At 39.5% G+C, this 144,179-nt stretch overlaps 2 protein-coding genes and 3 long non-coding RNA genes across 12 annotated transcripts in view; 2 read left to right on the forward strand and 3 right to left on the reverse strand.

Annotated features, from left to right (window-relative positions):
* Nucleotides 1–23,826: 23,826 nt before the first annotated feature.
* Nucleotides 23,827–91,971, reverse strand: LOC116046848 (copine-8-like). Of its 3 annotated transcripts, none has more exons than XM_036003405.1 (20): nucleotides 91,906–91,971; nucleotides 75,989–76,029; nucleotides 67,832–67,878; nucleotides 66,370–66,473; nucleotides 59,340–59,379; nucleotides 53,844–53,920; nucleotides 46,972–47,035; nucleotides 45,152–45,255; nucleotides 44,059–44,163; nucleotides 42,835–42,876; nucleotides 41,780–41,855; nucleotides 40,007–40,063; nucleotides 38,678–38,739; nucleotides 38,355–38,401; nucleotides 35,700–35,881; nucleotides 30,478–30,605; nucleotides 27,969–28,071; nucleotides 26,962–27,019; nucleotides 26,149–26,222; nucleotides 23,827–25,672 (listed from the first exon to the last, which is right to left on the reverse strand). In XM_036003405.1, exons 1-20 carry the CDS (start codon nucleotides 91,947–91,949, stop codon nucleotides 25,460–25,462), a joined length of 1,668 nt encoding a protein of 555 aa, XP_035859298.1. In that variant the 5' UTR covers nucleotides 91,950–91,971; the 3' UTR covers nucleotides 23,827–25,459. The 3 variants fall into 3 exon arrangements, with proteins under 3 accessions (XP_035859298.1, XP_031151159.1, XP_031151160.1); XM_031295299.2 differs by lacking the exon at nucleotides 91,906–91,971 and adding an exon at nucleotides 90,061–90,486; XM_031295300.2 differs by lacking the exons at nucleotides 23,827–25,672; nucleotides 26,962–27,019; nucleotides 91,906–91,971 and adding an exon at nucleotides 90,061–90,486.
* LOC118495475 lies at nucleotides 37,530–51,167 on the forward strand. Its single transcript, XR_004897914.1, has 3 exons — nucleotides 37,530–37,581; nucleotides 43,253–43,259; nucleotides 51,156–51,167. It is a non-coding gene; the product is annotated as an uncharacterized LOC118495475 (long non-coding RNA).
* Nucleotides 91,972–101,127: 9,156 nt separating the features above from the next.
* Nucleotides 101,128–144,179, reverse strand: part of kif21a (kinesin family member 21A) — a 54,671-nt gene continuing 11,619 nt past the window's right edge. Inside the window, exons 2-36 of one of the 6 annotated variants that reach the window (XM_031295307.2) lie at nucleotides 133,130–133,352; nucleotides 129,204–129,386; nucleotides 126,596–126,736; nucleotides 126,205–126,336; nucleotides 125,755–125,925; nucleotides 124,908–125,023; nucleotides 124,047–124,242; nucleotides 123,700–123,889; nucleotides 123,420–123,486; nucleotides 122,348–122,536; nucleotides 121,616–121,687; nucleotides 119,950–120,037; nucleotides 119,748–119,862; nucleotides 117,871–118,059; nucleotides 117,001–117,200; nucleotides 115,984–116,091; nucleotides 115,794–115,862; nucleotides 115,505–115,650; nucleotides 115,003–115,147; nucleotides 113,960–114,154; nucleotides 113,674–113,775; nucleotides 112,921–113,086; nucleotides 112,268–112,288; nucleotides 111,502–111,559; nucleotides 111,078–111,132; nucleotides 110,782–110,984; nucleotides 110,008–110,133; nucleotides 107,578–107,652; nucleotides 106,440–106,576; nucleotides 105,801–105,975; nucleotides 105,282–105,446; nucleotides 104,102–104,219; nucleotides 102,799–102,969; nucleotides 102,247–102,446; nucleotides 101,128–101,983 (exon numbers count right to left, since the gene is read on the reverse strand). In XM_031295307.2, the coding sequence (XP_031151167.1) occupies nucleotides 101,893–101,983; nucleotides 102,247–102,446; nucleotides 102,799–102,969; nucleotides 104,102–104,219; nucleotides 105,282–105,446; nucleotides 105,801–105,975; nucleotides 106,440–106,576; nucleotides 107,578–107,652; nucleotides 110,008–110,133; nucleotides 110,782–110,984; nucleotides 111,078–111,132; nucleotides 111,502–111,559; nucleotides 112,268–112,288; nucleotides 112,921–113,086; nucleotides 113,674–113,775; nucleotides 113,960–114,154; nucleotides 115,003–115,147; nucleotides 115,505–115,650; nucleotides 115,794–115,862; nucleotides 115,984–116,091; nucleotides 117,001–117,200; nucleotides 117,871–118,059; nucleotides 119,748–119,862; nucleotides 119,950–120,037; nucleotides 121,616–121,687; nucleotides 122,348–122,536; nucleotides 123,420–123,486; nucleotides 123,700–123,889; nucleotides 124,047–124,242; nucleotides 124,908–125,023; nucleotides 125,755–125,925; nucleotides 126,205–126,336; nucleotides 126,596–126,736; nucleotides 129,204–129,386; nucleotides 133,130–133,352 (4,798 nt within the window). In that variant the 3' untranslated portion in view covers nucleotides 101,128–101,892. The remainder of the gene's footprint in view (nucleotides 101,984–102,246; nucleotides 102,447–102,798; nucleotides 102,970–104,101; nucleotides 104,220–105,281; nucleotides 105,447–105,800; nucleotides 105,976–106,439; nucleotides 106,577–107,577; nucleotides 107,653–110,007; nucleotides 110,134–110,781; nucleotides 110,985–111,077; nucleotides 111,133–111,501; nucleotides 111,560–112,267; nucleotides 112,289–112,920; nucleotides 113,087–113,673; nucleotides 113,776–113,959; nucleotides 114,155–115,002; nucleotides 115,148–115,504; nucleotides 115,651–115,793; nucleotides 115,863–115,983; nucleotides 116,092–117,000; nucleotides 117,201–117,870; nucleotides 118,060–119,747; nucleotides 119,863–119,949; nucleotides 120,038–121,615; nucleotides 121,688–122,347; nucleotides 122,537–123,419; nucleotides 123,487–123,699; nucleotides 123,890–124,046; nucleotides 124,243–124,907; nucleotides 125,024–125,754; nucleotides 125,926–126,204; nucleotides 126,337–126,595; nucleotides 126,737–129,203; nucleotides 129,387–133,129; nucleotides 133,353–144,179) is intronic. The other 5 variants (XM_036003407.1, XM_036003408.1, XM_031295308.2 and 2 more) reach the window with 5 other exon arrangements.
* LOC118495477 lies at nucleotides 108,433–110,001 on the reverse strand. Its single transcript, XR_004897916.1, has 2 exons — nucleotides 109,216–110,001; nucleotides 108,433–109,149 (listed from the first exon to the last, which is right to left on the reverse strand). It is a non-coding gene; the product is annotated as an uncharacterized LOC118495477 (long non-coding RNA).
* LOC118495476 lies at nucleotides 113,862–137,522 on the forward strand. Its single transcript, XR_004897915.1, has 3 exons — nucleotides 113,862–113,896; nucleotides 129,871–129,873; nucleotides 137,427–137,522. It is a non-coding gene; the product is annotated as an uncharacterized LOC118495476 (long non-coding RNA).

The following is a 144,179-nucleotide window of genomic DNA, read 5'->3' on the forward strand; positions in this document are numbered from 1 at the left end:
TACTAAGTCATTCGATTTATTGTTAATATAAAAAAAAAATGCTTTAATATTATTCAATTGAAGCAGTTAAAATACGTATACTAAGTGCTTAAAAGGCAGCTCAATTTGTAATGGTTAATGTGTTAACATCGGCAAACCTTTGTCAAATGTACAAAAACAATCTAAACTCAAAATCCCCCCTTTTCATTATGCTGCTTTGTTGACAGTATTTCACATTCACATTGACTTTGTTAAAAATATGCATTCAGGCGTTTACACTGATCTGAATAAAGATTATATAAGCTCTGAAACAGAGCCGCGTCTCGAGAAAATCCTCCATGGCGCTGTCACGTTTGCATTCTCTATTTCTGCCAATTGAATCTTGATGGAGCTGTACATCTGTGCGACATTACAGATGCAGAGACTGGGCAGGCTTGTTTCTAATATGAGACGAGCAGTGAATGTTAACTGTCCCAAGGCGCATATTTTAATGTTGAAAATAAGCGTTTTATCTCTTTAATATTGTTACTCCTGCATACTGAGACAAGTTGACATGTCTCACTGAAGCGTTATTATAGAACCCACGCAACTTCTAGGAAAGGCCCGCCCTTCAATAGCATTGACACACTACTATTGACGAGGCGTCCATGCTTATGCAAGGTAAAGTAACCCGATTTGTTCAGGTCCTATCCCCTGACTAATCGGCTATCCTCGACCACTCGAGGTTAATGCCTAACCCCAACCAATCGAGCTGCTTCGTAGGGCGGACTAACTCATTACCTTCCGACCTACCCTTCCTGTCAACCATCCTGCTAACAGCAAGCTGACAAACTGTCCTTTGGGCTGTTTAATCCTGTCAAGATCAACATCCATCCACACATATTTTTTTGCAAAAACAGACAAACTGCTTCACAGAAATCCAAACAACACACCCTGCATCAAAACCCTCTAAATCTGTCTCATCCTTTTTTTAATCATCATTACACGTGATTGGATGATGGAATACTTCATTCTGGGTCTAACTCTCGATTATTGCATCATGCCTTAAGATTTATTTATTACGTAATAGTCTAAGAAAAGACCAGAACAGCCCAGGAAGGCCTCAGCGTGTGTAAAAATAGAATGGCAGGCACAAAACGATCTGGCTATATTTAGCAACACCCTCCCCATCCACTTCTAAGAATAGTAAGGAGATGTTTCATATTCATACTAAGAAGACCATGCCTTGTACTTGCAAGAATGTTTCTATCCCTGTACTCTCTGAGTGGAGCGGACAGACGATGCCTTCTGCAGGGTTGGTGAACGTTTGTGTGCTGGCTGCAGGCTTTTTGAGGTGCATGCCATCAAAATTGTACACACTATTCCTTATTCCATTACTCATCGCCGCCTATTTCAGCATGCAGGCATCTCGCAGTTAATGCGCTTGTAAGAGGGAGCGAGGGAAATAAAACTGGCAATAACGGCAGCTCGGAGACTCAAGTAGCTCCCCATATCGGCTCAAGTGATATTAGATTCATGCTGAGCTTGTTCAAGTCTGTTTTATTGCTTTAGATTCTCAGTGCCCAAGGCAGGTGTGTTGAGAAAAGCTGGGACGTGTGATTCCCTGAGAGGTACATATTAGAAAGTCAAATTTTTTAGGCTAGATGAGATAATTTGAGCTGTGTAAAAAGGATTAATCAAATTGTTTTACGGGAAGCTACATCTTTGACAGATATTTTCTGCCTTTAGTTTGATTAGTCATTGTAAGATCTATGTAGATTGGCCATATCAGTATCCTCTTAAAAAAAGACACTATAGATGTAGATAGATGCGCTTTTATGTGCAGATGGTTTATTGCATTGCTTTTGGTTTTACTATTTACTGCTTGTGTTACTATTGTTTGACCTCAGTGCAGTGTTTGATACCATCGATCACACCATTCTTATTAAAGGAATAGTTGGGCGTTTGGGAAATATGCTTATCCCCTCTCCTGCTGAGGGGTAGATGAGGTCTGTTAATGATAATGCTAGAGATGATTTGATTAGATGAGAGGTAATATCTCGTAAAAATGACAGGTTAGGTACTTGATTATTTTTTGTCAATGCTGGTTGCCTGGCAACCTCACGGTGATGACAAGAGGTGCTGGATTTTGTTACTAACCAAGCTAAGCGCCGGCTGGCCCTAGCTTCATATTTTGTGTATAGACATGAGAGTTGAATCAATCTTCTCATCTTTTTTTTTCCACAATATGTTTGTCCTTTTCTTAGAACAACCCAACAGTAAAACATAGAGTAACAATACAATTTAAGACTACACATATTCACATTACCCAAACAAACCTACTCACACACATATACCCTCATCACCTTGCATCAATCTAAAGTAAAATATAAATAAAATAAAATGTTCCATCATCATCTACAATTTTCTTTCAGGTAGAGCCCACCTTTCCATCTTTAATTATATTCATATATGGTTCCCAAAGTTTAACAAAGTCTTTCCGCTGGCCCTTAGCAATGTAAGTTAGTCTAATCAGTGTCGCACTAAACTCCCTGCTTAGTTATACCACTGATATTATGCTGTGGCTTTCAGAAAACGTTCTTAATTTGAATGAAGATAAAACGGAGTGTATTATTTTCAGTACTTCAGGCACGCAAAATGGTCCAGCTTTGAGTTTGGGAGCTCTAGCATCTTACACTAGGTCAGCTGTCAAAAACTTGGGGTTTACTTTAGATTGCAGCATGAAATTTGACAAGCAGATCAGTAATGTTGTTAGAATGAGCTTTTTCCAGCTTCGTCTCCTGGCTAAAGTTAAGCCTTTCCTCAACAGGCACGAGCTAGAAAAGGCAATTCATGTCTTTATTAGTTCTAGGTTGGATTATTGTAATGCTCTTTATGTTGGTCTGAATCAGACCTCCATCTCACGTCTTTAACTTGTGCAAAATGCTGCTGCTCACTTTTTAACAAACACATCTAGACGTGCACATATCACTCCTGTTCTCTACACCCTACATTGGCTCCCTGTGCGTTTTAGAATAGATTTTAAGATTTTATTGTTTGCTTTCAAGGCCTTAAATGGTCTGGCCCCGGAGTATTTGTCCGAAATTTTGACTTTGCGGGAGCACAACCGGTTGCGTTCTTCAAACCAGCGACTTTTAGAATTGCCAAGGTCTAGATATAAACGGTGGGGTGACCAGGCTTTTGCAGTTGCTGCCCCGAGACTCTGGAACAAGTTACCCCCTGATATTCGCACTATTACAGATGTAGCTCTTTTTAGGTCCAAACTTAAAACGTATCTGTTTAGTCTGGCTTTTAATACGTAGCAGTGGTGTGACAATTTCATTCTTTGTAACTATTTCTGATTTTACTGTTTTCTATGTACTTTCTTTCTATTGTATGATATGTGTTTTTATTCTTGGTTTCGATGTTAAGCACTTTGGATACCTGCTGGTTGCTGTTAAGTGCTATATAAATAAAGTTTGATTGATTGATTGATTGATTTCCAGACGAATACATTGCGATAGTTCCTTTATCAACCAATCTTCTCATCTAAATCTCAGCAAGAAGTTGATAAGTGTATTTTCCAAATTGTTGAACAATTCCTTTAACAGACGACAGTAGTGGGCTTCTTCCCGGTACTGCTCTAGATTTGTTTTCTTCATATTTAACCTACATGAAATACTTTGTGTTGCCAAATTTACTTGCCAAACTGCTGAGATCAAACATGGAGTACCACAAGGAACAATTCTGGGACCTGTTGTATTTACTCTCTACATGCTACACCTACTGATTATCCACTACCACAACATCTCTTTCCATACCTTAGTATGGAAAGTCAACTGACCTCAACAAGTGGGCTTCACTCCTTAGCTGCTTAGATGATGTAAAAGACTGGATGTGCCATAACATTTAAAAATCAAATCCTGACAAGACAGAGGTCCTGATTATCGTCCATGAACACATTAGTTCAGTCACGTTTTATCCACTTAGAATACCGATAATTAGAAGAAAATGTGATCAAATTGTGTTATTTAGTACCACAGAGAGAATGCTTTTATACCCTCACGCCTCGATTATTGTGAGGATTTGCTTACAGTCGAGCTACTGAACAGCACCAAATTGTACAAAATTCAGCAGCCACACTACTGACCAGAGAAAAAGACGTTTTTCACACATCATCTAATTTTGGCTTCATTACACTGGCTGCCAAAATCATTTTAAGCTACAATTAATCACATACAAGGCCTTGCATGGCCTAGTGCCGGTGTATATAACTCAACTTCTGATCCCTTAGTGTTCTAAAAGGCCTCTTAAACTTTGAACTGTTCCCGAGGGTAGGTGACGTGATCAAGGTGCTACACGAGCAAAGATTATTATTACATCACTAAGTCACAATGCAGTTTTAGCATCCCTAGCAGCAAATACAACAGATGTCCACTTTGGTTGTGATTTGGGGATATAACAACTTGTTTTTGATGTGTGTGTGTGTGTGTGTGTGTGTGTGTGTGTGTGTGTGCGTGCGTGCGTGCGTGCGTGTGTATGTGCGTGTATGTGCGTGTGTGTGTGTGCTTAAAGTTTTTGATTATAGCTTCAAGTGGGAGGCGACCATAATAACATCATAACTCAACATTAAGTTAAAAGTCATATGCAGATAAACACAGTGCAGTGCAGATAGCAATGAGCGCTCATTAAAATCTTGGACAGGACTGGAACTAGGAAGAGAGAAGTCTACTGGTCGTAATTAGCACACTGTCAAAGCAGCCCACGCTTTTATCATGTCAGATCACGTCCCAACAGTATCAACTGATTGTTTTGTTGCTATTTTGAAAGCGTGCAACAACTGTGCCAGATAATAAAGCAGAAATGCCTCAAATTAAAAGAGAAATGTCGGAATGGGAATTCATAAAGACAGGAGGCTACTACACTCACACACGCAACATTGCCTCTGCATCTCTGACTGGCTGGTCAGTTCAGCAAACAACGGAATAAACAAAATATGACACACAAAACAAAAGATTCGCATGAGATGCTTTTGTGCACAAACCATATCTTTTTGGAGGTCTGATTTCCTGCACAATGGAGCAGATGGTCCCATGATGTTTTGTTATTTCTGTTCTAGAAAAGCCACAAACGTTACTCTCTTGACGCTCCACACGGTACTAAATAATGAAGCAGAGATTCCATAAAATGTGATCGCACAAAGAATGTCAGTATCATATAATGTAAAAAGTGGAAGGGCTTTGAGGAATCCTTCAACCGTAAACTCCAGACGGCTCAATGAATGAGACACCTCTGTAAATGACGGCACTTCCACCAATGTTTGACTGCTGTTGTTATGTGAAAACTTCATGAACCCAAAACCCTTTGGACGAACTAGAAAATCCATGTGAGTTTAAATACAGACCCCTTTTTATTAGTTCCTAAATCACTGAGATTTTGTAGATAAAAAGTTTTCACCAAAAAGAAACACTTTAAAACTGACATCCGTATACTTCTCTTGATGTTGTTGCTATCTCCAGCAGCCGGAGGTAATCAAATGATGCTTCACCTGGCAGAGCTGTTTTGTGTGTGCCTTCCTGTTATTCAAATCAGCCTAAATGCACTAACTAGTGAAGTGTACTACTGGACTTATACTAAAGATTTTGAAAAATGACGGACGCAGTTTGTGAAGGTTGGTTTGAGGACCTGAAAGCAGTATTCAAATTATTGCAGAAAACAACTCTGACGCACGCCTCTTCCATTATTGTGTTTTTTTTCTTCTACACTACATTATATATTTCCTCTGAACTGTACTTTAAAGTCACTTGCCATGATTCATAGTTATTTTATCCAACGGAAATTATTTAAAACCGTCTGCTTGCAATGGTGCATGGGTTTGTGGAAAGTTCAAACTCGTTGAACTTTGACCTGATCTGCCCTGACCTTCATGAGCACAGCCAATGGCTGAATGCTTGTGCTGTGATTAAAGACGGAGAGTTTGGAATGTTTCTAAATGTAATAAATCATCATCATATTGAGACCAAACTGAAAACATTTGCTGAAAACTACAATGTCAATTACTGGGCCTATATTTAAAAATGATCACAACATTATCGTTCCGAGCTGCCGTTGAATGAAAACTGTTTATCACAAATGTAAATAATCATAACCTTTTCCACTCAACTTTAACATTTTCCAGTATTATTTTAAGGCAAATTAAAAATATTAAATATTTTAGTGTTAAATTGGTTTTCTACACTACATTATATATTTCCTCTGAACTGTACTTTAAAGTCACTTGCCATGATTCATAGTTATTTTATCCAACGGAAATTATTTAAAACCGTCTGCTTCGCAGTCTGCCATTGGACAGTCTGACGAGCCACAATGCATTTTGGGGTGGTTGGGTATGTCCAGTAAGCTCACGTCTCATACTTAGAAATTCCTGCTAATCTAATTTGTAGTATACATCCTGGCATTTCTCACGTACATAAAATCCACATACTATGCAGTTGGAATGCACTTCATACTCAATTTTACATCATACGTCTGAATAGTATCTTAGTATGCAATTTTGAACGCAGCCATGTTGTTGTCGTTTCATGGCATTTGGTTGACGGAAAGATATATACTGAGGCTGCAAAAGACAACACTGATTTTGTCCTCAAAATTCAGGCATAAGAGAGGCTGCATTTCTCAGCCACATTTGAAGGAGTGTTTGGAATAAGCCTGCCAGTCACACCGTTATAACGTTTTAGATCTTGAGATGCAAACTTAAAAGGTGCAATGGTGTGAAATGCATCTATTCCAGTGTGCTGGCGCTGTTTAAAAAGGTTTTATTGGCATCATCAAACAGGACAGATGCCTGTCCTCTCTAACAAGAGAAAATGTTGGTTTTTGCGTTTTACAACAGGCCACCATACAGATGAACAAGTTAATAATACACTATAACAGGCACCCAACTATCTTTTTTGGCCCAACATGAGATTTAGTTTAGTTTCTTTTTATAGTGTTGTGATATTCTGAGGATCCAGTGATCTACCAAAAACAACAACAAAAGGTTTGATATGAATATTTATTTAAAGATTTCAATTCTTACAGAAATAGTCATTTTAAATCAATCTTTAGTGGCTTTCATATTTCCTATTAGAACAGTAAAACCTGTGCTGTCATACAATATCACTGACCTCAAGCACTGATTTTAAGTACATTAAGGACAAATATTTTTGATTAGTGTAATCACAAGCATCATGCAGAAGCCATGAATCACTCTTTTAAGGGCTGATGGAAAATAACAGGTGGATTGATACATTTTGGCGGATGAACGGTTTCACTTTATGATAAAATACAGATCTGTAGTAACTTTAAACATGGCTGTATGAGGCTGGACATTATTCTCAGCTGTATGTTTCTGTCCCTTTGCTGAGATGCCAGTTGTTCCAATCATTCTCCCTCTTATTCACAGCTCTTCAAACACTGGGTCTGAGAGAACAATGTTATGAGATTATGTATGATGATGAGTGGCTGTGCATGAGCGTACAAAAAGAAAAAGAAAACAAAAAAAATCACTCTTCAAAAGAAACATCTGAAGGCATTGCACAATTCTAAGATTGATCAGTGAGACTTTTAAGGCAAAAAGTTGTCTAAAATAGTCCAAAATAACACATGAAGAGGTCAATTCTTTTGACTTATGTGTCTCTGTTATCTGACGATAGCTGCTAGCTACAATTTTCATTTCAGCTGGCAAAATCAACACTTATCAGGTAGAAAAGAGTTGTTGCTATTTTGAAAGCGTGCAACAACTGTGCCAGATAGTAAAGCAGAAATGCCTCAAATTAAAAGAGAAATGTCCGAATGGGAAGTCATGAAGACAGGAGGCTACTACACTCACACACGCAACATTGCCTCTGCATCTCTGACTGGCTGGTCAGTTCAGCAAACAACGGAATAAACAAAATATGACACATAAAACAAAAGATTTGCATGAGATGCTTTTGTGCACAAACCATATCTTTTTGGAGGTCTGATTTCCTGCACAATGGAGCAGATGGTCCCATGATGTTTTGTTATTTCTGTTCTAGAAAAGCCACAAACGTTACTCTCTTGACGCTCCACACGGTACTAAATAATGAAGCAGAGATTCCATAAAATGTGATCGCACAAAGAATGTCAGTATCATATAATGTAAAAAGTGGAAGGGCTTTGAGGAATCCTTCAACCGTAAACTCCAGACGGCTCAATGAATGAGACACCTCTGTAAATGACGGCACTTCCACCAATGTTTGACTGCTGTTGTTATGTGAAAACTTCATGAACCCAAAATCCTTTGGACGAACTAGAAAATCCATGTGAGTTTAAATACAGACCCCTTTTTATTAGTTCCTAAATCACTGAGATTTTGTAGATAAAAAGTTTTCACCAAAAAGAAACACTTTAAAACTGACATCCGTATACTTCTCTTGATGTTGTTGCTATCTCCAGCAGCCGGAGGTAATCAAATGATGCTTCACCTGGCAGAGCTGTTTTGTGTGTGCCTTCCTGTTATTCAAATCAGCCTAAATGCACTAACTAGTGAAGTGTACTACTGGACTTATACTAAAGATTTTGAAAAATGAATATACAAAGATTCAGGGGCCTTTGAAGGTTGGTTTGAGGACCTGAAAGCAGTATTCAAATTATTGCAGAAAACAACTCTGACGCACGCCTCTTCCATTATTGTGTTTTTTTTCTTCTACACTACATTATATATTTCCTCTGAACTGTACTTTAAAGTCACTTGCCATGATTCATAGTTATTTTATCCAACGGAAATTATTTAAAACCGTCTGCTTCGCAGTCTGCCATTGGACAGTCTGACGAGCCACAATGCATTTTGGGGCGGTTGGGTATGTCCAGTAAGCTCACGAACTCATAGAAATTCCTGCTAATCTAATTTGTAGTATACATCCTGGCATTTCTCGCGTACACAAAATCCACATACTATACAGTTGGAATGCACTAAATATTACATACTACATACTTCAATTTTACATCATACGTCTGAATAGTATCTTAGTATGCAATTTTGAACGCAGCCATGTTGTTGTCGTTTCATGGCATTTGGTTGACGGAAAGATATATACTGAGGCTGCAAAAGACAACACTGATTTTGTCCTCAAAATTCAGGCATAAGAGAGGCTGCATTTCTCAGCCACATTTGAAGGAGTGTTTGGAATAAGCCTGCCAGTCACACCGTTATAACGTTTTAGATCTTGAGATGCAAACTTAAAAGGTGCAATGGTGTGAAATGCATCTATTCCAGTGTGCTGGCGCTGTTTAAAAAGGTTTTATTGGCATCATCAAACAGGACAGATGCCTGTCCTCTCTAACAAGAGAAAATGTTGGTTTTTGCGTTTTACAACAGGCCACCATACAGATGAACAAGTTAATAATACACTATAACAGGCACCCAACTATCTTTTTGGCCCAACATGAGATTTAGTTTAGTTTCTTTTTATAGTGTTGTGATATTCTGAGGATCCAGTGATCTACCAAAAACAACAACAAAAGGTTTGATATGAATATTTATTTAAAGATTTCAATTCTTACAGAAATAGTCATTTTAAATCAATCTTTAGTGGCTTTCATATTTCCTATTAGAACAGTAAAACCTGTGCTGTCATACAATATCACTGACCTCAAGCACTGATTTTAAGTACATTAAGGACAAATATTTTTGATTAGTGTAATCACAAGCATCATGCAGAAGCCATGAATCACTCTTTTAAGGGCTGATGGAAAATAACAGGTGGATTGATACATTTTGGCGGATGAACGGTTTCACTTTATGATAAAATACAGATCTGTAGTAACTTTAAACATGGCTGTATGAGGCTGGACATTATTCTCAGCTGTATGTTTCTGTCCCTTTGCTGAGATGCCAGTTGTTCCAATCATTCTCCCTCTTATTCACAGCTCTTCAAACACTGGGTCTGAGAGAACAATGTTATGAGATTATGTATGATGATGAGTGGCTGTGCATGAGCGTACAAAAAGAAAAAGAAAACAAAAAAAATCACTCTTCAAAAGAAACATCTGAAGGCATTGCACAATTCTAAGATTGATCAGTGAGACTTTTAAGGCAAAAAGTTGTCTAAAATAGTCCAAAATAACACATGAAGAGGTCAATTCTTTTGACTTATGTGTCTCTGTTATCTGACGATAGCTGCTAGCTACAATTTTCATTTCAGCTGGCAAAATCAACACTTATCAGGTAGAAAAGAGTTGTTGCTATTTTGAAAGCGTGCAACAACTGTGCCAGATAGTAAAGCAGAAATGCCTCAAATTAAAAGAGAAATGTCCGAATGGGAAGTCATGAAGACAGGAGGCTACTACACTCACACACGCAACATTGCCTCTGCATCTCTGACTGGCTGGTCAGTTCAGCAAACAACGGAATAAACAAAATATGACACATAAAACAAAAGATTTGCATGAGATGCTTTTGTGCACAAACCATATCTTTTTGGAGGTCTGATTTCCTGCACAATGGAGCAGATGGTCCCATGATGTTTTGTTATTTCTGTTCTAGAAAAGCCACAAACGTTACTCTCTTGACGCTCCACACGGTACTAAATAATGAAGCAGAGATTCCATAAAATGTGATCGCACAAAGAATGTCAGTATCATATAATGTAAAAAGTGGAAGGGCTTTGAGGAATCCTTCAACCGTAAACTCCAGACGGCTCAATGAATGAGACACCTCTGTAAATGACGGCACTTCCACCAATGTTTGACTGCTGTTGTTATGTGAAAACTTCATGAACCCAAAACCCTTTGGACGAACTAGAAAATCCATGTGAGTTTAAATACAGACCCCTTTTTATTAGTTCCTAAATCACTGAGATTTTGTAGATAAAAAGTTTTCACCAAAAAGAAACACTTTAAAACTGACATCCGTATACTTCTCTTGATGTTGTTGCTATCTCCAGCAGCCGGAGGTAATCAAATGATGCTTCACCTGGCAGAGTTGTTTTGTGTGTGCCTTCCTGTTATTCAAATCAGCCTAAATGCACTAACTAGTGAAGTGTACTACTGGACTTATACTAAAGATTTTGAAAAATGACGGACGCAGTTTGTGAAGGTTGGTTTGAGGACCTGAAAGCAGTATTCAAATTATTGCAGAAAACAACTCTGACGCACGCCTCTTCCATTATTGTGTTTTTTTTCTTCTACACTACATTATATATTTCCTCTGAACTGTACTTTAAAGTCACTTGCCATGATTCATAGTTATTTTATCCAACGGAAATTATTTAAAACCGTCTGCTTGCAATGGTGCATGGGTTTGTGGAAAGTTCAAACTCGTTGAACTTTGACCTGATCTGCCCTGACCTTCATGAGCACAGCCAATGGCTGAATGCTTGTGCTGTGATTAAAGACGGAGAGTTTGGAATGTTTCTAAATGTAATAAATCATCATCATATTGAGACCAAACTGAAAACATTTGCTGAAAACTACAATGTCAATTACTGGGCCTATATTTAAAAATGATCACAACATTATCGTTCCGAGCTGCCGTTGAATGAAAACTGTTTATCACAAATGTAAATAATCATAACCTTTTCCACTCAACTTTAACATTTTCCAGTATTATTTTAAGGCAAATTAAAAATATTAAATATTTTAGTGTTAAATTGGTTTTCTACACTACATTATATATTTCCTCTGAACTGTACTTTAAAGTCACTTACCATGATTCATAGTTATTTTATCCAACGGAAATTATTTAAAACCGTCTGCTTCGCAGTCTGCCATTGGACAGTCTGACGAGCCACAATGCATTTTGGGGTGGTTGGGTATGTCCAGTAAGCTCACGTCTCATACTTAGAAATTCCTGCTAATCTAATTTGTAGTATACATCCTGGCATTTCTCACGTACATAAAATCCACATACTATGCAGTTGGAATGCACTTCATACTCAATTTTACATCATACGTCTAAATAGTATCTTAGTATGCAATTTTGAACGCAGCCATGTTGTTGTCTTTTCATGGCATTTGGTTGACGGAAAGATATATACTGAGGCTGCAAAAGACAACACTGATTTTGTCCTCAAAATTCAGGCATAAGAGAGGCTGCATTTCTCAGCCACATTTGAAGGAGTGTTTGGAATAAGCCTGCCAGTCACACCGTTATAACGTTTTAGATCTTGAGATGCAAACTTAAAAGGTGCAATGGTGTGAAATGCATCTATTCCAGTGTGCTGGCGCTGTTTAAAAAGGTTTTATTGGCATCATCAAACAGGACAGATGCCTGTCCTCTCTAACAAGAGAAAATGTTGGTTTTTGCGTTTTACAACAGGCCACCATACAGATGAACAAGTTAATAATACACTATAACAGGCACCCAACTATCTTTTTTGGCCCAACATGAGATTTAGTTTAGTTTCTTTTTATAGTGTTGTGATATTCTGAGGATCCAGTGATCTACCAAAAACAACAACAAAAGGTTTGATATGAATATTTATTTAAAGATTTCAATTCTTACAGAAATAGTCATTTTAAATCAATCTTTAGTGGCTTTCATATTTCCTATTAGAACAGTAAAACCTGTGCTGTCATACAATATCACTGACCTCAAGCACTGATTTTAAGTACATTAAGGACAAATATTTTTTGATTAGTGTAATCACAAGCATCATGCAGAAGCCATGAATCACTCTTTTAAGGGCTGATGGAAAATAACAGGTGGATTGATACATTTTGGCGGATGAACGGTTTCACTTTATGATAAAATACAGATCTGTAGTAACTTTAAACATGGCTGTATGAGGCTGGACATTATTCTCAGCTGTATGTTTCTGTCCCTTTGCTGAGATGCCAGTTGTTCCAATCATTCTCCCTCTTATTCACAGCTCTTCAAACACTGGGTCTGAGAGAACAATGTTATGAGATTATGTATGATGATGAGTGGCTGTGCATGAGCGTACAAAAAGAAAAAGAAAACAAAAAAAATCACTCTTCAAAAGAAACATCTGAAGGCATTGCACAATTCTAAGATTGATCAGTGAGACTTTTAAGGCAAAAAGTTGTCTAAAATAGTCCAAAATAACACATGAAGAGGTCAATTCTTTTGACTTATGTGTCTCTGTTATCTGACGATAGCTGCTAGCTACAATTTTCATTTCAGCTGGCAAAATCAACACTTATCAGGTAGAAAAGAGTTGTTGCTATTTTGAAAGCGTGCAACAACTGTGCCAGATAGTAAAGCAGAAATGCCTCAAATTAAAAGAGAAATGTCCGAATGGGAAGTCATGAAGACAGGAGGCTACTACACTCACACACGCAACATTGCCTCTGCATCTCTGACTGGCTGGTCAGTTCAGCAAACAACGGAATAAACAAAATATGACACATAAAACAAAAGATTTGCATGAGATGCTTTTGTGCACAAACCATATCTTTTTGGAGGTCTGATTTCCTGCACAATGGAGCAGATGGTCCCATGATGTTTTGTTATTTCTGTTCTAGAAAAGCCACAAACGTTACTCTCTTGACGCTCCACACGGTACTAAATAATGAAGCAGAGATTCCATAAAATGTGATCGCACAAAGAATGTCAGTATCATATAATGTAAAAAGTGGAAGGGCTTTGAGGAATCCTTCAACCGTAAACTCCAGACGGCTCAATGAATGAGACACCTCTGTAAATGACGGCACTTCCACCAATGTTTGACTGCTGTTGTTATGTGAAAACTTCATGAACCCAAAATCCTTGGACGAACTAGAAAATCCATGTGAGTTTAAATACAGACCCCTTTTTATTAGTTCCTAAATCACTGAGATTTTGTAGATAAAAAGTTTTCACCAAAAAGAAACACTTTAAAACTGACATCCGTATACTTCTCTTGATGTTGTTGCTATCTCCAGCAGCCGGAGGTAATCAAATGATGCTTCACCTGGCAGAGCTGTTTTGTGTGTGCCTTCCTGTTATTCAAATCAGCCTAAATGCACTAACTAGTGAAGTGTACTACTGGACTTATACTAAAGATTTTGAAAAATGAATATACAAAGATTCAGGGGCCTTTGAAGGTTGGTTTGAGGACCTGAAAGCAGTATTCAAATTATTGCAGAAAACAACTCTGACGCACGCCTCTTCCATTATTGTGTTTTTTTTCTTCTACACTACATTATATATTTCCTCTGAACTGTACTTTAAAGTCACTTGCCATGATTCATAGTTATTTTATCCAACGGAAATTATTTAAAACCGTCTGCTTCGCAGTCTGCCATTGGACAGTCTGACGAGCCACAATGCATTTTGGGGCGGTTGGGTATGTCCAGTAAGCTCACGAACTCATAGAAATTCCTGCTAATCTAATTTGTAGTATACATCCTGGCATTTCTCGCGTACACAAAATCCACATACTATACAGTTGGAATGCACTAAATATTACATACTACATACTTCAATTTTACATCATACGTCTGAATAGTATCTTAGTATGCAATTTTGAACGCAGCCATGTTGTTGTCGTTTCATGGCATTTGGTTGACGGAAAGATATATACTGAGGCTGCAAAAGACAACACTGATTTTGTCCTCAAAATTCAGGCATAAGAGAGGCTGCATTTCTCAGCCACATTTGAAGGAGTGTTTGGAATAAGCCTGCCAGTCACACCGTTATAACGTTTTAGATCTTGAGATGCAAACTTAAAAGGTGCAATGGTGTGAAATGCATCTATTCCAGTGTGCTGGCGCTGTTTAAAAAGGTTTTATTGGCATCATCAAACAGGACAGATGCCTGTCCTCTCTAACAAGAGAAAATGTTGGTTTTTGCGTTTTACAACAGGCCACCATACAGATGAACAAGTTAATAATACACTATAACAGGCACCCAACTATCTTTTTTGGCCCAACATGAGATTTAGTTTAGTTTCTTTTTATAGTGTTGTGATATTCTGAGGATCCAGTGATCTACCAAAAACAACAACAAAAGGTTTGATATGAATATTTATTTAAAGATTTCAATTCTTACAGAAATAGTCATTTTAAATCAATCTTTAGTGGCTTTCATATTTCCTATTAGAACAGTAAAACCTGTGCTGTCATACAATATCACTGACCTCAAGCACTGATTTTAAGTACATTAAGGACAAATATTTTTTGATTAGTGTAATCACAAGCATCATGCAGAAGCCATGAATCACTCTTTTAAGGGCTGATGGAAAATAACAGGTGGATTGATACATTTTGGCGGATGAACGGTTTCACTTTATGATAAAATACAGATCTGTAGTAACTTTAAACATGGCTGTATGAGGCTGGACATTATTCTCAGCTGTATGTTTCTGTCCCTTTGCTGAGATGCCAGTTGTTCCAATCATTCTCCCTCTTATTCACAGCTCTTCAAACACTGGGTCTGAGAGAACAATGTTATGAGATTATGTATGATGATGAGTGGCTGTGCATGAGCGTACAAAAAGAAAAAGAAAACAAAAAAAATCACTCTTCAAAAGAAACATCTGAAGGCATTGCACAATTCTAAGATTGATCAGTGAGACTTTTAAGGCAAAAAGTTGTCTAAAATAGTCCAAAATAACACATGAAGAGGTCAATTCTTTTGACTTATGTGTCTCTGTTAGAAAAAAATCAACACATGCAAACTTAATGCATGCTATAAAAAAAACATCAGAATAAAACAGAACAAACAAAACATATTCATCACGAGCATTAATTTAAACCACTTTGTTAATATTATAAGGTACAGTAAACAACTTTCACGTTGTATGTGTGAAGATTACGTGGGCGTTCATATGGCCTGGCATGCTGACACGGTACCGCCTTGGCAAAGTGACATGGATGCAACGATGAGCGGTGGGAGGCAGCGAGGTGTATGCCTACTTCATTAAAGCTTGTTTGTCCACTGGTAGCCAGGGTTGTTGTGTTTTTTTTGTTTGCCTTGTAGTCTCCTACACAAGAAATGCTTTTGATTGCCACTCCTACACTGACAGCCTCAGAGGAACAGTGATTTCACACATTGCAGTCGCACGTGACAAACCCATCGCTTTATGTTTAGACTTAAACTCCACTGGGATCTTGTGCAAACAGCATTCATATCCTCGTCCTGAGGGCAAAGCCGTGCGTACCAAAGAAAAAGATCTACATACTGTTATACCTACGCTGTACATCATAGAATAATATGGTAGTCATGTAGTTGTATGATATAGCTTTGTAGTCATCTGGAGTTTCTCAACCCCTTGGGACTGATCTATTTATTATTGTTTAAAACATTTTGTCAAATTAAAAAATCAATTTACTTTTTGTTAATCCCCTCCTTGTCAAATAATAGCTTAGCAACCATAACTCAGGCCTGTCAAGCTTTGGATTTCTCCATATGTTGAAGTGGTGTGAGATTGGCTGTATTAAGAGTGATACTCCACATTGTAAAGAGTTTGGAGGAGGGTTATCTTTTTTTTCGGCCTTTCCAAAACCAAAAACAGGAGCAAAAGTGTAAGAAATGTGAAAATGGTTTATTTATCTGAGCTTCAATCATTAACTAGTCCAGTTAACCAGCTTCGAAGTTACAGTATCAACAGAGCTTTTTCTTATACAGTGTAGCCAACGAGTACATCATTACCAACTAAATTAGGTTTTGGGGTTACAATTAGACTTAGGGAAGTTTACAGTCCAGCAACTGCAACAGCAGCAAAACAGGGTTATGTTAGAATGACATAACACTCTTATCCTTTCTTTTTCTTTCTCATATCCATTAGCATTAACTAGCTCTACACTGCATTACAAGACAAATCATTTTTACGTTTCTTTATTTCCATGTCAGCGACTTGGATCATCAACTGGAGAGGATGCTAATTTTTTGCCTGCGACCTATTAGCTTTAGCTTTAGTTTTTGAGCATCATGGATGTCAGCAATCAAGTGCATATGTAAGACCCCTTTTACAAGATTATTGTTTAAAATCAAGTCAGCTGTAAAGATTAAAAGGTTGGCTGGAGCCGGCTTTCTTAAAACACCTCGTCAAGCTAACGTTAGGCTTAATTCGCTAGCTACAGCTGCAGCTAATTCAAAACCGACAGCTGACGATAGCTGCTAGCTACAATTTTCATTTCAGCTGGCAAAATCAACACTTATCAGGTAGAAAAGAGGTTTGAGAAGTGTCCGAAGCTTAGCGAACGGCCAATTGGTTTCAATACTGTTTGTCATCGTTATCTAAGATAAGGACGTTGTGTTTTTTGGTCACATTTGTTTGATTTTGGCCATGACCCAAGGGCAGTGTGCCAAATGTTTTTGGCTAGTAGTCTAGGATTTCTTAACAGTTTGAGACGAGTATTTCTACTATTTTCTCATGCTGCACTTTGTACAAAAAAATTGGCTCATCTATGATTGTCTGCGGATTTAAATGTTCTGAACATGTTCTATTATCAAAATTAGAAATTGAGCAAATTAAGGAGATTGCACAGCCGGGGCAGAGATTTTTGCATTTTAGTTTTGAAATAATCTATGTGGAGCTGCCGCCAAGTTCTTGAAACAGAATACTGTTTATGCCATTCACAAATTCCCATAACAGCTTGACATCCTGGACCTAAAACTGTGGTCACAGGACAGAAAAGGTTGAGAAACTCTGCTTTCAAAAGTTGTTAATTCTGCGATAAATATCACGTCTCGGAAACCACTGTTTCTCTGAGAAAACAAGCAAAAAAAAAAAAAACTTAATCTTCACTCAACCCTGGCCTTGTTATGCAAGTGTCATACATGTTTCATATACAAATACATGTACTTGATGTACAGTGTATACGAGAGTGTAAGATGAAATTGACATTGTGTCGTGATAAATAAATGAAAGGCCCTGCCTTGGGTTTCAGGAGAAGAGTCACAAGAGTCCCAGCAGTTCGCTGCAAGTCAACTCTCCAGAAAACAGACATACACTATATACAGAATATATATATATATATATATATATATATATATATATATATATATATATATATATACATATAAAAAGACTGTTCCGGCCTGATCTGGTCTGATCTGGTTCAGTCTGGTGTTGTTCCAGTCCAATACCAGACTTGAGACTGTGTGCTACATTGTGCAATTCGACATCCCCGCTGTCGTACATCCCCGCAATAAAACAACAATACAGAAGAGTACAAAATCTACCAGATCACCTGTCCCCACACTGAGGAACCCTACTCAGTCAAACTGAATGACTAGCTGTTCAGGAATGAGTCTCGGCCAACAATGAGATGCTACACTTAACAATATGTCCAATTTGGCAGAAGAATGTTGCTACGGAGTCTAATTGATCACCAAGTCTACTTTTAAACATCTTACACACATGAAACACTATTATCTAACCATTTGCTTATAGAAAAATACAGGCCTGTCATTCATGATTTAAATATGAATAACTTATGTATAAACATGAATAAGGCCTGTTAGTCATGATTTAAATATGATTACAGGCCTCAGTATAAAATGTAATATATCAGCAGTAAAGAAGCAGCATTACATATACAGTATAATGACCGAAAACACAAAAAAGGCAAACATTTGTATAGTGTATAAATGTCTAAGAAAATGTTTAACAAGCAGTTTATAAGTAGACAGCACAGAATTAAGCATCATCAGCCAAGAAGTATAAGATGATTTTGAGGCGTAAGTTTAGAAAAATGTTGTAAACCTTCTCTTACATTGGTTCCTTGACTGAATAGGGCCCTAAAAAGTACTGATAGGATCTATAGTTCGTAGTACACAGAGACAAATGTATAAACGCTGTTCTTCACACATTGACACAAGTTCAAAAGGGCCTCTGGATACGGTGGCTGTAGCTTTTCTGATAGGAAATGGTTTGTGCTTTGCTTAAAATCACACTGGAAAGTTTTCATGTACACATTAATGGGCAAAACAGCAAGGTTGCATTTGAGTTTTACTCTGAAACTTGGCTAAAAGTGACTGTGAAATGTGTCTGTTTTGGGTTTGAGTATTTTTACCCTTTTCAAAGTAACACTCCCCCCGAACAATATCAAATACTCACCACCTGTCCTGTAGGCTGTGGAAAGTTTGTAGCTTGCTCTTTTGCAAAGGACAGCAGCTCTGGTTAGCTTGGATTCACAACAGCTACAATGGATGGTTAAAAAAAGTCCATATAAAGATGTACAACCTTGGACCCCACAGATTTAAACAGCTAACCATGCTATCAACAAACGGAAGCAGTGTTTCGTCATATTATTATGAGAATACTGCTTGGATGACAGAGAAAAGAAGTGGATTATGCTGCTAGATATATTTGAAATTTCTATATCTTTTTTTCCGTCATGAAACTGGGTTGCTATTAACCTAGTCTGGATCAACGGAAGTACATTTCCAGAATTACTGCCTGACATGACATGACATGTCCCTCACCTTCCGCTCTCTGTGTGTTGTCGTTGTCTGACTCCGTTCTCTTTGGGAAACAACAAACTTCTAGCTAGCAAGCAACTAGGGGTGGGAACCTCTTGACACCTCATGATTCGATTCCGATTCAGAGGCCAACGATTCGATTCTAAACCGATTATCGATGCAACAATTTTTTAATGTACATTTCCATGCGTGATTTTTAAAAATATACATATAAATCTGAGTTTGCTACTCAGAGTTTGCTAATCACTTCCTAGACAAAGCAGCTAGACAAAGCTTAGATTTTGACATATACAGTATTTGTCACACACAAGTTTTAATGAAATGTTTTGTCTACTGAGGTTTTTGTTTTGTAGTCATTCCATGCTTAAGCCTTAAACGTGTTCGTGAAAGTCACATTCTCTCCTAGTAATCTTCCATGTCAGAGGCTCAGTCATGTTTAAAGGTGGATAACTGGCTTCTTAGAACATGGAACATGGGGTTGTCAGATGTAATATGATAAAGTAGATGAACAGCCTATATGTGTTTTGCCTAATTATTTTATGTATGTCTTATTAGATCATGTGTATATATACAAAATGTATTTATTTTTTCCTTTTGGCCATTTTTGTGTGTTTTTTTTCTGCACTCTTGCCTAAACTCTAAGTTGTTGTCCATTATCCCATCCTCTTTCAGTCACACTGTTTTCAGATTTTTTTTTAAAATTGATTATTATCAGAATCGAGCATCGAATTGTTCTAGAGAGAATCGCGATGCATCTAAGAATCGATTATTTTCCCCACCCCTACAAGTTACACGCTAAAAATGACAACTTTTAATAAGGAATTTGGATTGTGCAACAAGGCAGGCTTGCATGGTTCTTTCCAGGAACGATTGTAAAAATTTACAAGGAATATGTTTACAGCATTTACTCTCTAACTTGGACGTTATGGGACCGATTGGCAGGGATTGCTATGAACAAAGTACAGACGGCGTTACACTGGTAGGAGCAAATTACCTTTAACCACGTATCTAGCTAATTTAAAAAGCTCACGTTAAGGTTAACGTTACAGTTAACTTCATTAAATGTTGTATGTGGCGTTTTCTTTTGCGGGGTGCAAATGTTCCACCAAAACAAGTTCCTTCCCGAGAATATTTTGCAGAGCCACCGTCGCTGCGTCAGGAGCTTAGCGCCGCCCAAGACGATTGTGATTGGTTTAAAGAAAGAAAACAACCCAGAGCGTTTTTTCTCCTATCCTAGAATGTATGTGTGGAGTAGCCAGATCTTACTCCACAGCAGAGAGATAGGTCTGGTAATGCAAGACTACTATTAACCAGATAATCCGATTACATTGCCATTTTGTTTTCACTTCATCATTTAATTGAACAATCAAAAACTCAGCTAATCGGAAACCCAAATGAGCTACTTCAAACCAGTGAAAAGAGCATAGACAAAACAAAAAAAATACAGAAATCTCATATAAATATAAATATATCTATATCTATCTATCTAATATATATATCTTAAAATAGTTCAAATTTAAAATGAATGTTGTGTTCTTGTTGGACCTCATTCCATATACTAAGAGGCTGATTGAGGCCTTTAACCTTTGTCATACATTCGTCAGTGAAATATGCTGAAAGTCGACTTACAACAACCTTTTTTGCCAATTGTAGAGGTAATTTTTCTGTTTTTCTTAAGGCTCTGCCACATTCTTAATCCCACCAACATCTGGGGAAAAAGCTGTCAATGACTACAACACCAAGAAGCTGATCCAAAAAGGGGGGTGAGCCAATGTGGAAACAGGGAGATCCCTGCCACAGAAATCCATCCAAGTGTTGTGAATCTAAGCTGAGAACAGCTGCTGTCATCCCCGAAGTATTCAGAGCCACCTTTCAAGCCTTCAGGAGGTGAGAGTTTGATACTGAAAACATTGTTTTTTTCTGGTGACTGTTCCTATAAGGTGACTAGCTACCTGCTACTAAACCTTAGGTGTTACTGATTATTACAGGCTTATAGGGCATTTTCACACCTGTAGTTTGTTTTCCTGGTCCGAATCAGTTGGTGAGTTTGTGAACTTGGAGCGATTTGCCCTCGGTTCGGTTTGGTTTGGTTTCACACCTGGAAAAATCAAAGCGTACCAAAATGCGCCATTACAAATCACACAAGAACGTCCACTCCTCTTATTGTTCGGATGTGTCTGGGGGCGGGAGCAAGAAAGTAAATACAGGAAGAACGTCCTGTGTTCTGGACTAGTGCATATTTATTATATCTCCATGGTTAAACCAGCTCATTTCATTAAAATGATCAGACATTGTTTGGCAAGAGACGTTACTACGTCTGCTCTGGTCACCGAGACTTCGCTCTGCTCTGCCGGCGTCTGTCTCCAATTTTAGCAGCAGCTGGTTTGACCACGGAGATACGAGTGACGGACGCCGAGCTTGACCGCAGTCTAGTTCTGTGAGAGAAACACTGCAAGCTGCTACAGTTTGCTGCTCTGCTGCATCGCAGATTGCTATGCACACCTGACTACAGGAGACATTAGCTGAGAATTGCAGAGTATGTATAGTTGGTGCGGTTCGAGTACGGATCCCGTTCTCACCACAAACGAACCGCTCCAGAGTTCGATTGAAAGCGTACCAAGACCACCTCTTCAAGCAGGTCTCAGTATGCTTGTTTGGTCCGCTTTTGGTGCGCACCAGAGTGCGAATGCCGCGTTCTCACTTGCCCTGACGAACCGCACCAGCGGGACAAACGAACTCTAGTGCGATTCAACCGAACTAAACGAGGCAGGTGTGAAAACGCCCTTAGTTACAATATTGTTAGACAACATGGAACTACAAAATGTGCTTACAGTCAGTGCGTTTACATGCACAGCAGTAACCCGGGTATGATCTTCGGGTTATGCCAGTTCTCCCCGTATACAAGAGCGGGGAAGAATAGGAAGAATGACAGGAGTAACTTTACCTCCGATACAGTAGGTGGCGCTCTGCCAACGCACAAATGGCTTTTTCTTCCGATTGACCTATGTCAAAATTACACAAACCGATCACTAAATTAGTAAAATCAGGGAATGTCTAATAAGGAGAGAACTTCCACTCTCGGGAAACTTCCGGCTTCTGAACTGGTTGCAATTCCACTCTGGCTCCATATGAGGGCGCTCACGGGCAAGTGCAGAATGAATGGAGGTCTATGGAGCTATACCCCTCAAAATCCACTTTTCTCAGGATAACATTATTTGTCTAGTAATTTGAATGTTGCATTCGAAAGGGGAGGCAAAGAAAATACACACTGCTGGGTGTTTAATTTTTTTAAAGTCGCTTTTTTGTTCTAAAAAGCCTTTTAAAATGTCAATGACGTCATACACACGTACGGCCAGAGATACTGCTTTACGGCAAGCTCTGAGTCACTTCCTTTTTTCTCTCAAGGCATCGACAACAGGTTAGGCTCTCCCTGTCAATACACATGCTAGAAAGAAAAAGTCCACCTTAACATTCTCAGAGAATGCCCGTATACGGGCTCTGACATTCTGGTTCCGCTTCGGATGCCATTAAGCGGGATCTCTGGTCATAATCAGTCCTTCACTGAACAATCAGCATTCATTAGCAGAATGCTAGCGTGTTATGGGCAACAACGACTCAACCTGTAAGAAATCGAAAGGACATAAGTACTCGTTCATTCAACTTTCGACCTATAATACATGTTGAATTTGCAAAACTACAATCAAATCTGAGATTTCTCAACGACAATCAGGCGAAAGAGACAAACTTAGCCGTCTATCTCCATAGAGTCCCATTCATTTTGCACTCACCCGCGATGACCCCCAGTGGAACTCTGGTGGAACTGCAACCAAATTCGGTACAATGGGGCTTAATAGGGAGTGAACAGGCTCTCCATAGACGAGCGCTGGTAAAATTTAACAACTTCATGTTTCATTTACACACTTCGGTCATAGTGTAGGACAGCACAGTGTTCCCACCAGATGACTGACAACTTATTCGGCTCATTATAACGTTATCTGTAACCAGTGTCCGGTGGAATTAGCAAGCTAACTTCGTTAGCTATTTAACGTTTATTAACGTTAGCCAACGGCCGCAGCGGGGGCTGATCGGTCCCTCCACTTTTTTGCTGAGCCACAGCGTTGACAGCCCCGGAGATGGACAATCGGTTTAGCCATCTACCGGAGTTCGCTGCTGCCTTAGCAGGGAGTAAAACAGATGGACCCCAGGCTCTTTGCTGCCAATGGTCCGCTGATTATGGCAATGCTGTTTTGTTGTATGGTGTCATAGCAACGACTACAGGCCGTTTTATGGTCCTGCGCAGGCTCCACGCAGAGCTTTCGTCGTAGCCTATGTAAGTGGCCTGATGTTTATACTTGTGCACTGGTGTGTGCTTCGGAGCGAGTACCGACTCTAGAGTCATAGTGAGAGAAACAAAATGTCTCCCCTGTGTTTTCTGACCAAGATGGGAAATCTTTAGCAGGAAATGTCAATCCTCTCCTTAAGGCTCACAGCACGCTGACGAATTATGTCCGGTTCAAAAAGCACAGTGGGGAGGGGCAGTTGAAGCCTGCGCATACGCTTAAACCAATCATAGCCCGGTTAAGGTGTATACATGAAGGGACACCCCGGTTACTGAAGGAGTTCTCTACCTCTGTTAACCGGGTTATGAGAACTCTGATTTTAACCGGGGTAAGGTGTTTACATGGCGTTTGAGAAATCGAGGTATTGCCTTAACCCAAATGTAATCGTTTTTTTTAAATTGCATGTAAACACACTGAGTCACTTCTTTGATCCAAATGAATAGCTGGGAAAATAAAAGCATCTTTGCATTTTGGTGTGTTGGTTAACTGTTTTCTGTGCACATATTCACAGCGTGTTGCTAACACAAAGGTGTGAGTAACCTGATCTGATAGCTACCAAAGTGCTATAATTCTCAACCTACAATTTGGCACATATTTTATGAAGAAAGGTAAATGTGAGAAAGGTAAAACTGTGAACTCGACAGACTGACACACCAACACTTTGTTATTTAAGCAACCTTTTTTTCGGCAATACTAAACAAAGTGAGAGGTAGAGAGACGTAAAACAAAACAAAAAAATGCTTCTGAAGAATGTTGTTCTATAAAAATGAAAAGACTCTAAAACGTAATACACAGTCAGGTTCGGTAGTGAGATGTGTGTTTTTGACTTCTGGGCTTGGAGATCCACATTTCCAGAACCCACGGTGGACACGGTGCCTGTAAATGTTTTCTGACAAAAAAGTAAGGCTGGTTAAAGTCCCTGCTGCATTTGATTTGACCAGACTCCCAGGGAGCACAGCTTCCTTTTGAGTCAAGGCAGGTGGACGGAGCAGAAGGTAGGAGCGTGGGAAGATTTCAGATGGGTGATGGGTTTGTTCTTAATGGAACATGGCAGTGGTGGTGAGGTGGTGAGGAAGGGGTTTGTGTGGGAGGGACAAAGCCCTGAGTGCAGGACAACAGTGCATGCTTCTCTTAAACTAGCACATGCTCCATTTATTAATAACAAACAAACGTACACTCTGATGTGGCACTAGGGGCCAGAAACGTTTTTGTACAAAGTCACAACCTCCAGTTTCTGCAGCCGAAAAATAGGAATCTATAAGGTTTTCACATTGATCGGTATAAATTTCCTCCTGAAAAAAATTCTCCACTCCAGTCCTCAAATTTGTAAACATTTATATATTGAGCGACATGATTTTGTGAAAGATAGAGGAAGTGGAAATAGAAATAGATGAACAGTGTTTCAAAAAAGGGCCTTGGCGGTATGGACCCCATTCAGTCTGACAGCTTCAAGTGGTCCGTTTCTGTCCTGTCCACGCTTCCTGGTGGAGGTAGGTGATCTCAGACCCCCACCAAGACCCTTCGAAACCCCCACCTTCGTCCACTTAGTAGGAAAGAAGGAAATGTCCCGTCTTCTAAAAAGTGGAAGCATTACACTCAAGGTTATCCACATCATGCCCTCAGCTCGTGGAAAAATCTTCCCGAAAGTGCAACATGAGAGAGCAAGCGAGGTTCGCCGTGTGCTCAATAGCTTCCAGTGAAGAGTAGGAAGAAGAAGAAGCAGAGAGAGGAGAGTAGAGACCAGTAGAGTCGGCTGGCCGGCGTTGGAGCGAGGCCTCTGCCTTTAGATCCTGCTTACCCGTCTGCAAAGGAGGGGGTGGACAGCCAGTGGTGGACAGGGGGCGTAAGGAGGTGGCAAGGGGCCGGGTTTGATCCCTCTGGTCCTCATGTAGGACAGGAACTGATCCGGGATTTCAGCGAGCACTTCTTTAGCCAGGCGAGCCATGCTGAGGATGTGGCTTCCCCGTCTGTCAATGTAGTCTCTGAAAGGAACAAACTGTGGAGAGGAGAGAAAACAAGGAGAGGAAAAAGTTAGAGGAGAGGAAACAAGGGGAGGGGAGGAAACAAGGAGAGGAGACAAGGAAAGGAAAAAAATGAGAGGAGAGGAAACAAGGAGAGGAGAGAAGAGGAAACAAAGAGAGGAGAGAAAACAAGAGAGAAGAGGAAATAGGAGAGGATAGAAGAGGAAACAAGGAGAGGAGAGGATATGGTCAGATAAAATATCAGGTAAGAGAAATTAAAAGAAAAGAGCAGAATGAAAAGGATGCAGAGGAAAAGATAGATATACTTTAAAAGGAACGAGACAGTGGGAGAAAGATAGAGAAATGGTAGACTGAGAACAAGAGCACAGCAGAGGGTCAAGCACCCTGACCTTCTCCCATTAATCATAAATCCCACATTTCTGTGAAGACATTCTGCGGAGTAACAGTCTCACAGCCAGCCAACCATGTCTTCTTTGGGAATACTCTGTACCTGAACAATGTCCCTCTCTGCATATCGTCCTTGGGATGAGATCCTCTCCTCGTCCCCGTCCAGCTCGATCATTTCTGAGGAGGGAAGCACATCAGTCACGCCCTGTCAGGAGACTCCAACAGCCATGTCAAAGCTACGCTGAGCAAACATGGCATGCAGTTTGTGTGTTTTAATCTGCTGAAGCCATTAGCGTGCCACTGGGTTACATTCCCTTGGAGTGTTGGTAATGCCAAACGTGGCATGAGTACACAGAATTTGCGTCGCTGAGCGTGAAGCCATTGGGCCATGAGTTGCACACAACCGTACACATGAAACATGCTAGAATATGTGTAAGCAGAGCCAGCGATGTGCACCACGGGGACATGATGCAACCATGCACAGTGACTTTATAAGCGTGACAATCGTTGAATCCTGTTGACTTTGCGGACTAATTGCTCATCGTGAGTGAGCTTGTTTTTACAGAGGCCTGCTCCGTAAATTGTAAACATGACAACACAGGAGAGAGATGAGAAATGTGGCCATTGTCCATTAACAAAAAAAAAGAAAATCACCACCTCTAGTCTGACAAATGAGAATTTTCACATCCACTTAACCTCAGAGTCAGTGGAGGAGGAGGAGGAGGAGGAGGAGGGGGGGATGGAAAATTAAGGGGAAGGAGAATGGAGGAGAGAAGAAAAGAGCTACACAAGGAAGGGTTGAACCATGTGGGAGGCGAGATAGGAAGTAGAATGAAGGCAAAGGATTACCGCATGCAAATAAACACACACATACACAAAAGCATGCGCACACACACGCGATCTTCACCCTGCCTACCGTCAAATTCCGCTGGTCCAACACCAACTATTATAATTGACATGGGCAAAGACGCAGCCTGTAAAGGGTAGAAAGAGACAAAATAGGCTCATCAAAGGCGGGGAAAGAAGCAAGGCTCATTCTTTTCACCATTTGCTATCTTGAACGCCACAGGCTATCAGTGAAATACCCCCGCGAATTACTGTACTAACTAAGCTAACAACCCATAGAATGGAAGCTCAGTAGCAAAATGAAGTGCTATTGTTAAGATAGACAGGGTGTGTCCAAATCCCTCTGCAGCCTGTTTCATAAAGCCTCTCGTCCGGCCAGAGTTGTAATTTCATGCATCTACAACTTTGTCTAAATCTCTCCAAAGCTTGACAGCTTAAAAATGACTCCCATTTACATCTTCCCCTGCCCGGAGCAGCAGCCACCCTGCATCGCAATATTGTTTATTAAATCTTAGCTGAGTGGGACAGCAAAGTACAGTTCGAGTGATGAAGGATGATTGAGGGTTTTTTATTGTTTCATAACTCCCAGTGGTTATTAGATGGATGCCCAAATTGCTTGAAATATGAGGGGCAAGGATCTTATGAGGGGCATGGATCTTCCGTGGGCTACTAAATACAGTAATTACTCTAAAAATCGTACTTTACAATAACATTACATCACAGTAGGCGTGATGGGGGGGCGGGGGGGGCATATAAAGTATATGAAAAAATCTTCCCTCACTCCTTTCATTAATGAAGAAGTGAAAGGCAGAGAGGGAAGCACTAAAAGAGGACAGCTTTACATATTCTTATTGTTTGCGTGTTGGTTTATTAGGATCTCCATTAGTGGCTTCATCATAGCTGGACCTCCAGGGGTTCTCACATGTTTTACAGTAAATTAACTGAATTAATATGAGCATACAGTACATGGACTGCTGATGTCCATGATACTGTACATTGCATTTTCTTTTTAAAGCCTTGTAAAATGCCTTGGAAAAACATACAGTACATAGATTGAGTTTAAATTTAAAAGTGTACATTGACTATGGACTCCTTGGTCTGTGCCATGTCCGTGATCACGCCGTCAGAGATGATGAGCAGGATGAAGTACTGTGAGCCGTCCGTCACTGCTGATGCATACCTAGCATGGAAAGAGAGGCGGTCAAAGGTCAAATGAGCAAAAGAAATAAAAGAGAGGCAGACAGAAAGACGGCACTTCTTTTAACATTATATTAACATTAAAAAGGATATTCAGAGTTTTCTTTTCTGCTGAAATCTGCCTCTCTATATCATTTAGAAAGGGCACTCTGCTGATTTGACACATCAAGACCAATTAACTGGTCACGGGGAATACTACTCAGCCTTTGAAACAGCTGTAATTGTCTTCTGTGACTGGAAGAGCTTTCTAAAGTCTGAGAAAATAACTCTAAGGATGTCATCATATTATGTTGGCTTAAGCTTGGAGGCTAAACATTTTTTTAACAGAAAGCCTGAGTTATAAACTGGAGGCAGAGTTTTAAAGTGCTCATATTATGCTTTTTGGCTTTTCCCCTTTCCTTTATTGTGTTATATATCTTTTTTGTGCACGTTATAGGTTTACAAAGTGAAAAAGCCCAAAGTCCACCCCAAAGGGACTTGCCATCTTCCAGAGAAAACACTGATCACAAACTGCTCCAAACAGCTCTATTGTAGTCCAGCCTTTACTTCCGTGACGAACGTGCGTCACTTTGTAACACACGTTATAATGCTCGCCTAGCTGCTAGCGTGGCACTCCCTCAACTCTGCTTCTGACAAGCTAGCAGTACTTACTGCTCATGTGCGACTCCCAACACAGATGGTACAGAAGTGAGAGGTCTCACTCTGTAGCTAAAACAGAGAGCTCAACACACAGGGTGAAAAGAGGAGCTGCAGCAATGTGCAGTACAACAAAAATATGGTGTTTTCTGAAAATTAAACCACATAAACCTATTCTGGTACAACCTCTAAATACAATTATGAACCTGAAAATGAGCATAATATGAGCACTTTAAGACATTCGGGAGGATCTACAGCAACAAGAAGTGTGGCTTTGTGGGAATTGTAGGATCCATTATTTTTGGAGCTTGACCCATACTCGGGACTAAAAGTCAGGATATCACCAACTTTATGGGAGTACGTAATTAACTTGCTGGAGTAGCTTTATAATGTACCCTTATCTCAAATCACATTCATTGCTTCTGCATTGCATTACCTTATTACAGTGTCCAATATTAGGCTATTGCCCCTCAGTGATCACTAAAAACAATCTTATTTCATTGAGGATAAATGGTCCAATTACAGTGTTAGTATTGGTGCTGTGCAAATAATGTAGGTCATGTAAAATAAGTATGTAAGATTTTCAGAATTTAAAGCATTAAGTACATAGTTATGTGTCTTTTATTCTATTAAACAAAAGCTGTTTTTTTAAACTTTAAACAGGATGTATTGAAAATAGTATGGTTTATGCTTTAAATAGACTGATATACCTTAGAGTCAGGTCTATTTTTTTAGCTCTAAACTAACACTTAAAGCAGTTTTCTGTTACGTAACCAGGGTGAAAACACTCTTACGCACACACAGTCAAGACGGACAATTAGGAATCTGACGTGACTGTAATTTCTTTTTTCTTTAGCCATGTCTTCCTGGGTTTTAGTCAGATGCTAACTGGGATGCAAGAAAAAATGCCAGACTTGTTCTGACAATAAAGCATCATCATCATCATCAGACGAGAGCGCTGAACAATGCAGCTATTCTCAGACTGAGTGGGCGGCCGGCACACACAGTCAGTCTTGAGGATCATGAGACAAGATCTGGCAATAGGGAACGTCAGGTGGAAGTTGGAAAATACTGTACTACAAAACAGCACATTACTTTTTATCACAGGTTATTTGAGTACATTGAAAAAAAAGTGCTGCTGACAGTTTTTGGTAGTATTTACTAGAAGTTTTAAATATGTTTAATTAACAGTGGAAGAGCTTTTTATATAATTTGTTGCTCCAATAAAAATTGAACTGCATTTGAGGGCCCACATGTCTCACGTTAATGGTCTTTTTAATAGTGAAGCACTGGTACATATTTTCTACTTATAAGGATATCTATAAAGATTAATTTACTGTTTATTTGTGAAATGGTGGGAGGTGAGACATTTACTGTTATTCACAGCACTGTTTCTTGTACTGTGTACTGGTATTTTCTATTTTTCTGATTTTCGTGGTGCCTTGTGCTGCAACACTGCCTTAAAGCAGCCCATCAGTCATCCTGCAGACTGGTCACCTACTAAAGGACTGTTGCAGCTGTCCAAACCACCACCGTGATTATTGATTCTCTTTAGGTGACGGAGCTATTAGCACATTTATTTTAATCTCTCCCTTTGCATCACAGATTGCTGTCCAGCAGCCCACACACATGGCTGCAATTTCCCCAAAGCCACAGCAAAACTGTAAATTACGTGGTGGCATTGTGCTCCATGACATTTGCGTGTGTCAGCCTACATGTTCCACGTCCCTGGCTGTGATTGTAGTGGACCTACCTGGCCACATGGTTAATAACAGGGGAGAAGTGGGTGGGTCCGTAAAGACGCACAGACTTGAGACTCTGGTAATAGGCCTCTATCACCCCCTCGATACCACTGCAGTATGGGTTCTGTGGGTTACCATTCTGCACAAAAACAAAGACAAAATCGTTAATAAGTGTGGTAGAAAAGTACTGAAATGTAGATGTAACATTTCTAAAGTGCTGTGAGAGAAGATTCAGACTGTCTAGCTGTAAAGATTACAAAACCTTGGAGTGTCTCAATTTCTTGAGATACACTTGTGGGAAACTTGTTTTGATTAGATTTTACAAGATAGCCAGTCCCTCCAGAAAAACGCGATTATGCGATCGTATAATTCAATGCATAATCAGCCAAAGTCCGCATATTTATGTGGGGGCTGCATTTTTTCAAATACGCCACACTTTCGCCGCATAAATTGCCGATTTCCACGCAAAATATGCAATTTTTGCAAGCTCCCGCAATTTCATCGCATAAAATTGCATAAATATCCTGCATATTCCATCGCATTTTTTTAGAAAATGTGCCGCATAATCAAGTCGATCGATTTTTGCCCGCAACAATCACAAAAAAACTCTGCATTTTTCTGGAAGGACTGGATAGCAACAACAGCCATAAACGCCCCTATTTATGACTTTGCTCTCATGGCAGCTTGGGTATAATTAGTGGGTAGGGGGTTTGGCAAGCTGACACTATACTGCATTTGATGTGTGGAGTCAGCTTCTTAGTATCAGTAAAGATACATTGAAGGTAGAATATTTAGTGAAGATGACTTTACTTTGTTTCACAGCGATAATGTTCTAAAGCACAAATAAACACACACGCACACACACACACACACACACACACACACACACACACACACCTCTGTGGGAAGATGCCACATTGTCAGGTTATGAGTGAATGCAGAGCTTCATCCTGTTTGTTTCTGTGTGTCTGTGTCAGTTAGACTAGTATGTAGATATTTATTTATTAGAAAGATGAATCATCGCATTTTCGAGGGGGTCCTTAGATATGAGACGCTGAGGGGCAAAGCGGCAGTTGGGAATGACAACGGGCTGCACACCCTGCATGTTGTTATTGGTTGGAGGTTACACACCCACATGGGGCCCTAAAGGCTCTTAGTTACCGCCCAGAAACATCCCGCACACAGCAAAATACAAAGAAAAGAGAAAATGCAGGCAGAGGGCAGGGTCTCTGCAGATACAGACACATCACACACTTCTACTGGGTCATAAATAATGATTGAGAGGGATTACTTTTGTATTAGTCTATACATTGCTTTTTGAGGAAAGCACTGCATATTATACCTTCAATTTAAGAGAACGGAGACTGACTGCAAATAGGATTGATCATTCAGTTTTGTATTTAGAAATTAAGATATTTCTTATGCACAAAGTTTCCTTGAATGTTTTTTGTATGTCATAATGTCATTTCAAATTACGATGGCCATAATTTTGCGACTGTATTAAATTATGTATTTTTAATGGGGGATGTATAAGCTTGAAGAAAAGTTGATCTTTAACAGCCAACCCCAAAATGATTATCTTTGCCTGCTAATCCCTGTCAGTAGAAGCTTTGTTAAATCCGGGATAATATTTGCATCAGTGATCTCTTTACAGCTGCTGCAACACAATTCGGCAGAGTCAAGAAAGCCTTTAGTCTTTATTAATCCCGCTTTGTACCTTTATTTCTTTTTCTTACCTTAATTAAGCTGAAGACACAGACAGAAAGTTATTTTTCTTGTGTACCAAAGCAAATCAAAAGTCAATGGCCTTATTCTGTTGTCTATGAGTTTGATTACACTTTAAAGTCATTTCTGGAACTCTAAAAAAAGCAAAACCTCATTTACAAAGATAACACAAGCTTTTTTCCTTCAGGATGAATCCTGATGCTGTTTGTCTGGAGTATATTTAGCTACTTTCCTGATTTAGGTGTTCTCTATACACCACCAGGTAACAGTTAGTTTACATACACTGAGTCACTGTCATTGATTTAATGTCAGCCAGCTAATATTTTGAAAAGGTTTCAAAATGTGTTTCATATTCAAGGGCATTTAGCAACGTGGCATCATGACTTCGCGTAAACATACACGCCACTTTCCTAAAGCCAAGTGGCGTGTTATCTGTAAGCATTTTGAGCTAACCGCGTGTATATCTACGCTGTATAGAGCAGACTGTATACAGCGTAAACATACACACCACTTTCTAAAGCCACGTGGCGTGTTATCGGGAGGCTACGTGTTATCGCGAGACTACGGTTGGTTTTAATGGGGGAAAAGAAAAAACGGTTGGGATAAGGAAAAGAAGAACTGGGTTGGGTTTAGGAAAAGAAAAACGTGGTAAGGAAACAACACACGCAGAAAACGAAGGAAACATTACACGCAGGGTGCGATCCCCGCTCTCCTGTGTGAAAGTCCTGTGTTTGACCCATCCACCACCCCGACCAACCTCCCTACGCGGATTTTCGCCCTTTCATACTACTCGCTACAGCGTCAATTCACACGCAAACGCAAGGTAATGTAAGTCAATGGAGGACAAACAGCGTTGATAAACACGCTGAAAAGCGAGTGTGTCTTGATAACACACCAATAACGGCATACCAATTGGCGTGTCATACATACACCACTTCATAAGATCAGTCTGCATTTAGAATAACTTGCTTACATTACATCTCTGTGGTACACCCGGGATCTACTGTACAGACATTTAACACTATGCATCAAAATAAAAATGAATCTGAATATAGTTTGTTTTGATATTCAGACACAGTGGAGCTAAGATGAATAAGAAGAGTACCACTCTGAAGGAGAAAAAAAAATGTTTACAAGATTTTATATCCCTTTATGAGAAAAGGGCTGGGATGGAATTACATTTTATTTTCGAAACAGGCTTGTTTTGGCTGCAAATTACAGGATAACAGGATTACATGCATACAAAATGGCCACCTGAGGGCCAAAACATCAATAATACTACAATATTAACAAAAAATATTACCTATTATAAGAGGTTCTAGAGGCTTGGAAGACCTTAAGGATGTTAAATCCAATTATGAAACATTTTACTTATATTTCAGGGAAATGTCAACAGTTTGGTTCTCTAGTTGCAGCACAACAGTAAAGAATATCCTGGGGCGAGCCATTTCACATTTTTAACTCTACCATGAAAAGCATTTTGGTCCAATCAATTGTGGTAAGAGACAATTTGTTTGCAATAGAGGTTACAAGAAGACAAAACATGATGATAATTTGTCTTAGAATGAGCTTGTCTAAGAGAAGCTCATCAACTGGCTTCTAAAGTAAATCCTTGTTTTAAGATGTTGAACCAGAGTTGTTGCAGTGTTTTTGTATTTTTGCAGCCGTGGAGGCAAAAAAATAAACAAATATTAAAATTGATGTCTGGTTGACTGATTTTAAATCCAAAAGAAACTCACAAAGAAGCAAACATTTCATTATTTAAGATACCCATATGTTTTGGGCTTTCTAATTATCTCAGTATGAAACCATCTTGACTAACTCTGCTTGGTTGAGTACGAACTGTGCACATGAGACTCCTTTGCTTTGTAAATGGAGCTTGAATAATTACGTCAGATTCAGTGGTGGCTTTCTACCACTGCGGCTACGCAGCTGCAGCGTTCCTCTTTAAGCGCTGACTAAGTTAAATCCTTAATGGTTAGATTAATGCATATGCGCCTTGTCTCGAGGTTTGGCGCCTCTGGGAAGGCTGTTATCCAACGTTGAGCAGCTGTAATGGCTGTAAACGCCTCTGGAGCAACATCTGGAAGTGACAGTAGACCAGGGAGAGGATTATGGGTGGCTGAGGAGTGATCAGGATGTCTAGAGCCCCGAGGCGCTTGACATTGGCAAAGTGGTGTGGCTGGATGGATGGATGGATAGATGGGTGGGTGGAAGATGAGGATAAAAAGATTGTTGAATGGAGGACACAGCTTATCCAGATCCTTAATGCTTACTGTGTGCATGATTTCCATTTATTATCAAATAATTGTCATATCTTGGTTTAATTTCCATCAAGAAATGAAACTATCTTTGTCACTTCAGTAGGTCTTAGACCAACAGTACATAGATAAAAAAAAAATAGACTTGGTGTGTGTACAGCCAAAACCAGCTCATTTGGCTTCCATCACCAAAGTGTGCGCAGGCTGGTTGGCTGAATTTGTTGTTGGACAGCAGCGTTTACCACCCACCAATAAACTGTTGCCTTTACAGTAATTGGTCATCTGTGTATGAAAGTGACTTGCTGCATGCTGTGTATTTTCAGTTTACTTTTACAGATTTTGTTTTTACATAGTTCTGGTATAATTTTATGTCTACAACTTGTCTTGATTAAACATGCAAGTTGCCTGTGCTCTCATTGTGACAGACAAGCTTCCGCCAGCTGGCACGGAAGCCATTACAAGTTATGCTCAGTGCCAACAGCAGTCTGAGAACAATCCAAATTTGTTTTCATACTGCCAGTCCTAATCTTAATGTCGTTCAAATTAGCACCACATTTTAAATGAAATGTCCAAAGAATTTGTCTCTGATTTAACTTAACACGATAAATATCTAAACTATAAAATGGATTGCCGTGAAATTTGGTACAGACATTCATGTTTCCTAGAAAATAAATCCCAAATAACTTTGGAAATCCCCTGACTTTTCCTTTAGGGCCAACGGCAGGTCAACATTTTCAATTATCCATGATCAAATACGTCCACATCTACCAGATGGATTGGCACACAATTTTAAACAGACATTCATGGTTCGAGGCAATGTATCCTCATGACTTTGTCCAAAGCAAAACAATGCCTATGTACAGCCTCACAGAGCTGCAAGGCTGTGGAGTCGTGTTTCATTTGTATTTTCCTACTTCCATTATTCAACATTTCAAGAAATCTTAGCATCATAAGCACTGGAAGAACAGTGTCACTTCCCTGCTTTGTGCCACAAAGCAATATATTTTATGCTGTCAATCAATCCTGCAACTTCCTGCCAAATCTGACCTGGTGGTGGCCTCTTCCTCATGGTTTTGTTTGGTTAAGGTGATTATGTGGAATACATGAACAAGTATTTGCATGTTTTACGTAGGTTTATGTAGAGACGCAGTATGTACCTATATTTGGAAGGATAAATGATTGGAAGATTTGTGTGGATAGCTGGATGTTTGGATGATGCAAATGATGGGAGAAAGTTGTTTCCTCACCAGGGCAAACTCGTGCGAGACCCGTCCGTCTGGGGGAAGCTTGGCACCGAAGCCCAGTGCAGGAAACATCTTGTCGCTGTCGTAGTCCTGGATGATCTCTCCGACGGCCCGCAATGCCATGGCGTAGTCATTCAGCTGGTATGGGCTCATGTAATGGAGCGAGGTGGGCTGGGACGGGTTGCCTGGGACCCGAATGGTTCAACACAATAAAACACACATCAGCATCAAACTGTAATTATGCCTGCTCCCCCTGGGCTGTGAGTCATATTAAAATAAAAACAAAGGGGAGTGGGTGGAAGGGGGTTAAAACGTAGACTGGAGTTTTAGTTACACAAACATTTCTCTAAGGCACAGCTGCAGTGGAGGCAGAAATAATCTTACTGGTTGCCTCAAGCCTCAGTGGATGGTGTGAGAAACCACAATTTCTTTCAGTAAAGCTAAGTTACATGAAGCCACTGTTGCAATTTCGCAACTACACTAACAAGCTACAGCGACAGTGACCTGCTGACCCTTCAAAAATGTCTCTCCCACTGTAATAAACGAATGAAATGACATGCAATTACTCAGAAATCATGCAGGATCATCTGATAAAAAATTTAATTTGCAAAAAAACCTACTCTTTCTTCTTCTTTCTTTTGACAATCAAAACGACAAACAAAGAATGACACAAATGGTAAAAACGAAACTTAATTTGGTTTGTCTTTCATTTTTGGCCCCAAACGGGGAAATAAGAACAGATAAAGATGAATACATGAAAGGAAATCCAAAAATTTTAACCACAATTCAGCTGCAGATGAATACACTTTTGATGCTCTGGTGAGTATTTGAGGCAGCAGGACAGTATATGAGGGATTTAATCAAAATAAACTACAGCTCCCATGTTCATCATAAAAAAGGAACCTGTCACCCAGTGTAACGGTGCAGCTCATAAATGTGTCTTTAATGGTTTATTGAACAATAGAGTGCTGCAGCAATGAATCCTAAAACCCATAAATTAGTTAGCATCTTTTTCACTTCCGGTTCCCTCGTCTCAAAGTCAATGGGTTTATGAATGGGTTTTTGGTTATAATAAATAAATAAATAAGGTCTGTGGTTAACACAAGCTTAAGAGATTTTCACGTTTTGTTCTATGACATAAAATACATTAGTAAATACCCCACTCACAATTTGTAAGCTTTTTTGTCTTAAAAAATGTGGTTGCTAATGAGGTTAAATGAGACAACAGAGGTTGTCGGGGACATTAAACGTCATCACGCCAAGAACGTGAAATCACTTGGAAGCTATTGAACAGAAAAACAGAAACTTCATTCTTATTCGTCACATACAATTGCAGTACAATGTAGTGAAATTCAATCTCTGCATTTAACCCATCCTAAGCATTAGGAGCAGTGGACACATAAACAGACAGCGCCCAGGGAGTGACTAAAGGTTCAGTGTCTTGCTCAAGGACACTTTGACATATGGCCAGAGGAGGGCGGGATCAAACAACCAATCTTGTGGTTGAGGGACAACCCTCTCTACACCCTGAGCCACATGCCACCACCTGGTGGCGATGTTGAACTCATGCAACCGAGGTGTAGTTCGTTTATAGCCTAACATTAGCTTTATATTTCTGCCGATTGCATTTACGCTTCAAAAATCATAACGTGGTGTTCATTTGTGAAAATGATCTCGCTGGACAAAACGTGTCATAACCTTTTGTTTGCCACAGAGTTTATTTTCTGCAATAATCCAAAGTAAAAATCCCAATGTTTTTTTGTCGAGGAAGCCAGGGCGATACTAACTTCTGGGTTGTCCAACAAAAATGCATCATCCCTGCAGCACTCTGTAATGGAGCTCTATGGCTCAGAGTAGTAAGATATATCAGACACAGACAATACTTGTTAAAAGGATCTCAATTCATTGCTGGTTTTTGTGTTTCATGTTCTTTTGATAAGGAAAACATAGAATATCACAGGCCTTGTCCTTTGATTTGCAATGAATGTGTAAGGACTGCTTTGTGCAATATTATAAAAGACATGAGAAAGTTGTTGACACAACTTCAGCATGTTCCCAATTCCCAACAAACAAACGAAATAACGTAATTATCTGCATAATATCGGACGGGGATGTGGAAAACTTATTTGATGGCAGGAAAGAAAGCCACCCATTTCTACTGTGACATAATGATGTCTCCAATATTGTATTACATATATTAACTTACTAATCATATCTCACTAAAATGAGAACATCACTCATCTGTGAGAAAGTCTTCTGCGCAGAATTGCTCGTTTTGCTTGTTTTTCATTAAATTGTTGTCACTTAATAAATGTACAGGCTTCATCAACACCGACTACATGGTGACAACGATCTAAATTGGAAATTTGATAAAATGTGGGTGTAATCCGTTTCCGTCTACACTGAGGCACAAATTGTACAAATTGTGGTTAATAGAGAACTCCAAACTGTTCTCTAATATAGTTTTCAAATAATTGTCCAACTTTTGTCTACTTTGGGTGAAGTATCATTAGAATAAGTCAATTAAAACTGACTGATAAGGACCCACTATGGAGTTCACACCAGATAAAAAATCAGAGTGTTAACCATCAACGTTTTATCTCTTCCATTCACTTAAGGGATCTCAATGATAAGAGCAAACGCTTTTAAAACACTTACCATTTGATGCCGTGAAATCAATTGCCACTGTGAAATTAATTTGAGTCCTACAAGAGAAAAAAAATAAAATAAGGAGTAACTTGAAACCATCAATCACGCCACATTATATCACAGCATGTTTTAAAGCACGCAGAAGCAAGCAATTAAGCAGCGGGTTATCGGCAGCTGTCAGTCTTAATATCAGAGCTAAGAGATAATCCTCTCAGCTGAGTCTCTGAAGTCACATCACATCACAACTGCAAGGGACTCTGGATTTAATGATGAGAGTAATGCTGGTGCTTCATCTCTGCAGAATCATATGCGGCCATTTATTGTGAACTTACCCGCCTCGGATGTAGTCCAGGAAGGAGAGCTCAGTGTCCACCAGGCAGGACAGGAGGGTGACCTGCCAGTCAGGAAAAGCGCAGGAATAAGACGAGAATCACTTTTTACAGTATGAACAGAGACTGTTAATGTAGCTCCGGATTCTCAGATTAAACCAATGATCGCACATTCCTAGTTGTGTCATTTTGTGGTGGTAAAAACAGGTGTCCGCTTGCTTAGCTTGATTAACTCACTCAAACACAAGCACGTCTATGAGGCTAAGTTCATGTTACACTAATGATTCCGGATTCATGATGTCAGTTAGTTTGAGGTAATTTGATGCAAACAGAAAGAATGAGCCAGTTTTTCTTCAGAAAACGGAAGTCAGAGCGCTATTTGTTTTTGCATATTTACGCATTTCCGGTAAAAACACAAAGTTAGGGAGGGACTTGTCTTGGATATTGATTGCTGTTTAAAGTAGCAAATAGTGCTGCTGGGGCGTTACGCTCCACCCTCCCCAGCCAGAGTGACAGCAGCTAAACATGGAACCGCAGGAAGAAAGCCTGTTATCTCTTGTGGAGGACTTCTCGCCACGCCGACGCCACAGGACAATTCAGGCGCAAAATGAACCTAGGGGTTAATAACACACGGGTACCGAGTCGACCGTTCTCTGGGATATGTTTTCATGCTAATGGAATGTGACCAGTTTTATCGCAAATCGCTAATTAGCTTATAAAGTTAGTCGTCGGGGCATGCAAAAGTAAAAAGAAATCGCTATTTCTATACCACTAACAAGGCTCAAAATAGCACCACACTTCCACGGTAGCATAATGAGGGTCCCTACATGTAAATCAAAGCATTGAGAACTTTGTAAGTGTACGGACAGTTTATTAAAAAGATAGTTTAGAAAGACAGCACCGTTCGGTATACAGGCAGGCGCCATCTTGGGAAAACAGTCATGACCAGTTGAACGACGAATGCCATGCTTGAGCTATGTTATTGGTTACTGGTTACATGATTTTACATAATTTTGTTGGAGTGAGGCCATACATATTCAACCCAGATTTGAAGCTGGCACTATTAGAACTAGATTTGGACAACATAATAGACATCATCATAGACACAGTTGAAATTGTACTTCAGCAGTAATATATCAACTGTAATCAATTACCAAAAAATCAACTGACACAGTGTGTGGCTTTTGGGGCCCCTGGAGGTCTGGGCTCACCTAGTTTTGCATGCATAGGCACAGCTGTGTCAGCGCTGCAGAGATAGGTCTGGCAGCAACTCTTAATAGCAATTAAGTGTAAGTGAAAAACATCTTAAAACTGCACAAACTGTTGACTCACCGTTCCTGAGTTTTGGTACTTTTTCTTTTTCTTTCCTTTTTTCTTTGGATTTAGCACCTGTGGAGAAAACACAAGTTTTGTTGTGTCTCAGTGAGCAGTGGGTGATCCTAACTCATGTTATCTTCTTGGTTCAATCGACAGACTCTATTCAGCTGCATAATTAAAATAAAGTAGGGAATTAGCTTTGTTTAATTTCTGTGTTCACAGTATATTATTTCATGAGACACTACTTCCAAAAGACTGATATCATCAGAAACCTCAAACATATCTCAGAAAACCCTCATGTCCCTTAATTCTTCCACTGGATGTTTGAGTTTGATCATTTTATTTTGTATAATGTGTGTCCGGATCACGAGAATATTCTGTTCTGAGTTCTTGTGTTGGTTTTTTTTGACAGGTATTTCACTCAGGCCTCACTTACATACAGTAAGCTGCACCAAGGCGTTTTACACTTTTCCTAAAGTTTAAGTCCCTAGAGCTAAATTTGGGTAATGTCACTCCTTGTTTGCCTACAATCTGTACCTCAGATGTGTAATGTTCAGCAGTTTTGCAGATAAAAAACCCTCTTCATGGCAAATAAACAGAATGAAAGGATTAAAGAGGAGGTTGAGGAAGTCTGGAGAAAACCCAGCGCAGAGCTGATTCGACAAGGGAGGAGACGACATGAGTCTGACGAGTTGATATCACGTTATGTCACACGAGTAGAGAGAGAGCGCCCTGCTCTTCCTGCCTCTACAGTAAGTGATTTAGGTTGTGCTTCATAAGCACCTTAACTGACTCTTGACCTTCAGTGATTTATGGCTTGCTCACACACAACTGCTGTAGAAATGAATGGACCATGTCAGTGAACTGCACTGAGCATGAGAAGAAGAGACACAAGTCAGTCTTCTGAGGAACTGGTGCTAGGGCATAGCAGCCTGTTAAATACTCGCTAGAGGCAAGGTTTAAAGTGGGATTTTAGCAGGTGGGCAGAACCCTGAGATCCAGCGTAAGGGAAAAAAATGCTGTGGTGGGGAACACAAAGGTTCAATACAGAAGATATTTTCTCTCACGGTCTGCCTTTAATTGTCTACTGGTGAATTTCTACTAGCCTACTTCTTCCCGCTCTAATCTTGTTACTTCCCACTCTGTTAACGTTCCTTTCATTCACAAATTCTTTAGTCACCTGACTTATGTGGCTAGTCAGATCTACCTGTGTTCCTTGGGCCGATTGAGTTTATGCTAGCCGAGGTCTTCCTCTGTTGCTAGCCTCAATAAATATTGTTATTCACTTCAAATTGATCTCTACACATTAAGCTGCTGCTAGTAACATTAGCACTGAAGCCTGGGTCTAAAGTGCTCCCCTCTGGACACAACTCTCTAGAATTCTGTAGAAGTGAACACTGGGCAACGAGACGTGCATAGTGCACAAGCAAGTTTTTGTTTTTTTTTACACCTTTTTGGTTACCTTTTGCAGAGTGGCAGGTTATTTGTGCTGTGTCTCCTCTCAAGCTGAACTATAACACTATTTTTCACCTCATGCTCTGTGTCATAAAATGCTACCACATCACGTATGGATCTCCTCTGCACGGACAAAGTTTGAGATTTGACATTTCTGGAAAGTGAGAACATTTTGTCCGGTCTTCACTTCTTCAAAGGGCTGTCTGAGGGTTGGGTTTTATGGTTATTATTTTATTAGGGTCAGGTTGGAGCAAGGGAAAGGACTAGAGGATAATGAATGGATGTGTATGTGTGTGTGTGTGTGTGTGTGTGTGTGTGTGTGAAGAATATCACCTCATAGATGTGGAACTGTGACTGGCTTCTGGACATTTCTCTGTAGCTGGTGCTGAAGTCACCGATAAAGTCGTGGCTGTAAAAAAAAAAAAAAACGGAACACACAGTCACATTTACTACCGAACTGAAAAACCTCTACATATTCTGCATTATGGTGAGAAGCACTAAAGTTAATAACAGAAGCTAAGAAAAGGCCCATAATACCAAAAATCAAAGAACCCATAATAACAGTAAAAGTGTCAGCTGGAGATTAATTTCTTTGTAGTATATTCACATTGTCAAAGTACAGAAGAAATCAGTTTTACTAACAAGCTCCTTGGTTACCCGAGGCGTGGGCGTAGCAACCAATTTCATAATTTCATGGAGATAATCAGCGGGGTTGGAATCGGGGTCAGGAATTTGTGGGAGCTCAGACCAAAACGCCCTTGAAGTGTCAAAAACTGCCTGTGAAATTAACAATGGAGGGGTGAACTGTGCCCCTGCCCCGTCTTTATTCCCCGATTGTCTCTGTGAAGTTATCTCTCAAAAGGCTGTTTAAGCAGTATTAATAGTTAATGTATATTTAAAGCAGTAGGGGGTGTTGTCACATGTAGGGCTCTACAGTGACATGTTTCTACAGTATATCTCCTCTCATAGTGAAAAACAAGAGAGTGTATGAGGACAAACATTTTGGAGTGGGATCTGTGACTATTATCCCAAATGTCCTTTCCTACTTTGCACATATGCTCTTGTTATTTCAGGGCAGTTTATTTTATTTATGCGGAGCGTCAGTGTCATCAAGAGAAACATCTTTATATCTTAGAATGGCATGTAGGATTAATAAGTAAAGAAATCACTTTTGTAACAATTGTATCACCACAATATATAGCTCATCTGTAATTACTACATTTACTCTTCCCCAGGGCCTTGTTGCAAATGTATGTGGTGTTTATTTCACAGCAGGATGTCAATTAAATGATAATACTGTATAGATGAATGGAGCATTATAACAGACAATGCAGTGCAGACATTATCACTTAAGTTAACAGTACAAAAGAAAGCGCTGTTTCCCTTACCCTCCATCTCTGTCCCAGTCGTACACCTCCACCTTAATGCTCCTGTAGGGAAAGAGAAGAGGGACGAGGGAGGGGGAGGAAAATCCCATTAAAAAACCAATTAGCACCGCTGATTTACAGTCTTTCTGCTTAAAAAAATGGTAACTAGTCCGTGGAAGGCTGGGGCCCTAAGTGGACAAGCCTACGTAATGCAGAGACGGGAGTTTTCTTTTTATGTTGTTATCAGTATACCCTGGTGTAACCCAGGCAAATAAGAAAAGAATTAGAAAAAGATAAAAAAAAAAAAATTATAATTAGGAAGTACTCAAATAGGCCGCCCAGTGCTCTAAATCTGTGTGAGAATGACATAACCAATGAGTCTTATGTCGCTGTTCATCAAGGTAATGATGAGAAATATCCCATGTTTACGACCTGCAAGTGTTTATGTCATCAGAGAACTCAAGATGGTTGTATGATCGCAGAGTTGGTTGTGTTAAAAACACTGTGCATGGTCAATATAGCACCATATATCGACCATGACCATTAACTATGACCTTAAACGACAAACTTTGGTTGAAGTGATGCATTCATGTTTGTCCATGTCAATATGTGGTTTTCTGATTCTTCAGGCACATTATTAAAAGCAAAGTTCGATCTATCGGAGCATTCAGAGGAACTCCAGTTGTCTGATCCTACTTCTGATTGGATGTCGGTAAATTTGGGGACTTCTGTTGATGCGGCGTAACATTAGCAACGTTTAGCTTGCTACAGCATTGCTGTAAGTTGTTTCAAAGACAGCAGGCACAGTACAGTGGTACTCCCGTTGTCCCTTGTCACGGTAGTTTTTTTCAAGTTCATACAGGAACCGATGACACTTTTAATGAGAAGAAACTAACTTTAGCTTTTTAATGCTAGATCATAGCATCACATCGCCTGAGCCACTTTGTACTCATTAAAGGTGTCAGTACTAGCTAAAGTAAACACTATTAAGAGCAGCCTCATGTCTTATTTTTGCAAACAAAGCTACCACTAGACAAAACCTTACTGATTGCACCCTTTAGGACCCAGTTAAATAAAAAATATATTTTCCTAGTTTTTTACAGTGTCCCTGTGGTAACTGTTCTGCTATTTCTAGGTATATGTCAAGTATTTATACATCAAAATCACTCTTTTATTCTACTTTTTTTCTATCAGTCTTACTGTTAACATTGTCAGTGTAATGTTTGTGTTTGCCTCCTGCTGTACCTGTCGTAGTCTCCGTTACACAGCGCCCGGACAGGAATTTTAAAAGCCTGCCACACCGGATCCAGAGTGTTCTTCACTACTTCTGTTTTGTGGCAGATGGTATACCTGAGAGTGAGACACACAAAGCTGTTAACAGTGGGAATATTGACCTGATTAACTGAAATCACATTTAGTGATCCATTTTTGTAGTCAAAAAGAATGTCAACGTGTTTTTAAATGTATTGTTAATAGTAGCATCTGGCTGGTCTTCATCTACATAAGACGGATAACCGGAAAATTATTCCCATTGAATTAATGCAAAACTAGGGGCGGGGCACCATCATTAAACCAAAATATATAAAAATATAAAATTTGTTCCCTTTTGGTTTGTACTTCTTTCCCAAAAGAGAACACATGAGATGTGATTTGCAGAGCAGATCTGCATGCTGCAGCAAACAAAAACAAGGTGAAAACAAAACCCTGAGTGCACCTACTCTGTTTGTTTTTAAGGGGAGTGCAATGCTAAAAGTATTTTATAAAGCATGATCTTTGGCTGAAATAACAGCTTCCTGTTCTTTTTTATGTGGCACCTAGTCTGGCTCTTTGTAACTGCAGCGTGCTGCTGTTATACCCTGCAGCTGAACATTTAGGCTGCATCAGTAAATACCCAGCTGCACAAATAAGAGAATGTGTCTTCCCTCCGATGCTGAAGTCGACTTGAATAAAAGCATCTGCGGTGCAAAGAAAGTGCGACTTTCACACACATTTTTCACTTAACTCCATCTTATCCATCCTATCTCCTTTTATTTTCCTCTTGTCAACTCTGTCCTATTATCTCTGCTCATCCCCTCATTCTGCTGCTTTGTCCTGTTAATGTCTGGACGGCGTAAGTCATATATACAGCACGGAGCATTATGTAACATCACATAGGCGGTTTAGGCCTTATATCCTCTGCATGGGAGCTTTTTGGAGCATGAAAAATCATGCTCAGTCTTTATCCATTTCAAGCATCTAGACATTCTGTGTATGTGTGTGTAAAAGTGAGATAGCTGCTTTTGTTTATTCAGCAAATTGACATCCACAAATACCACGGGGAAGCTGCTTGTCAACTTACGATCCGTCTTCGTTACTGCGGTAAAAGACGAGAAAAGGATCAGATTTTCCGAAGAAGTCCTTCTTATCCAGCTTGTTGCCACAAAACTGCAGCATCACCGACTCCTTAAAAGGAGGAAAGTAACCAAAATATAGACACACATCCTCCGGTCATAAGGAAAGACACACAACTTGCTATCACAACAGGTAATATTAGATACTGTTGTTTATTAGCTGTCGATACATTCTGTTATAGTCCTTGGAGAATAATTGCGATTTTTAAAAAGTCAATACGATCTTTTTGATTTTTGCATTAGCACTTTGTAGGTCTGGTACAATATTTCAAGATTACATCTACAAACATATCAATGAAAACATTATATTTTCACCCACTGAGTTCTGGGAGCTTAAATTTGGTTTGAACTTCATCTGCCCCAAAACAGACACTAAAAGATAAAATAAAGGTGATCAGGCTTAATTCCACACTCTGACACACCATGATATTATCTATCTATCTATCTATTTTCAATGGATTTCCCTGTGTTCTTGATTAAGCAATTTCTTGAACTTTTGAAGGAAGGCCCCCAAAATGTGACATTCACCGTTTTATGTTTTGACTCAAAAGAAAAAAAATCTGCTATTACTTCACTAGAAGCATTTTTTTTTGTGAAGTGATGCATCTAAAGGTGGCAAAAACACCACCAAACAATAAAATGGGACCATCATGGCGATGTACTTTTTCAGAAATAGCGGATTTTTGTAATAGTGTCCAAATGTTCGAGGTGATTTTGTTTTCTCTTTGAAATAAAGAGGGATTCAGAGTCACAGTCCGGCTCATCACAAAGTTCAACTGAAGACATGACAACAGCGTCAAACAGTCGGCTGTGTCTGGAACTGAAAAGCATTCCCCTTCAACTACTACCATGAACAAAAGTGTTTTCTTGCGTTCAGAGCAAACAGAATCAAAAACCTCTGTGCAAAAGTTACTACAAATCTTTTAAAGTGAACATAACTTGTTAAAATGAAGCACAGTATGCATAGTTATGTGAGAGCGCTTGATGCCTCTTCTGGCTTGCAACAGCACAGTGGTATTTTTTATTAAATACACTTTTATAAACTACACTTTGCTTTCTAATTGAAGTGACATTTCTGGTGTTATAGCAACGCTAGTGTCTCTCAAATAATGTCTTTGTTGCTTTCTTAAAGCAATACAGTATCAGCGGTAAAATGAAGATAGGTGTTGGGGAAAGGGTTAAGAGAACATACAGTATACAGTATATACTTTATATATACTGTATGTTCTCTGTGTGTACACTCATTTGCCAGTTTATTAGGTACACCTAAAACTAATGCAGTCTTATACAGACAGCCCTGCAATAAATTCTGTCATTGTGAAGGTTTTAATGTTCCATTTTTGTTAATTCAACTAGTTTTTGGTGTTGTTGAATTGTATTGAGTTATAGCGAGGTGTTTCACATATTCTGTCTATCCTCTCTGATATAAATATATAAATGTTGGATTTATCGCAGAAGTGTTGTATAAGACTGCATTAGTTTTAGCTAGGTGTACCAAATAAACTGAGTGTATGTAATGTTCCTTTGTGTCTGTATTCATATAAGAGTTCATTTTGCATGAAATTAAAAAAAATTGTAGTTTCAGCCAAAAAGGACTCCTCGCTATTCAGTTTTTTTTAGCTTAAACTGCGTGGAGTACCAGATGGGTCAGGCTTGTCACTCTGGAAGATATAAGAACCAGAAGGTTGGTCTAATAAGAGGAATGTATCTGACAACTCTGAACGTTTTATTTGAACTGAATCAACAGGGGAACCAAACGGACTCTTACCCTGCAGTTGCTCAGCTCTTCTGCTCTCACTATGATGGTGCCACATTTCTTCCCCGGTATCCCACTAGAAAAAAAGAGAAAAATAAAAATATCTAACAATGAGCTTATTGCAGGTAGGACAATGTTTTGAAACAACAGAGTTCCAGGGAAAATCTGTCTAGGTGGTGTAAGAGAGAACTAAAAAATTATATCGATACAGATTATATAGAAACTATATTGTATTAAAGTTCATTTTTAACTTGTTTTTTTTAATGTCTCCTAACAACAAAACGTTGCTTTTTACACAACTATATGCACTTTATAACCCTGTTTGCTGATACGTTGTGCTTCATGCAAACTTGTTATGCACTGATCTGTATCTAAGAGAGAGAAGGAAACTTTGACCAGTATTTAACTGTCATGCTGTAATGGCTTTTTGACATTGTACATAGTGCATACTGGCTTATTTTTAGACTGTACTGTATATATCATAATTACATTGGTTCTACTGCACATTCAACGGTACATACAGTATATCTGTATGCACTTCACGACTGCTTGAGCTTATTAGTTAGATGATAAACTGCATTTTGTTGTACTGACTGAGTCTAATGTTCTCAAATCAATACTGATAAATACTATATTTTTCAACAGTTAGCTTTTATCCACCACAGGCACACATAATAGTTTCAGGCAAACAGAAGTATTTATGACACGGATAATCAAGCTCTATGAGAATGTAAGCTTATTCTGCGGTTAAATGTCATTTAAATGCTCAAACACACACACAAAAAAAACAAACACAATGTAATGTTCTATCAACTGGGACCCCTGCAGACCTGGAATCAAATTTCTCTTCTTCTCAGTCTCTCTCACATTTATTTGCCTGATTGTCTAAATAAATATTAATTTATGCTGAATGAACACCTTCAAAAAAGAACATCAACGTAATGTAACCACAAACAGTGACATTTCAGCTGTAATGGTTGTTTACATCCTGAGCTGGTGAAGCGTAATATTCAGCCAATAAAGCCAAGGGAGACTGACCACTAAAAATAGACCAAATGAATGCCACAGACCCCGGGCCTGATTCAGAACAAGGAAGTGGGATAATTTCATTTGGCTAAGCATTGTCCAGTACAATAAGAGATGTGGAGAAACTGATGGCAAATTGAAGCGAGGCTTTGATACCCCTGTCACCTGAGACACACCGCCGTCCTTTGATGCACGGGGAAGCATTCAGTGAAATTAATTCACTGTACGAGCAGAGAGAGTGCTCAGGAAGGGGGGAGATGGAAAAATGGCCGATAGATGGGGGAACTAGAAAGAGATGGACAGAGAAGAGGAAGAACAGAGTCAGAAAGATGGATGAGCAGATGAGAGGCTGTTGAGTGAAGGGAGAGGCTGAATACATCAGAATATGGTTTCCACTGAAATGGGATTTAGACTGCAATACCCATGTGTGCTGATAATTGATATCTTATTTGTAATAAAGCCTATATATCTCATCTTCTAGATTAATAAGGCAGCAAGTTGAAGAAATAACAAACCTGCACCATACTCAAAATTGTCACAGTTTGAGAGTTGAGGCTGAATCCAAAAAAACAAGAAAACTAGAAACACTTGACACTAGAAGATACACTGAGCCAGGAACAAACACAGACAAGCTAACACTGAAACAAGAGAATACCATATACACAAATAAAGGAGGGTGGTAACAAGGGACAGGTGAAACACATCAGGGTGGTAAAACACACAAGGCAGGAAGCAGAGATGGGAAGTAACGAAGTACAAATACTTCGTTACTGTACTCAAGTAGATTTTTCAGATATTTTTACTTTACTATATTTTTTTGTGGCGACTTTTTACTTTTACTCCTTACATTTTAACATGAATATCGGTAGTTTCTACTCCTTACATTTTACAAAATTGGCTCGTTACTTTAGTTTTGTACAAGAGGTCGTCATGTCGGAGTGGCGCGCGCGACACACGGAGCAAAAAGAAAAAGAGACCAGCTGTCCGGAGGATAATCAGTTGAGATAGTGTGTGTGTGTCCTTAAGAACTGTAAGTCGTATAACTTATGTTGTCAGTTCATTTAAGCATGTTGTTGTATTGGTCTATAGTTCTTGCAAATTTAAAGTAAGTTAGCTAGTGATTTTGTTGTTTGTGTTCTTCACCTGTTACCTAGGTTGCACGTTGCTTGATCTTAATAAAGCATCAAAAGAGAGAAGTTGTCTCCGTCCGTGTTTTAACAGACACACCTGGGGCGAAGTTGGAAACCAGAATCAGCTTTAAATACAGTCCAAATTTAGTTTCTAATTTAGTTTTCAAATAATTTCACTGGAGTTACCGTATTTTCGCGTCATCAATACCACATTCAATCTAATTGGATGGGAATATACTGTACGTTGCACTTGACACACCACTACAAGACGACTCGACAGATTCGGCGGCATTCTGCATTCATTCGCGGCAAATCATTGCGGCCTGATGATGGTAACGTTAGCACATAGTAGTATGGATGGCGACATGATTGAAAATGAAGAAATCGGCAGACAAGCAGCAAGACATCCTTGGCCTTATCTGAGAGAGATGTTTGAGATAGTAGGCATCAAGAATGACTCCTGGCCAATGTGCTGCGCAACTCTTAAAGTATGGGGAACTTCTTAATTAATGTCTGTTTAGTAATTCATATTTTGTCCTTTATTTTCTTTCCAGAAGCCATATTTGAGCACACACACATACATGTAGATTCTTTTAAATGTTAAGGGGAAGATTAAAAAAAGAGAAACTGGATCTGTGAATTCTCACAGAATCACAACTGAATTCATAAATAGCTACTCAGTCAGAATCTTATTAACCTGGAGTCCCAGTCTCCATGAAATGAAAATGTAGGCAATGGCATATAAAGAGCTTTTTTTCCATGTCCACTGAAGTTTCTCAGCTTGCACTCTAGGAACATTTGTGTGGTCCAGGTAGCTTTGCATAAAAAATGTTTGTCATTCGCAAAGTACTTTTACTTTTATACTTTAAGTAAATTTCCAAGCCTGTACTTTGTTACTTTTACTTGAGTAAATAAGTTAAATCAGTACTTCTACTTTTACCAGAGTATTTTTTAACACAAGTATCTGTACTTCTACTTGAGTACGGGAAGTGAGTACTTTTGCCATCTCTGGCAGGAAGTAAAACAAGACAGGACACATTAGAAGAACCTACAAAATAAAACAGGAATCCAGGATCATGACACAAAATTGTATTTAATAACCAAAATGTTTTGTTTTTTTTATGGATTTGTACTTGTGAAATACACATAGTGATTTATTCACTTGTTAATTGTCTGGTTTGCTTTGTCTGTTATTGTAGGTTAACCTGTCTGTCTTTGTGTATTTTACTGCTATCCATAGTTTTTTCTGTAAGTAACAACCGGCAATGATACGCCAGTATCCTATTTCCCAGTCTGGATGAACGCCAATGTTCCAGAAAAGCAGTTCACTATTCGGATCGGCCCATCCTGGCTACTGTACCTTGACTACAGTACTCCCTCTGTCTGTACAGTATGTCTGGTCAGTGCTTATTTATAGGGCTGTCGTGGTGGCCTACTGTAGCTGTTAAGAAGCATACAATATACTTTTATCAAAACTTCCCCAGTTCGATTCTGGGCCAGAAAACTTTGTAGCACATCATTTACCCTCTTTCTCCCCTCAGTTTCTGTCACCTATCCACTGTACACGCCCAAAAACATGCTTAAACTATCAGCATTCAGAGCCAATGCAGGGAGTAGTATGCCTTTTATTAAATGAGACAGAAAGTAAAGCCAGCTTTAATGCAGGAAACACATCCTGTAACAGACCCGCAAACAATGTTAGATTTTCCTTCTTTTCTTAACCATAATGACAATCTTTCCCTGATGTAAAAAAATTAAATGAAAATGAAATGAAAAATTGCACCTGGATACATGATCTGCCAAAAGCTTTGTCAGTGAGCGTCACCCAAAAGCAGCAACTAAACAAAGTTAATGACAGATTTCTGTGACTCAGACTGTACTGTGAAATGACCTTTTAGTCACTAAAGTTCATATATATATATTTATATCATACAGATTCATAGATTGTACACAAACCATGACATAATTTTACAATTAAATTGTTTGTCGTCTTTGTTGCTCTTTAGTTTTGTGATGCGCCACCACTCGACTGAGCAGAAGTGTGATGCTTTTGACTTACAGTAAAATGTGTTTTTTTGGGTTTCACTTGGAGGCAGCAGAGTGAGTGCAAACAAACACACACACACACACACACACACACACACACACACACACACACACACACACAAGCATTACTAAATACTAAAGAACATCTAAAAATATCTTCACATCTAAAAACGGATAAAAAATGCGGGTATGCACGGACAAAATAAACACACACACACACACACACACACACACACACACACACACAACAAATCTGAGTGAATGAGTGCAGGCAGAGGCGATTACATAACTCTGCAACATCAACACATTTTTACATCATATTTCTTGTGTCATTCTTCAGCAGGCCCATTCAGCTGCAACCGTTCATTGATTCCACACGCAAGCACGCATGCACGCAAGCATGCAAGCACGCATGCACACACACACACGCACACACACACACACTGGACACTGGAGGACAGGGGATGAGGCAAGGGTCAGACTACTGATGGCTTGCTGCCTCAGGAGGAAAACAAAAGCAACAACAAATTGTTCTCTTCAGTAAGCTGAAAAAGATGCTGCAGTTCTGCTGTGTGTGAAAGAGAGCTGAGATAATATAAGACACTCCAGATTATGGGTTGTGCTTTAATAAAGATTTCCATTTTATTTTGGAGAACTTGGGCCATGTCTTATGAGGAGCCTTTTATGGATTTAAGAGTAAAATGTCTACCCTCAGAAAGTATATTTGTTGTGTGTGAGCAATACCTTTTCCTGGTGTGGATGTGGTTTGCTAAGAGAGTGATTTATTTCTGAAATCAGGTTGCATTCTTTACAAAATGTAAAAGTTTTATGGGTTCCTTTTTATTTTGGGATGATGGGTATGCAGTATTCTCGCATTGCCAGACCTTCCTCCACAGCGCTGCAGAGGAGGGTCTGGCTAGTCCACACAGCATTCCGGGATGGGAGAAAAACGTGCTGTGGTTTATTGCCATTTCTTTAAACCAATTGCAATTGTCTTAGGCGGTGCTAAGCGCCGAGCGGAGCCATGGTGCCTCTGCAAAATAGCCTTGAGAAAGAACTTGTTTTGGTGGAACGTGTTTGTGCAAAAGAAAACTCCGATTGGACAGATAGTCTAGCTAGCTGTCTGGATTTACCCTGCAGAGATCTGAGGAGCAGTTAACCATAGTCCTCAGAAATCCACCAGAGTTTAAAATTACAACACAACGAAAGCGGAAGGTACCGAGCGAGAGCAATCCCAGAAGTGGAACGTCATGGATATACAGTAGACTAGGAATGCAGTAATTACAGTATAGTTTTATTAGTCCTATGTCTTATGTTTTTATTAGTTGTCTTATGTTTTTATTATTTTTATTGTCTTTTGTATATTTGATTGTTTTCATGTCTTTCATTTCTACTATTATATAATATTATATATTTTAATTAAATATCTTTATACTTGAATTGTTTTACCGTTTTATTCTTTATACTATTGTATAATTACATATTCAGTCACCTGTAAAGCTTTTTAAACTGCACTAACCTGTATGAAACACATACATACAAACATATACCATTTACCTGGCATTAATATGCAATTGACTGATGATTTCATTCCCTGGTTTATTAACACATTTTTCTATAAAAACCCTCACTATTTAATCATGTCTTAACACAGACAACTGTATAAGACTTTTGATTAAACACAATACAGCACAACATTATCAAAACTATTAAAATCAGGTTTCATATCAGGCGACGTCGTCTCAGAGAATAAGTAAACACCACTGAGAAGACCAAGCCTTTGGCGCCAACTTTTCGTGACTTTGTAGTTTTTGATACTACTGACAGTTCGGTCAGTACTAAGAAATGATTGATATTTGACTCTCACCCCTACTCTAAGTAATCTTTAATTGTGTATCAGCAGACCTTTTGTTGATGACATTTGGATTTCTGTGGACAACACGCGTCTTTGTCTCTTCAAGATCTTTTCTGGAATTTTTGTCAATATTAGATAGTTGATATTAGAGTGATTGGAAAAATGATAGTAAGAGAGAAAGGGGAATTCCTATGCACTAGAGGGTGTCTCTAAACTTAGAATAACCACACAAAGAGCCACAAAAGTGAAATATTTCATGAACTGGCTACAGGTTTAACTATTTTGTTATACTAGAGAGCAAAAACCGGACATTTATTCAGATGAAAAATGTCCGTGATTATTTCTTAAGGCTTCAGTTGTTGAGGCTTCAGTTTAGGTTTCTTTATAAATGGAGCTGGGAGCTCACCATTGACATCTTCCCTTTGGGTGAACTGTCCCTTTTCACTACACGCTGTTTACCATCTCGACATGTTTACAGTCTGTCATTAGGCCTGCTGCTGTTTAACTATTCATCTCATTTGGCTGATGGAGACAGTGTACGCTTTCATCAACATCTTGGCTTGTTTTCATGCCCCTGCTCTGCTTCCCTTCAAAGCAAGTGATCTTAAAATGACATGCTGATTTTCAATTCACACCACTGAATGGAACTGAATCTAAAATCAGAACCTGAGCCCAAACAGCTTTTTGTTGCACCTAACGATAGTGGCTCTCTGCTTAGAGTAATGCAATACAAGCCTTTTGCCCATTCGCTTTCAATTATGAGTGTGGAATTAAAATAGCAGTGAGTGTGTTTGTTTGTTTTCCTGTGTGCATGATATACTACTTACATCAAAAGTTTTTCCAAGCGGCTTCCCAGGGAGCCGACTATCTCGCCCAGCGTACAGAACGCCTGGCCCAGGAAGTCCTAAATGTGTGAAAAAGTAAACACAGAAATAAAGAAACATTTAGAGGTGGAAGAGCTGGGAGAAACATTCATATATATATATATATACTGTATATATTTCTTCATTTAGCATATAAGGTTGATTCAAACACACAAAAACAGCTAAAAGTAGGTTTCCCATAATGGAAACTCAAAATGTTTCATATTAAATTAATTCATTAATAAGACATTACACATATGAAATTGTAAAATAATCCAATACATGTTTTAAACTGAGTTTATTGGTTTCTGCTCATTCTCACAATAAGTGAATCATTTGTATTTAATTCCAGCAGTTTTATTTCAAAATTCCAACAGCTTTTTGATATTTTGCCACTTAGAGCTGAAACGATTAGTCAGTTAGTCAATTAATCGATCGAAAGATAGTTACTCATGGACTGTTTTCACATTTTGATAATCATTTCAGTCAACATTCTCTGGTTCCAGGTTGTCAGATGTGATGATTTGATTCTTTTCTTTGTCAAATATGATAGTAAACTCAATATTCTTAGGTTTTGTTCTGTTGGTTGGATAAATCAATCAACAGTCATCTAGGGCTCTGAGAAATTACAAGGGATATTTTTCACAATTTTCTGACATTTTATAAACAAAATTATTTATTGATTAATTAATCACTTAATCAACAGATTAACCTTTAATGAAAATAATTGTTAGTTGCAGCCATTCTGCCAATTTTCATCACAATATCTTCGTCAATCAAGACAAACAGTAGTGAGCCAGTTATGTGATTAGTTGTTGCTTCAGTCTGACTGATCAAATGACCATGATACAGATCAACAGGGACACGTGGAGAAACAAAGAGAAAGCTGTTTATTAAAGAAAAAAACCCAAATTGTATTGCACATAATGTGAACACTACAGAGGCATACAGAACACAAAAAATAAGTCTTGGAATAATAGCTACTCAGGTTGTATACGTATTTCAAGTTCTTCATCGTCTGAGTTCAATGTTTGTCTTGTAACAAAGAGTCATATTGCTGGCTTTCTTTCTCTTTTTCATGTATATTTTGCACATTGCAGCAGGTCCCGTGTCCTTGTTGATCACTGTAGGGTGACCATAAGACAGGATTCAGTTTGGGGAGGAGGAGCCTTTGGCCAGCAAGAAGAACAAAGAGCAGAGACAGAAGAGGGGGGATAAAAAGTCTGTTTACAACAGGCAAGGAGGGTTTGTTCACGCACTGCTACTGAGGCCTCCCCTACAAGATTGTGTGTGCATGTGTGCGTGAGTAAGCATGCGTGTACAGTCAGTGTGTGTGTGTGTGTGTGTGTGTGTGTGTGTGTGTGTGTGTAAAAGTGCTTGACAGATGAGCTGTGTTGAGTCCGGCGGGCAGAAAGCTGCTCTAAAGATCTTTGCGGGTGCTGAGCAAATTTTTCCCCATGCCGAGGTCTCGAAACAAAAGGAGATGACAAAAATGCTCTGGCCTTTCCATAAGAAATGTGCTGCTAGCTAGCAGCCCCAGCCCAGTGCCTGCTACGCCTCAGCTATCTCAGACCAGAGGCTAAGGGGGCCTCACATTAACAGGCTCAGTGGTGGCAGGGGAAAAAATGGAGGTTAGAAGGGTATCTCTAGTAAAAAAAGATCACAGATAAATCCCACAAGTCCTATATTCCTTCTTGAAGTTTAACATGTTTTGGTATAGAGTTTGTGTGCAGGAGTTACTCTTTTTATCATTCATTAAAATGTAACCATGACCAACAGTCATAATTGACAAAAATATGACTCATAGTGCCTACTCATAGTACCTATCAGCCTATTGGTGTGTATTTGTTTATATATATATATATATATATATATATATATATATACACACATACATATATATATATATACATACATATACACATACATATATACATATACACATACATATATACATATATATATATACATACATATATATATACATACATACATACATATATATATATATACATACATACATACATACATATATATATATATATACATACATATATACATATATATATATATATACATACATACATATATACATATACACATACATATACACATATATATATATATATATATATATATATATATATATATATATATATATATATATATATGTGGCACAAAAACCTTTTAATAGGTTGTTTTAATTGCATGTGCTTTTCTAGCAATAGTACATTTAATAAGGGGAATAAAAGTTTGCAGTAAAACCCTGACTGCTTTCAAATAGTCGTGATGGAACACATAACCAGTTAACTTAATTACTGTCTGCAAACAAAGAAGATATGTCCCTGCCTGGATTCATTTGCTAACCATCGAGTTTAAAATAATGAATGAAGACTTTGAAATTAGATTAGTGTTTGTAGGAAGGATATTGGTATATTTTACCACCAAAATAAAGATAAATAAAATAAAATTAAAATAAAGGATTGTGCACAGGGCCGTAACAAGCGTCTGTCAGAATAAAAATGCAACATCCACTTCATCTACAACAACAAGATACACAGCCCTTAATTAAATTGCACTGTATGCTCTGTCTTTGCATATATTCCCCTGCAGCCATATCTGCACAAGGTATGAAAACCATATGGCACCGGAAAACATCTGCTGTGAAGGAAAGAGGAAGAAATCCTCAACCACTGCCATTAATGCTGCCAAGAAAGATACTGTACTTTTCCCCCTCTAGTTTCTGTTATTTAAAGGGACTGGGGATTGACTGTGCCTTGACAATGGAGCCATCACTGCGTGCCAGATCTCCAATCCCACACATCCACAGCAACGACAGGGCGCATCCAAGCGTCCTCAGCCTTCATGTTGCGAGGGAGTCACTAGGCTCACATTGCTCAGCGCTCTCAGTAGAAGCCCGGGGGCATACTGGGGTTGAGGCTGAGGAAAAGAACTGCTTGCAGTTGGCAATGAGTATAAAGCCGGGTAATAGGAAGAGGGCTGGGGGTGGAGATAGAGCCCAGGTTATAGACAGAACTGGAGCAGGGTGCTGCTGGGGCTTCTGGGTGCACTGAAAGTGAAGGATGTGGCTAAAGGGCATTAAAATCGAAAGTTACAGGTTTTAAATCAAGATGGCTTGACCAAGACAGGCTGGCTGAATAGTGTTTGGGAGTAACTTTAACCTGCAATCCATCAGCAGCAGTGGCAGGAGGGCATGCAGGCCGTTTGCACAACTGCAAACTGCAACTGAGCATAAGCAGAACCAAACGTCTGTTAAGGAATGAGAAAGCTGACATAATGTCATTGCTTTATTAAAGCCTGTCAGTAGACACTTGTTTCTAACATTTATGTGTTTTACACTTGGAAAAAGCCTGTCAAATTGTAGATGTTCACTCCCATTCTATACCTGATCGTGTTTAATTTTAAGGGGTTTTTTTATACCTTTTTTGATTGATGTATACCTTTTTTGATTGATGCCAAGGTGCTTTTGGCGGTGCCCAGGAGGTGAACTGGCATCTCTCCAGCTACCAAACCATACTCCGTACTTTGGTCCGTACAGGGACTTCAACTAGCGACCCTCCGGTTCCCAACCCAACTCCCTTTGGACTGAGCTACTGCCAACCCTCAAATATTGATGAGCTATCTATCACTCTTGAAGTCAATGCTGAAAGCCCAAAGCTACAAAATGTTTTTATTCCAATGTCCTCTCTTTGTTAAATTAAAAAGGCACCTATTTTAACCAGATCAATGAGGAAATCGACAGAAAATGAACCAACAAGTCATTGTTTTAGTCAAACATCTCTTGGACAGAGCAAATCCATTCACTAAAAAAAATAGCAAGAAACCTAAAAATAAAAACATAACTTGTAAATGGCTAAATTGCATAGAGATATTTAATCAAACATATATAATGGAGAAATTGACATACTCCCTCAGAGTACACCAAGATAAATGTACACGTCTGGTCAAGATGTATTGAGTTCATTAGACCCTAGTCTATATCCACGACATTCCACTCCCGGGATTGCTCCGTTGCTGACAGATATTCCGCCGGATTTCACTCATTTAGGCCGGATATATGTTGCCTTGGGCTTCCTTTGTGTTGGCATTTTAAACTCTGGTGGATTTATGAGGACTATGGTTAACTGCTCCTCAGATCTCTGCAGGGTAAATCCAGACAGCTAGCTAGACTATCTGTCCAATCTGAGTTTTCTGTTGCATGACTGAAACAACCTTTGAACGTTCACATGTTCCACCAAAACAAGTTCATTCCTGAGGTTATTTTGCAGAGGCGCCTTTGCTCCGTACGGCGCTTAGCACCGCCCAAGACGATTGTGATTGGTTTTAAAGAAATATCAATAAACCAGAGCATGTTTTTCTGCCATCCCGGAATGCTGTGTGGACTCGCCAGACCTTCTGGCAATGCGAGACTAATTAGACCCTGATGACATGACTTTACATGATACACAATTACTACTGTAAAAGAAAAGTATAAAAGATCCTATGTGACAACAGAGATGGCTGTCTTGATGATGGAATGTTTTTGTTCTTCTTTTCCTCCTTTTAAAATGTATTTATGTATTTTTTTCCATTTAATATATCATTGTCAATACAGGGCAAGAGTATTTTATAAGTCATTCACTGAGAAAAGACAATTTGGTCTCTCAACCACAAGTTCATATACCCAAATATATTATTTAAACCTACATTGTGTAATTTTTTGAGTTGATTCTTAGCAAAAAACCCTTTGTTCTTTCACAAATATGTGCTCATTCATGTGTAATTACTTCCACTTCCAAGTATTCTTGTAAGCGTAGAATCTGCCATTTAGAATCATTCAGAATACATACGGGCGAGTCGCTCGAATGACGGCCGGCATGTTGAGCCTCCATCTTTAAAATACATTAGCCAAAGAGGGACATACCTCCGCCTTTCACGCTTTTACACTCAGTGGCACCCCGCACCGTGACGAATGCCAGGGGGAGATTACTCGCCAGGGAAGCGAAAAAGAGAATTAAAACAACAACGTGACAGGCAAAGCAACAAGACCAAAGTTAATATTGGAGTGGCTAGAACAGCTGCGTGTAAACGATGGAGATACTAAGAGCTAATTTTGGGTTCGGCCACCGTAACAGTCAAAACGTGATCGGAGTGGGAGGGGCTAGAAAGTAATATTCAGTAGGTTGTCATATACAATTTCACTTTTTTCACATTTTCATTTTACTGAGACAGAAACTGTGGTGTAAAAACCCTCTGAATGTCTTTGGTATGGGCCAGAAATGTATTTTCTCCAGGAGAGTTTAAATGCCAACACAATTGTTCCTGTTATGCCACTCTTACCTCTGACATTCTGATTCATATCAGGCTGCAATTGTACTGGAAGGGTAAACATTTGGCTGTATAATAAATCCATGAATGCACGACTGATTGTTGAACAGCTGAGGTGAAGGAGACACTCACGTGTTTAGAGAGGTTGTCACTCTTGCAGTCTAAATCATACCTGCAGAGAAGAGAAAAGAAGAGATGAAAGGTTTGAGCAGCAGGTCTGTGGCTGCCAAAACACAAATTAGTAGTCAATGACAGAAGCTTCTCGCCCTCATCACCTGTCATTAATGCAAGGCACTCGTCCGCTAATCACTGCAAAGAAGCTGTTCAGGATTAAAGTAGGCTCGTGATTACGGCACCAAAAGCTTTAGTGACCGGATTTAATGCATGAGGCTACAACAATATTAGTGGCCTGAGTATCAGTAAGACAGATAAAGAATAATTAAAGAGATCTATCACTGGAAAATGACAAATTTAAAATATTGCATGGCATTGTATATGACATTGTATTTAATAATTAAAGGTAGACAAAAGATACATCAAAGAAGTACTCCCTGCAAAGGATAAGCATATATAGATGGATGGATGGACATCCAGGAGGTTATTCCAAGTATGTACATGTATGTACATTGTAGGAGCAATGTTTAGGCATGTCTATTAACAGCATTATTTGCACTACTTGTAGCACAGTACAACCAGACCACAACCTTACATATACAGGTTTTTTTTTACTTGTATAAAGATACTGTATGTTTATTATCTATAGGGTTGTGCAATTGGACAAATATATCAGCGATTGGCTGAGTCCATAGACGTTTTTTTTCTTCTTCTTTTGTCTGATTTTTGTTATTTGCCTACAAGTGAGAGCCGCTGCTCAGCAACAGCGAGCTAACCCATTAGCACAAAAAGCCAGCAACGAGGGCGCCTGGATAGCTCAGTTGGTAGAGCGGGCGCCCATATATAAAGGTTTAGTCCTCAACGCAGCGGGTGAAGGTTCGACTCCAAGTCATTCACCCCTTTCTTGTCTTCAGCTTTCCTGTCAAAATAAAGGCCGAAAATGGCCAAAAAATAATCTTACAAAAAAACACCTACCTGTGCAAATATATCGGCAATCACTTGTTGTTGACCTGTAGGTGGCCAGTTGGAAAATTATAACATATTGCCAAACTCAACTGCTTATGCTTATCTATGTTTAGCTATGTTGAGTTGTAAGTTACATTGGCATCTGCCTGTACATTTGTTCTCATCACTGTGTGTAAGTATATTGAGAGCTGCTGACAAGCAGAGTAAGATTCCTTGTATGTGTCAACATAATTGGCAAATTAAGTTGATTCTGACAGCTGGCAGATAGTTCAAACATATTTAGGAATACAGTAAGCCTAAGCACGATCTCTTGGATGCCACTTTTGATGAAACTTTAGAGAGTAAAGCATCTCAGTGCTCCATTTCAGCCTTTAAATTGCATTTGGCAAAAGCAAAATTATATAGTGTTTGATTGCTTGTCTTTGCCTACGCTTAGAGAAATGATGCATCTCATCAGCGCATTCTCACATTTTGAAACACTGATCACTCTAACGGAGCTTTCACACCAAATTGCGCAGAACAAGACCATTATTTCTTAGTTTGCTTCTTTGTAGGGTTATGTGCTGCACTTCATTTCACACACTACCTCGTAAAAACTGAAAGCGGCATATGGCAATCACTACATTATACATCTGTGGCTGGCAGTATCAAACAGTGGTCTAGTTTTAACAAAACCAGAAACTGAGAAATGATCTACCTAAGTGCTGCACTAAAAGAGTACTGCACCAATTTATCATTGCACTTCTACTGTATTACATTGCCTGACTCACAATGGACGGTTTTAAAAATGGGTTCAAAATTGATGCAGCAGAACCAGAAATATCATCTTTTTTATGCCACACATTATTCTTCCTTGTCAAAACCTGGCGCCTACATTCCCCACAATGCAACTCAACCGCAGGCAGTTAGGTATGAGATTTTCTCACATATGCAGTAGTACTCCCTGTAAACAGACTTTGATGTGTAATGGCCCTGACACACCAACCCGATAATCGGCTGTCGGACAGTCTGGCGAGGTCAGTGACTCGAGTCTGTTCGGTGTGTTCCGTGCCGTCGTGTTGGAGCTGTCGGCCTTCATTTTGGCCGACCTGACTTGCTGGGTCGGAGGGCGGGCAGTCTGACTCAATGACCAATCTAATCTTGGTGGCTAACCCGGAAATGACGAGCGGGATGAGCGTGACTAAGCCTCTCAAAATCTGATGAAAATCTTTTAAACTGACCTTTGTCGATCTGAAATGAAGACAGATTCAGCAACTGCATGGCCTATTTCTCGCTTAAAATGTTTTCAGAAACACGTTTCGGTGAACTATCTTCGTAAAATATGAGATCGTATTCCGAACGAAGGCGCCATTATGCCCGGTTGAAAAATCCGGGAGCAACCAGACCCACGTGACGCGTTCGTCCAATCAGCTGCCGGTTTTCATTTTTTGGGCGACAATACAGATTAGCGCCGCCTGCTGTTATGGAGACGTATTACCTCTCGCGCACATGCAGAACGTACGCTCAAGTCGGCATCGGTTCGGTGTGTTCTGAGGCACTTTTTGGACCATGGGGAGCCGACTGATCAGTGCGACTGCCTTTTCTGCCAACGGTTGGCCGTCGGGTTGGTGTGCCAAGGGCTTAAAAGTGACATGTTTCCCTTTCAAGCATACACCATTTTCTTTGTACCAAGCTTATAGTTGCCAATTTAAAAAAAGAAAGATATTTTTCTGAAAAGTGACTTGCACCTGACAGGACTGCTAGACTTACAAAATACATTTATATTAGGATTCAACAATCATAGCTTCTCTCCACCTGAGATACTTGTCCATCTTATGCAAGAACAATCATCCAAAACCACAAGTAACATCATGCAAACCATGTAATCCACTCGCTTCTCGGGAGAGCAATTCATCTTTATACACTTCCCATAACCTGCCACCTTCCTGGGTGTCTCAGGTGTGTGTGTGTGTGTGTGTGTGTGTGTGTGTGTGTGTGTGTGTGTGTGTGTGTGAATATGCGTGTGTGTGTGGAGTGTGTGCAGCGGTGTGCAGCGGAGTGTGTTAAAGGGAGAGCCTGAGCGTTTCTTTCAACGGACAACATGCCATGTACGATAAGGCGCCTGCTGACAAAACTGGGAGATGCAGTGTCCAATACAGTGATGTAACTAATGTTATTCCATAAGAGCAAGGAAACATGCTGCTGTTACGCAACACGCCAGAGGCAAAATGCACAGGTGCGCTTCATGTTCTATTCGCCTCTTGCCTCTGTCACTCCCAAATGTTCATAAATGATTTATGTAATCTTATTTAATAATGAGACCCTTAGAGAGAGAGAGAGAGAGAGAGAGAGAGAAAAACAGAGAGAGAGTGAGATAGTGAGGGGTTAGGAAAGAAAAACATACTACTGATATATGTACTGATGTCAAGTCAATTTGATCACAAATGTGCCTCAAGGGGCTTCACAATCTGTATATGATACCCTCTATGCTTAGATCCTTGATTCAGATCAGGAGGTCCCCCGAAAAAACCTTTAACAGGGACAAAATTGAAGAAAGAAGAAAGAGCAACAGAGGAGGGATCCGTCTCCCTGGACAGACAGACATGTTGTGTGTACAGAATAGACCAACGTAGTAAAATGACAGTACTGACAATCAGTATAACCAAATTATAGATGGATTGTAAACATACATGAAGAATGTATGATGATTTGGCCTTACATGTCCACACACCCACACAGACACACACAGACAGACAGACAGACACACACAGACAGACAGACAGACAGACAGACACACACACACACACACACACACACACACACACACACGAGTATGTGCAGGAGTACATGTCCCACGGCGCTTCATGAGTGCACATTTTCTGTGTGTGACTGTGTGAGTGTGTATGTGTGTGTTTATGGGGATGACATCACTCGGCATCGGCACTGGGCCAGACAGGATTTCTCTTGGTCCTGTGCTGTCTGTCTTGCGGGGGGAGCGGCTGCTCAGAGCTCCGTTTGAACTGAGCAATGATGACTAATGATGGCACACAAACAAACGGGGCCAGAGAGGCAAGCAGCTGAAGACACACTTGTTTCAACTCGCTTTTGTCTCATGTTTGTAATATGGGGATTTTAGTCTTTTAATCTTTTACCTTCATTGGTATTGTATTTGTTTTTGCATGTTTATTTTCTGTTTTGGATCCTACTGTATTTTAACAAATGTTTATCGTGTGAAGCACTTTGTGACTCTGTCTGTAAAAGGTGCTATATCAAATAAATTATTATTATTATTATTATTATTATTATTATTATTATTATTATTATTATTATTATTATTATTAAACAACAGACAACAGCACACTGATACTTTATGAAACCCTTTATAAATCCTTCATACCGACTGATACAAGATGCTACACAAATGTTTTATTAGCACATAGTCCATGTAGGTGTTTCTTTTGAGACTGAATCCACTTATTGTATGTTGCCTTGGACAAAAACAGCTAATGCCAAATGATGGGTCATACAAATAATAAAAAATAAAGGTCAGATTTTCTGCAATTCAAATAAAAAACATTTGTTGTTTGAAATACATCTAAACCTACATTGGTGTCTGTCATACTTATAATCACAGGAAATTATGGCAGAATATTGGGTTTAGGCTTCATTGTTTCTGATTTGGCTTTTTGATATTGGTTTTTATTAAATCCTGGATCTATTTGTGGTATATTATTTTGCCAAGGAGGGGAAACCAAAAATATGGTGAAACCAAATATATCACTTTTCTTTTAGCTGATTTAGATTACAGTACAATAATGTTTCATAAATGATGAGGTATTTTATGATTCCATCTGGTTTAAAGATGAAAAAATACATGTATTCTCAATCTTGTCATGCACAAATTGAATGTTTGCTGTTTCACACTTGCTGTTACCTATTTATAACGCTGAATTTTATACAAATGCTTCATCACATAAGAGTGGCTTCTTCTATTAAATAAAATCATTTCATTTTAATGTAAAACTACAGTCCTCTGACCTTATTTAGGCACACTGTTAGGTGTAGATACTATAAAGTGCATGTACATAACCAGCACCATACAAGTGATGAAAAGCATGTTTCTTAATGAATTTAAGGTACTTTTAAATTTAAAATTGTCTTCAATACAAAATATATCACTGATTACCAATACTCTCAAATATCTTCAATCCAGTGAAATAACAGTAAAATAAGTTCAATCAAATAAACAGCTGTATCCTTCTTTTGGGAGAGTATTTCATGTAATGTTTGGAGGTCTGATCCAATTTGCCACACTTGATTAGACAACCATCCACCCGGGGGGCTTACACTGGCTTCAGTTAGCATCTCAATTTTCAATTCGAAAAAAAAGGAAAAGCAAAGAGGAGCACTGAACATGGCCGGCAGTGAGATGGGGGTTAACAAGATTTCCAGGCATAGATAGCAGCAGAGGAAGCAAAGTGTGTCGTGGCTTTGGGGTCTTCGGGTAAAAAGAGCATGGAATGGGTTAGCAGCAGCTATGCTGGCAGTTTGCGGGGAGCTCTGTGCTGTCTGGCTGTGTATGAATGTCCTGGAGGGATGTGAGGCGCTGAGTGGGAGTGAGGGAGGTGGAGGTGATGAAGGGCTGGGGGAGCTGCAGAAGCAACAGTAAAAGGTCCTCAGTACAGAGGCTGAGAAAACTGGTTCTTTAATGAGAAATGTGTGTTTGCATGTTACAGCTCAGCATGTGTGTGTGCGTGTGTGTGTGTGTGTCAACACACACACACACAAAATCATCTTTTTTAAAATCAGTTTTTAACATCTTGCATTATACTCTGGAAAAAGTTTGCACTACATTTGTCTAGCACACGGTCACATGCAAGCAGATGGTTAAACACACAAACAAACAAACAAACAAACAAACAAACACACACAGAGACACACAAAAAGCTGAACAGGCATGCTCATATATATAGAAATACGGGCACACACGGGCGCACACACGCACACACACTCTTAAAAAACAGATGTCAACACACAATTATGCTCAGATTCACACACGCACACAAATATCCATCTATATATCTGAACACATTTATGCTATCCATAAAGGTATACATGCAGACTTTATCTGACACAGACTGTTTATATGCAACTTAAATACAATGCACTACTTACACACACACACACACACGCACACACAAAGAGCGCACATCCAGGGCTTCCGGCAGGCTCACGCACCATATTCATATTAACTTATAAAGCTGGACAACAATCCAGTGTTTTGTGACACACACACAACCAACAGCTAGCATCTGTCCTTGACCTTCATTGTAACCTCCCACAGCTTGTAAGCAGCATGCAGCCCTGCTGACAGGCCAACAAGTGAACAAACAAAAAGTGCTGTTCCATATTTCAAGGGAAAATATAGTGCAACTATGTGTAACGGAAACACAATAGAGAAAAATCCAGATCATCATAATTACTTGGACAGCTCGACTTTTAGGGCTGCATGAGGAAATATGACTTTTTTAAACTTTTAACAGCAAAATACATGTGTATCTTATGTGGACACAAGAGTATGTAAATGTTCTATTAATAACTAAAATAATAACTTTTCTGTCAGCCTCAACACATGTGAACCTAATGAACCAATCAGGACAATTTTCATTATTCAATCACAATCACATGCACTGAATAATGAGGCTCACTCACTTTCCAACCAATAAGCCAGGTGAGGATTGCTACTAATTTAGCAGCTAGATTACAGAAATGTTGGTAAATTAATGTAAAAAAAAGCTTAGCGACAACTTTATTATTAATGCCAAGCTCAAAATGCCAAGTGTATGATTCACCATGTGCACATGGCCCTATTTTGTCTCACTGCATTGTTTGAATGGGATGGATTCAAATGGAAATGCTGGTGGAAAAAGTGGCATGAAAACTTGTCTTTTATTTAAAAGGGAGAAGACTTACATCTCCCTCTGCGCAGTCCATGAATATTTCAGTCTTAGCTCAACTTTGCTCCACACAGAGCAGCACCCACGCCTGCACAACACACACAAATACACAAACACTAACATACATAAGTCAATTGTTAACTCACAGGTCAAAGCGTAGATTCTGCCTCTCCTCAAAAAAATAGTCCAGGATGAATTTGCGGACAAAGTCAGGGTTGAGGGTGTTGTCTATGACTTCTGTCCTGCCAAACTAGAAGAGAAATGAGACAGGTGACGTTTGATTACTGGCTGCAAGACTCATTCAACAAACTACAGACCAGAAAAACAACAGTGACCAGAAAAACACCAGCCGTTGAAAATTCCATTGTTGTTGACACAGAATTGTAAAAATAACAACACATAACAATGTGCCAAAATGCCACATGTTGAATGCTAAATGTCTAATACCACCTGAATTTACACTTAAGTCTTTCAATTAAGTTCTGAGTCTGACAAGCTGAGTCTGAATGTCCAAACATTGCCACTGTAAAGAGGAAAAACCATCTTGATGAAGGTAACAACATGGCCTTTCCCCCCAGTGCCACCCTCAGGCCAAACTTTAAAGTTTTGCCTAATTAGAATAACCAAATTTTCTCTCCCTTTTTCATCCATCCAATGATTTTATTAGAGCTTTACAGGGCAGATATGGTTTTCAATAGTCGTGTGATCACTTGATGTGCTCACTAATACTTACATTCAGTTGGTAAACTTCAGTGATTGATGCTGGTTAAGCAACAAGCCAAAGGTTGCATAGATCTTTCAAATTCTCAAAACAGAATTTGCAACATGCAAGCTGCAATTTGCAACGTCAGATGTTTATTTCGGCAGGTTTCCCTTGTTAAAAAATGCTTGTGAACCTATAGGACTCCCAAGTGAATCTGCAATAAAGTGTGAAGCAGCATCTATTTGCAATCTGCATGCAAGCAATGCTTACAAATCACTTTTGTGAAAGAGGCTCCATCTGAAAGAGACCTGAGAATAATTAGACCTGCTCCAAAATGCCATCAACCCAAACAAAGAGAGAGAACACCAACACAATAATATAATTTGGACAAGGTCCCGAGTCTCACTTACCAGGAACTAAGAGGACCCGAAAAAGACAGTACATGGCAAACACCTACATCTATTTTTGTCACACAAGCATTTTAACATGAATGCCTCAAGGATGATACAGCAATGTCATTAAACATTTCTACATTGTCTGAAAAGAGATGCCTACGTGTGATGGTTAGGTCTCTCGGCACAAAACAAGTAAACGAAAGAGAAAGCGTGAGCTGGGTTAAATGTGATAAATTCAAACCAACATATTGATCCAACAGTCTTGACCTAGCATTTCAGAGGGCAAGAAAAAAAACAGCATTACTTGCCCTGATCTTGTCATTGACCAGATACTGTAAGCTAGCTCACATACAGGCCAGCCTCCCAAAAACTCATTGTATTCCTTCAATAAGACTTGTTGAAAGGCTGCCATTTAAGCTCCTTGGAAGCTTTCACTTAATAAACTTAAGTGAAAGCTTAATTTAATAACTAAATAAATTATTCCCACACCACCCCCACCCCTGTACTCACCTCTCTCCATTCTCTGTTGGCTATTCCTTGAGTGTACAGCACACAAACTGTTGAATTACAAACAGAGGAGGGGAGAGAAATAGGAAAGGGTTAGATTGATTGAAGACTATTTAACAGTGCAAACAACGCTGAGAAGTCAGCTGAGAACATGTTCTTTCCCTGGACCCCAATAAGGGAGGAAAACTCCCTAATTAAATGTCACTAGAACTTTGCCTTGCAGCATGGTGATATTTCAGAGAAGGGGGAGGAGGGATGGAGAGGGAGGATGGGGACCGGGTTAGTGAGTGTTTGTGTGGGTGGAAGAAAGTCCTCCTTATTGACATTAGAGCGTCTCCATCCGAGGGAGTCTTAAGAGTGTATTTTGATTATGGGCCGCTAGTGAAAACACAGCGAGGCAATCAGCTGGCACTAAAATGACATTTCATTTGCATTCTAGCAGCCTTTACTGTATTCACACACATCCGTCACGTGGCAGCGACTCACAACTCTGCAAACCCCCGGGACCAGACACTTGGAAATCTGTCTTAACTGGTAAAATGTTTACATAATAAACATGTGAGTGGTGGAATGGTGGAAATGCTAAAGTAAGACATGAACTATGTCCACATAAAATAAATAAAATTGCAATAAAACAAGAAATTCCTGCCAAAAATCAACAGGATGTGTGTTTTGGATATTTCCTGTCGTATGACACATGTCATTATGTTTTGTTGTGGGTCTTATCTCTCTTATTTCTTCTAATGACTCAGGTCTTTCTTGCAAAAGAAATGCGATCTCAATGGCAATAAATCTTATACCGTTGGAAAGCCTGTTTAGTTCCCTTTCAAACGGTGCCCCATTTGTAAGGAACATGCACTTGTGGGATGAGCAGCAGCGCTGAGTATGTGGGTTGCACCCATGAAAAATTTGCCAAATCTTCTCTTGGCCAATGCCAAACAGCTTATTCTGCCATTGACTCGTTTGGTGTTTGGTGGATTGGAACCTGAACATGTGGAGGAACGTTATGTTCATTGAGTCCAGATTCAGCCTACAGCAGTTGGATCGTAGGGTCAAAGTGTGGAGAAGATGCGGAGAACGCTATGCAGATTGCTGCACCGATAACACCTTTTGGTGGAGGCAGTGTGATGGTGTGGGGCAGCATCTCCCTCACTGGAAAAACGAGGCTTGTCATCATTGGAGGCAATCTCAATGCAGAGAGATATAGAGATGAGATTCTGCAACCAGTGGCAATCCCATATCTCCACAGTCTGGTACCAAACTCTATCCTCCAAGATGACAATGCTTGCCCCCACAGGGCGGGGTTTATCAGAGACTACCTCCAGAATGTGGGAGTGGAGAGGATGGAATGGCCTGCCAGCAGTCCTGACCTCAACCCCATTGAACACTTGTGGGATAAGCTTGGGCGTGCTGTTCGTGTCAGAGTGACCAACACAACCACGTTGACTGACTTGCGACAAATGCTGGTTGAAGAATGGGATGCCATCCCACAGCAGTGGCTGGTGAGGTGCCAGGCTGTTGTGGCTGTGTATGGTTCTTCCACACGCTACTGAGGCTCCTGTTTGTGAAATGAATAAATTGTTAAATGGCCAATATGTCTTGTTTCTTCAAACTTCAATCATCCAATCCACCAAACACCAAGCTGTTTGGCATTGGCAGAGAAGATCTGGCAAATTTTTCATGGGCGCAACCCACATACTCAGCGCTGCTGCTCATCCCACAAATGCATGTTCCTTACAAATGGGGCACCATTTGAAAGGGAACTAAACGGCCCCTCGGACGGACGACGGCACAGAACACACCGAACAGACTCGAGTCACTGACCTCGCCAGACTGTCCAACGGCCGATTATCGGCTTGGTGTGTCAGCGCCTTTAAGTAACCACTAAGATGGTTGCCTGGCTGGTTGACCATCCATGGGGACCCACGGCATGGCTGGTGAGCTGGTTGGGTATTGTGGCTCAGTGGTTACTGTTCTAAGTTAGCAGGTTTGATTCCTGTAACAACCAGTGCGTGTCCATCATTGAGTACATTTACATGCAGACCAGTATTCCACTATTATACCGAATATAATGGATTAGACCTCATAGGGTTACGTTTTCCAAATAAGTGGTGTTGAGCGAAAAATTTAGTTGTGAAGATCGGCCCTGTCTACTGAAAACAATTTTTTGATGGATTACATGCTCTGTAACGGGTTATAAAGGCTCATTAAACTCTTTCAAAACTAGGGTTGGTTACCAAAACGCGGTGTCAATAGGGCACCGGTGCCTATGTAAACGGTAGTAACGAGACCGAATAAGAACGAAAATTTCGGTGCCTGACTTTACACTACACTCGACAGCAGGTAACATTAGCCTACCTTTAGCTAGCAGCTGGATTAAACACAGTTAAAATGCTGACAGCTAAGGTTAAACAGTGTAAAGTGTGACTGTATTTAACTGTAGAGGATTCCAACACCGGGACGTAACAGTCTGCTCTGCAGTGCAGCAGCTGCCGTTGTCGGAATTAAAACAACACAGACGGTGCGTTCAGTTAAAACAGGTAGCCTCGTGGTGCATTCAAAGTTATTGTAAAATACCCTTTTCCCATCTGGTGGTTGTTTTTGTAGTTCAACTGCAATTTACTGGTGAAATAGGTTATTGTTATAAGTTATAGTTATTACATTATTATCAAATCTTTAATTTTGACCATATGGCCTTAGCAATAAACAAGCCGTTCTTTAATGTCGGTTTAAAAATATCTGTTCAGGCACCGGCTCCGTTTAAAAAGTATCGTTTTAGCACCGGTATCAGAAAAACGCAAACGATACCCAACCCTATTCAAACCCCCCTCAAAATTGCACTGTCAGCTAGGCTTCCACTGAACAGCTACAAAGGTAATGAAACATATGTAAACTAGGGCTGCAGCTATCGATTATTTTAGTAATCGAGTATTCTACCGATTATTCCATCGATTAATCGGATAAGAAATACTTTTGTTTTATTGAAGAGCAATAATAAACAATAGTTTGGTTAACTTTTCAGAAAAAGCAACAAAAATCAAAATGTTGCCTACATTGCTTACAATATCATCTCTCAAAAAACTAAAAAATGAAGTGCATTTAAGTGCCATATTACATTGTAAAATTTTTAAAGAAAACATTTTCTGAAATGACATCAACCTCACACTAAGGCATACATTAAACATTACCTTAAGTTGTGCAACTTTCAGAACTACAAGTTTCATCCTGAGACTGATCTGTATATAAGCCTATATGTAAATATATGTATATGTAAATATTAATTATACTCAATCTATTTTAATTTATATATTAATATTTACAATGCCACGTAGCATTGTAATCAAATTTGTAATCATTGTAATAATGGGATAGTCAACAAGTCAGCTCTTTAGATTAAATTGTGGTCACTGCTATGTATTTTCTTGTCTTTGATTTTGGTAGTAGTTTGGTGTAGTTTCATCGTCCATACAACTCCGTGATTTACTTTTGTCGGGTCCGCTTCGTGGAATGGATAAGAAATGTTTTCTGTTGAGATGGTGAAGCATTGACGTCGTGCTATTATTGTGGTGAGCTAGTTCGGTTTTTCAGTAGACACTTTTTACGCTCTGGCATGTGTCGCCAGCAGACTGAGCAGCGTCTGGTGTGCGACAATAATAATGATCCGTGTGGAAACACCGTCCGTCAGCAAAACAACGTTGGTAACATTGATTTAACGAAGCTTCGAGGAAAATCATTTTGCATCAAGGATTTTTTGTAATCGAATTATTCGAGGAATCGTTTCAGCCCTAATGTAAACCCAACCACCATGTCTAATTTATAGTTACACTATGTTTACATTGCAAATAGTAAAGAAAAAAAGTTTGTTCAGAATGAATAGAATGTAATGTAGAATAGAATGTTACTTCTACACTTTAATGCTGTTCAAACCTGCAGTTTGTGTACAACATTTAAAAAATACATATATAAATGTATAAAGACAGAAATTTACATTTTATCTACAAGAGAGGGGCTCACTGAAGCTAAAAGGTGAAACTTTTTAAATGTAGCATAAAATCTCTAAAATCAGGGTCCAAAAAACACATACACACTCACACATACAGGAGGCAATCAGACCCTCTAAAAAAAGAACTTGAGTTGAGCTGATTATGAAGGCAACACCTTTTACTGAGGCGACATGCATTATCATTAATTACAGCATTAAATAATTCTAAATTTACGCCTGACTTAATATATGAGCTACCACCTACTGATGACATGACATGACTGATTTAATCATAGATTCATCAACTCATTTATAGTCGTGACTGTGAGTGAAAATCATCTGATGAATTCCATTTTTTTCCCCCAAAAACTGACATTTCCATATTTTAGAATGAAGCTCCTGCTGAGCCCAGATACGCTATACTATTACAAACATTTAGTTTTTTTTTTTTTTTTTACTCACAGCTGTGTTGAAAATGTCACTGTTTTTGAGTGCAAAAAAAACTCCCAAAAACATCTTAATTACCCTGTGTCTGGTGTGGCGGCAGAAGTACTCAAACTTGCCGTGTTTTGGCCGACTGTCAGTCTGGATGTTGTATATGTTGCATTGTGGGTGGTGTGTAGCAAGCCAGGGCTCAGCTGGTTGAATATACAGACATCCTTTAATCTTTCAATGATGCAGTGAATGACACATGGTCTCTGCGTTATTGTACGGGGTGGGGGAAATAGCTTTACATCAATCACATGCCATGAATGGCGATGCATTCTCGCCATCTGTACCGGCCCACCTTCAACTCTTCCTATTCACCAGGCTGATGATGAGGGAAACAGCTTGACAATAGCACTGCTAACACCATCTCTGTTTTGAATGTAGGAGATACCGACAGTGCAATGCTCCTGTCTGCTAAATGCAAAGCACATTCACATTCCTGCAGCGGCTAAAATACACACACACATATAAACACACAAAACACTGGATTGTTGTCCAGCTTTATAAGCTAATATGAATATGGTGCGTGAGCCTGCCTGAGGCCCTGGATGTGTGCACTGTGTGTGTGTGTGTGTGTGTGTGTGTGTGTGTGTGTGGCTCTGCTGAGGCAGTCTAATGCTGTGTGACTGGGGCCAGTGCTGTCAGCAGAGCAGAGACATGGACGCAGCACAAGTGCCTCCTTGCATAAATGTTGGGGCCGGCAGGGATGCTCATCCTCCTCTCCCACCGTCTGACACTTAAAGGTCCAATCCGCGATTCTAAGAGCTCATCAATTATGGGTTCATGAACACCGGCCAACACTAAAAACACCATTGGGTTCACTGTACAGCACCCAGGCGGCAAAGTGCTGAATATTTCGGGAATGAAGCAAGGTGATGCTGAAGAATAGTGCATGGTAACCAAACGCCAACCAACGAGTGTTTTCGGTCCGTGTACTTGGTGGGCAACGGATTTTCGTTTTGAAAGGAAAAAAACAAAAACGAAAAATGGCCAGTTTCCCAATTACCATTAGTAAATAGGAAAAAAAAAACGGAAAACAACCCATTATTCGTTTTTTGTTTTGATATTAAAAAACGGAAAACGAAAAACAATCTCGTTATCCGATTGTCTTTGATGTATTTGTAGATGGAACTCGGAAATTAAAATACGTGTGTATAAGTCGTATTCCTTCATTTTGCATTGGTATTTTTTCGTGACCCGGAAGTTACTCCCACCACGCCAAGACCCGCCCTTCAATAGCATTTATTGGCCAGTACCGCCTGTAAGATCCGTTCTGTGCATGCGCATAATTACGTAGTAGAAAACTAACAATGTCCTTGTCATTGACTGTATGGTTGTTGTCAGTGTGCGATTTACCATGTGTCAACACTTTACGACCAAACATTACAACTTTTTTATTAAATCTTTCTTTATTAAATCTTTATTATACAATAGTCATAGCTACAAACATTCGAAACTTGTCACTGATCCAAAACAGTGTAGCGACATCGTTGTTGTGTTGTTTACGTTAATGTTTTTACCTTTAATACTTCGTCTTGACTAATAACCATAGACTGTCTATTATTAATGCGATGAAGTGTAAACGTACATAAGTGTCCTTTTGACGATGGGATGACAGCTCTCCCAGCCACCACTGTATACCACTATAGTAGCTACATGCTAACGGCAGTAAACACTATAGTAGCTACATGCTAACGGTCATCTTAGCTGGCAATGTTGTTAAATTCTCCCCAATTCCGGGTCACATTCCTGCTGAAACATGTCCGATTGTGTAGTGTTTGGTTCAGAAGCCTTTATCTGTGATTTTTGACGTTAGAAAGTGCTGCTTCGTTCCACTACAATCTAACGTTAGCATACTCATAGCTAACTATTGTAGCTGCATGCTAACGCGACATAGCGGAGCATATATAGCTAGCTATTTACGTATGTAGCAGGACTTTGTACCGTAAAAATCACCAATAAAGGCTTCTAAACCAAATACTAAACAAATACAAATACAGTAAAGTGACCGGAATTAGGGGTGAAATGTCCAGCATTGAGCTACATAATAATTTGCTAGGAGTTAGCTGGTCTCTCACAGAGGTCTCATTTGTAGCCCTGTTTTTACCCGATACTTTCATAAAAGTACAAACACATGAAGTGAGAGGTATACACATGCTTAAACTTTATTTAAAACATGGTTAACCTGAAGCAGGACGGAGTCATGACTTAAAACACCAAAGCAAGGCTTCTAGCTCAGGCTAGCTAGCGTTAGCAAATTACCTTCAAAGTTGCAAAGAAATGACGAAACGTAAAATTTGAAGCCTTTATTTAATTTGCTGCATGGTGTTGTACTGGATGGCCGGACGACCCTCCGTATATCATTAACAGATACTTTAGGCAACTCCAGCAAACACCTTGTAAACTTCATCTCTGCCATCATAACGGTCTACTGTCACTGTCTAATGTTTTCTTCCGGTAACCGGGAATGTCCAAACATCCTTACGCCAATGCGTGCATAGAGCTGTGAAGTTCGCGCAAGCGTAGAACTGATCAGGCAGTGCACAGAACGGATTTTACAGGCGGTACGGAAAAAGGAATAAGATTTATACACACATTTTAATTTCCGAGTTCCATCTACAAATACATCAAAGACAATCGGATAACGAGATTGTTTTTCGTTTTCCGATTTTAACTATCAAAACAAAAAACGAATAATGGGTTGTTTTCCGTTTTTTGTTTTCCTATTTACTAATGGTAATTGGGAAACTGGCCGTTTTTCGTTTTTGTTTTTTTCCTTTCAAAACGAAAATCCGTTGGCCACCAAGTACACGGACCGTTTTCCTCCCATCATGTTTATTTTTTATTTTTTAGAGGGCTTTTAACAGACAGGACTGTCACAGTCTGTTACAGAAAACAAAGCTGGCACGACGATGAAAACAGCAAGGAACTACTTTACAATCTTCAAGCTTGTGTGTGCACATGTGCCCGTGTACGTGAGTATAAGAGGATCTGTTCTCAGCTTTTAGTCGGACTGGGTTTTATTTTCAACAGTCGTGCTGAGAAGACAGTTTTGGAACCGATAACTGAATAATACCTTTATACCCTACCATTTTTTTTTTTACTAATTTGAGGAATATACGTTTTCCTAAAAACAGGCAAAGTTCTCAAATGTTAAATATTGTCTAAACACAAGCAGCCATACACAAACTTTGCCTAAATAAAATAATCAATAACAAATTGATTAAAAAATAACCCCAGGATCAGATTGCACAATATATATAATGGAAAACATCTTCAATCCAGCACTTTACGTTTCTCTATCAAGGCATATTAATGTTGGATTGTAGACTGGGCCTTTAAAAACCACTGGACCAGTTGCCAAATTGAACCTCTGCTGTCAAGGGAGTGTGTATGTGTGAATGTGTGTGTGTGTGTGTGTGTGTGTGTGTGTGTGTGTGTATGTGTGTGTGTGTGTGTGTGTGTTTCCTTTAATTTGTAGGAGGGAAGTGGCTGGTTTGTGTGAGGATGATCTGGTTCCCCTCACTCACGTTGGGAGAGAGAACAGTGACGAATACGACCCCTGACATATGCAAATGTCTACTGATTCACACAGGCGAGGCAGAGCGTGTGTGTGTGTGTGTTGTGTGTTTGTCCTGCTGTGAGCTGGTGTGTGTGTGTGTGTGTGTGTGTGTGTGTGTCAAGCTTACTTGGATCAGACTTGGAGAATGTGTCTCTGTCCAGCAGGTTTCTGAAAAACAAGAAAACAAAGAGACACATTGACATAAAAAATAATTGCACAGCTCTCCCACTTCAACAAAGGAAGTGGAACTAGAAAGTTATTACATCACTAAACCACACCTAATTAGCTCCCTCACTGACCCCGACAACTTGTTTAACCATAATCCTCCTCCGACTTGATTAACAAAAGCCATTTCATCTAGTCATTGAGGCAGCAACATCAAAAAGACTATAAAGAGTTTAAAGTGGAGCCCATTTATATTTCAAACATACAGAGAAAACAGCAGAAGAGAGTACCTGTTTTTTCACATTTTTGCACTCCCTGGGTGCCAGCAACAACAACAGTGGAGGCTGCCATCAAATTTACATGACACTCCAGCCTTTGCTCTTTGCATGGGGAGGGATAAATGCACCGAAGAGTCCCATCGCTGGCAGATGCTCAGCACCACTGAGGTACTCCACGGTTAAACAGCTCTGAAGGAATTAAATATGCACACAAAGACGACAACTCACAGCTGCCTGGGACCGGTGAAGAAAGAAACCGAGGAGCAGCTTGGGGTGGGGAAGGGAAACCCGGCCTGTTACGTCAGTGGTTGGTCTTTGCGGTTTTAACTCAGTGTCATTTGCTTACAGTGTCCAGGTTCTCAGGAGGACAGGGACGAGGCGAACAATACCCAAAAGGGCTGAACTGAACCAGTCCGTCACTCACTCACTCACTCACTGACTGACTCAGCTTGTACTCCTGCCAAATCTCACATTAAAACCACATAAAGCTTGCAATAAGCTAACCCAGAAAGACAGAATAATATGAGTGCTTCGGCCATCAGCAGGAAGTCCAGTGGGACACATTACCCCAAAATCTACTGTTTGGAGAAGCTGAAAGTATTTTACACCACATCAAAAGCTAATACAGGGATTACAATTATAACTTACTGAATATATGAATGTTTTGAGCATACTGTGCATATAGATGGAAAGTGAAGAAATTAATTATGCTGCAGGTGAGGTCTGACAAGTATTTATGGATATGTGTGATGGCTTTTTTCCAGTTCATATTTGGAATGCTTTGACTGACATGAATTTAAGTTGACTTTAGCCATCATGCACCATGAAATAAGAGCCACACCAAACTTTTTACAGCCACTTTACAAGCCTACAGAATGTGATTTTGATTCTTAATATGGAGATTCTGAGTATCACTTTAAGCTGCAGTAATCACAGCAGCGTGACTTTGTCCATATTGTGCTCTGCTGACAGAGAAAAAGAGAGATGAAGGGGTAAGGTAGGGGAGAGAGGCTCCTGCTATCATGCTATCTGCGGGGCGAGCATTCTGTCGCCCATCCTGTCGCCCATCCTGTCCTGTATGAAAAGCAGCGAGTGTCTTGAAGCCGTTGATGGCTAGTGATGTATCTAGATCAGGCACTCGTGTTGTGTTGATCCCAGTGTGGCCCAGATGGTTAAAATGCCACGCTCCGTTGCCTCGCTGTCAGGGCACGCCCTCTGGCTTTTCCCCCGCTCTGAGACCTTAAATAAATGATAATAAGCGATGGAATCAGGCCTAGTCATATCGGGGCTGTGTTTATGACTAGCGGAAAGTCTGAGAGATTGTGCAGGAGTGAGAAGTGGGCGAATTCACCTGCCAAATAGCATGAATGTCCAATAAAAAATAATACAGTACTCGGATCCTCCTCCCAGAGGAGTATGAGTGGAAGCAGGGGACGAGACCCAGTGAAGGAAAGAAGAAGAAAAAAAGAGTGTAAGGAGGGTATGAAAGACAAGGATGCATCTGTATGTGTGTGACTGCTGGCAGAAGTGTACACACTTATATGGATATGGTAACCGCCATCTGATTCATGTGCACCCTTGGGCTTCCACCTGGCCCTGATAGAGATGGGTGACTCTTTAAAAAGCCCTTTCCACCGCGGGCAGCCCTGGAAACGTCTGGGCGGTCTGAGCAGAGTGCCTCGTCGTTCAAACATTTATGAGGTCCCTCCTTGACACCAGAATTACATTTGAAATCCCACCAGTTACATCACAGCCACCTAAACATGGCAGCTGGAGCTTTAAATACCTGTATGTGAGGAGGAAGAAGAGGAGAGAGGGGAGGGGGGGGACTTCCATCTGTGAGAATTGTTTTTCTAATAAAAGGAAAAAAGCCCTAAAACAATATCTAAAAAGGATCCAATAGGATTTTACCAGAATGATGCGCTTGGAGAAATCAGCAAGAAAAAGAGTGCCCTAATCTGTAATTTTATTTTAGTCCCCTAATGTTTAATTGTCAAACAGGTTACATAATCCAGAGGGTTTTCCATATTGTATTAAACGTTTTACCCATTTTTTAGCCTTAAAAGTAAGGAGGTGAGGTGTTTTTTATATTTCAAGATAATGAGATGCTGAGTAAGAAAAGAAATAATCAGATGTTCATATTGTGTGGAAATTAACAGAAATCCATTTTTCAAGTTGTCAAGATGGCAAAAATATTAAAAAATCTAGAAGCAACTGGATTTGCAAATGAGTTTGCTAATGCAATGAACATGTAGTTTGTAGTAAATGATATAAAACAGCCAAAACAACTATGGTCCTTTAATGCTGCACCACTCATTATTTTTTATAAAGGGGCAAATGACTATGTGTAATGTGAAATCGGTCACTAAAGCCCCTTTCACACATGCTCCGCAACCCTGAAATTATCTAGACATTACTCAGAGGCGTCGTATGTGAGATCACAAATGTCCGAATCAGTTGGACTGGACATTAAACAGACTTTGCCCTGCCAGCTGTGTAATGTCCAATTTAGCCCAAAGTGTGAATACAGCAGGTCATTGTCCAGAGAATTCCCAACGAGCGAGTTGACATGTTGATGACCTTTCCATTATGCCGCAGCCCAAAACTGAAGAAAAAAAAATCTGAGGGTAAAGAAGAAGGTCCATTTATATGAAGACGCCAATGAAAATGTCTAACTGGAGAGACAACAAGATTCCGGAACTTCTGAAGGTAAGGGCCAATGCCGAAATCATCTGACAAATTTAGGGAACTGCAAGAGTCTGTTCATGACCAAATTACGAAGTATTTCCAGTAAGTAACACAACACACACAATCTCCTGTTGTGTACTACATGTGAAGAATAGGGTACCCTAACCCTCAAGAATCATGAAATTTCACTGGTATCGGTATTGATGATGATTTTTTTTTTTTTTACATACTGTGTCACGATTTTGGTATTGAGTATTGTGTACTTTCGGTGGTATCGGTATCGACTACTAGATTTTTGGTATTGTGACATCCCTATTTTCGACAGGTATGTGATCTAGGGATGTCACGATACCAAAGATCTAGTACTGTGACATGTCACTCTTTTTTCAGTGTCATTTTTTTTTCTCTCTCAACTTTCTGAAAAAAAAGTACCGTCATGCTTTCAGAATTTTGGTCCCGACTTGGTACCGAAGTACCGTTTTTTGTGACATCCCTAGTCGAAAATCAGCATACAGTACATCAAACTTGTGAAACAGCCCTCAACACAACCATTTTCAACCATTCAGCTTCCTCCAACTACTTTAACACATGCTATGCGATGGATGCGAGTGCCTAGTCTCCAGGACATTTTTATCCTGGGTGGCACCTCTGGGATTGGAAGCATTAACCCAGGCAGTGTTAGTGCCAGCCTCCACTCACCAGACTCCACGGGAGCACAAGTAGCGAGGAAACCTTCTAAGCTAGAAAACCTCCTCGTCTTCTTGCTTCGTAAAGTCAGAGAGGTCCACTGTGGCCACTCCTATCTCGTAACCTATGTCCACTAGTTTGATATTTAGCCTTCCAGCCAATTTGCAGGTTTGTTTACTGTTAGTGTTTGTTGTAGTTGTCTGTGGAGCTAAATATCTCATAAAGAGGTCCCCTCAGTAATGAACAGCACATGCTCGTCCTGCTGGGAGGATAACACCAGATCAATCAGGTCTATTGAGTCTGAAGAAAGCGCTGAGCTGTTGACTGAGCTGAGACCCTCTGTAAACTCTCAACGTTTTTGTCAGATTCTCTGTGTTTGTGTTTGTATGTGTGCTGTTGGGAAAGTGATGTGCATCCAATAATGAACTAAATAAATACTAAGTCACAAAATACTGTAAGAAGTCTGTGTGAATGTGAAAAAATAATGTTGGAGCAAATTTGGAAGAACAGACTTCCATCCCTGCTGATCAACATCATTCTCGTTAAATAAGAATAGATAGAAACTGCAACCACTGTAAGTGCACATTTTTTAAGCACATTAGTATCAGAATGTATATTAACTATAAAGCATTACAAATTGCATCAATGTAAATGCTCTATGTTATACGGTCATGTATGTACAGCCTGCTCAGAAAGTCTAAAATTCCCTGGATTATTTTAAGCTTGAAGCACCCTAACCACGTTAAAATCACATCAAACACTGATCAACAGAATGTCATCAAATCTGCCCGCATCAATCACAGAGATGGAGAAAAGTGGCTGTGCAAAAGATGAAAGCAGAGGAACAGAGGGGGCAGGAGGTGAGCTGGTTAGTAATGTGATGGAGCCTCATTGGCTCTCTGAGGTAACCAGGTGAAGCTACGGTGGCTGGATGGGCCTTAATTAGGCCAAATGACTACTTCAAAGCTCATTAATGCAGCCGCTCAGCAAGACCCACACTGGGCCTCGTGTGGTTTGGTCCTGACACATGAGACTGCCTTGATCTGTTGGTGTTATGCTCTTTGCTCTGTTCCACCTAAATGGTGGAGGATTTGTAACACCGAGGACCAATACCAGTAAAGTCACAAGGTGAAGCAACACTGGGAAGGAGAGGTGGAGGGGAAACAGGGAATCTTCATCTTTATTTTCATTTCACTTGGTTTCATTAAAGCTGTGTTTGAACTTGAAGTTGTAGTTAGTTTTAGTTGGTAGTCAACAGATCTACTTGTTCATTAATACGAAAAAATGGAATAGAGTGGAAGTGTATGAAACAATAGGTGAAAAAAGACAGATAAAAATAATAAATCAGTAGGAAAAAGTGATAAACTACATAAACATAACCTGTACCCCGAGGAATTATTGCACCTAATTATAACAGTGTAGAGAGTGCCTCGCTGCTGTAATTTACTCTCCCTTATGACAAGACAGTGTTTTTTTTATTTTCAAATTGGCACCATTGAAAGTATGCCGAAGTAGTTAGCAGTTCCTGTTTGCACTGTACCCATGGATGTACAGCTATCAACTATCACTGGATTACTTTGATACTGAAGAAAGCTTAAAAACATCATAATTCTCAGTAGGGATGTCCCAATCAGCTTTTTTGACCCCCCGATCCGATTTTTTTAATATTGAATATCTGCCAATACCAAGTCCCGATCTGATACTTATAATAGAGCTGCACACCGTTTTTTTGTTGTACAAAAATAACTAAGTAAACACAGTAACTAAAATATGTCTTAAGCTTAATACATTTAACTTAGTGCAGCAAATGAGTATTTTCTCTCAACACCAAAACAGTTTTCTTTAGGATGTTTACCGATGTCGGCTCCAGGGAATAATGGCCTGAAAGCGCGGTTTCCTGGTGGAATCACGGAAGAAGGGCGGAGAATTAGAGTAATCCGCTTCTGTAAAAAACGGATGACTAAGAAAGACAGACTGACTCTCTCAGATGCCGAAAAGCTTGTCCATGCCTTTGTCTCATCCAGGCGCTGCCAGGATCTTAATGAGCGTGCGCAAACATGACCACATCACCCCCATCCTCAAATCACTCCACTGGCTTCCGGTCTCACTCAGGTTTGAGTACAAGGTTTCCCTTCTTACCCACCAGTGCATCCATGGTGATGCTCTCCTCAACCTCAAGGAACTCCCCGCCCCACAAACCTCCACGTTCCCTCCGCTCTGGTTCAGCATATCTCCCGAAACCCCCCAGGACCATGCTCCGCACTATGGGCGATCGGGCATTTTGCACAGCTGCTCCCTGGCTGTGGAATGCTCTCCCTGACTACTTGAGGACACCGCAAAGCTTTTGGCTGATTTCTTACCCCTTTCCTTGTCCTTTTGTCGTTTCTTTTAGTTTTAATACTTTTTTCTCCTTAGCATTTCTATGTAGCACTTGCGTTACAAATAAAATGTATTATTATTATTATTATTATTATTATTATTATTAATATTATAAACTATTTTACTTGTTGCCAAGGGCTGGCAAGCTACGAGATACTCTGGATAGACACTGGTGAGTGGCCGCGCGCCCATCTTGGTTTGAAAGTGCCGGCATCCAGGCAGTCTGTCTGTGGTGCAGGGCGTGTGTGATTAAATTTAAATTTCGATTTATTTGATTAGGACAATGCACATTAATCAACATTTCTGTAAATGTGCCAGTGTTAGCCAGTCAGCTAATTTTCAACTGTAGTCCTAGTTTGCATGCATGTCTTTATGGTGGGAAGAAACCAGAGCACCCGGAGGAAACCCACGCAAACACGGGGAGAACATGCAAACTCCACACAGAAAGGCCCGGGACGACCTGGGTTTGAACCCAGAACCTTCTTGCTGTGAGGCAGAAGTGCTAACCACTGAGCCACCGTGCTGCAAGGTGGCGATCACTACAAGCTGATGTAAATGATCGGAGTAAGATAATCGGGGTAAATGCCGATCCCTGAACAGTTAAAAAATGCCAAAAACTTTTCTGCGTGTTCAGTTGTTAAGACTCTGGGGAATTATTTAGCACTTTAAACAAAAGTGCTTTATAGCAAATAAATGTGTCTGGTAAACTTGCTTAATATTGCAGTGATGTTGGTTGTTTGTGTGTACTAAAACATGAAAAACATAGCAGCACACAGGATTCCTTCTCTGTTTCAACAAGTCTTTCTGTCTCTTTCTTCACCTCACTCGTGGAAAGAGCAACATCGGCTGTGACAGATTGACCAGTCTCCCAGCAGGTCAGCGTCCAGCTTCAATACAGCCACATCACAACACGTCAATTCTTCGACGGGATACACTTCCCACCTTTTGTGCCTAAAGGTCACGGCTATCTCTCCGCTGTGGACCACTCAGATCAGCTGACAGCCACACCACCGTGAACACCGACATCTTTGTGCACAAACATTCTCAGAGGACCGACCGTCTGCAGCTCTAAAGGCAGCCTGGCTCACTGTTTACTATCCATGCACAAAACTAAACACCATCATCAAGGACTTGTGATCAGGAGTGACAGGCACAAGAGTTGCAAAGTGACGCAAATTTTTCAAGGGACGTTAAACACAATTTTAATTTAAAAATCCTACCTTTTAATAGCGAACTGCCCATTTAATTGAATTGTAACCATGCACTGCATTCAGCAGATCATTTGCCAGCATCCCATTAAATAGGAACTCTGTAAGATTACAACCCTCTGCAGGTACAGTGCATTCTCCCATCACATGTGCAGCCAACAATACAGCCAACACTGCTGCACTGTCTGAGTCAAAGGACAACATCCTTCTAGGGAAGTTTTGATTATACTACTGGAGTGAATATTTTTTTAATGATATTTCAGGTAACCAGCAGATGGTAGCCTAAAGCAAAGTACACAGTTTATAACTTATTGACACCTTCTGCTAGTTTTTGCTAGCTAGCTGTTACCATGTGGGATGAAGCTAGATTTAGCATGCTAATTGAGCAATGTTAATTAATTCCACCCAAAGGGGCCACCTATTCATTCTTTTCTGAATTAGCTATTCACTTTAAAGTTCTCATATTATGCTTTAATATAATATATAATATATAATTTAAATATATAATAAACCTATTCTGGTACAACATCTAAATACAATTATGAACCTGAAAATGAGCATAATATGAGCACTTTAAACCCTTAGTTTGCACACAGCTTACATTGTCGCCTCAAATATTCAAAGTAGCCTTTCCCCATTAGTTAACTAGCTAACTCACCACATGTCACATTTCACATTGAATGTATTTGACAAATGTATGGATTTATTTGGCTAATTAATGGATTATGTCTCCTTATGATGTGGTATAAGCTTTGTTTTTATCTGCTGTTTTCTATCTGCTTGACATGGTAAATACAGCCTGAGCAAATAAAAACTACATTTCCATTTTATTCCCAGTTATTTTCAGATTCCACATTCCAGTTAATTGCCATGAAAAGTTTCCACCTTGAATATTCCTGGAATTTTGCAGCCCTAACAGGCACTTATCAGTCAAACAGTGCTGTTGCAGCAGACTAGGGGGATTTCTTCTCACTGATGCACAATATTGGACTTGAGTTAATCAATCTGTCAGTTCTTCTGCTTGACTACACACATGATGAGTGCGGCCATGGTTTGGATTTATTGAGTGGAGGAGGGCTTTCACTGAAGGATGCGATCTATCTAGACTGAATGCTTCAGTAGCTTTGCCGACAAGCAGAGACACCAAAGTGGGAAAATCACACCACCCACCGGCTCAGGGCTGGTAAATTTTGTGTTGGTGAGGGTGCTGACTCTGCTCTCAGCTCTGCAGTTAAAAAACAGTGATCAATCGGTTGTTTCTGTTGAAAGAAAATCAATCTAAATGGTTAAGCAATGGATGTGTCAGTCAAAAAGTGGAAACTTCATCTTACGGATGAAAACATGACAGCACTGGTATTCAGGTGGTGGTATAGAACAGAATGACCACGTGTGGAACTTATAAAAGTATATAAAATATCAAAGCTATGCAGATTAGAGCCACAACAATTAGTCGGTCAACAGAAAATGAATTGGCAACTATTTTCATAATCAATTTGGTCTTTTTTTCAAGCAAAAATGGCAAACACTTTAAAGTTCCACCTGGAATGTGAGAATTTGCTGCTTTTCTTAATCTCCTTTTATAGTGAATGGATATAATTGCATTTTGGAGAAGTTGGTCAGACAAAACAAGACATTTGAAGACAGAACCTTGGGCTCTAGGATATCGTGATGGCCATTTTTCATGGCTCTGACGTTTTACAGACCACACAATTAATCAAGAAAATAATTGTCAGATCAATCGATAATTCAAATAATCATTAGTTGCAGCCCGAAGCATATTGTTTAATCTGTGACTTCATACCAGGCTGAAAAGCATTGTCTCTATGTCCTAAGATTTCCAGCTTTCAGAATTCTCCTGTGATTTAGTGTTGCACTTCCATTCAGTTGGGGTACGTGCAGAAAAGGAATGGTCAAAATCGACGCAGCAGAGAGCAAGATATCCTGTCTGTTAGGGTCATGCACCAACAATTCTGAATTTTACATTTACCATAATGCATATTGATAGCATCTTGCACTTGACCCTCACTGTCTGGTCAACACTCCTGCCTTTTACACTGCACACCTCCAGTTTGTAACACAGGCCTTCTGCTATAAATAAGTAGCTTTTAAGCCTAGAAAACAACATTTTCTCAACATATTGTCTCAATCTTCAGAGGTGTTGAGATATCTGTCAATTAGAATTCAGCCACCAACTCAATACAATGAAGGCTAATGAGATTGTGGTTTGCGCAGCTCACAGCATTGAAAGCTGACATAAAACTTGCGTTCCTCCATAATGGATTTCCTTGGAACACACATTGGAAATTGCAAATGTATTGACATCTGGAAAAACTGCCAGATCACCAAAGCTATTTTAGGGGCGCGTAGAAAAATTGTCTCACTTTTGCGTCATCTGATTGGTTCTTCTGATTGGCCTTAGAGACCACCGAACAAACTATTCAGAATTAATATATCGGTATGGTTGGGCATTGTTTTGATTTTAACAATTCTTCTTTTCGATTCCGGTTCTTATCTTACCGATTCTTTGAGGGATGGAGTTGAAACGGGTCACATGTTTATTTCACAGATAAGAGGAACATAACAACAACATTTCCATTTTATTCCCAGTAATTTCCAGATTCCACATTCCAGTTAATTGCCATGAAAAGTTTCCACCTTGAATATTCCTGGAATTTTGCACTTATTAGTCAAACGGTGCTGTTGCAGCAGACTAGGGGAATTTCTTCTCACAAAATTTATTTTAATTCAATGGTGATTTACAGTTTTACCGGGCTTTTTCAACTTAAAATAAAGCCACACTTTAGAGCACCACTTACTGTGCTCCATGGCTGCAACCAGGATGGGAAATGAACTTTTTTGCCCACCAGCCACAGTGGCTGGTGGATGCCCAATTTTACCAGCCACTTATATTTTTTACCTACCACTTTTTCCGGAATTCAAATTTATAAAAGAGAGTGCACTAGCATATTTTAATTTGCTTCAATACATTATTATTTTTTTAAATTATTAATACATATTTTATTAATATAGGCAAATAAAAAGTGAGGTGAAAAAAAGCCTGTGTAGAGTAGATAGCCTTTATTGCCATACTCTGCTCCTGGGGTCCCATCTTCGCCAGCTGTATGGCAGTGCACTTGATATGAGACTTGGATGACTCGTGGTCTTTTATTGCCTCTAGTTTAAGGTTAGTTGTTAATCTAATTAACAAATTATTTGCATTTTCTGACGACACGTAGGTTCGACAGTAAATTAAGTGCATGGACTGGTCGTCGGGAAGGTAGGCTAACCATTCCCTCGTTTTCCCTTTGTCATCAATGTGGCACTTGTTCGAAAAGTAGCTTCTCTTTTTCTTTACTTCGCCCTCAACAGTTTGTACATTCATAGCTACTGCTGACTCCGCAGCGGGCCTCTTAACTGTTCTTAATATGTTGCCACATTTTTTTAACCGATAATTTTCCTTTCTTCTTTACCTCAGCTCAGCTATATGTGTCACGTTCCGTTCAGCGCCGTGACTCACGGACTAAGGCTGAAAACCAATCAACAAAAGTGCATTATTGTTACTTAACAACAGCATTCTTTGACAAAATCTGCCCAATCCGTTACAAGGAATCCTAAATATCGGTCAATACCGACCAGTGTACTGATTGATTGGCGCACCCTTAGATCATTCATAACTCTTAACAAAATAGCTTTTCTTTCATGATGCCATCATTTCAAAAGAACAATTATTTTGTCCAGATGGTGGCTTCATCATTTTAGAAGAAAAGTCTTCACAGGCTCTGATCTCAAAATCATTCAGGTCATTACCAGGCTGACTTCTTCTGTTGAGTCATTATCAGGCTTTTATCTTAGGCCGACATAAAACAACAACAGCAGCTCGGTCTCCTGCAGCAGCTGGCAGATTTTAGGTCAGTGGAAACAAAATTCAGTCCAAACTCTTTGTTCTTCTGTTCATTATGTGTCTCAAAACAGGTTTACAAGACTTAGTTTTCCAGTAAAATGACATCTTTCAAAACGCACAACTTCCTCCTAAACCTCTATCTATAGAGATGGATGATAGTGAACAATCAAATACCACAAACATTTTTGACTGCATCTAAATACCTCAACATTTATATATTTTTATATATATAATGATATCGCACCATGTTTTAATCATTATATTACGGAAGACAGTTTAGGGGCGACTGGTGCTTTTAGAGATGAAACAATTAGTTGATTCATGGAATAGTTAATAGACAAAATTAAGAAGCAACTATATTGATAATTGATTAATAGTTTGTCATTTTTCAAATATAAATGCCAAAAACATTGCTGGTTGCAGCTTCTCATATGTGAGGATTTGCAGCTTTTTTCTGTTTTATATGATACTAAACTAAATATATATTGGCTGGACAGACAAAACAAGCTATTTAAAGACGTCATCTTGGGTTTTGAGAAATTTTGATGTAGGCCTACATTTTCATTATTTTCGGACACTTTACAGACAATGAAAGTAACCGTTAGTTGCAGTTCTAGGTGCTTCGTTCACACACAAGAAACATGAAAGTGATCATAGTAGTGTGGATATGATGATCAGGGGTAGAACTGAAGAGAACATAATAAGATATACTCTCAGCTACAGTATATTATAATATTAAAATATTAAAGATCCTAGATATGACACTCTCCTATCTCAAAACTGTATTGATATTATAGCGATAGGTGACAAACTAAAAGGAAAAAATGTGAATAAATGAGTGAAGAAACGAAACGGATACGGATACGGATACTTCCATTCAGGGAAGGAGAGGTGAATGGTTTGATGTATGGCTACAACTAACAAATCATTTTCTTATCCTGTAATCTGCTGTATATTTTCCTGATGTTTTGGTTGATAAAACAGCATTAAAAAGATGAAAATGGCTATTACCCTAACCCAAGTGCAAGTTGCGGTATTCAAATTGATTATTTTGTCCAGCCGACAGTCAGAAACCCAAAAGAATAATCTTTTTTTTTTTTTTCCAAGCAATTAAATTCCAGACCTTAAAGTGCTCAAAATAGCAATACAATTCCATGACAACTGGACAAACTCCATCTGCTGATGACGATCGGGAGTAGGATTGAAAGCTTCAGAAGAGCTATGATGTGGACCTTGGGGTGATATTGTTTTTGTGAACTGTCTCCAGGTGAAAAAAGAACTTTCAAAGATTTTCTATCATAGAAATCAAAGAAAAAAAGCACATTTGTGTTTGAAAAAAGACTAACGATTAATCAGTTATCAGAAGTGGTGCGGTTTCATTTTCTATCAATAAATCAACTGTAGTTGAAAAAATAAAATTATATAAAATATAATATATGATTTACATATTTTTTTATAGCTATCAAAGTGATCAGATCTCAACCCAACTTAACACCTATGACAGATTTCGGAGCAATGTGCCAGAAGGGGCTCTCCACCACCATCATCCTCATCATTAAAACATCAAATGAGGTAATATCTTTTGGAAGAATGCTGTTCATCCCTCCAGCAGAGACGTTGGAGAATAAATGCTAAATAGCACTGAGGTAGAGCATAAACAGTTAATCAAGTTAAAATATTGATGGTCAATAAAATGCTAGAAAGTAGGAATAAATGCCCAACAGTTAATTATATTCAGGGTAATGATATGCAGGTAAATCCATATTGAAAATAATAGTTGCAGCCCTAAACTGGGGCTGTTCTGCAAGCATGTGTTGGAAAAACACCTTACAAAGACACTTTATGTTGGTTTTTACCTTAATTTGTGTTACTCATCTCTATGCATGCACAGAGGACATTATTTACGTTTAATTGATCAATCGGTCTAGAAAACAGTGAAAATGTCTAGCACAGTTTCCCATAGTCCCATCTGATGACATCTTTATCTTATCTGTTCAACAGTCCAAAACCCAAAGGTATTCACTTTACTGTCATACAAAACAGAGAAAAGCAACAAATCATCACATTGAGAAGCTGTACCCAGAAATGATTGGTGTTTTTGATTGAAAAGTTACAATTAATCTATTATCGGAACAGTCATTGATTAATTTTCTGTGGATCAACTCAAGTGTCTCAGCTCTAATATAGATACAGTAGATAGATAGATAGATAGATAGATAGATAGACTATTTAATAAAATACATAAACTGTGATTAGGGGTGACTACAGGAGGTGTGTCTTACCGGCCAGTTGCAGCATCCAGAAATAACTCTCTTCCTCCCAACCCCACCTACAGTACACCCCTCTACTATTAGTGCTATAAGAACGGAGTGGAGAGGATAGTAAATCTACCATCCGAACCAAACACACTGCCCATGCCTGCTTCATCCAGTCTGCACCCACAGCATCCATAGAATTTGTGCATTATTACCAGGCACGAAAAAGTGGCTATTTGCTGTGATAAAACATAAATTCCCACAGATGTGCATATGGCATCTTTATCAGAGCAGTACAGTAAATACATGTCAACTCTGATTTCCATCTGGCGATCATAGGCAAACCCTATCGAAGTCCCTATATTACCATGCAACTTCCACTAGGCTACTGTATAGAAAGAGAATTGAACCCTAAAAGGATGTATATCAGGCTAAACTCAGTAATAACAGCAATTTAAACGGTAGCGAACGTAGTTCCTGGTGCCTTTACTCTCCACTACATCCAGCAGTGACTGACATTTACTCCCGGTCAAGTGTCAAATATCAAAACTATTAAACAATTTCAAATAGAGATATAAACATGTCATTTGTATTTCTAACAGCAGTAGACTGTGTGGAAAACAGCAGTTTGTACTCACCGACAAGAAACCGTGAGTTCAACTTTGGTGGCAGGTATCGCAGCGGTAAAAGGGTCTGCGTCCCCAATACACGCCATATTCATCGAGCTGCTGCTTGGTCGATCACAAATCGCCTCGTATCCAGCGCCTTAAAGGCGACATGAGAGGAACCGAGTTAAGATGATAAGGGAGGGGGGAGACTTGCAACGAAAAGACAACAAGTCGTTTGTTTTAGGAAGCGCGAAGCACCGGAGAGAGAGATAGAGGAACGCGGACGCGGAGCTGCAGCGCGCTGGAGTGGCGTCTCTGTGCGCCTCGGTGCTCCGGAGGAGAGAGGACTGTGTGAAGGGGAGGGAGGAAACATGCACACACAGTCTACACATAAAAGGGGGAGTGTACAGTATTCATCCACACAGGATCACATAGCTTGACAAAGATAAATTAGATTAGGGCCGTGTTTACCAACCGCCAATAAAAAAATCAGAAGAAGGGCTAATGTTTAGTTCAAATTCAAAGTTTTGGTGTTGGAGATTAACGTTGGATTATTTTGGGCGGGTAAAGGCTTGAAACGGAAAAGTGTAGTTTAGTTAAGGGTTGAGCTGCAGAACTATAAGTCAAAATCAACTTTAAAAAGCACAAAAGTCCACTTAAAGGGGTGGTTCAGAATTTTGGACATAGGACCTAATTTCCAAGTTAGCCAGTGTGTTATTTATCAGTGGAGACCGTTTTCAACACTTTTCATCCAGTCCTTCCAGTTGCAGACTTCACTGGTGCTAGGCTAGCGCAAGTCAACAGTATCTGCTAGCCTGCCACTAAAAACAGTCTTACCCACTCCACAGTACACCCGAGGCAAAAAAATTATAACCCCAGACTATCAATGTAAATGTCTGTGTTGATAGAATAATGTTAGAAATATAAAAACCCTGCAATCTAAAGGACCACAAGTCACTGACAACGAATGCGGTTCCATCCGTCTTTCCAGATGCACCAACAGCTACTGATGAACAGGTAATAACTTTTGGTAGGCTACTCTAGCTAATAAAGCTAGCCCCTTTCATAACAGCCTAGCTGGTACTGATAGATTGACACTGACAACTTTAGTGGAGATAACGTTACAGTTCAATGCATTGTGGAGAGTGACAACGTTAGCTAACGGTATAGCTACACTCTTGGTAGATACTTGGCTGGGCTAACTGCTAATTTTAGGTAATTGCTGACAGAAAAGTCATGTAGCTAATTTCGGACAGTTTACATGCAAATTGCAGCGGCAGGTAAATAAACTTGTGTGATTGTTATGGAAACCGTCTTTCTCAGTAGCCTAGGTAATATCACTCTGCCACTGCTGTAGCCTATGCTACCAACTACAGGGAACAAAGTATAATTATTGTAATGCGATGCAAGGGTAGTTTATTTCTAACATTATTCTATCAACACAGACATTTACATTGATAGTCTGGCATTTTCATTTATTTGTCTCGGGTATACTGTGGAGGGGTAAGACTGTTTTTAGTGGCAGGCTAGCAGATACTGTTGACTTGCGCTAGCCTAGCACCAGTGAACTCTGCAACTGGAAGGACTGGATGAAAAGTGTTGAAAACTAACTATGTCCAAAATTTTGAACCACCCGTTTAACACAGGACAGATATTTACTTTAGAAAAATGTCTTTAGCATACATTCAGGTCACAGAGCTAACGTTAATTTAGCTAGCTAAACTAACATTTTTTGGTGCTTCGGTCATGTTTGGAAAACCCAGAAGGTCTTTAAAAACGTACAGAACAGAATCTTCAAATATTATTCTAAACATCTGGATGAAACAATAATTTATCCTCTAACATTAACGTTACACGATAAAATGGGATTTTTACCCAGTTTCCCAAGTTTCTTGTCCAGGTAACCGGCGGGCAGCCATCTTTGTTTTGATTTGGAAACGGAAGGAAATCGCGGCAGACAAGTCAAAAATATATATACAGCATATATTTATGTATAGCCTTTTTTAACCATACAGTATATAGAATATTTTGGATTCTGGAAATACCTTTAGAACAATGAAGTGCTTTAAATACCTTCTGGGTATTGGCAAGTTAATTCATTTATTTATTTATTTTTAGATGGTTAGCTAACTAATGATGAGATGATGACACTAGAAGAGGGATCACTGGTGTGGATCAACGGAAGTACATGTAGGCTATATTTTGATAAGAACAAAGTAACTCTCAGGAAAAACTGAGAATACTGTCTAAAGGAAGACATTTTATACTATGTCTGAAAATATGATAAAAATATAAGGATTTCCAAGGGAAAAGAATAACAATTCTGGGAATTTTACTTAAATTTTAATCCTCCATCCAAGTCTGTTAAAAAAGTTAAAATTAGGGTTCAAGGAAACTATGTAATCAATTCATTACCTAAGAGTTTGGATTAGACACGTTGTAGTTATAGTTAAGGGGAGGGGCCTCCAGGGAATTAATGTAAATGAGACTTTGACATGATTGACTGTTAATTCAGAGGGATATGAGGGGTGAAGAGGCCTTGTGTTGTTGCAAATAGATCAAAACAATATAAAAATTTCAACGGAATGGAGGAAGAATTATGACAAAAAAACTCATAGAAAAACTATGTCCAGACACTCATTGTTGGTTCCAAAAAGTGATAAAAGGCCTTTAATTAGCAGGGTAAGACATTAGAAATACACCAACGCGTATCAGCTTGAGCCTTCCTTAAAAAAATGCCCATCATAGGCCTATATATTTTGTTTTGTTTTGTTTGTTTGTCTTTATTATCTATACCCTGTAAAGCGACTTTGAGTTCGTAAAAAGCGCTATATAAATTCAATTTATTATTATATATTTTTCAATATCATTTCTATTACATTTTCGAAAAAACAGCAGCCGAACTGCATTATGGCAATATTTACGTCATTTGGGAGCCACTTTACATTCTGATCCTTTCACGTTATTTTCATTTTGCACTAAAGTTTTTAATAAAATGAGAAAATACTCAGTATATTTCATTTGTCAAGTATTCACACAGGAGTATACAAAATTAGGCTTTACCATGTGGTTATTTTATATAGAATTTATTTATTGACTAACCAGAAAACATGCTATATATAATGTATATTGTTATCAAAATATGAAATTACCTAGGCTATATATCGGGATACAATATTTTATATTATATATAATAATATCTTCCAGCCCTATCTGAAAACGTCTACAGCTGACAACCAAACGGAATTATGCAAAAGCAATTATGTAATTACTGTGCTGTACATGAATTATAACTATTCTGTGTACCTGCTGCAACACACTTTCCTCTCTGCCCACATGGAGCTAGCTGCTTCCATCAACAAGGTAAGGTCAGGTAAGAAGGTGTGTCACGTGAGCTGAGGCCAGTATCAGAGCCAGATGACAAAGACCACTTGATGAGCAAAACAAACTAAATTAACCAGTCCAGCATGGAACTGAGAGCTAAAAATGGGAATTAATGTGTCAGCTCCAATTAGTCTGAAGTAATAGACAGAAAGTTCATTCTATAGGTCAAACACCTGTTAGATAAGCCAAAAAATGAGCCATGTGTATTCTGTGGGGTGTTTTTTTACTGACTTGCATGTTCCAGCCCTCTGAATGATCAAAATGTTGCTTCTCAGCATCCTGTTATTGTCCAGAGCAGTAGTTCCCAATCTTTTCATCTTAAGACCCCTTAACCAAAAGTTCTGGTGGTCGATGAACACAGATACAGTATGTGCTGATTAGCTCTCATAACGGGCCGGGTGGGTAGCGCACTGCCATGAGTCCATGATGCTAATGTATGATTACTGCACATTTTCAATGTGATATTTTGTGATTACATTCTGAATCTGCAATGTTCTCGATCAGGCAAATCAGTAAGTCAGTAGCAGGCTACAGTGGAGTTGCATATTAAAGCAACAAGCACTTTTCCCGCTTTGGTCCCCCTACAGGTTGGAAGCGGAATTGTCCATTACCGCTGTTTTCCAGATCGGGTAGCGGATTTGTAGTTCGAATGAGGCATAATGAGACATTACGACAGCGGTAATGGACAATTCCGCTTCCAACCTGTAGGGGGACTGAAGTGGGAAAAGTGCTTAAGTGTTGCTTTAAGTGGTTTGGGGTCCTTCTGTAAGTAATTTTGGGGTACAATTTGGTTTTGAAGAATTCTACAAGCAGCAATACCACAGGTAGAGCAATCGGTCCGTTCCAAACAGGCATATTTCAAGATGATTTTTTGGGGCTTTTTCCCTTTATTAGATAGTGACAGTGGATAGACTGGGGGAGAGAGATGGGGGATGACACGCAGCAAAGGGCAGCAGGTTGGATTCGAACCTGCGCCGCTGCAAAGGACTCAGCCTACATGGGGCGCACGCTCTTACTGGTTGAGCTAGAGGTCGCCCCCAAACAGGCATATTTTCAACGGGCACTGTAGTAGTTGATATAATGTTAAGATCAGGTAATTCGGTCAATACATCCCCACTTTTCAGCCTTTTCTATTTCTAAAACCAACCAAAAAAACTGCAAACGTAAGCATAAAGTTATGTATAAACTATAATCTACAGTACTGCATGGCCCAAAGTATGTGGACATCCTAATAAAGTATCTGGACACTTGGAAATACAAAACCATGAGCATTAATCTACTACTACCATTTAACAGCTATAACATAACTCTTTTTTTATGACGGAGCTGAAACCTCAATCTTTCTGCATTTCTCTGAGTCACATTTTGGATGAAGGAACTGAATGAGGCTTTCACAATTTCAGTGTAATTTTCTGGCAAAAATTATGCCTAGTTACACTACAGCCTCATCCTGAATTCAGCATATGGCACACAATGGCCACAAGATGATCTGACTCCTATTTTCCTCAAAGACATTAGGAAAAAATGAATAAAAAAAAAAAATATGACCTCTATGAATTCATTCAATTTTGAGTTGTAGTGGTGTTGCTGAAACTGCTGTCCTGTGGCGAAATGTTCCCCTCTTTGATACTTTCAAAGAAAACGAGAATTAAGACATGAAAATGTCTGCTCATTCTGCTTCATGCCAGGAATACCGAAGACATTCAAAATCCTGATCAAGTGCGAAAACTCTCAGCTTCACACATTTAATGGCAGTTGTTTTCAGTTGTTGACAAGTACACTGTATTCTGGATTAAGTCCGTTGGGATTATTTTTTGGGCTTTTCCTCTTGTAATGGACAGGACAGGTGAGAAAGGGGGAAGATGCAGGAAATCGTCACAGGTCAGAGTCAAACCCTGGACTTCTGCGTTGAGGCATAAACCTATATATGTGCGCTTGCGCTACCCACTGAGCCATCACTGAGGCAATTCAGAGAGCGTTAGAATGACATTTCAAAACAATAAACACCAAAATAAAATCAGTTAAGAAAGAATAAAATGAGATTTTAACCACTACTCTGCCTTAGTGCAGCCTTACAGAGCTGCTAACGTGGCTGTGTCCTCTTGGGGGTAATAACAGATTGTTTTCCCTCTAAGGCCTCTACAAATATTTTTATTAAAACAATCAGAGAAGGTGGAATTACTGACTGACATAGGACTTTATGAGATATGTGATGAGAAGTTGTAACTGCTTAATTTTAAGGGGTCATAAGAAAAAAAGGTTGGGAACGACTAGCTAACAGGATGCTGCGGCCCTCCATTTTAATCACTCAGGGGGCTGGAACATGCACGTCAGTGAAATCAATATCACCCCACAGAAAACACATGGCTCTTTATTTGGCAAATCTAACAGGTGTTTGACCTTTATTTAACCAGGAAAGGGCCTCATTGAGATTCAAAAAACATGCTGACATTAGCATTTGGCTCAAAGCACGGCTGTGCCTGAGTACATTCTTACAGTGGCGCTAACATGACTGTAGACACTTGTTTTAATCTGTTTTGTTTAGCTGAGAGCAAGACATGATGGGTCTAAATGATCTCAGCCTTTATTCAGTAGTTCAATATGAGCTTTTTACAGCAGCTGAGGGAGTGATCCAGATGAAGTGGTGATTTGAGAGGGCTTTGTCCAACTCCTTGGTGTAGCTGCCTGACACACAGCTTTAATATTGGGGAACTATTTCATCAACACTTTACCGGGGAACTGCTTGTACTTCCTCCAAGATAAATTTATAATTCTTCCCAAGCTTTTGTTATTAAGTCTTTGGAGATCCATATTGGCCATGAAATCATTAATAATTTTGGTATTACACTTTGATTGAGACAGTATTTAAAAGTCATTGGAAACTTTGCCAATTTCTTCTTGGATGGCAGAAATATTACTTTTTAGGATTCTTTTTTTTTTTTTTTTTTTTTAAATATCTGAATCAGAAGCTTGAGTTGAGCAAGTAGTTTGACTTTAATCAAAATGCTTGCATGACTTGAATTTGGGTTTAATCCCTTACATTGTAAAGTCGTTCTTGCTTTAAGCTGCCAGTGTATGGACTGGACTGACAGAATTGTATTATATTCCTGCCTCAGTGCCACAAATAGATTTCAAATTATCAGAGTGCGAAGCTGCTCTGACAGCGTCTAATAACTGTCTCCTCAATCTCCCTTTCTTTTAATTTGCCAGAAAGAAACATGGTCTTGTGATAGTTTTTCTAAAACCTATTAACGGCCTTAACCCTGCCTGGGTGGGTCCATTATTACAAGCTCATGTTGTGCAGCTGTTCAAACCCGCTGAACTTTATTTTAAATTCTAGTTAAGATCCCAAACTTTCAAAAGATATTAAATATATCAAGCTAAAATTTGAGAAAAAGTAAATAAAATGATACTTTTGTTTTCATGTAATGCTGTTTAAATACAGTATAGTATATATTAGGGCTGCAACTAACATTCATTTTCATTATCAATTAATCTGCCAATAATTTTCTGAATTAATTCATGAATCGTTTGGTCTCTAAAACATCAAAAATCACTAGGACCCACTAGAGCCCAAGTTGGCGTAAACAAATGCCTTGTTTTGTCCAACCAACAGTCCAAAACCCAAAGATATCCGACTTACTGTAATGTAAGACAAGCTAAAGCAGCAACTTCTCACATTTGAGAAGCTGAAATGTTCAAATGTTTGGCAGTTTTACTTGAAAAATGACTTGATTGACAGTTGCTACCACTACAATTTAAGTTTGTTTGTTTTTCTTCACAAAGTTGCATTTTGCATTTTTTAAGAGAATGGCTTGTAGACCCAAAACAATAGTAATGATAGTCAAATATTAGTAGCCTACTTTCCTTACCGTTTTACATTCATTAACGTGGCACAGCCACGTTAATGAAAGTTGCCCTCATGATGATTTGACATTGTTCACTGTAAAAGGGTCTTTCACATCTAGCTTGTGCTGAGGCAGGTCAAAATCTCTCTCTAAGGGGCTCAGCAGTGAGCAGCAGGGCTTGGGTAAAAATGTGCACATCTCTGCATCTTGAGAAACAGCTGGTGGTGCCGTTTTTAAATGAGGATTAATAGCCTTACATCAAAGAAAGAGGCTACTGACCAATGAACACATCTGCTGTTTGTGGAAAAAGTCAGCAAGAGTAGCAGTAATGGTGACGGCTTTGTTAAACAAGAGGTAAGTGTGTATAGTGGAAATGATTTAAAGTTGTTCAGAGTTGGTGTCTGTAAACTCCTGGCACAAAAAGTACTGCTGAGTCTTCTGGGTCAAATTCAACCCGACATTATCTCAGTGTCATCCACACAGTCGACACTGTAACATTCCCATCAGGAGGCCGGTGATTGGTGCTGCCTGTCAGACAGTCCTGCAGATTTATGACGGCAGACCCTGATGGCCCCCCCGAGTCGTTCATTAGGCATCTGAACAAAGTCTCCGTATGAGTGTTCTCTCTGGATTGTGGGAATATCACAGTATTGGGTCATTTTTATTTATACAGCCCAAAATCTGGGCTTTACGATATGTAGGCTACAGCATGTGACACCCTCTACCCTCAGATCCTGGTTTGGATCAGAAACTTCCCCACCGTCAAAAAAACTATAAAAAAAAGGAGCAGCAACATACGTGTTATTGTATACAGTCTACAGTACACTATAACTTGTAAGATATTATATTAGTAGTAACATTGGGGCCAGGCAACAAGTAGAGTTATATTACCGATATAATAAGTACTACTATAAGTACTCAGACCCTTTAAAAGTTAAAGTACCAATACAACAACAACAATCTAAAAAATACACCATTACAAGTCCTGTATTCAAAAATCATACTCAAGTAAAAGTACAGAAGTATTATCAGCAAAATCTACTTTTAAAAGGAGACTGTCCTCCCCTGAAACACGCAATAAACGACCTACAGTATATCGTCGTATGGTTTGGAGGACTCAAAGTTCTTGTTCCACAGTACAATGTGCAGTAAAACGTAACTGCAACAGTTCAAAACAACATAGGCTAGTGGAATTATTGCTGCTAAAATAGTTTTAAAAACAGCCTAATTATACAACATAAAGGACCAAACTAAAGTACTTGAAATGTAATGTGTACAGTAATTAAGGTTATAATTTTTGTTTTATCCATGCACTCCTCACTGCCTGGTTGCCTCTAATTACTGACTGGGCAAAGCCTTCATGCTCCAGACCCACAGGGGCTCCAACAGCTCCATAATCATTATGTCAGATGGTATGTAATAATACGGTCTTGTAGATGGTCTAGCGTCAAAGTTTACATAGTGTAAATACCTGAATAGATTTGTTACTGTCCAACTCGCTGGTCAACAGAACCCACAGCTCATTTTTGCCCTGTGGCCTCCTTGTGAATCTTGGGTTTGTCAGTGAAGGAATCTAAGCGATTCTACTGGTTCTCTTATTAGCCAGATGCCTCAAATGTCAGTGAAAGTATTTCTGGACAATGACAGCTCTGAGGATAAAAAAAAAGAAGAAAAAAAACCCACTTCTGAGGATAACTTACACTGTCACTGGTCAGTCCTGTAGGTGCTGCTACTGCCATCTTGTGGTCATCGCTTCAAACATCTGAAGGCAAGACTCGTTTCCTCACTTAAACCTCAGCATCTGCTACACAGAAAGTAGCTTCACCTACAGCGAACAGGTGTGAAAAGAAACACAGCAACTCTGGGAATTAAGTGTATCATATATACAGGGATGAAGAGCTCTTAACAGCAGCGTTGGAGGCTGTGTGAGCATGCATGCTAATCACTCTGGTCTTGTGAAAAGATTTTAGATTTTTGGGGAAACCTGTAGACACATCCCCAAGAACAGCAACATATTGAATCTTTGATTAATAACAGAAGAAGTGGCATTAGGAAACAACCATCTCTGTAAAAGCTATGGGTTGTCAGCAAAAATAAGCAATAATGGAGTCTTGTAGGGGATGTTCCTATGCTTTGTTGATTTTCTCCTCGTCTCTAGCAGAATCCATGTTAACTCTTACAAATAAAGTGACAAGAAAATTAGGGCAACTCTTTATTTTAAGCCCCCCCCCCCTCCCTTTTAAGCATTTATAGCAAACATTTGATAATTGCTTTATAAACACCATCATGTTGTTGTAAGCAGATATAACTGCTTATTAATGTATTTGTCAACAACAATAAGTCCCGTCGGCACCCATAAGTGGAGGCTGGTGTATAAACAAATAATGGACAACATAGTAAAACAGAGTTGTATGAGAGGTTATACTTGTTAACACCCTGCACATCAATAAGCACTTAAAAAAGACTATTATGGTGTGGTATAAAGGATTTATTAATGTTTGTATACTGCTCATAAATGCTAAATAGGGCGACTTAAAGTAAGTAGTGCATCAAATGAACAACAAATGGAACACTCTGTGTCTAAAATTGAGGAAAACCAACAGCCAGAAATAAAAATGAGAAATTTAAAATAAATTTAAGGCAGATTTGAATAAAAAAAACACGCAACACATTTAACTGTAGATATTTGTAAGTATGTAACCAACCTGCTGATATATTAATACAACTAATATGTCTTTAAATGACAAAAAACACACAGAGTAGGTTGTTTTTGACAGATGGCGTTTATTCTCACCAAGGCATCTGACATTAGAATCGCTACAGAGTCCGCCACTTGGGAATGGCTTCTAAAACTCCAGAGTGGGAACACCCAGGCTATGTGGAACAGGGACAGCATTGAAACGAAACCAAGAAAAAAAAACTAACCGTAGGCCAGTAAACACAATCTGCCACCTCATTGGAGGAAAAGCTCGCTTTAAAGCTCGTCAGTCTTACTTCCAACTCTGGTCCTCTCGGCTCTCGTGTGAGACTGCTCAGATCGTGGTCCCGCAAAAGTAACATTCAGTCAGACTTAATTTTTAATACGTTGTTTACATCAGATACGTACTTCGATAATGCCTACAACTGCTGTTTCACCGAACATTCATTAGTGACAGCTCACAATCGCGACAGACACATCAGTTACATCAGGGAGACCAGGGGTGTCTCCAGGAAGGCCCCACAAGGATCAGAACTGGGAGACAGATGTGGTTAGGCTCACAACACGGGCAGAGTCTGAAGGCCTCTCCTCTCCAAAAACAAAAAGATACCATTATATATATATACATACACATTGCTCGGTACTGAGCGGACCTCACCCGGAGTCCATGACAAGAAGCCCTCTTATAGGGTTGAGAGAAGAAGGTGAGCACACAACTTAGCAGCATGGGCATTAGACGACGACTCAGTAGTGTAGATTAAGTGAGTGTTAACTGCAATATGTGAAGAGTGAACATACAATTTTACATACGATGAAATAAGTGTAGAATACCCTCAAACGCTGAACCTGATCACATTTACGAAGAATTAAGTGCATCTCAAAGACCAATTATGTCGGTTTTCACAAGTGCTCAATAGTTAAAGGAATTGTTTGACATTTTGGGAAATAAACTTATTCTCGTTCTTACAGAATCAGATGAGAAGATTGATACAAGCTACAACCAGCAGCCTGTTAGCTTAGCTTAGCATAAAAACTGGAAAGGGGGTGATGGGGAGCAGCTAGGGCTGACTTAAGGTAATAAAATCTGCCAAGCAGATGATTTTTTCTACCTTTGGGCTGGAAGCTAGATTTTCTTACCGTTGGACAGAGCCAGACTAGCAGTTTTTTCCCTTTTCCAGTCGCTATAAGCTAAGCTAAGCTAAGCAGCTACTGGCTGTAGCCTTATATTAAAACAGACAGATACGAGAGCGGCAAAGACGACAAGTTTGCCTAATTTTGGTCGCTGGAGGCGAAACTGAGGTGCGCAAAAGCAGGAGAAGTTAAGGGGTTAAGGGGTGATTTGTCTTTTTCACATGGGGGGTGGGGTCACATTGGTTCTGCTTCGATTGCAGAGAAACAATCCAGGTTGCGAAGACCAGCTACCAACCCGTTAGCTCTGCCACACTTTTCTCCTCCAACTCCTCGTCCTGTCTATTTTTTTCCTAATCTAACACTGCTACCCTTTTCCTGGGTAATTATGTGCCCGCAGGTGTACTTTATCCTGGCACAGAGCTGAGCAGCAGAAATATTTTCTGTGTGTGTGACATGTTCAACTCTTAAATAAACATCTTGTGATGTACAGGTTCTTATCATGATCCACGGTGACGTAACGTCTACAGCGCAAAAGAGAAAAATATGAGTTTATTCTGCAAAGAATCATTAACGATACGGTGAACTAAGACCAATTACGACTTTCTGAGCACACAGAGTCTAAGAATAGAATGACTGTGCTAGTTTCTGTTGAGATGAGATTACTTTCCTGTTGGCTCAGACATAAACGTTACATGGCGTGGAGAGTATGTGTTTTAGGAGTCAGCACTGGGCTTGAGAAGTTAAGGGTCAAAGTGCAGGGCAGCAGCATAAAAAGATGCTCTTAGTGTCCTTCCAGGGTGTTCAGTTACTGGCCACCTCGTCTGCATTGTCAACCGCCTCTAAAGTGCTGTCCAGACCACCACGTGCACGCCAGATCTTCACAGTCCGGTCACTGGAAGACAGGAACACGAAATAGTGAGAAAGAGCAAAATTAGTATCCATATGCAAACAGATGGCAAGTCACTAGGTTTGATGCTACGTAATCTTCCAGACCCTAGTGATGCGTCTGAACTTGTTCCAAAACTGAAATATAATTACGTGACAATGACAAGTGAAGCAAGACATTAGTACCAGAATCTTAAAAATGTATGCTAAATCTAACTGACAGCCACGGAAAGTGTGTGTTGGTGTGTGTCTGGTTGTTGTGAGACTCACTCAGAGGCAGTGAACAGGTGGCTGCTGTTGGTAGAGATGCCGTTGATGGGGCTCTCGTGGCCCTTCAGCTCCCCCAGAGTCCCCAGTGTGTCCGTATGCCACAGCTTGAGCACCCCACCTCTGCAGCCGCTCAGCAGGGCCGGGGACCCAGGGACAACACCCAGCGCACAAACCCAGTCACGGTGGGCGTTTGGGACTTGCTGTTGGAGGGAAGGAATCATGGTTTTTAAAAATTCTGAAAAGGGTTTCAACAATATACTGTCATCTGTAATTTAAATTAGAGAAATAGTTTCATATTTTATTTTCATCTTTACACATTTTTTATTGCCTTGTGTTTATTTTATGTTTTCTCAATGCATTTTCATGTGTTGTGTAAAGCACTCTGAGTTGCCTTGTTGATGATACACAAATAAACTTAAAAATTAATTCAGAACTGTGCATCCAATCAAATACCAAAACAAATATTTCATTGCATCCCTCATCAGTCTCCTCGATCTATATTTGCAATGTATGTATACAGTTTATCTGCCATCTTCTATCATCATCCAGTACCTGCAGCAGGTCTTTGCGGTCCAGGTCCCACTTCTTGATGCCGTTGTCTCGAGAGCCACTAAAGAAAATGTCCCCCTGGACCACCAGTGACTCGATGCCATCATAATGGGGAGGTTCAAAGTTGTGTGTGGGGCCGATGCTCCCCAACGAGCCTTCAGTCACATCAAACAGCTGCAACAGCCAGAACACGCCATGTTAAAGGCAATGCTACAGATAGAGTGCTTTGTTATTGGGAAATCCAACATATAAACTTTATTGCTACAGCAGCTCTTTATTTTCAAAGAGGATTAGAGCATTAGTTTTATTATACTCAAGTTAATCCGGCATGATGGAACTTCCAAAGTCCTTATATGGTATATTTAAACCTTGAATCATACCCTACGTTTTTTTTTTTTTTTAAGATAATTGTTTGGGCATTTTAGGCCCTTATGACATAGGACAGCTGAAGACGTGAAAGGGGGAGAGAGAGGGGGAATGACACGCAGCAAAGGGCCACAGGTTGGAGCCGAACCTGCGGACGCTGCGACAAAGACTCAGCCTTTGTACATGGGGCGCACGCTCCAACAGGTGAACTATCCAGGCGCCCCCATAATCATATGTTTAATGTTTTGGCTTTCTTAGACAGGGCTCATTGGAAACATTAATGGGATAGTTCTGTTTTTTTTTTATATGGGCTATTTCAGTATGAGGTACTTCTCCATAGTCACTGTATTGCCTACAGTAGATGGCGGTTGGCAAGCCCCCAGTTTGGCGGAGCAGGCAGGAGTGCCGACACAGTGCCTAAGCAATTTACTGCTGTGGTCAGGGGCAGCAGCAAAAAGCATTTTAGCCACCTAAAAAAATCAATATCAGTTTAAGTGTACGTTATATATATACAATATTTTAACTGCTTTACCTTGTACCTAGCCGCTATATCCATATATGCTTTCTCTAAAGCCACCAGACTCCTTTGACAAAAACAGTCATTTTACCTTGCAGAACTCCGGAATTTGCTGATCTAACGCTGCCTCGATCGGTTAGTTTATTTGAGTTATTGTGTGACTTTGGTGTTTTATAGAGTTAGTTTGAATTCAAAAAAACTCACAGTAACACAACAAAATTACAATACGTTTGGATGCTGCCCGTGCTGCCTTTGTCCACAGCAGAACATTGCTTAGCTTCCGTGTCTGTACTCCTATCTGCTTTCCCAAACTGCGGGCGTGCCAACCAGCATGTACATGTACGGGAAGTACCTCACACAACCACACTTCAAAAAATCCGATCTATCCCTTTAAGAGCATGTGCTGGGTGTAAACAAACACACCTTGATGTAGTGGTCCTTGGACCCGGTGATCACCAGGTCTTGGTTGTTTCCAGACTGATCCACAGTCAGACACATCACCGGACCGAGGTGACCGGTAAGTTTCCCTGTGGATGCAAACCTGACAGAGAGGGGAACGTCACGTCAAAAACAAATGATATTAAATCAAATACCAGGTTTTAAATACCGGGTTATGGTGCCAAAACAGTTTTTACTTCATAAATAATTCACTCATGTTAAAAAAAAAAGTCACGTGGGTAAACAAAGTTTGTAAATTGAGTTCAGAGCATTTGCATATTGATTTAAAGTTATTTCAATCATCCAGACTTGCGAAACAATTCATCAAAACGTATACTAGCTGGCTGTAAATAATGGATGACAGCTTTGGATTGGATGCCTGTCAGGTTTCACATTGAATCATAATGAAATGGGGCGGTAAATTAACTCAAGGTGTGTGTTACGCATCTGAAAATGTTGAAGCGGTATCAGAATGCAGTAAAAATGCAGAGAATGATCAACGGTTAGCACAGTTTCATATAAGACTTTGATACAAAATGTTTTTTGAATTTACATTTTCTTCCAGTAAAAATGCAATTTTATATTGACTTTGTAGATATTTTCACTTAAAAAAAAACAAAAAAAAAAAAAAACGGCAACAAATGATTACTGTTGACTGTAATGCTACTGTATGCTGAGAGTAATCTACAAATAACACAAATATGTTCTTTGATCTAACAAAGTGAGGCAATGTTAATAGTCAACAAGCCTTGAATTTCAAATTAACTAAATGATAATAATGTTGAAAATAGTTTCCTAATTTTCCATCCACATTTAGCATCTGAGAATTAATATCAAAGTAAATTGGAGCCTGACAGGATTTTAATCATAAAGTTTTAAAGGCAAGTAAAAAATTTGATGTGTTGGTGGCGTTACAAGAAAAATCCCCAAACTCATTTAAAGTCATTCTCTGGGATAATTACTTAATGTACAAAACGTCATGACAATCCATCCAACAGTTGTGAAGACATTTCACTATAGATCAGACTGCCATCCCAAAACCACATTGCTAGAGCGGCTAAAAAAAACACACACATTCAGTTGCCAAAAGTCCAAATGATCAATGTGCAGTATCACTGTCTGAATTTTCTCTGACGAGGTATTTAAATTCAGCCCCTCTGCTTACCTTCGAAGATCCCAGACTCTGACTGAGTTTCCGGCGGCGGCGTACAGAACCGTCCCGTTGGGGTTGAGAGCGATCTGGTTGATCTGGTTCTCTCCTGCTGGGATGGTGACCGTCCGGCTGGTGTTAGACGCACAGACATCCCCAACAGTAACCTGACCAGAGGACCTGGAGCCACATGGAGGACACATGTATGAATCTGCAGAGGCATTCCTACGCTCACCCAGACGTTATGGCTGTAGGTGCGACTTTCAAATTTATGTGACATTAGTCCAAATTTGTTACTTGTGATCTTGTCAAGTTACTTAAAATAAATAAATAAATCATTACAGATTTACATTACAGACGTGGAGGTGGAGCTGAACCATACTGCTATATGTAAATTTACATTTAGGTATTAGCTTCTTTTAAGATAATTAAGGGCATTTTTTTGTACATATTACTTTTGAAAAAACTTTGGAAATCATGGTGCTAAAAGAGCACTTGGAGTGCGCAGACCTCCACCAAGACCGCCGCACTCACGTTAGTATCCGGATGCACTTGGCCGAGTCCCGGATGTCCCAGACTTTGATGTAGGAGGTGGAGACAGTGAAGACCAAACTGGAGCTGTAGCGGACTGACACCACGTTGTTGGGATGACCAGCCAGGGACATTATCTCCTGACCCGTCACCAGATTCCACACCTTACAGGTCCGGTCTGCAAGAAGACACACAGTCTATCATCTCCATCTTTTACATATTTAGGGAATGCAGGGAAGATGCTGAGAAGGAGGCCAAAACTGGAGCAACACAAACCCTGTTCCCAATGATAACAAAACAGAAGTTACAAAGAGCAGTGGTTTTATCTGGTAAAAAAAAAAAAAAAAAAAAAAGAAGCTATGGGGATACATGATAATTTAAATCTTTAATCTAGTTGATTGCCAATATATTTACCTCCATTCAGCATCATAAAAAGCTCCTTCACCATAAGAGTTTTACTGTATGTACGATGTCATTTTATCCCATCACCTCATTTATCCACACACTGTGCATATGACAATGTTAATTAATACCTGTCAGGTTTTATTTGCTGTTATATAGAAGCATAACAGCTTGTCAAAGTGTAATAAAGAGTGAAGAGGTGAGGGAAGGTAGCAGGGAGGGAGGATTGTGGGTATTTACCTTTGGATCCGGTGAAGAGAAGGTCATCGGTGCAGTCGACACAGAGAACAGCTTTGCTGTGTCCCTCTGCCACGTGGACGCACTGCAACGTCGCAGACCGACTGCTTTTAGTGGGTGGCACCGGGTTAATGATGCCCCTGGAAAAAACACACACACACACACACACACACACACACACACACACACACACACACACACACACACATCAATAGGTGCAGCGTGGACATAACACTGTCTAATAATCTGAGTGCAGCTCAGATATAAATCACACCCACACAACCAGTCATGCACAGCATGCAGCTCTCGTGACTGATTAGCATGATGCTGGGAATCAAAAATAGAAAGAGGTGACAGAACAGACCAAAGAATAATAAGGAGACAGTTGTGAACAGAGTCACCCTTAGTGTGTTGAAGAAAAGAAAAGAGTCCATAATACCCCTGCACCATCAGAAGCATTTCCAGCCCATAATAGATTTAAAAAAAAAAAAAAAAACACCCAAGGAGACAAAGACAGATGATCATTTGAAACCAGCGGTGTTGGATCATCAGGGACCTTAAGTTCTAAAGCATCACCGAAACCCACATCGATCGCTAATTGGCTGGTCGTGTTGACAAATTGGCATCTGAGAGTGTAATTGTACAATCACTACTCTCTAACTCTCTAACAGTAGCTACCAGCATCAGCTGAGCAGCAGGATGAGCTGATGGTGTACCACGGATCCAGACGTCGATATTTAGGAGTTTTCAATGAATGAGGTTTAAAAGAAGTGTTGTGCAGAATAAAAGGCTCACTGAAATAAAAAAACAGCTCATAAAGAGAGATTATTGAGGGCTCAGGCTCAATAGCAGTAACACGCTAAACAAAACGACACTGTTTGGTTTAGTGTAATTACCTATTGGTTATAGAAAGGACATGCATTTATTGTTTTTAACCCCATTCACTGTTCATGTCTGGTAAATCTAGGCTTTTGTGCCAGGACACCACAGCAGAGTGGGACGAAACCACTGGGAGAGTTTTTCATAAGAAAAAAGATGAAATCCACACCGCGTGTGTCTGCGGTCCCCTGTACACCAGAAGTGAAATTTTAGTAAACCTTGTGGCAGAGGAAAAAAAAAAAAAAAAGACAAAACATTGTACTTGGGTGGATTGGTGAGAGGAGGGGAAACAGAACGCAGGATGTGGTTGCAGGACACGTGGAGGCATCGATTCGTCCTGGAGAGGAAGAGGATCCGATATACCTGATTATCCCTGATTAGCTACTGAATTAAACACTCATTACTTCCTGTTCTGATCAAGTTCATTATCCTTAATCATGCTTAATCATTCTGTGTTGGGTACAACTTGACTTCAAGAAGAGCTAATTCTAGAGTGAGCCTATGTATTATGTGATACAGTAAGGGAAATGGGAAATAAGGCAGGAATTTGACAAAAGTGACAGATTTTGGAATGCAATGTTCCTACTCATCCGCAGCATCTTTTCCAAACTCTAATGTGACTCTCTTGCAGGCTTGTTTCAATTTTGCTTATCTCTAGTTCTTACTTATCCTGTAGGACGTTTGCAGTACGCCCCAGATACCCTGTTATATGGCTAAACGCAGCAACGTAGTTACTGGGACAAGCGGTAGCAGAGAGAGGACGAGGCAGGCTGCTCTTCTGGTTCCTGATGACTGGGCTGTGGAGGAAGACAGTAGGGCTGCCAATTAAGCTGCAGCATAATAAAAGTGTGTGCTAAGCTGTTTACACACTATTTGCAGGAGTGTGGGAGGACTACATGGAGACAGAAGGGAGATGCATATGCAGCATTCACGTCATATGGGAGCAACCACCAGGACAGGAAAAAAACGTCTAGCGTGTTCAGATTCATCTGAAGCCCTAAAGAAGACATTACTGAGGTTTCCTGTTCGATGTGAAAGATCCTGCCTCAGTGGAGCTCCACAGAAAACATTCCTTAGTACATTTCACAGCAGTCTATTCAAAATGTCTTCTTTTTTATTATTTAAAAGCCTAACACATCCCAGAGAGTTCATAGCCTAGTTTCAGTTTCAGCATGAAGTCAAATTCAAGTCAACTTTATCTTTACAGCCCAAAATTACATAAAAAAATCCTCAGACCCTTGACCCTCCTCCTACGTTGTCAAGCTACAGCGTTTGTTTTGAAGGCTTTTCACTGTAACAAGAGAAAAAAATATTTACAATTATTGGTATAAAAATAATACCAAGACGAATTTAACACTAGCACAATGCACCTTATATAAAAAACATCTATCAGCAGCTTAAATCAAACTGAAGCTGTAATGCACCAGAAAATAAAATGGTCGGATGGATGAAAAATGAATAAACTACTTAGATTCTTATCCTTAAAAAAATGTCACATCTAGCCTGGGTGGTAGCAGAGTAAATGCTACGTTGTAGCCAAAAGGGTTCCTTTAAGTTCTTCTGGTGAGTCCTTGTAGCCTAGTGGTCAACACATATACCGTGTAATTACAGCGTCCCTGGTTCAGTTCTGCTCAGGAACTCTTGTTGAATGTTATTTTCCTTCTCTTTCTTCATGATTCTTGTCTGTCTCTACAATAAATCTAAAAACATCGGTCGATCAATAAAAGGTAAACCTCCAAACAAAAAAGGAATAATAGCTTTATCCTCCTCAATCACAAAATGCCATGTCACAAAACTATTGTATTTTGTCTGTTGCATGCCACTTAATAAATCACTCTACACTGTGATGGAGACCTTTGAATGCATAACCAGACCAGACAATCTGAGTAGTGTTGGTAACCACTGGAAATCTGAGATTGCATAGTGCCATATGACATGAATGCAGCAATATTCATTACGGTCAGTGTGCGAGTGTATTGACCCGATGCACTCACACACTGAACATGCGTGTCAGAGTGCAGAGTGAATGTTAAGTAAATGTTGCTTCAAGTTGGAAAACAGCTGATATGTGTAAAGCACAGAGGTAAACGTGCCAACAAATGCTTAAAAACAATACAACTTAAATAAAAATAAAGAAACTTAAGTAACTATTAAACTTAAGTGAGTGTTCTCAATAGTATCATTAACACAAAAATACAATTCAGTTATCAATTTATAAAGTAATCTCGGTCTTCCAGTGTTATATTTTGTAAGACAGGAAACGTTTTAAACATTTACATACAAGTTGTCAACGCATTATCATTTTTACTCGGCACATTTCATTTCAGTCTCGCTCACAAATATCTACTGTTAAGACAAAAAAATGGAAAGGACAGAGATTTCCTCAATAAATAAAAATGTGTATCACAAGTAGATCAGCAGCAGAGGGGTTGATTAGCAAGTTGAACACTGAATTTGAGTCAAAACTACTCAATAAAGAGACATCCAAGTTAGGTAGGAACATTATGACTTTAAATTCAGCATAGAACTTGGCAAGTTAGAGGTAATCACACCAGGCGCAGAGCATTTTTGATTTAGTTGAGACCACATGCTTCTTCAAATCAGGAAACCAAGATAAGAAAAATTAGTAGAGTTGAAGTTATTTTTGCTTTTTTTCGGCTTTGCAGCCACAACGTCAGCAACAAGCTCTTACTGTTTAATCTCCTTGACCTTTGCCCTGTCAGCCGCTGCTTGTGACTTGTTATACGTCTTCCTGCGAGAAAATGGGGAAGGCTCTGGCGATGGCTTTTCCATCCCGGACGAAGTTCTGGATCCAGAACTGATCGTTTCAGTTTCATAAAGTTATCCACAGACAACACAAAAGACAGTGTACAAAAAATAATGATAAAACAACAGAAGGATGTGAAATGATCATAAAATAACGGCAACAATGAAGAGATTAGCATGCAGAACACACAGAAACACATTACCTGATATTTAAAGTCCCAAAACAGTGGTGGTTCTTCGACAAGCTCATGTTTAACTACTGAGGACACTGCCGATTTTGTGCTACACTAAAACATAGTTCTATTACTTTATTTGCTGTTGGATCACAGTCAGCCAAGTCAGTTAGTCTTTTTTGTTTTGTTTGAAACATGGCCTTTCACAAGCCAGGTAAAGCAGTCTGGTTAGTATCTTTGCTTTCAGTGTGTAACCGAGCTGCATTAAGGAATAAAAAAGGCCATTTTTGCAGGGTATGTAATAAATAAGCCATACAAATGTTAATATTGTCTCGTCTTTACATGCTTTTACTTCAAAGGACTCATCAGTTGGAGGAAGGTATGGCCGTTTGATGTAAGGATGCTCATGAATAATGTGAAACAAAATTAACTAAAGCAGAGGACGGTAGAGCAAAATCAAACATGCAGGAAGGAAGGAAGCAGTAATTATTATTGTGTTAGCAAGAGAGTGCCGCGCCTGGACTTACATGCTGCCCATTTTAGAGGAAAAGCCGGGAGAGAGAGCTGTGTAGTCCCTGACTGATGAGCCCGACGACTCCATGTCTCCTCCCACATCCGGTGTTTCAGCTAACGGCAGCATCGGACTGGAGAAGTCTGCGGTGGTTGCGTCAGGGGCGGAGTCACTGTTTGCGTACAGCAACTCCATCTGAGTGGTGGTCCTCCTACGAGCCTGAGGAGCACAGACAAGAAAGAAATTAAGAAAAGAAGTAATTTAGGAAATACTGGTGTATGCGGAGAATACGGCATAGACACATTGTAATACCTTATTTCTTGTTTTGGTTTCTCCGCAAATTTTCATGAGATCTGACGTCAAGGTGCTAAAGGGGATACATGAATTTTATATGTCATAAACATTTGTAAAAACACACAGTACATAACAGAAAAGATACAATGTAACATTAAATATAAACTTATAATACAAACATATAACATTAACAAATCATATAACGCAACACAAAACAAAACAGAAATGCAACATCCAAATAAAATAATGTAACATAACATTAACATAAAAGTTAAACATAATAAAATAACGTAACAAACATTTACATGAACAAGACATATACAGTACATACAATAACCCCACATAACAACACAACAAAGACATAAATAAAAGAATATAACACAAACATAAAATAATGCAACATAATATAAACGTATCATAAGATTCAAATACTTAAACTTACTTTCCCTCTGCAGAAGGGCTCTGGGCTGACTCATCACTGCTGCTATCATCCCCATTTTCTGCCAAATGAGATCAGTGAATAATATTAAGAGTTGATAGAAAACCCTAAGATCACTGCTTATGACTTTCTAAAAGGGTTCTTAGCAAGTACACTTTTCCTACGGCTAAGTAATGTATCCTTTTGCTCACTTTCACCAAAGGGTGATGCAATTTTCTTTACTTCATTAATTTAAAAATTTTTTTACAGAGCTCAAAATGGATGAAGAAAAGATGAACAAGAGAAGCAGATGAAGGCGATGTCAGCGCGGCGCCATGCTGTTTTATTGACAAACAGAAACTTGGTCCTCACTGGATGGGAAAGGGTCAGAGGTCAGAGAGCGGCCAGGTGGGGAGGGTTAAAAGAGAGATGTGTATATGAGACAACAAGGTGGAGGAGTCATTAGTGCGTTGCTCCTGATGGGGTCCGCTGACCTACAGGGTCCGACAAAGCTAAAATATCCATGTTGTATGGTTCCTGTGGAAGGGTCTTTTGTTAGCAGGATGCTAAAGCATGGAGGCTGTAGCACATGGTGAGCTAGGAGGACGAGGTAGAGTGTATCCAGATGAGGGGAAGGGAAGGGAGAGGTCAGCAGACGGATGGAGGGAAGCCTTGGTTGCATTGCACCTCATGCACCTGTTCCATATTATGTTTAGTTAGTTTTCAAAGTGCAAAGGGAAGGAACCATGCATTCGTAACACAGATAAGAGTCTAATGTGGTTTCACTTACCAGCCGGGACGTTACCTAGTTCTGTATAAACATAAGACAACAAAAAAAAGGAAAATTTGGGGGAACAGAAAAAAGGCAATGCACAAATCAAAAACACTGTCCCCCGAAATTCTAAAAAAGAAAATAAAGTGCAACTACTGTAAACAGAGCATCCTACTGAAGAGAGGCTGGCAAACATACTTTTGCATTTACAACACAAAAAGTTGCAAAAATGTGGTGGTAAAAAATTCAGTCAAATAAACTTAATCTATAACACTTTTAGGAATTTGTATAATAGTAATATAACAGACGTTAACAGTGGGATTATGTGCCAGTTGGACAATAATTAGGCCAGCTTTTATTCAGCAGAAGGCAACAGGCGAGAGCACGTCATTAGAACCCAATCATGCAACTGACCAGTAACCCAGTACACTTCCTGAAAGGCCAAGTGCTTTGTAACTCACGCGTGTAAATGGTAAATTTACAGTTTTTAACAGAATTGTTGTGGGAGAGAAACAACATTGTCGTCCCAGAATAAAATCTGAATCCCAGTTTTCCTTGACATGATATTAATGAGACTTCCAGGAGGTGTGCTGGGTTAAACCAGGGGTTTGGCCCAGGTTTTTGATCCTCATCATCACTTCAATCTCAACCCAAACAAACACTGTCGTTACCTTGCAGGGCATTCCCCAGCAAGGCATCCAGCTCGGGGTTGAACTCGGCCTTCTCCTTCAGCATGTGAAAGAGCAGCTGGTTCTGTGTGGCGCTGGTGATCTCCGTCTGCTTCAGCCGGCCCTCCATCACCTTCACCTGAGACTCCCTCTGGGCTGCCTGGAGACCCTGAAGAGGTCAGACCGCAGACATTATACAATATTGATGTTAATGTTCACTGTCCATCTCAGATTTACACCCACATCTCTGCGATATGATAAAATAGTTGCATGTGTAACTACATAGCATCCATAGTCATATCAATCTGCATTTCTCTGAAATGTTGCTGGAATTGAAATGTTACAAAAAAAGCCACTTTACTTTCTATGTTGTTATGCATCTTTTTTGTGGTTTTGTGTCTCTTTGTAGTATTTTTGTGTCTCTTTGTAGTTATTTTGTCTGTTTGCAGTTGCTTTGCATTTCTTTCTGGTCATTTTGCATCTCTTCGTGGTCAGTATGTGTCTGTTCAAGTGACATTTGGCAGGTGAAGACCAGGGGGGCCCCTGACACTTGGTAGGCCTGGTAGGCTCCTTCAGTAATCCATTCATGTGTATGTTAAATGACATTATCTTGATGTAAATCTCACAGATTTAGCCAAATGGCTTCTACAGACCATGACCAAGTAACATTGCCTGATCCTTGATTGTATTCACGTTTTTTGAAAAGCAACAATAAGCCCAGACTATGGTGTACCAATGTGATTGTGGGGTTGGTACCTTGTTGATAGCCATGGACATAAAGTGATCCAACAGAAAACGAGCTTCTGTCAAGGTACAGGAACCAATCACAGCAGAAATGTCCACTGTGTCGCCTTCCTCCTGGGAAAAAAACCCAGTGTAAATTCATACAAACAACAACAAATAAATTGTGAAGAGCTAAATTCTCTAAAACTCTCCAAGACAAACAATACTTTCCATCACATAAAATAGTTCAAAAGTAGTTGGTAATGAGATGAAGCTCATTCATGTTCTCCTCCATTTAACCAATTCCCAAAGTTCTTACCTTGGTTTCCTCCATCTGCATGATGTTGGCCTGACAGTCTGCGATGCTGTCATTGATGTAGTCAATGTTGGCCGTCAACGCATCCACTTCCTCGTTAAGGGGAAGCGCTGCCTTCTCGGCCTCTGGGCCCTCCCTGTCCAGCCGCTCTCTCTTCCGGATGACCTTCTCTTTACGCTTGGTCAGCTCCTCTCGTTGCTATGAACACAAAAACACTTTGTTGACTTCAGAAATTTTAACAGATTTTCAGTCCATCGAGTCATTTCTAAATGTGTAACATGGTAAATGTTGCAGAAGTACAGGGGAGGGAACAAGCCAAGGTCTTTTTTCATTGTGCAAAAAACAGATGATGTAGCAGTAGTTAAAGCCTCCTCTGTGGTCAGAGATTTGACATCATTTTCCTGAAAAAAAAAACCTTGGAACAACTCCTCAGTTCTCACTGACTAAACAGCATTAACGTATCAGCCTTCTCACATATATCAGCCAGACACTTCTCAAGCATTTTTAATGCCAGATCATTTTGATTCAGCAGAGAATTTAGTCGGAATTTACTAGCAACTGAAACTCAAAGTAAGTGTATACTTCTATTTGGGTATTAGACTGTTCAGGCTTAACAGTAATCAAATGTAAACAGCAGAATACCTAATACCTACCTATTAATGTGTTGTATTTGTGTAAAACTATATGATAAGTAAACTGTTGTGTGCAGGATTATGTTTTACACTTGGTATGTCCTTTTGTTGGTGATGCATAAATACTGCATATATGGTCATATATACAGTAGTCACACATTTATTGCAACAGATGGTCCAAGTGCATATTTTCCACCAATGAGAAGCTGCACCAGAGCAGGTTGACAGTTGAGTGCCCTGCTTGAGGGCACTTGACAGTATTGATGTTGAGGATGGCAGGCATATTACCCTTTTCCTTTGCTTGCCTTCATAGATATAATTCCTGCTGGTCAAGCTGGTCATTATCCTTCTTTAGTCCTGTAATTGACAGATTAGGACATCTTATAGTAGAACAACGCACTGCTCTAGCTTTACCTTGAGGAGGCGGTTCATGTCGGCCTCCATGTTGGAGATGGTCATCCTTTGCATGATGACGTCAGTGATCCGCCGCTCCAGAGACTGCCATTTATTACGTGCGATTCTGGTGGAGTAAATACCGACTGTGCGCCTGTAGGTATACCTGCACACACAGCATCAGTCAGTGATGGATTTACTACTTGAACACATTTAACATTCAGGGATGATGTGCATAATTCATAAATATGTTTCAGATGCAGATTCCTGATGCAGAATTATGTATTAGAATCCAACATAATAATGTCAAAACGTGCAAAGAGAGATTAATGTTACATTTTAGGGGTTTACAGGAGTTTACATTCCAGGGTGATTTATGATGCTGCAGGTGTCTTATTTATGAACACTTGCGTGTACAGTATTTCAATGCTGCAAGGATAAAACCTGGCCTATTTTGGTTTGATAAAAGCATCTATTTTTAGTAGCATCGCTGGAAACGTGACGTGCACACACACAGACTCACCGAGTGCCGTTGGGAGCAGCGTTGCCAGAGGAGTACAAGCGTCCAGATGGAGGTCTGTGGGTGGAGTCCTGCACTGATTCTGGGACATTGACTCTCCTGATGACTTTACCTGAGGTGGGCCTGGCCTGCCTCCGCAGAGCCGTCACCTGACACACACATGGCAAACAGAAACATGACAGGTGAACACTAAAAGCATACTGCATGCATTTCTGCATCTATAATGTATCAGCAAGTATTTCTGCAGACACTATGTAAAAATACAATCCAACCCAATTCTGCTGCTACACACCTCCTCCGTCTTTCTCCTCAGAATAAGTTCCTGCTGCCTTTTCTGAGCCTCCAGTAACTTTAGCTGGTGCTGTAACACAATGACAGTATTAACAACAGTTAAATAATGGTACTGAAACTCATGACTCAGGTTAAATTAAGTTGTAATTACAGCCAACTAAAGCAAAAAAGGATGCACGGAGAGGGCTAACCTCTTGCTTGCGCTGGTCTTTCTTTAACGAAGCAATTTCTCGGTTTCTGCGAGACTCGTTCATCCTGTTCTTCTCCTGCTGCTCCTTCATCTGCTTCATGAGACGGACCTGGAAGAATCAAATCAAGAAATCCGAAAAATTCATATTATATACACACATAAATATAGTGAAAGTAAGTCAATATTCTGATGTGAAAGTTCTCATAATTAGCCAGGTTCATTCTTACAAATACACACACAGCAATGAAAGTGACGTGGGTGGGGAAGCTTCCCTCTAAATGCTCTTTTGAGAAGACTATAAGTAAACAGGGTAGGAAAATCATATTGTGGACCCTTCCCATGTCCTGTTCAGAATACCGCTCCCAACAGGTAGACGCTGTAGGGTTCCATAAATACAGGAGAAGCTGCCTGACTAGGCATAGAACCTTTTTATCCCTCTATCAGTGAATCCCCTAAACTCAGAGGGTGTGAAATGTAGGGCAGTGTTTCACGTATTTGAATGCACTTTACGTCATCATTGTATGTATTTTTATGTGGCAGCCTTAATGTCCAATACAAATTTCCTTAGGAACAAATAAAGTAATCTTAAATAAAATGTGTGAAATCCTTTTTGATTTATAGTGCATTTGCTGAATCCTTTCTCTTTACATTTTCTTCATCCTTTGACTACTTGTCTGCAACCACTCTGGCCTACTGTACATTTTCATTATTTTTAAGACACTCAAATCGAGACAGTCAAATGGAAATTTACAGGAAAGATAGTTGAGAGACACACGACAGAAGAGATGTGACAATAAGCTAAAATGATGCAGGTTTCTGATGCTGCCCAAACTTGATTTAATATCAAGTTCATGTCAACTTTTATTTTAATCCCAATAGAAGCACATCCTTCCAAACACACTTAACTCTAGAAAATAATTACTATCAAAAGAAGACTGTAAGAGAGCCCTCAAATTTCCACCAGAAGCATTACAGTAGTGTTATCACGATCACCCTTAAAGAGGACAACCAATCACACCTTCGTCTTCTTCATTTCCGCCACGTCCATCTGAAGCTTCTTCAGCTGTTTCTCGTACTGCGATTGGTTCTTCAGCAGACGGGCATGCTCCTTCTGAGCCGACTGGAGCTTCTGAAGCTCTTTGTTCATGACGCTCAGCTTCTTCTCATATTCAGCCTTGATCTTGCGAGACTTGTCGTCTGTGCCAGTTTCTACTGTATCTGAAAGTATGCAACACAAAAGTCATGGAAATCTGATCTTTTTTTAAAGAGACAGAATGCTATAAAGCTTTAAAAAAAACTTAGATTGTAGATAACACAATCACTTTTATTTGGAAGCTTTTTTATGTAGCGCCCACACTGCGTTGCAGATACAAACATATTCTATGTAATGGGTTAAACAGTCAAAAACCTTTATCTCCAGTTGTCAAAAAGTCTCTTTTGTGTGCTTTTTTAAATTAGACAAGCTGAAAACTCCTCCATGCTTTTAAAGTGAGACAATGCTTTGATCCATTAGTGCTGATAAATATAAACTGTCACCATCTGGCTGCTGGCGGACAGCATTCACTTTAAAAGGATTCTCTGAAGTACATAAAGTCTCGAGCTTTCTGCAGTGCTTTTTCATTACTAAAGAAATGAAAGAGATCAAACATAAGGGTAAGATATAAATACTTTTAATTGCAAGTAGGACGGGCTAAAACTTAAATATACTACACTTTAAGACTGAAATAAGATGATCAAAAAGGCACTGACATTAAAAGCCAAACCCACATTTGGGTGGATGTTTTTATCCAAACTGCCTGAGCACCAGTAAATAAATGTACAGGGTATTAGTACAATTCTCTTCCCAGTGAGCGATACATGACTCCCCCTTCTGGCATCTTTGTCTTACTCATGTTTTGGAGGACGCGGTCCCTCTCCAGCTGGGTGTCCCTGATCTTGCACTGCAGCATCATCAGCTTCTGTTCATACTGCTGTTTGAGCGTGTGCAGACGCCGCTGGCTGTTCTCCAGCTCGTCGATCAGCTTCTGCTTGATGGCGATCTCGCAGGTGATGTTGGCCAGATCGGCCTGGAAGTTCTCTGTTGGACACACATGATCAGATTACGTATTCACGTCCACAGTGGTGTTAAAGTCACAAATCTCCAGTATTTTTTTGTTTTAAGTTCTTTTACAGTATACGCCCCTTTGGAATTATTACTTAAAAAGAACCTTTTTCTTTTATCTCAACTATCCAATGTATGCTATCAACATGAGTTGATGATTGTTTTCTGCAGATTAAAGGAGCAGTGTGTAGGATTTAGTGGCATATAGTAATGAGGTTGCAGATTGCAAACAACTGAATACTCCTTTCCTCACCCCTGCCTTTCCAAGCGTGTAGTAGAACCTATGGTGGTCTCTAGAGTGTTTGGTTTGATCCTTCTGGGCTACTGTAGAAACATGGCGGTGCATGGTGGACTCCGTGGAAGAGTACCCTTACATATGTAGATACGGAGAGCTACTTCTAAGCTAGCTAAAATGAGTCTTAGTTTCAGGCGATTATACACTAAATAAAGGTCCCATGGCATGAAAAGGTTTTTTAACATTAAAATGAGTTCCCCTAGGCTGCCTATGGCCAACCCCTGTGGCTAGAAATGGTGATAGGTGTAAACCGAGCCCTGGGTATCCTGCTCTGCCTTTGAGAAAATGAAAGCTCAGATGGGCCGATCTGGAATCTCCTCCTTATGAGGTCATAAGGAGGAAGGTTACCTCCCGTTTCTCTGTTTTGCCCGCCCAGAGAATTTGGCCCGCCCATGAGAGAGAGACATCATGGCTTGCAAACAAGCAAAGTGGCAGTTGGTCAAGGCCACACCCCCACCCTCCACCTTGCCCCCCCCTCTCTCCTCCTCAATAACTACAGACACAGAAATGGCACATCCTAAGGAAAGCTCATTGTGGGACTGGCTCTAGTGGCTGTAATTCTGCACAAAGGCTGAATTTCTGGAAAGAGACTTCAGATACAGTATTAGGGGACCACTAAGGTCTATATCAAAGGATCCAAAAAGCAGCATGTCATAGGACCTTTAAAACATAATTATGAATATTTTACTCCATTTCTGCCAATAGTGCTCCTTAAACCCTCACACTGTTCCTTTAAATGCAAACCATTTCAAGTGTGCCCTGTTGCAAGACAACAGTTAACAATTCTCAGTGAGCAAAACAGCCTCGACTCAACGTTTAGGGAATAAATTATTTTGATTATTTGGCTTCACCCACTGGCCCTTTCTCCCTTCATGCTCGCCTCTGTGCGGAACAATTTACCGATAGTCTTTTGCTTATTACGTCGGCATTGTGTTGCTTTTCTTCCTCGACAAGTGTTTCTGGGTTGTAACATCTTAACTACTGTCAGTCTGCTGGTGCCTGACATCCAAAATACACAAGTAGAGATGTATGGTAGCTAGAAGAAGACTTATAGGTTGTACTTGCAGTACAATAATTCTGTATCATTAGTCTTCATTTTGTATTATATTGTATATAAGATAGGCTGTGTCCAAACATCAAGAGTAAATGCGACAGCAACAGTTGTTGCTGCTTATCTGGCACTTTAATGCATCTTGAGTGAAATCATTACAAGTGGTCAGCTTTCATCACAGTTGTACTGTACATGTTGGTTGGAGAGTTAACTAGTCTGAGAATAAAACTGGTCTGTCAGTGATTGAACAGCTCCCCCTTGTGGAGAATCAGCAGCTTCTTAAAAAGAAAGAGAGACCAGACACTCTACCCCTCATACCTTTTTCATCTGACTCAGAGTCAGAATCATCTGAGCTATCCTCCACATCCATCTCCTCTTCCTCCTCATCCTCTTCCTCTTCCCCTTCCTCGTGGTCGCTGCCTTCCTGGACCTCCTACAACATAACATACTAATGATTTAATATCTGAAGGCACTCTTTACGGTGTTTGAATGTAAAGACACAAGAGGCAGTCAATCGTACAATTTCTGCTTCCTCGTGGACTCGCTCCGTCATTTCCTTCTCTGTGCCCTTTTCTTGCTCGTTGTCAGGAACTTCCTCCTTGTTGGCACTGAAAGATTCAGACATGGTTGAGAATCAGAGACGTCATTTATCCTGTGTGACTGAGCAGAGCACATGGTACACCTCCAAAAGTACTGTAACACATGTGAACAAGAAGCATCTGCAGGTAATAAAGATATTGTTTTGTAAACGACATAATGCATGGCAACACTGTCTTTTTGGCAAACAAACTTGTATGGACTTCACCACTATGTAGCTATAAAACTGGTACTGTTAAGGAGTTTATTTATTGTGATATTTTATGAGAAAATGTATTATGTCGTGACATGATGAACTATACACAGAGATGACGCTGCTCTGTTTTCATGAGCTTGTTTGTGGAAAAGACAGCGTATTGTTTTAACAAAGGAGGGGAGCATCTCATTAGAGTCTGAACAAAACCAGCAAAAGCAAAACATAACATGGAAAGAATAAAAAAAAAGGTGAATCAGTCCATGAAGCATATCGGTTGCATTAATATTGTATCCAAACAAGGAGGGTTTGTAATGTTTAGGTGGTGTTTCGCACAAAATCATCTGGATAAGCTGACCAAAATGAAAAAAGAAATAACACAAGAAAGGGAAAAGAGGTATTTATCATCCAATGTTGGAATGTTTTTTAAAGTCTATGATGAGGGAAAGACATTAATATTTTAGGAAGTTTCAAACACTCAACACTAATAACACTAATAATCTGAATGGAAAAATGTTGAAAAATAAAAACATTGGAGCACTTTGTTTGCCAAGTGCTCACAGTGCATGTCACGTAACCGCAATGTTGCCACATCTCTGCCGTAAGGTAAAATAACTGCATGTGTAACTACATATCATACATAGTCAGATAGATCTGTAGCTGATTCATTTTTCAGAACTTCTGCTGGAATAAAAATGTTAGCAAAATACATAAAACTCACTTCTCTTTCTTCTTCACGATCTAAAATGTATTTTATTGGTAAAAATGTAGAAAAACTAAAAGATTTCTTTAGGGAACATTTATATTAAATGACAGCATTGTGAAATGTGGCAGATTTTGCCAAATGGCAAATCTTCTTCTGCACTACCTGACCAGGTTGATGTTAAAATTGTGTAGTGCCTTGGTAGCAGCTGAATCGTTGTGCAATGTCACCGCCGACCTTTGTTGCATGTCTCATGTCTCTCCCTATTTCCTTTCTACCTCTTCACTGTCAAACTATTAATTAAATGCTAAAGAAAATGGTGTTATCTTGTGTTGAAAAGCACTCATAACAGACACATTCTAGTTTAAGTTGTCTTCAAAAATATATATATATATATATATATATATATATATATATATATATAAAAAAAGACTAAAAAGAAAGCAGGAATGTAGCGTGAGGAGTCAAAGAGTGAGCTGAGGGGTACACACAGAAGGTCCAAAGAGAGACAAGAGCTTATTATATAGTAAAAAGAAGTGTTTTATGGAAGAAAAGTGCTTTTATGGTAGCCAGTCTCACTCCAGGTGGGGAAATACCTGCCCAAAATAAATAAAAAAAGGTAAAAAATAAAATGCTGGATTAGGGGAAGCAGAGGATGGGAATGGCAACAGGAGGGTGGAAGCTCTGACAAACCTGGCGTCATCAACCTCTTCCACCACCTCCTCCCTTTCCTCCCTCTCTCTCTCCTCCAACAGCAGCTGGAGTCTTCAGGGAGGGGTGAAGGGTCAAACCAGAGAAGGGAGCAAGAGATGAACGAAGGAAGAAAGAATGGAGGGAAGAATGATCAGAGGAGGCTCTGCACTGAAAACACCACCTTTAATCCCCGTTAAAAGTGCCCCACAGCACAACTCTGATCTTTCCAAACCTGGAGCCTTGCATCAGTCTCTAATGCGGTTGTAGATTTCTCATCAGGATTTACTCCTTGCAATGAAATTCTTATGTTTATCAGCACTAGAATACTGTCACAACATTAGTCTACATAACAAACATTACATTTGTATGTTAATCGTTTCTATATTGTCTATAAATTAAGTCAATAAAATCGCACAATTATTTAAACATCTACACGGTGTCTCAGTTTACAATCATGTCTGAAGGTCTACTTGTATTTAAATATGCACGTACAAATGTACAAAATCTTGAACTGTTGCCATATTTCTTTTTAAAATGTACAAAAAGTCAAACTGACATATGAGTGAAGCAGTCAGTGACGTGCCTTTGAAATGTTTGGAATGGTTTACACTTTGTAAAAATCACAAACAAAGTGCCATTCCAGTTTGAAACGTTACTCAAATGTATGCACACCTGCAATAACACCTCCAGTCAAAAACAGCCGATTCTAGATCTAATCTTTTTTCTTATTACCTTTTCTTTTTCTTTTTTTCTCGTTTCTTCAGTTTCTCTAGGTCTTTCTTGGCGAGTTCGATGATGTCAGAAGTCTCCTTCTCAGGGGCCAGCAGCGCGGGCCCTCCGTACAACGACTGACGATTGGAGGCACGGGTCAGATTCTTTCTCAAATGCTCGTTCACAGCTTCGCTCTCCAGGAGTTTGGCTCTGATGGGGGAAAATCCAGGGGCACAAACGGGAGGAACACATATAATCGTACATATATTAACCAAGGCAGAGAGCTTGAAAATATACCAAGTTTCTTTAATTTCTTTTAAATTGTATTTGTTGTTATGTGCACCAAATCTTAAAGGACATTCCGATGCCTCCTTTCACTCTTGCACTCTTTCGTGTCTCTCATGGAGGTAAATATTTCTGAGCCCAAAAATACTGTAAACACTTAAGTATGATGCAAAATGTTTCTTCTGTCCCACTTATATGGTGATAAGCATAGGATAAATTAATGTTTAAGAACTATTTACAATTTGACACATCTTTTATATTTGCTTACAAGTCATCATTTACTTTAAGAGTAATTTGAGAGGTGGAGCACTTGATAAATAATGGGTTTGAGTACACAACTGTAAAAAAGAGGGCATTGAGACAAACAAACTGCAGAAATGTGATCCACTTTCATACAACATACTACATCTCAGTAAGTTTTGTGTATGCAGTGCATTCACACTGGAAAAGTAACCTACAGTTAAATACAATCAAAGTTGATGGAATGTACACAAAATCATGTCATGTTGATGGACAGCCAAAAAAAAAAAGCCAGCTCTAATGAAAGGTTATTAAACATATTAAATCCTTTGGAAAAATTTTTTTGCTGTAATATTCAATATTCACAGTTTGATTAACATCCTTCAGCAGGCCTTGTAGTATTTTTAAGTATTTATTAAGTAATTAATGATACAAAAAAGTACAATGTTTTGTGTAACTCTATAGATTATTACAAAGTATTATTAGTTTACCTTATGGAAGAAGTACAGTATGTAGAATGGAATTGGGGCACAGTTATCATTTACATAACCTAGTTAGACTTGTTTACCTGAAGTCTTCAATCTCTTTGATGTAACCCTGAATCATGTTTCCAATTTCTTCAGTTCCACCTTCACCTGGAAGAGAATCACAACAATTTTAGATGAGCCAGAAGAATGGCTTTTCTAACCAACCCAAATGCACAAATCCTGTATTCACTGGGACTTTGCAATGAGCAGAATCAAGCACTTCACACCCAAGATAGATACCAAAGTAAATAATAATAAAATGTGGAATACTTATTTGCCATTTACTCAGAAGACTTTATGAGTCTGCAGGTTTCTACCTACCTGCCCTGGCAAGGACCTGGTTGGCCTGGTCACTGATCAGCTGGGTGAGGCGAGCCCTCTGGGCATCGATGGTCTCCTGCATGGCTTTCACTCTCACCCTCAGGTTGCTGTTCTCCGTCTGCAGCATGGAGTTCTCGTGGAACATGTCGCTGAAGCTCTCCACGCCGTCCTCACCCGTCAAGCGTTTACCCTGCGGGGGGGGGGGGGGGGGGGGAGGCAATACAGAAAATAGATTGTTACTTTCTTTAGATAGCTCCCTTTGACATGAAATATTCCCTGGTTGTTTTTTTATTCATTTCATTCTTTCAATGCGCTTCGTGCCCTTTGAACTCCTCCTCTCTCCTCACCGTCTTGTACTCCATCAACTCTATCTGCAGTCGAGCGATCTCCGTTCTCAGAGCGCTGATCTGCTGGCTGGCCTTGTCCTGGTTCACCATCACCTTGTTCTTGATGTTCCGGGCTCGGTTGGCGTACTTTAACGTGTTCAGCGTCTCCATGAAGTCCCGGTCAGACGGGCTGATGCAGGCGATCATCACTGTTTGGCTGAGACAAGAAGGAGATGGATATGTTTGGTTCAGCTGCACAATTCTGACAAAGACTGATGCACATTTTGATAAATGTATAAACCTATGTTTGATGTATAATAGATTTGAAAAAAAAAAATTCAAAATTCAAACAAAGTGAAAGCCAGCAGAGAAAAACTACTTTAATGCTCATGTGTAGGTACAAGACACCAGAACGCTTTAATTCTGATAAAACGCTGCAAGCTTTTGTGGAAGTATGAGCAATATTTTTATTTCATTTGATTTGATTTTAAAAGGTCCATTTCTTTCTGAATATTTTTCCTATTCCTAACCAAAGGATGTATATCAATATTGTATATTGCCCCCCAGTTTTGCACATGCTTTACAAAAAGAAATGCTATATTTCTTCATTTATGATGAGAAAGAAAAATATTTAAACTTGATATTTAACTTTTTATGTTACTTTTTCTTTTTCTTTTTTTACTTTCTTCTGCAATTCATGTTTGCATTAATATCATTATGACAAAATGTGGGGTTTAATTCTTATTTTCCTTTAAAGATGAGAAAAGTTTGGTTTGCTGATTTAAAAAACAACTTTGAAACCCTTTACCACCAATACTTCTCTGGGTCCACAGTGACACAGATGGTACTTTATGAAAAAGGTGAAATCAGTTTTCCACCGACCTGTTTCCTCCTAATGAATCCTGTAGAAGTCGGGTGAGTTTGGAGTCTCTGTAAGGCACATGTGAGGACCGCTTGCTCCGGTCGCCCAAAGCACTGATTACATTCCCCAGAGCGAGCTGCAGCAACAGAGAGGAAAAATGTTTCAAGGTGATGCAACAGTTCACTAAACAGGCTCTCGATCTGTTGCATTTTACTCCATGACATCATTAACCACATACGTTTGTTTGTTTAGTCTGGTTTTCACCTCAGTTAAGCTTGCAAGGGATACGTTGTAAAATGTTAAAGAGTCAAACAATCAACATTAAATGCAACAAATGTGTTGCTCCATTTGTAAAGTCCCATGGTCATCCCTGCCTTTACCACTAAATGTATTAATTGTGCTGACATTCTCCATCGGGAAAACACATCTCAAAATACTCCAGAACTTTATGTAAATAGTGGGAACCCTGCAATGACAGGGATATCAACAAATAAAATCCTACAAATTATTTAAAATACTTAGTATATGTCCTCTTTTCAAGAGAAAGAACACTTTTAAAATGATTTGGTACTGACAGAGCTCCAGACTGAAGATTGTACATGTTAAATAGTAAAGATCAGTTAAAGGGTTTTATTCAGTAAATCATGCCACTCATGTGTTTAATGTTAAAATGTTGACATGGGGTTGTCCTTTCTCTGTGGAGTATTTTTCTTGTTGTGTAGTTGTTGACCTTTGAGTGCAGGGTGAACATTTATGAAAAACAGCCACTAGATGGCAAGCAAACCCTAGCATATCATTGACTCTGGCTTCTCTGAGTGGCTTTACAAATCCTACTGAAGTGATGCAGGGAAGGCAGAGGCAGCTCACCAGTCCACAGTTGATGGAGATGCCCTCTTTGGCTCGATCGCCCGTTGCTCCGGTTCTCTTCAGCCTCTCAGAACCGGCCAGATCCACAAAGTGAAACTTGGCTGTCAGTGTCTCGTACTCGTCCATCTCAGAGTTTCCGTTGGAGACTCTGTTATCAGTCTCACTTTCTTGCTGAGTGACAATGACACACAAACACTGTTAGATACACAGACATACAGGATACTGCAAGGATAGCATGTTCCAATAATGGTGCCATCTTAATTTCTTTGCAAAATGGGATTCCTGCCATCTGAGAAATTATGTTTAAAAGAATAACAGCAAATGAAAACTTTTATATATATATATATATATATATATATATATATATATATATATATATATATATATATATATATATATATATATATATCCATTTTTTTTTTTTTCAAATGATACTGAGCCTGTACTCACATTGTCGGAGGCACAGACTCGAACTTGGCACAGGTGGATGGTGAAGATGGCGTGGGATCGAGAGCTCTGGACATTCATCTGAGTGCTGGCCGTGGTGCGAGACAGAGCCCCGAGCTTCAGGCACTGCATCATCTGAACAGGCAGAGAAAGAGCTTTAAATATTTAACACACTGGTCGAACTCACTTTGATACAGCTGGAGGAAAAAACAACAAATACTCTCTGGCAATTATAAAAGTTAAAATCAGTGCAGGAATGAATACTATGAGTAAGTAAATATGAGTATAATGAGTCATTTGTAAAGGCCTTGTGGTGGTGAATAGGTTGACTTTAAAGAGTTTGAATCCAATAATAAATATACATTTTAGTCATTAACAAATGGCAGTTACACACCTCAGCCTCGGAGGACACGTTCCGTGTGGTCACTCCTACTGTGTAGATTCCCCCTGTGGCGTCTTCGTGGATCTTGATGTGAGATTTCTGCTTTGTGTCTCGTGTGGATTCAAACAGATCCAGAACTTCCTCATTATAAAGCTACAAGAGAGACATAACGCGCGCACACACACACACACACACACACACACACACACACACACACACACACACACACACACACACACACACACACACACACACACACACACAGTGCAAAAAAAAAAACGGTCGTTAACCAGGCAGATACATCACTTAAGTTTAAATCATGGATTAAATCATCACAATTCACAGAATATCTGAACATTTTGAACGTTTGTAATAGTATCATGATTTGTATTATAAGGACCAATATAAAGAAGCAATACCAACAACTCCAGATTTTTTTGCCTTATAAAGATTGCTGAAACACTTGGAAATGAAATGTTGAAAGTCCATCTGTACTTTGCAAAGAAAATAAGGAGAACTACTAACCCTGTTGTGTGAGTGGACATATAGAAAGAAATGTGCCACTGTATAGCGTAAACAATAATAATAATGGTAATATAACAAAGCATGCTAGGTATTGTTAATAAACTCATTCTAAAAATCATGTTTAGTCCCATTTATAGGCACCTGATAGGTGATAATGTTGTAATTTGCATCTTTACTACAAAGTGCACTGAGCTTTACTCTAGCATCTTTTTAAGAGAATATTAACTGTATATAAATGTATTCCCAAAAAATTTAGTTGGCAAGTGTCTGGAGGTTTCACTTTCAGGCTATATTCAGATCCAACCAGCTTTACCAATAAGTTTAAAGGTTTATATTGTCATGTATCTGCACTCTCAAGTCAGTTTTCTTCTGCAGAACATACTCAGATCTCTTCAAGAAAAAAAGATCGTATTTGCACCCTCTCAGCCTCTTGGAAAAATTCCTTGATTCATCCTCGGCATCGAAAAGTCTTCGACAGCAGCCTGTTTGTTGCCTGAGAGGCGAAACTCGCTGCTCGTTAAGCTTCTGGATGTGAGCGCATGGTAAACAACTGGCGACACAAATGAGTGAATCAAGATTTTTATCACCTCAGATCTTCTCTCATCTGGACTGTGGTGGCAGGACAATAAAAAGGACAACGTTCAGAGAGACTAGTAAGAAAATCAACCTGAAACTATAAGAGTGAAAGGGACATGTCTTCCCTCATCCTTGGTGGAAATGATTCCCTTGCTGATCTACATACTAAGTGCAAGAGTCAAAATCAAAGTGAACTGATGCTGGCTGTAAGAAATATTTCAGGACCAGTTTACTAAAGTGGTGTGATAGTGTAGTGCTAAAAGGGCCAGGTATGATTTCATAAGTGTCAGACTAAAGTATTTGTTTGCTGATATTCACCTTGATTAAATACAAGCTCTTGGCCAATCATCAACATCCTTTGAGTTTTCTCCCGGACTACGAAATCTATGAAACATGCAGTGACATCTACATTTTTTGTGCCTTTAATTTACCCTAAAACATCTGCTAGTCCTTCAGGTCTTTAACAGTCTGAGTTTCATTTAAGTGTCAGTGCCTCAGAAAGATTTGGATGCCGTTTCCAAAAAGCTTTTTGCATCTTGACAAAAAAAATCTGGAGAGATATGAACAACTGCCATGTAAAAAAAAAATGGTGTGGCCATCTGCCTAGTGTTTGATTTCTGTGCCTATCCATATTTCTTGGCCACAACTCATTCAGCTCTTCAGTTCTGGGTCTTCTCTAGTAATCTGAACACTGTCACCATCTGATGGACCGCCACAACTGTCTACTTGCATCATTCCTGTTAACTCTTCCTGTCCAGACGGAGACACCACCATCCCCCCTTTAACACCTCCCAACCCCTACAATGACAGCTGCTGCAGTTCAATTGTCAGTGTGGATATTTCTTAAATGATGGAGCACTGGTGTCAAAGCTAGTTGAACAAGCAGTGTCAACAATATAAGCCTGACCCATGACATCTCTGTAAAGCCTAATGCAAGTGAGAGAAAGATTATACTTTCTGTTTTACTTTGTCAGTGTTCTCCCTAGGTTTGTGGAAGACTTATGTGTACGTATTTGGCAGGGGATTTGGGGGTCCTCCCTCAAGAAAATGTTATGTTTTTCAATAAAAGAAGCAACTTCAATGGAAAAGCTAGAGCAGATAATAATAAATAACACTCAAAATGCTGAAAAACATAACTTGCGTAAGACAGAGGATGGCCAATTACGTCATGTCCTATGGTCCTGTGATAAGGTCCAGGAATTTTTGACCGGGATACATTATAACCTATGTTGGAGGAATTTTTGACCGGGATACATTATAACCTATGTTGGCGGAATTTTTGACCGGGATACATTATAACCTATGTCGGAGGAATGTTTGACCAGGATACATTATAACCTATGTCGGACTGCAGATACCCAGGTTCCGTGAAGCACGATCACGGAAGGCTTGTATCATGTGGATGCACCCACAGTTTGGTTGTCATTACTTAGAATTCCTCATGGGGGCGACAGAAACTACGATAGCTTTAAAGAAGCATGTAAAGTAAGAAAATGTGATGCAGTGAAGCAGTGTGTACCTCGAGGAATTGGGCGTTGATCTTAAACTCAGGTACGGGGCATCCCTGTTCCTGAGCGGCCTGTCTGCGCTGCTCGATGCCCTTGAAGAGGTGGTGGACGGCGCGGGGGATGATACCCAGCTCCTCTTCTTCGATGTTGACATCAAAGCCCGTCCCCATGGTGTAGGTCTTCCCTGAACCCGTCTGAATGGGGCGAAGAAAAACGTCATACAAAAGAACCAAAAACAAGTGGTTTATGAAATGTGAAAATTCAGGATCACCGTGCCTTTGCCTTAAAGGGAAACTCCACCGATTTTACTCAACAAAGACTTTTTACAGGTCTTGGGAAGTTGTATTGAGCTTTCTGTGGCTCCAGAGGGAGATGCCTGAAGTGTTATAAACTGCCTCAAGGGATGTCCCTTTGTGCTTTGTGGGTAATGAAAGAGTCAGGTTTGACAAGGAAGAAGAATGTGTGGAATTAAAAAGATATTTCTGGTTATGCTGTATCAATTTTTGTCTTTTTTTTTTACCGTGGTTTGTGAGTCCCCGTAATGCTAAATCAAAGTACACTGTTAAAGGGTTCAAAGACTTTTTAGATTAGAAAAGGACAGAGTCTGACAGTACATGTACATTTTGATTGACAGCTTTTTAAAAGCCTGAACCCGTTTACAGCCCAACTGTACAAAAGGCCGTCTATCAGCAGTGATTAGAGTGCATGTCTGAGAATAGCGCGGACACGCGCTTCACACCGCGACCGGGCACACACACCACTCGGCGGAAAAGGGAGAGAAAGAAAAAAAGAGACCGCACGCACACAGCTCTTTTGTCTTTCGTCAAGAATGAGTCATTTATTTATTTTTAACATCATTTATTCATGACTAACGTAGGCTATAGGCCACTTGGAAGTTGGAGGCCAGCCTCTGTTTCACCTCCTAATCGAAACGCATCACCTGACCGCTCATTTACCACGCAACCCAGAGCGCAAGCCCGAGCCCGGCCCGAGCCCGTGTAAAATGATAGAAATGAAAACCGAACCTGTTGGGTCCCGTCGGGTTCGGGCAAAGATCTTCAGCTCTAATTGGATTACTTTCCTGAGGAGTGAAATGTTGCAAAGACTAACTAAATGTATTCTTTATCTTAAACCGTTTCTTTCTTGAATTATTATGTATATATTGTTATTTATTGTTATTAAACGCTTCTTTGACAGTTTGTAGTAGAGATAAGCCATGAAATATCACAACCTATCACAACTGTTTCCAAGATTTGTCTTGTCTTAATGTTTTATTGTGATATCAGTTTGATTTTACACTACAATTACAAAAGTATGTGGACACCTGAACATTACGTGATTGCTGAACATCAGTCCAAAACCATGGGCATTAATCTGCGGCTATAACATATTTCATTTTTCTGGTTTAAGGCTTTCCACCAGATTTTGAAACCTTGCTGCAGGGATTAGTGAGCATTACTGAGATTAGCCACTGATGTTGGGTAATAAGGTCTGGCTCACAGTCGGCGTTCCAGTTCATCCCAAATGGTGTTGGATGGGGTTGAGGTCAGAGCTCTGTGCAGGCCAGTCAAGTTCTTCTACACCAAACTGGGGAAAACATTTCTTTATAGAGTGGACTTTGTCATGTTAAAACAGAAAAGGGTCTACCCCAAACTGATGCCACAAAGTTGTCTAAAAACACTATTGTCTAAAATATCATTGTGTGCTGTAGCATTAAGACTTTCCACAATTTAAACTAAAGGGTCCTAACCATAAAAAAGAGTGTGATGGGACAGAAATGTCCACAAATGCTTTGGCCCTGTAAAGCACACGTTGTAAATCAGCTTTTAATAAAGCTATACAAATAAAAAATTATTTTCCTTACAGTTTGTCATATAGAGTTCTGTAGAGCTCTGATTTACTTACTTTTACTTTGTTTTCCATCTATTTTAATGTGATTTTTTACTTCCTAAAATTCCCAGAATGCCTTTTGACATCCCCTGAGATGAAGCTGGGGGCTATGCATGTGGTTGTAGAGCGGGTTTTCCCAGACAAGAAAAAAGGTGACCTCAGTCTCTTTATTTAAAAAGAATGTCGTCTCATTCTGGCCGATCGAGTCTATTGTGTCAGTAAAGATATTTTTAACCATTTACCTGCACTCTTCCCTCACTCTTCAATTTTGAAATGTACTGCTTACATCTAAGAGCATTGCATAGACATGCTTCCAATTAGCATGTTATGTTCAGCATTGCAAAAAGAACAAACCAGTTTAAAAAGGTTGCCACCAAATATCAAAGTCCTTTTGAGAAGACAGAACATGTACTGTCTACTCTATACATCATTACTTTCTGTTTATATCTACAACCCAACCGGGCAGGGTTCTTGTGATGCAGTAAGTCGGTCTAAATCTAGATTAGTCCCTGTGAAGCCACAGAGCCAAACAGGTCTGATCCAGGCCAAACCAACAGCAGTCTGTGCTCTCTGTTTCAGCAGTGACAGAAGCCGTTACTGGGGAGATATGGGTTAATATGGACACGCATTAAAGATGTATAGCTGTCTAAAAAGGTGTGTGTGCGCTTCACTTCACTTTGAATCGTGTGAGTGCCATACAGCAGGAGCTCTGTCACCACGGAAACCTAAGAGGAGGTAAAGGAGAGGAGGGGGCGCTATGAGGCCCAATGTGCTGAACTTGGAGGGTCGGGGGAGTGGAAGAGAAGGGGGAGTAACTGAAGAAAGAATGTACGGTATCCATTATTCTGTCAATTATTTTCTAAATTAATCGTTTGATCTATGTAACATTTGAAAACGGTGAAGCATGCCCAAAGTGACATATTTAACTTGCTAATTTTGACTGACCAACAGTCCAAAAACCAAATATTTACTACAATATAAGACAAAGAAAGGTTGCTGTTGGAACTTGCAAAATGTTGGCATTTTTGCTTAAAAAAAAAAAAATTTAAATAATAAATTATCAAAATTCTGTCAATAAGCAAATAGATTAATCCACTCTAGCTCTAAAGAGAAATGCCACTGGATATAAACAAGAAATACCACGAACACATTAGGCATTGTCCAAAATATTAATTTCACAGGATTAACACTAGTTTGTAATCTGATTTGTGGTTTTATTTTATATTTATCTATTTTTTTTCCATTTTCCCAAATTAGCAAGTACAAGTACCACTGGTTGGGATCACTTCTCTATTGTACCGTTACTTCTGTGTACTCTTATTGCATGTTTATCCTCCTCAGCTGCTCTTCCTGGGGCCTCTCTTTCCTTTTAGAACTGCAACTGATTTGGAGTTTAACAAACAAAACCAACACTGCTATATTGTCATACATATTGTTTAGAAAATATTTTTAATAAAAAGGAATAGTTTTGGCAAATTCACTTATTCACTTTATTGCTAAGAGAAGTTGGATACCACTCTCATATCTGTTAAAGCCAGCAGTTAGTTTACCTCAGTATAGAGACTAGAAACAGGGAAAAGAGCTAGCCTGGCTTTGTCTAAATGTTAAAAAAATCTGACTACTAGTATTTCTAAGTAACACGTTATATGATACGTAGGCAGGTTTTCTTTATCTACACACAGCCAGGCTAGCGGTTTCCAGTCTTTTTGCTAGGCTAAGCTAAATGCATTCTGGCTGTAGCTTCATATTACATGTACTGACAACAGGGTAGCATTGATTTTTTTTTCATGCAACTCCATGTGTATTTTCCCAAAATATTTCAACAATATTCCTTTAAAATTAGGGTTATACGGTTCAAATTCCACAACAGAAGTTTCCTCTGGTCTCCTTTTACCCAAAGGCCAACACTCCCCACCTCTCAAACACCCCTTATCTTTCTCTCCTCAGACACACAAATGCACAGAGCCCATTTCCCTACGTACATCCACCCAGCTATAAAAGCACCACCATCAGTACTGCAGTTGTGACACGGAGGACAAAGACTCGCCTGTCCGTATGCAAAGACGGTGGCGTTGTAGCCCTCAAAACAGCCCTCAATCAGCTTCTCCGTGCAGGCGGCGTAGATGGTGTCCTGCTGGGAGTCCATGTCAAACATGTAGTCGTAGGTGAAGGACTTGTCTTTCCCCAGGATCACCTGAGGCTCCCCGGGCATCACATACGTACAGATGTGACATCCTTCTATCTTCTCCCTGGCCAGCTGAGGGCGGATCCTACAGAAAACACAGAAAAAAAAAACAGAGATTAGAGCTTGTTGAGGTACACAAGTACACTTGATTAGGTACACTTTTAAAATCTTAAAGATCTGCCACATATTCTACCTTTACAAAGCTTATAATGGCCAGTTTTTGTTAAAGCGTTTCAGAGAAGTGTTAATTTAATGGTGTGTTTATTAATGCAGAAGTAGTTAGTCCTGGACTGCATCATACTGATGTGTTTTTAATATTCTTCCCCCTTCAATTCACACCTGAGAGTCGTTTTTTTATGTTCAAGGGCACAAACATGATGCACATTTACTGTAGCTGCTGACAAGTACAGTGATTGCTGTGGGCATCAAACCTGTGAATCACACTCCACAATCTTTCTAACAGCGCTGCTGAATAAGTTAGCACAATCAGGGAGCTGCTTAATTAAGCAGTAAACTGGAGACAGAGTTGGTTCACACATGGTAATTAAAGCACTGCATTTGCATATTTTTGACACCCGCCCATTAGCATGGTAGCTCAAGTCTAGTGCAAAAGAAAAATAGACAAGGAAAGAAACAACCAAACAGGCACCATAAACTATTACAACAAGTACACATAAGAAAAAACATGAACGGAAAAATATGTATAGAGAATTAGGAGTTCAGTATAATTCGGTATAATTTTTTATATCATAATGATATGATAAAATGAATATTGTGAGAATGGCAATATTCTGACTCATTGGGGTAAATGCCTGTTAATTTGGCAACTGTTTAGATGTGCACTTTGTTGTACTATTAACCCCTTTTTTATACAGAATCTGAATCTCACTCCGAGTCACTGTTGTTTACAAACTAAAGAACGGAAAGATAATTTTGTTTAACTTTTTAAAATGCATATTTGAATGCAAACTGTTAACATTTCTGCTGACATACACTATAACACATACTTTGTTTCAATTGTATGTTCTTGAAATGGAATATAAATAGAACATTGTTTAGCATTTTTTTCATATAAGAATATCATTATCGCAGATATACCCTGAAATATGATATATGATATATTTTAGGGCCACATGGCCGTCCCCTACAAAGGATATGTACAGTTCAGTTGATGATGATTGACAGTTTGAGTTCAGTCCAGTGCCTACAGAGCAGTACAGATCAGTATTTGGGAAACAAACCCTCTTTGAGATCTAAATGGTGAAACTGTTATTCCAAAATCCATGTTATTTTGACCGTCCTAAATCACAGAAACATACTGAACTGGTTTCTGTAATATTTTCATCTGCTGCAGATGTGCGTTTTTTTTTTGTACAGCAAAGATGGCAGGGTCAACATTTTAATCTGACCCAATACTTTGTCCCATAAAACCTGCCAGCTGGGTTAATATGTACTGATTTACTGTACTGCTTTACTGTACTTTTGGCCTGAATGACTGAAATCTGGCAGGGATTAACTAGTTTAATGTGGATGTGAGAGAGGAAGAAGAGACAGTGTTGCAGTAAAAGGGATCATTTATTTGAGCATGTTATATGACCCCCCCCAACAGTTATAAAAAGGTATTTGAAACAATACCATAGTTATATTGAAATGATGACATTACATTTTAGGAATTTGTGAATCAAAAGCCATTTCACAAGACTACCAGCTCCAAATCAACATTATTGTTCAGTGAAAAAAAAAACATCAATATGATGTTATTGTTTTCATTTTACACAATGTTACTGTTTATATTAAGGATTTTAAAACTAACAAAATTGTGTATTGAAGTTTTTGTTTTGACTGATGTGAAGCATGACATACTGTATAGAACACAGTCCATTGCATTGAGTTAGTCAATTTAATTTGATTTTGCCAAAATGCGTCGTATTGTTATACATATTTATATTGTAACTATATTTTTTATAATTCATCCCTAACATAAGATCTCCCTTTTTACTTTGAGAAGGTTTAAGAAAAAGATTTGCACATCCAATATTTCTTATGCACATTGGGGAGAAGCTCATTGTACTAAAGGAGACTCCTGCACACTGTTCTTACACTCGAGGTGACATTATTGAATCAGTAGATCAAATAAATGGGTCAGACCCCTCAGGCCTTCCTCAGACTGTGAGTAAGTTAGAGATGACGAAAACATAAGAACTCATTTTCTGGAAAACGTCTGTAGGGACCGAAGTGTTGATGTACTGATTCAATAAATATCTTCCAAGAGCGGTGTGCAGGAATCTACAGAGCCGTTTCTACTTTTAACCTCATGCTTCATTAAACATACTCTAATGTGGTGGATATCAATCCTAAACCTCAAGCACCACAACTTTGCTGTTGTACCATACCATCACAATAGGAACTGAGTAATGCAATTCAAGTAATTTTACTCGTAGGAGAAAAACCAGCCACGGGCCAGGATTACTCTTACGTCAAGTGTTAGAATGTAACACAGCAGCATCAGCATCTATGTTCTCCTCACATTGTTGGTAATTGTGACCAAGTGGACCAATCTTTCAGAAAGTTATCGCTTTGACGTTTAAAACAAACTCTCCTCGTGGGTTCAGCTCACTAACAAGCCTGGAAGAAAAGCACCTGACAGCGGTCCTGCCAGCCTCTCAGTACTGTGTGGATAAGGACCTCATTGTGCCTCCAAATACAGGGGAGAACAATGCTGTGAGGGGAGTACAGTGCGGCCATTGTGTCCGTCTGTGTGACACTGGATCCCAGCGCTGACAATAACGCCGCGGCTGCAGGATTACACGGCTGGACGGAGGCGAGGGAGGAGAGGTAATGTCCTGCCTGGAGGTCATGTCCGCAAATAACTATACAAAACAACTCACTGAGTGGGGTAGAGGATGAAAGATTGTTGCTTACAATGCAAACTATTCTTTTTTCATCTAGTGGCTGTTTTTGGTAACACACAGTCCTTTAAGGGTTAAGAGTATGTGTTGTTACATTCATTTTCAGGCTGCTGGACTGCTGGTTGCTTGTAATGTTGGTCATCATGAAATTTAGGCTCATTCTTGTGTTGCACTTACTTTGTTTCAAAAATATCAAGAAACCACATTGAATGTACAGTAATGATACAACAGCAGCTTAAACTGTAAAAACTGCACTTGACAAAGACTATCTTAAAGTATTGAAGATTTTCCTGGGAAATCAATTTTGTTTACAGCCTAAAAAGCTGAGTTGAATAATATAAACATGAGCATAATGAATCATGTAAGACATGTATCACAGTATCAATTAAGAATTCATTACGAAGTAGAAGCTGGTCTTTAGCTAGTTTTAGCGAAGATTAGTAGTTGGTTTAAATCTACAGTTACAGTTTTATAGGAGTGCTGTGGTCAGATCACTTTGCACTTTGAGTACATGAACAATCAGCACAAAGTTTGTTTTTCATACTATCTTTAGAACGACGAGAAAATTAAAGCTTTAGGTTAAAGTACATTAGGTGCACGTCTTACCAAAGTCTTGTTACTCTGTTGATTTCAGAGACTTATGTCTCGGGATGTCCCAATCATCTCTTTTTACCTCGTTTTTGGCTCCGTTTAGGAAAAAAGGATTACAAAAAAAACCACTGGCCCGCTTTTCCATGAAACTTGATGGAAGGATGTAGCATGGGCCAAGGAAGAAACCATTAAACTGTTAACACTGCGAAATAGGACATCGTCTTGCCGGAGATCTATGCTCTCCGAGTGCCCTTCTAAGTTTTACGGAACTTATCTGGTTATTGGCACAACCGTGTTTCCCATAGTGTTACAGCAGAGCTGTGGTCCCTCACCTGAAACATAGACCACCTCTGCTAACATCATGAAAATCAATATACTTTTATGATATAAAACATGAAATGTTTCAGGAGTGGCTTACCATCTCTGCTAAACAATCTCCTGTGATTCTGAAGTGTCCTCTGTAGAACTTCAGGTACGAGTGAGAGTAGCTGGATGTTATAACCATACATCCTAAGAATATAGCTAAACCCCGTGTAAACAACACTACACAAAGAAACAAATCCCTTTAATGCTTCTCTGTACAGAGCTGGTGCACCATCTACTAGCCAAATGCTGGTAAAACATATGCAAGTGGCTGGTAGATTTGCTTCACTCACCAGCCAAAAAACAATGGTAATCTATTTGTGAGTGGCTGGTAACATTTGAACATTCATTAGCCATTTGGCTGGTGGACAAAAAAGTTAATTTTGGACCCTGCTCACGGGGCTGTTTTAATGCACAATAAACGTGATCCCCAGTCAAAAAAAATCAATTATCTTCCATGACAAATTCATCGTATTCAACCAATTACATGTTTCTGTGGACTGTAAGAGCATTTAAGAAATCTAATCCTTTCCAGTAACCACAAGTGGGGAGGGGGGTCTTTGTTTCAGACAATTTAGCTCACTAATTGGGTGTGTAATCCTGTCTGGTACTCTCCCACAGAACCTTCACACCCGGGAATCTGATGGCATTTCCCAGATTTACTCTCTTCTCATCTATACATGTACAGTCAGACTTCTTGCTGCACCATCAGGATTTTGGTGATTTGTTTCTCATTAACGCAAATATTATTAGATAGTTTTGTCTAAAATAATGACAATACAATTTGCCAAATTGTAGCCGTTTTTGGAGTGAAGTTGTAGGAAATGTATATTCCTTTTTTCATACATCTATTTTACAAGATTTAAATTACATTGTCAACTTTCAGATGTACTTCGTTGTATCATAATGATAATGAACATACTGTGTTAAAAGACTTTGTTGTCCAAATGAATGCTATAAAGCACATTTTAAATACAACAAAGTGAGTTTTTTTTGCCATTTAAAAATCCAGTGTCTTTAACCACACTAAATAAGGCTCCATGTCCGGTTCATTAGTTGTAAGATAGTCGATTTTTTTTTGTAAAATACAAGCGAATAATACTATGTTGAAATGAGTGGCCAAAAGTTACGATGTAGGCATTGTGTGGATTTAGACTATTTGTGTGGGGAAAATGTGTAAATTTTGATAACAAAAAGTTCAAGAACCAGCTGAAATTGCAGCAATTTCATAAGCATAAGTTTAGATTAATAGACCCTATTGATTATCATCAATAATGCATAATAAGTGCAGAGTGAACTGAGCAACAGTTGTGGTAACTCGTCTATTTCAGGGGCTCTGGATTTTGAGCGTTGCAGGAGGGAGCCGGGTCAGAGTTCAGGTGAGGGTCAGGGTCAAGGGTCATGACGTCTCTGTAGCAGAGACCTGATGTCTGGCCATGAGGAGCGGATACAGATGCACCTAAAATTCACAGCTTGTTTCTGAGCTGCTGGCGTTCAGCTATGAACACAGGAGCATGCCCAAACCTGCTGCCAACGCCCCCAGCCCAATCCCTCCTCCTCTTCCTCCTCACTGCAGTCAATAAATCATCAAGGGAGGGGTGAAGGATAGAGAGGTGTGAGATAACTCCCTTCAGCTTCATCTACAGTTCTTATCCAGTAAGTAAATTATTTTAATCTTGCAAAAAATAAAACGAGATTTAAGGATTTGGAACAGATAGATGGCATCAAATAAATGAAAATACAAAAATAAGTATTTAAAGAAATTATTAGTAGTAAGGAGACTTATTCTTATCATACAGTATCTGGTGGTCATTTTTCCATATAAAGACAAATAAGTTAACAATTAATGCCAGATATCACTTTCATATTATTTACTTTTTTTGTCAAGCTTGTCATTTTATAAAAGTGCTTTTTATCGCACTTGCATAAAAGAATATCTGCTCCAGTGACTATTAAATTAATTCTGTTGTTTCCATGTACTGACTACAACTATTATATAAATAAAAGCTCATCACAATCACAATACTAATGTAGAAATTAGATTTATGAAGCCATACATTTTTCACAGTCATTTAGGTTTACTTCATTTGTGTCTGCAGAGAAAGAGAGCCATACTGCAGAGAACCTGGCTACTGCTTAGAGAGCAACCTTTGTTCATGCACACAAGCCAAAAATCAAAGCCACACACACACACAAGCTGAAGCTCCAGTGGTGCAGACTGTAGAGTAAACAGGATCTTTATGTGGAGATTTGCTGAGAGCAGCAGTGCGGCTGCATGGGATGATGTCACCTGCCACTGGGCTTCCCACTCAACTTTAAGCATAACTGTCCTTCATAGAGGAGACAATCAGGCGTATGTGTAGGACAGAGAGAAAGAGAGCGTGTGCAGAAGAAAGAAAAGGTAATAAGAGAGAAAGTGTGTGGGTCTTCGTCGGCTCGTTGCCAGACACTGAAGGTCGCCGTCTACATGCCTCCTTGTGGTTGTAAACGTAGTGAGGCAGCCGGGAAAGGGAAGCTTTGATTGAGCAGGTGATTGCTCAAAGGCCGTCAGCCTTCACCTGTTTCCTTTCCCACCTTTCACTCACTGTAGGACACATCTAGGGCTGCAACTAGAGCTGGGCAATATATCGATATTATATCAATATCGTGATATGAGACTAGATATCGTCTTAGATTTTGGATATTGTAATATTGTAATATGGCATAAGTGGTGTCTTTTCCTGGTTTTAAAGGCTGCATTACAGTAAAGTGATGTCATTTTCGGAACTTACCAGACTGTTGTAACTGTTCTATTATTTGCCTTTACCCACTTAGTCATTATATCCACATTACTGAGGATTATTTATCAAAAATCTCATTGTGTAAATATTTTGTGAAAGCACCAATAGTCAACACTACAATATTGTTGCGGTATCGATATCGAGGTATTTGGTCAAAAATATCGTGATATTTGATTTTCTCCATATCGCCCAGCCCTAGCTGCAACTACCAATTGTTTCAATTGTTGATTAATCTGTCTCGACGATTAACTATCAACGAAATTATTATTATACAATTAGTTGTTTGGTCTATAAAAATGTCAGAAAATGGTGAAAAATGGCGATCAGTGTTTTCCAAAGGCCAAGATGACGTCCTCAAATGTCTTGTTTTGTCCACAGATATTCAGTTTACTGTCATAGAGGAGTGAAGAAACCAAAAAAATATTCACATTCAAGAAGCTGGAATCCGAGAATTTTGAAAAAAAATCTAACCGATTAATAGATTATCAACAAAGTTGGCAATTCATTTAATAGTTGACAACTAACTGATTAATCGATTAATCTTTGCAGCTCTACACACATCAGAAAATCATTTTTAACAGGGCATCGTGTCACAGAAGGGCAGGGTTTACCTTTTCGGTTTACGACATCAGGACAATTCAGAACTGGTCAGGTAAGTTGCAAATACAAATTACAGGAACACTTAATTACAGCTCTTTGACTGCTGTCATTGTCTTAATCAGTCAATCACCGTCCTGAAATGGCAAACCCCACAGTCCTCTGTGCCTTTGGTGAGAACGTTTAAGTATTTAAAAATACAACTCAACTCAGGTGTGTAAAGCAACCTCAGAAAAGGGACTTTCAAACACCACAAAGGAGAGGCCATAGATCCAAAAATCACTCTGTTGCATGAAATATGAAACTACTGCAAAAGCTGCATTAACTGGAGAGGTACTATCCACAATTTATGTCTCTGCTCACTTGCTGTATAAGACAGCTTTAACTGGTCTTTATTTCAGGCAAAACGTTCTCTCTTTATCTTTTTAATCTTTATTGCACTAATTTTTGCATCCAGCACTGTCACAAAAAGGCTATTGTTTATTGTTTATTTGAATCCATATTAGTTGTTACCTTAACCAACAACTACGGTAGTACAACTAAAAAATGCCTGAACTTATTCTACATACAGTACACAATACAGTAGTTTCACTTCCATGCAATATAACAATATTGCTAGCCAACTTATAACATTACATAAAAAACAACCAAACATACAGTATGATATTTAACACCATAAGATGGTACATTGGCCAAAATACCATAAATCTCACTTAATTTAAAGAGAATAAAGATAGTTTGTTTTCAAGGCCTTCTTTCCAGGAATAAGGCCTGAAGCTGCTGTTTAAAACCCTTCTTCCTACCTTACAATACTTGCATGTAAGTATGGCAGACCTTTACAGTGAGGTCTGGCTTTATACATCACAATTTATTTGATTGCATCTTTGCCATTCATTTTAAACATCTCCACAGCACTTACACACAACATAAACTAATTAGGTACTGTTACCATCACACTTAAACTGCACTATATTATACTATCCCGCACTTCTACTGCCGTCATAGAAAAGACACTTCATGCTGATATGCAAGAAATCACCTCTGCGGTACGGGGATTAGTGCAACAGAGCTCAGCTGGTGTGTGTGTGTATGTCAATAGGGGAGGTGGGGTGGGGGGTGCAGGTTTAAAGAGAAAGACTTAACACTGTGGGACCTGGAATGATATCTGGATTTCACGCAACTGTGATAGACTTAAAGCATGTGTGCATTTTTTAGGCGAGCGAGGCACCTAACTGTGCAGAAGCAGGACATTAATATGCAGAAGTGGATATTAATATACAGTCCTGGTTTTCACAGCATGTTTGAGGACTACTGCATTTTGGCCACAGCCTCAAAACTGCCTGGCAACATTTTTAAAAAAATTTTTTTAAGAAAGCTCTGTATTACCAGTGCAGGATAAAAAGGCATAACAAAGATCCTCCGTGGTATGGTATGCTTTTACACTGCTTTGCAGTACATTGACGAGGTACATTTTTAGTATCAGAAACCCTGCTAGAAGTGGTTTCATGCTCTGCCTATTCAGCCAGACAGGACCACCTACAGCACCAGACAAAGAGCTCAAAGCACCGTGTACTTAAACTGAACACCAGGCCACAGACGGGCTGCAAGAAAACCACGAGCACATGCAAACTGTGCCACAGTCAAAAACGCATCCATCACTGATAAAAGCTTGGACTTCCTCCTATCTGTGGGGATTGAATATTTACTAATAATGTACCAATATGTCTTTATGTCTGTGCAGCACTGAAACACTCTGTACTCTGCGTGACATAAAGGATGGGGTTGCTATGGTGACTGGTAATGGAAGCGGAGAATTAAAGTCATAATCCGATTCCAGTGGGATATAAAGCTGGTCTGGCTGACTAAAAGATGCCAAGAGGAGGGGCACCAGAGAGAGACCCACTCGCTCAGCATCCTGCCACCCGTCAGAGACGTCAGCATGAGGTTAATTCACCGCCAACCCAACCGGTGAATTAAACGTTTGCTCTGTGCCTCCATCCTCGTGACTAAGCACAAGCTTCAAAAAGGGTTTATGATATAATTATTCTTTACCCAAAGGGATAATTTTACCTCTTTTAAAGTGTAACCACCACTTAGCCAGGCCTTTAGACTCTGTTAAATTGCACAAAGCTGCCAACTCAGTCTGGGTTAAAAATCCAACTTGCGTTTAGAAGATATGAAATATTAATTAGCCCAAAGCTGAGTTGGAAAAGAGAGTTAGCCCCAGTTCAAGTGCAAAGACTTTTAGCGTCTGTGCTGCATCAATTAAGTCAATAAATAAAATAAAGAATAGCAAATTCTATTCTTTTTTTTTTTTTTTTTTTTTTAAATGGAAGCTGACGAATATGTAGATTTTAACTAAGTGAATATAGCCCAAAATCAGTTGTGAATGTACATATCTGTACAACATAAAAAACTATCCAGTGCACTAGACCCACAATTCAGATAGGAAAGAAAAAATAAATATGCCTTAAACCTGTCAAACATCTTAATGACACATCCCGGGGATTCTAATCACTTGAACACAAACGCTTGTCCCTCTGTAGGAGACAGAGCGGGAGGAAACCAAACCCCCAACTCCTCAAATTCTTCCTGCAAAGCTAAAATGACTGAAACCAAAACATTTCTGCACAGCAAATTGATATTACTGAAAAACAGTCGACATTTTATGTCCTCATATACAAACATGCTACCAAGCTTTCCCTGGACAGAGAATTGAGACTTGGACTCAAAGTGAGACTTGACTGCTCTGAGGCCAGACTTATTAAAGCAAAAACGTTTAATTCACAAGTTTTGACCTGGTACAATCCCAGAATAATAAATAAATCCGACAACAGACAGGCCTTGCATAGTCACACAATGGTAAATGGACTGCCTTTATATAGTTCTTTTCTAGTCTTAGCGATAACTCAAAGCACTTACAGCCAAAAATTGAAAATCATTAGGCCAGGTAACAAAAACATTATCAACACAGCTTTGAAAGGAAGTTGTTGAAATGGCACGTTAGACCTGAATCTTGACTTGTAATTGGCTTATTAAAGACTTATGACTCATGTCTTCAGCTGTCCTATAAATAAAGACCTAAAATGGCCAAAAAAATTATCAAAAATAAATAAATAAATAAAAGACTTATGACTTGACTTGCTGTCAAGGACCTGAGACATGAAACTTACTCTGACAGACTTGACAGACTTGCCACAAAATACAGGTCTGCACTCAAAAACTCTGGCGTGCTATAGCAAGAATAGGGATAGGATATCAAACTCAAATATGTTTTCCTAGAACAGAGGATCATAAACCTCAATTTGAGTCATATTTTTAAATGGTTTTATCCATAGGTTTTATCTCCATAGACATGCGTGTTACTAGGTGTGCTACAGAGAAACAGTAAATGCAGAGAACAAATTCATCACATATTTTTTACACAAGGCCAGAGCTTGCAAAAACAAGACACACACCCAGGCCTCTGCCAGGGCACACTGCTGTGTTGTATAATCTGCACACCAAGTTCATGGAGGCCGCCACTGCCCTGCTGCTGACATTAGCTTGTTGGTTCATCTTCTTCTAATAAAGCTTTGCATATACATGGATGTCCCACTGATCCTGGAGCTTGTGAGCCTTTTGGAAAATGTGCTTTCAAAAACAAACGAGGCTACGCAAAGTCCCTGTGGC

This window comes from Sander lucioperca, chromosome 7, assembly GCF_008315115.2.
Source record: "Sander lucioperca isolate FBNREF2018 chromosome 7, SLUC_FBN_1.2, whole genome shotgun sequence".
In the NCBI taxonomy this organism is placed as follows: Eukaryota; Metazoa; Chordata; class Actinopteri; order Perciformes; family Percidae; genus Sander; species Sander lucioperca.

What these genes read in the sequence shown, in the direction of transcription:
- LOC116046848 (XM_031295299.2), bottom strand. Translation starts at nt 90,143, where the DNA reads ATGAATATGGCGTGTATTGGGGACGCAGACCCTTTTACCGCTGCGATA. An exon ending in TGTAACGGAGACTACGACAG is followed by an intron (nt 42,877 to 44,058) that starts GTACAGCAGGAG and finishes CTTTCCCTACAG; the next exon opens with GAGCATTAAGGTGGAGGTGT. An exon ending in CAGAGAGGGACATTGTTCAG is followed by an intron (nt 25,673 to 26,148) that starts GTACAGAGTATT and finishes TCCTCTCCACAG; the next exon opens with TTTGTTCCTTTCAGAGACTA.